Source organism: Pelodiscus sinensis, chromosome 1, assembly GCF_052426305.1.
Source record: "Pelodiscus sinensis isolate ZL-2025 chromosome 1, ASM5242630v1, whole genome shotgun sequence".
Lineage (NCBI taxonomy): Eukaryota > Metazoa > Chordata > Testudines > Trionychidae > Pelodiscus > Pelodiscus sinensis.
The window spans coordinates 312176417-312320595 of record NC_143052.1 but is presented as its reverse complement, the minus strand read 5'-3'; the positions used below and the strand labels follow the sequence as shown (position 1 = coordinate 312320595).

The 144179-nt window shown below is 42.4% G+C and overlaps 2 protein-coding genes and 1 long non-coding RNA gene across 3 annotated transcripts in view; 1 reads left to right on the top strand and 2 right to left on the bottom strand.

The window, feature by feature from the left end:
* LOC149525836 (uncharacterized) overlaps positions 1-2156 on the top strand; it is a 6439-nt gene extending 4283 nt beyond the window's left edge. Inside the window, exon 2 of the long non-coding RNA XR_016348544.1 lies at positions 1959-2156. This is a non-coding gene — a long non-coding RNA (uncharacterized LOC149525836). The remainder of the gene's footprint in view (positions 1-1958) is intronic.
* Positions 2157-9116: 6960 nt separating this feature from the next.
* Positions 9117-55983, bottom strand: MPHOSPH8 (M-phase phosphoprotein 8). The gene is made up of 14 exons (XM_089775567.1): positions 55680-55983; positions 50805-50960; positions 43669-44520; positions 41898-42003; positions 34321-34578; positions 33047-33172; positions 32878-32966; positions 26263-26403; positions 25572-25658; positions 22995-23149; positions 20559-20713; positions 19422-19549; positions 17888-17971; positions 9117-10220 (listed from the first exon to the last, which is right to left on the bottom strand). Exons 1-14 carry the CDS (start codon positions 55845-55847, stop codon positions 10179-10181), a joined length of 2547 nt encoding a protein of 848 aa, XP_089631693.1. The 5' UTR covers positions 55848-55983; the 3' UTR covers positions 9117-10178.
* Positions 55984-56809: 826 nt separating this feature from the next.
* LOC149525834 (protein mono-ADP-ribosyltransferase PARP4-like) lies at positions 56810-120968 on the bottom strand. Its single transcript, XM_089777842.1, has 31 exons — positions 120769-120968; positions 118067-118262; positions 116516-116654; positions 115289-115367; positions 114602-114715; positions 113740-113889; positions 110761-110898; positions 108487-108660; positions 106029-106189; positions 103735-103872; positions 100869-100967; positions 100463-100646; positions 96965-97124; positions 95570-95694; positions 93345-93476; positions 93038-93124; positions 92250-92414; positions 90973-91019; positions 88031-88112; positions 87057-87194; positions 84565-84763; positions 84223-84293; positions 82193-82380; positions 79489-79588; positions 76575-76745; positions 69600-69680; positions 67746-67826; positions 63096-63191; positions 59857-60054; positions 59590-59775; positions 56810-59100 (listed from the first exon to the last, which is right to left on the bottom strand). Exons 1-31 carry the CDS (start codon positions 120898-120900, stop codon positions 58912-58914), a joined length of 4200 nt encoding a protein of 1399 aa, XP_089633968.1. The 5' UTR covers positions 120901-120968; the 3' UTR covers positions 56810-58911.
* Between the last annotated feature and the right edge of the window lie 23211 nt (positions 120969-144179).

Genomic DNA, 144179 nt, shown 5'->3' with positions numbered 1-144179 from the left:
AAAGCACATGGATTTTTGGATTTTCCTGTTAAAGCAAATTTGAATTTCTGGTTACCTGAGATGTTACTGCAGGCAAGAATGGTCACTCTTTCTTTTCTTCTTTTATGGTCAGGAACTGAAGTTTCTGCACAGGAAGCCAGAGTTTTTGATGGAAGCATTTTATAATTCAGGCCCATTTTGTCACATTGTATATTTGTTCATGTGATAACCCTTCATTATTTACAAGAGACAGAAAATGTTCTCTAAATTAATAACTGATCTGAAACTGCTGATAATTTTTCTCTGTAGGTGTTGAGCTGCCTGTCTTACTTCAGAGGCTGGGCCAACCAGACTCTGCTCTCAGGTTCGGAGGGTAACCAAGAAGATACAAATTGCTTAATGTGAATAAATGCAAGGTTTATTAGATATTACAGGTGATATAAAAAGAAAAGGCAAGAGAAGGCTTACAACATCCCTTTGGCTTGCTGGGGACTCTGACTCAGCAAAGGATGGACTCCTGGGTCAGGTCCGAAAGGCACCTCTGTACAGTTCCAGGTCCTTCAGGAAGTCCAAAAGGCATTGGCAGCAGTAAACGATATATATAGCCTGTACACAAAATTCTAGAAGCGGCAACTAACTACATGCAGAAGAAAAAAAAAAAAACCCCAAAACCAAACACCTGCCGGTGTGAGAAGATTCCAACACACAGGCTTGTTTACCTCAGAGCTTCTCTCAACTGTGCAGTGAACTCAACCATGCTGGGCACAGCCTATCTCTCTAACAAGCTAGGTAGCTGGGAATTTTCCTTGCTAACAGCAGGCCAAAGCCTGTTTTCTAGTTTGCGGACATGAGAACTGGGAAGATTCACTAACTCCTCAAAATACAATGGTCTTCCGGTTTTCCAACCACAACACTGCCTTACTCCATAACGTTTTTTCCACCGAACTAGCCAGCCTGTACTAGCTGTGAAGTTGGCTTCTCCTTCATTAAATTCTTTGTGAAATGCCAGCGCTTTTTCTTGTAGAATAGGTTGTTATTGGCATGCTGTTTTGTCTTTGCTATGTGAACCACAAAAATAAAGCTTCACTCGCCTTTTCATACTCACATTTTTTTCATAGTCTTTTTTTCAGACCTTCATTTGAAGCCCTATCAGAGCACCATTTTTCAATTTCATTTCTTTTTCTCTTCATCGCCAATAGTAACATGTCCCACACCATATTCTGTCGCCACTTTTTGCATAGTTTCACCTTTATGTAGTCTTTGTAAGGCTTCAAGATTTTTTCCATTGAAACAACTACTTTCTTTCTCTTTTCACTTGCCATGCTGCTAAAGAAATTTCAATCTACAGTACTTTATAAGAATACAGTACTGGTGTCATCAAACAAAAGCATGACTGCACTCATATGTGCGGTGTGGGTGCGCTGCACTGATTGTGATTGGCTATTGTACGTGCTGCATTCTTATTCTTCATGGCAGATTGCATGTCAGATAAAACAGAATGTTGGATAAGCGAAGGTCGGAAAATCGAGATTCTTCTGTTGCTGTAATCTCTGAAATTAACCCTTGTGCTTTGCTATACTGTTTGGAGTTTTTTCCTCAGCATCTTTAAGGCCCTTGGTCTGAAAACTACTCAGGGACAATACTCAAATCTAAGGACATCCTAATTTAATTTTTCAAGGTGGAATGAAATATTTTGACATTTCCTTCCCCTGCCAAAGTATGAATTAAAGGAAGACTTTGTAGAGAAAATAGTTATTTTCAAAATAAAGTGATTGACATCTGCTTCTCAATTCTCGAAGCAAAAATGATCATGCTAAAGTCCTATTCTATTTTGCTTCTGAATAGCTGCTGCATATTAAAATAGAACTGCAGTAATGGTGAAGTGAGGAAATTATAAGTTGTTTTATAAAACCAGAGAGCAACCAAATAGTGGCCATTCTCCTTGAAAGGTTTATTCATAAAATGTGTTTGTTTTGCAGGTTGGAAAAAGACAGCAAAGTTGTCCATCTTCACCCTGAGAAATACTGTGCCGAGTATTGTGCAGCAAACATGCTGATGTTTCCCTGGTCTAAAGGAGACAGCTGAAGTGTGTCTGTCACTTTCAACTTCTTCCAAAAAATACTCTTCGGGGGCGGGAAAAAAGCCAGCTATTTTCAAATAAAATGGTGCCAAATCAACAGTGACATAATTTTTTATTTATGATATAGGAAGCTGTAAGCAAGGAAAGTTTTGTTAGAACCTGTGTTCATAGTATTGATAATAGGATTTTAAAGTTTGTAGATGCTAAAATTCAGGACAGGTTAAACAAAAACACCATACTCAGATTCAAAACTTCTATTATATGACTAAACTGCATTTTCAGTGTTTGTCCAAGTCAGAGGAGAGTATGTGCAACTAGGTTCTGCATTGGTAAGATCATTGCTGTGGAACTGATGTCACACTTAGGTGGCATGTAATGCGGTAGGAGGCCACTGACCCACAGAAAAATTACGAGAAGAACACACACACACACACACACTCTCTCTCTCTCTCTCTCTCTCTCTCATTGATCTGCCCCTCAAGTGAGGAGAAAAACAAAGCCCTCACCGATGTGGCCTCCAATTGAGAAGAAAAAAGACACTTCTGTCACTCCCTTCAAGCTCCAGCACCACAGCGGGAGGAGGAGAGAAGATGCCAAGGCTTGGGACTGATCTTCAGGACTGGATTAATTCTTCTGGGGTCCCTAAGATCTGGGGTGGGGCCAAAAATTAGGGCTTTTGTGTGGGAGGGGCTTACTGGGGTAATGGTGCAGGGCTTGGGTGGAAGGGAGAGTACAAGAGTGGGCTGGGGAGAGGAGACCTGAGCTGGTGGTGAGAGTGTGGGATCTGGGTGGAAGGGAGGGTACAGGAGTGGGCTGCGGGTCCCAGGGAGGATGAGTGCAGGAATGGGGTGGAGGTGTGTGGGGAAGATCTACTGCTATTTATACTTGCATGATCTTGATGAGCGCTTGTGTGAGTTGTGCAGCAACCAGAAAATCACAGCTCTCACTCTAGGCAGGACCAAAAGTTCTTGCTTATACATTTGTATGGTGACTATATACAGGAGGACACCTGACTTGCTTTTCACAGTCTTAGATGTTTTATCTATAACATTTAGATGTAATTAAATCAAGGCAGGGATCAGAACACATAATAGAAAGGAAAACCAGTTCAAAGACTGCAAGATCCCCACTCTTGCAAAAACAGCTGATCTTTAAGTGTAGATCTCACCCATAACAAAATGAATTGTGTGATGTGATCTTTTCCCATCAACCATGTTGAATGGCTTTAATTAGTTCTGTCTTCCTTACAATTTATTTCCATGTCTGTTTTCCATTATTTTGCCCAGCTTTGATGTTAGATTAACAGTTTGTAAGATCACACTTTTTTGCTTTTCTTCAAGGTAATAGTCTCTTTCCCAAAGGCAGAAATACTTTAATTCTTGCTGGACTCTGTGCTACGTTCAACTAGGCTATGTCTACACACAGCTTTTTGCGTGAGTAATATGCAAATGAGGATAAGCATGGAATATTGCTGAGCCTAATTTGCATACCTAATGAGCCACCATTTTTTTCAGAAGAGGCTCGTGCACAAGGAGTGTCTGCACTGCCCTTCTTGCGCAAGAAAACACTCTTGCACAATGCTGTTCTTCCTGAAAAGTAATAGGTGTAATGGCATTGCGCAAGAAGGGGCAGTGTAGACCACTCCTTCTTGCGCAAGAGCCTCTTCTGAAAAAAATTGTGGCTCATTAGGTATGCAAATGAGGCTCAGCAATATTCCATGCTTAGCCTCATTTGCATATTACTTATGCAAGAAGCCGAGTGCAGACATAGCCCTACTGTGACAGATTTTTAGCAAGTAGTGTCTGCTGGTTAAGGGCATAAAATAGGGCATGGATTAACCCCTCAGTTCCAACTCAGAGGATGCAGCAGTAACAGAATATGGTCCAGTATAAGCTCAATATTGTACATCTATATTGAAAATATTGTAAGTTTGTATTTTGTTTTCACAGCTAGCATAATTAGTTCTCCCTCCTTGCACAGGACTATACCAAGAGTCCCAGGATGTAAGAATTATCTTGTGTCCCGTTTCTTCTTGGTGACAAACATCAGTAAAGGCCTTTAGTCAGCATTGACACTAAGTGTAGTAGACACTTCTAAGGCCCAACAGAAAGTTGTGGATCTTGGAACTGTGGCCAGCCTGTTGTTGTTAGCCTGTTTCTGGTCTTTGAAGGGTTCAGAACTTTCTCAGGTCCATCAAAGTTCACCTACCAGCTATCAGTACTTTACAGCCTCCTATGGAGGGGCATTAAGTTTTCACTCCCTCTTTGACTGCTTGATTTGTCTTCGAGTGCTTGCTCATGTCCATTCCAGTTAGGTATGCGCATGCTGCATGCATGGATTCTGGAGCTTTATCCCTTAGCAGTATCTGTTGGGCCAGCCAAGGAGCCCCCTGCAGTGGCATTGGTATATTGGTGCATATATACTCTTGCCAGCCCTCCACCCCCTCGGTTCCTTCTTACCACCCATGATGGTAGCAGGAGCGCTTGATTATGCAGTTAATCTATCCCTTAGCTTGTAAATACAGTTTGGCTACATCTAGACTGGCATGAATTTCTGGAAATGCTTTTAACAGAAAAGTTTTCCATTAAAGCATTTGCGGAAAAGTGCGTCTAGATTGGCACGGACGCTTTTCCGCAAAAGCACTTTTTGTGGAAAAGCATCCGTGCCAATCTAGACACGCTTTTCCGCAAAAAAGCCCCGCTCACCATTTTTGCGGAAAACAAATCTGAGCTGTCTACACTGGCCCTTTTGCACAAAAGGACTTTTGCCTGAACTGGAGTAGCATAGTATTTCTGCAAGAAGCACTGATTTCTTACAGTGGGAAGTCAGTGCTTTTGCAGAAACTCAAGCGGCCAATGTAGACAGCTGGCAAGTTTTTCCAGCAAAGTGGCTGATTTTCTGGAAAAACTGGCCAGACTAGATTAAGTAGATTAGTTAAGTAGTGTAAGTAGTTCAAAAGTTGACTTATCCAAGGAGTTTTCCCTTATCACTCCCCTTCTGGGGAGGGGATGCCCAGACCACATGGTTTTAAGCTGTTTGTAAAGTGCTCTAAACCCATGCCCTGCGGGGCTCCCCATAACTCCCTGCCTGAAGGTCTTAGGAGAGGGCCATCACACACAACTGTCGGATCTGCAAGAGCTTCAAACCAAGAACAAAGTGGGATTAAGATTCCTGCCCAAAGCTCATCTTAATGGATTCTGCTCTTCAACCAGCAGCACCAAAGATGGCACTGGGCATGCGCAGCAAATTGACCTTTATGAGACGGCCTTCCTTAGCACTGAGGTATACAGCACCAGCAAAGCCTTCAACATCAAGGTACTGATCATAGTCTCCAGCACCAAGCAGGAAAAGACAACATAAGGGAGATCAACATACAAAGCATGGCTGTAAAGTGTGCCACGGAGATGGGCATGCGGCTACAACAGCACACCAAAAGGCTCCTGCACCACACCAGCTCCAATTGAGCTCAACGCACAGAGAGCGCCTGGCACCAGATGTAGTTATCGAAGAGGTCCAGAAGCTGTCCACTGCAGAGATGTTCAGTGCAGCACATGAGCTCATAGAGCTTACTTAAGTCACTGGGACTAGTCATGACAGCATATGAAGAACACCTGGCACCTCCTTCAGCACTGGAGCCAGCTCAGGTGCCTATTCCCGTACCAATACCAACTGAGTCTAGCACAGGCACAACAACAGCATTTGTACTGGTGCCGCTACCGACACCTACCCACGTGGGGTCCCAGATACCAACCTCTTCTTCAGCACCATCCCTTATGGTACCGTAGGCCCTGGTGATAACATCACCCTACCCCTTGGAGCTGCCAGTGCAGGGCCCATACCCATGCCAATGGTACCACCAGCGCCGACCCATAGTGGGAAGCCGGCAGCAACGGCGACACAGGACCCACGCCAATGGTGTCACCACGCCGACCCATAGCAGGAAGCCGGCAGCAACGGCGAGACAGGTTCTCATCGTTCCCGGCACCATCATCAGCACCACCAGCTTGCTGGAGTCAGATGTAGACTCCATTCATTCCCTGCAGGACCTCCCTCTCAAAGGTACTGATCTGTTCTCTGAATAGACTGATGTGTGGCTCCATAGCCTCAAGGATTGCAGGGCTACGTTAAAATCTCAGGGAATCCATAGCCTGGCCCCCCAATGAAGGCTCCTAAACCTGCCTAGAGCCATTTCCAACAATCTTTCAGGCCTGACTGAGCCAGGAGGAGGAGTTGCAATAGCAATAATAATGATGGCAGGAACAGAGAGGATCTAGGTCTGATTCCAACAGGGAATCTGTCCCATCCCTTCACCAGCAGCCCAACACCTCATTTTCCATCCACTAAAGGACTGCATCCCAAGCTCTAAGATAACCCTGCCCTTTGGGTGCCAGCTATCCCAGATCATTGGGTATTCAGCCTGGTGGACAGCAGATATGCTATCCCTTTTCTTTCCCATCCACCCTTCCCACCTCCAACCCCTGTTCTGCTTCAGGGACCCCTTTCTTGAGCAACTACTAGAGCAAGAGCTAACCTCACTTCTGCTCCTGGGAGTAGTCAAACCTGTCCCAAGGGAGTTCAAGGGGAAAGGTTCCCCCTCCCCCCCCCCCCCCACACACACACACACTATTTCCTTATCCCCAAATCCCATCCACCTCCCCTTCAGAAGACTCCAACAAGCAGGATGTGGGGGTTTGGACAGCCAGCACTGGGTATACAGGCAGTCCCTGACTTACGTCGGATCCGCACTTACGAACGGGGCTCTCTCACCCTGGAGGTCGAGGTGGCAGATTGCTACCTGCGAGCTCCGGGGCGAGAGAGCCCCGTTCGTAAGCTGCTCCGGTGCCCCTGGTCTGCTGGAGACTGTCTCCAGCAGACCAGGGACACCGGGACTGAAGCGGCAGCCACGGTGGGTCCCGCGCCTCTGAGACTTTGCCAGAGCAAAGCCTCAGAGACGCGGCACCCCACTGCCCCTGCAGCTCTGCTCCCCGTGTCCCTGGTCTAATGGGGGGGGGCATAGCTAGTGTGACCCCCCCCCCCCCAGCAGACCAGGCTTTTGTTTTGGACCCTGGGGCAGAGGAGCTGGGGCGCTGCCGATTGGTCCTGCAGCGCCGCTCTGGGCACTACTGGACCAACCCAGCAGCACCCCAGTTGCTCTGCCCCAGGCGTCCCCAAGTCACACGCTGCTGAAACTGACCAGCACTGACTACAGGAAGCCTGAGGCAGAGTTGCTCTGCCCTGGGCTTCCTGGAATCAGCTGCTGATCAGTTTCAGCAGCAGCTGATTTGGGGAAGCCTGGGGTTCTTAAGTTGATTCTGTATGTAAGTCAGAACTGGCGGTCAGTTTCAGCAGTGTCTGAATCTGGACCCCAGTTCCGACTTACATACAGATTCAACTTAAGAACAAACCTACAGTCCCTATCTTGTACGTAACCTGGGGACTGCCTGTATACGCACTGATACACCAGCACCACTCCAGGGGGCTCCCAGACTAGCCTGACAGGTACTGCTAAGGGAAAAAGCTCTGGAATCCATGCATGCAGTGTGCACACCCCTAACTGGAATGGAGACGAGCAAGCATTTGAACAACAGTTATGAGGTAACTAACCATTTTTTCTGGAAGGGCCGTGTATGTAAATATCTATCCATGTAGCCTGGTTGATCTCAGCCTAGTTCACATAGCATTGATGAATTTACCCTATGAACCTCTGGCCTCCTGCTCCCCTTTTCTTTCTGTGATTGAGGAGGAAAGCAACCCTACCACCAGAGCTGACAGACTATGGGGTCATGCTGGCAAATGGCCCTAGGCCCACATTGCACAAAGAGCAGTACCAGGCACTACAGGAAACAGACATCTGTCTGTTTGGCACTACAGCACTGGCTATGCTAACTTAAGATAATAAATATTTAACCAAAACAAAATATCATTAATTCACTCATTTCCATTTCTCTTCCTACCCCACCAAAAGAAGAAAAAGCAACACGGCCCTGACAAATCTGTGACAACAGTAACTTGGAGAGTAGCCATTGATATTACTAGTAATATTTTAGGTTAGTTTTATGTACCTTGCACTGAAGAAAGTAATTTCTAAGTGGTGGCTATGTTATAAAAAAACAACTGCTTAAGGTAATAGTCTGTTTAAAGATCTTTTATCACAGACATAGCACTTTAATTCCTCAAACCCCCATCATAGGTTTCAATACAAAAAAGATATCACTTTATAATGCACATCTGGCACATCCATCACATTTTGTTGAAAGCACCATGCACGCCTATGGAACTGCACAAGTACTGAAAAATGACTACTGTAGCCAACTATACATAAGGGAAAAAGCCCTCTGAAATAAGGAAAATTGGGAGATTGAGGAACAGAACCCGTTCCTATTAACATAAAAGTTTTTGGCTTCTGACTGCCACTGGGGCAAGCTCTTAAACTCAGTTATTTCACAATGGCCCAGTTAAAGATGAATAGACTTCTACAAGGCAACTCGCAAAATGTGAAAACTGCATTTACATAAAAGATTCAGAATGGTATGGGTTTGTTTGTACTTGTTCTTGAACTAGTGTGTTCACTTTCACACCTATTATGTTGAAGTAATAAATGAGGGATTTAACATTACTAGATTGTAGACTAGCTACATCATCTCAGAACAGATTAGTTAATTTCCATACACAGTGTTTAAATAAAGGATAAGTAGTTACTTTGATACAAAGTAGAAATATATATTTGCAAAGGTTGTGTGACTGTTCTAGTTTTATTTAGTTTAAAGTGATATTCCACAAGACTGAAATCATGTGCTTTAATTAAAACTAATGTAATTGGAGAATTAAAAACTTTGTTTTTTTAAAAGTAAACCGTTTAGATTTTCTTTCAGAATCAGAAACTAATCTGTTTGAAATTACATAAAATTAGGTTTTTTTAAAAACACAGACACACCATTTTAATGGTGAGCACTCTAATACAATAAGTATTTCTTCCACAATAGTTTTGGTAACAATATAGGCACATACTGGCATGTAAGTTACATATAGCAACCAGAACAGCAAGGCACAATCTGGATTTTTTTACCTTTCAAAGAGACGTTTAATTTACAAACAAAATATTGTTCTATACTTCATACAGAAGTTTTACATTTGTATTTAACAGCACAAAATCATTACAGAAATGCTGTCATTTAATAAAACAGGCCATTTAAATAAGAGATAGCAGCTCTTTGCTTTGAGGAATTAACGTCTGGATTAGAGGGCAATATATGAAATCTCACTTAAAAGGTTTTAAATAATCAGAACCCTGTGAGCATCCTTTTCTCTATAAAAGTATTGTCTTGCAACTGAAAGTAATTACAATTGGTCTAGTTTATTGGTAGGTGTGTATTTTCCTCTGTGTGTACATGAGAAGACTTGAAAAGTTATATGTAAAACTATCAATTGTTTCTCCAATATAAAAGTAGCTTTTGAAACTTTAATATAAACTATGCTTTCAAAACAAACTTAGGCATGACCTGAAGGAACCGTAAGTCTAACTGCTAGCTTATTCTTGACATGAAGTCCCACTGATGACTGACTGATCTCCTTTATCCACCAACAAGAATGCAGCCGTTAGCATGTAATGCAGAAACTTTAAGTTAATTCTGCCCACTGCTCTAAGAATACACCAGCTGTGCATTTTACATGGAAACATTACCATTAGGACAAGTAGAAAAATTTTGTTTACAAATGAAGATCTTTATAATTACTAAAAAAAAAAAGACATTTCTTCTAATTTTCTTAACTAGCTCTTATATGCACCATTCCACATTGTGGAAAAGCTGAAATATGCAGTTTGGACTCACTCCACAAATCAAAGAAAAACAATGGAATTACAGGTATGGCACAAATACATCTACACCTGTACAAAATAAAACTGACAACCCCTTCCCACCCATTAGAGTAGAACATTTATCTGCTATCCAACAGGTATTTTCAAATAGATTGCCTGATTACATGTGTTAAGATGGGAACACAATCTGAGAATAGTGCATGTGCCAAAGTTCCAAACTGCTTTAGGAGTCTCTAAAATAGAGGAATCAGAAGTATGTCCAAAGCGTTGAGTGAATAATCATTATCCTTTAGCTCCATGAGGTCACTGCAACTGCACTCTATATGCGCCTATGAGCAACTTTACCTGCAAGAAGGGAAAAAAATACTTCAAAAGAATGTCCATATAATCTGGTAAAAAGGAAGGTGGAAGAAACTTAATAGTAACTGAAGTAAAAATGGAATTTATGTAATCTGTACTTAGTGGATCAGGGTCTTTTTGACCCATAGTCTAAAATGAACATTTTGAAAATCAAAAATTCTAAGGAAAGTACTCAGTGTACTGAAATACCTTTAAGCATCTTCTCGTTAATTAAGCAAACAATTTGTAAATTAGTGTACTCGATCAGGATCTTCAACTAGAACTACAGGCAGTCCCCAGGTTACGTACAAGATAGGGACTGTAGGTTTGTTCTTAAGTTGAATTTGTATGCAAGTCGGAACTGGTACATATTGTAGGGGAAACTCTAGCCAAACATTTCTCCAGAGCTCAGTTTTATTCTCCCACACCTCACTTCCCTCAGTCCTTTATTCTCAAGCTGAGGTGTCTGCTGAGAAAAGCCGCTCCGCATCTCCCTGGTCTGCTGGGGAGGGGGTGCGCTAGCTTTGCGTCTCCCTGGTCTGCTGGGGGGAAGCAGCTAGTGCGGGGTTGCCTCACCCAGTTTGTAAGTAGGGATTCGATGTAAGTCGGATCCATGTAACCCGGGGACTGCCTGTACTTCCCTTTATCATAATAGGCAGCAATCAATTTTTGGACCATGTGCAAAAGATAGCAACTTGCTAGGTAAGGCTGAGAGGTGCTTAATGGGACTTTAATACTAAATCCCTTTAAATACCCATCAAGCCTTAATCAGGAGGTGGCTAAGCTACTCAGGAAGGACATGGTTTTAAAAAGACTACCCCTTAGCAACTAAAGGAGCTAGTGAACAGGAGCAGCTAAAGGGAGTTCTCCAGATGAAGATGGAGTGATTATGTAACCCTTGGGGTAAGTTGCTGTCTGTCAAGTGAGAGTTTATGTGCACGCTTGCTGCTTGCCTGAAAGATACGGTGTGCAGAGCATGTTTGTTTGGAGGACCATGTATTGAAGACCTAGTAGCCTGGTAGGTAAGGCAGAGAGCTTCTTAATGACGGATGTGGAAAAAGTGAATTATTTACACCTTCCCAGAACACAAAAACTAGCAGTCACCAAATGAAGTTCAAAATAGTAAGTTTAAAAACAAACAAAAGGAAGTACTTCTCTATACAATGCACAGCCAACCTGTGGAACTCCTTGCCAGAGGATATTGTGAAGTCGAAGACTAACATGGTTCAAAAAGAGAGCTGGATAAATTCATGGAGGATAGCTCCCCATCAATGTTTACTAGTCAGGATGGGGAGGAATGATGTCTCTAGCCTCTGTTTGTCAGAAGCTGGGAAATGGGTGACAGGGATTGATCACTTGATTATGTGTTCAGGTCACTCCCTATGGGGCACCTGCCATTGGTCATTGTCAAAAGACAGAATATTGGGCTAGACAGACCTTCAGTCTCATTCAGTATGGCTGATCCTAGGTTAAAAGCTTTTGGGAGGAAATGCTGATGTTTTTGAGAGACAGCATAATTAAACAGAGAACTACATTGTTCTGAGATGCTAGAGACATAAGAACTAAGAGGTGGTTACTCACCTTGTGTAGTAACTTCTTTGAGATGGTTGTCCCTGTGCGTACATCAGTGTAGGTGTTTTGGTACCCTGTGTTTATAAACAGATACAGGCGACCCCCAACTTATGACCCCCCACATTTACGACCGCCCTGCCACGGCCGCCACCTCCACCCAGCACAGCTCCCATTTGGCTCTGAGAGCAGCTCACACCGCCTCCACTTTGTACAGCCCCTGGCTGGCTCTGGGCCTGGCGAGTTGGGGACTACAACTCGCAAGAGGCAAAGTGGGCCAGGAATGGAATCCCCATTTTTATCATTGCTCCTATAGGAAAAAAGGGTTTGACTTACGAGGGCTCGACTTAATTGGTTTGTGGAGAACCGTTGTAAGTGCAGGGGTCACCTGTATTTACAGCAGTAGTACCCCTCGTGGCAGTGTGTGTGTGTGCATGTGTTGCCATTTTGCGAGGCTGCGAGCAGTAACTGACACACACAGTCAACCAGCCCTCCATTCCTCCTCTATTGTGGAGAACTATATCAGACTCCAAAACAGAGGGGAGGAGGGAGGATTGTGGAACACCCACAGGGGCAACCATCTCAGAGAACATAGGTTATTGCACGAGGTAAATAACCACCTCTTCAAGGAGTGACCCAGTGGATGCTCCGCTGGAGGAGTCTATGGTACAGTAATTTACTGGACTGGGAGGGGTTTCGAAGGCTATGTACATTAGATTGTACAGCTGTATCAAATTGTGTGTCCTAACTGGTGTATTTGTCTATGGCATAATGTTTTGCAAATTTGTGTATGGAGGCCCATGTGGTTGCTTTGCATATTCTGGAATTGGGACATTAAGGAATGCTATAAAAAGGTAGCCATTGCCCTCTTAGAATGTTCATATTTTGCCCAGTGCACCAATACTCTTTCTAGAGTAACAGAGGTGGATGCATGAAGAAATCCATTTCAATAGTATTTGATTAAATATGATTTGGCCCATGGAACATTCTACTATCAATATAAAAAGTCTGAGCAATTTTCTAAAAGGTTTTGTCCCTGTGCAAAGACCGTATGGTCATCTATGTTATGGTCTCAGGAGATTGCAGCCAAGTGTACTTTACTTGAGATGTTAGCCAGGCAGTGTTTCTTTAAGGAGAGTATGCAGTCCAGAATCTTATGAAGTGGTGTGGAATGCAGAGAGATGGATTGCGATCCCACCCAGGGAAGGAAACAATGCCAATTTTGGGAGTAAGTGCATCCTGTGCTAGTCTTATTTATGGCGAATTATGTATTTCACCTATTCTGAGGCAGATGGATCAGAACTAGCTAGCTCGTCAGCATTATCCCATATGATTTTTCAAAGATCCTGCTGAATAGTAGTATCAGGAGGAAATTGTACAGGAGGAGACAGTCCCATTTGATGAGAAGAGCACCTCCATTGGAAGTCATCCCAAGTCCAGCCCTGAAGCAATTCTTGGGGAATTTTAAATTGTGATAAGTCCTGAAAGCCCCAGGCCTGGAATATGTATTTAAGAACCTGATGGTGAACTCCCACTTGTGTTTGCTGTGAAAGTGCCTATATAGGTTTCCTGTCAGGTTTTGGCATCCCGGCAGGTTGGTGGCCGAAAATTCTTTTTGATTTATATCTTAAGTTGATGGCTTCTGCACATAGGTGGTATGAGCATGCTCCTTCATTGACAGTTTATGTAGAACATACATGCTGCATTGTCTGTATTTTTATTGATCTGCTGTGAATAAGGGGAAGGAAATATTTGCATGCATATTTGACAGCATGGAGATCGAGCACACTGACATGGGTTGTTGTCTCACGGGCAGCGAGCTATCTTTGATGGTGTGGTTGAGATGTGCCCCCCAGCCCTTCAGAGATGTATCTATAGTGAGCAATAGGGTGGGTGTGATATGTTGGAAGGATACTCTGGTGCACAGGTTTTGTGGCTGTACCCGCCAGCCTAGGAAGCATTTTACTTTGGGTGTGTCTAGACTACAGAGTTTTGTCGACAAAAGTGGACTTGTCGACAAAACTATACCTGCGTCTACACTACCGCTGAGTTCTGTCGACATAATGTCGACAGAACTCAGCAGTTTTGTCGACGCTGGTAAACCTCATTTTACGAGGCATAACGCCTTTTGTCGACAGAGTTCTGTCAACAGAAGGTGTTATTGCATGTAGGGTTGTGTCTAGACTACAGGGTTTTGTCGACAAAGCAGCTTGCTTTGTCGACAGAACTGAATTAGTCTAGACGCTCTATGTGGACAGAAGTTTTGTCGACAGTATCTGTCGACAAAACTTCTATCGACAAAACCCTGTAGTCTAGACGCACCTTTTGTTTAGAACACTAAAGCGATGTCTACACTGTGCATTGTTGCGCAAGAAGATATGAAATGAGGTGCAGCAATGAATATCGCTGCACCTCATTTGCATACCTAATGAGCCACCATTTTTGTGGAAGGGGCTTTTGCACAAGAAGGAGCGGTCCAACCTGTGGGCCTCCATCCTGTGGTCTTTTTTGAAGTCAAAGTATCTTGAATAAAACTCCACTCTCTTCTATTGGCTGGGAACCTGTTCTATGGCTCTTAGTTGCAGGAGATGCTATATCTCCTGCTCAACAGAATATCATGGGAGGGGTCCCTGAAGAGACACAGAGAAGGGCCTTGTGTAGCTGGGATGGATACGAAGGGAATGGAGTAGCTCTGTGATACTATTTCCAGTACCCATCTCTCTGATGTAATTTGCTCCCAAGTTGTGTAGTGTGTGAGGAGACAGAAGGTGAATTCTTGCTTGTGGTGTTGGCAATCCGGTTGTGGAAGTGTTATTGAACACAACAAAAATTTCAAAATGACTGATGTGAAGTAAATGGTTGAGATGTTGGAGCCTGTTTCTGCCTGTGTGTCTGATCATATGCACGCTGTTGCTGGTTGTAAGGTGACTCATGGAATTGTTGTGTATAATAGCACCCCTTTCTTGGGTTGAAGGACATACATAACCAGCTCGAGTCACCCTGAAGTTTAAGGTATGCAGGGAGGCATCAGTAGTCTCCGCAAATAATTTCTGGCCTTCAAATGGTAAATCTTCTATTGTTTGTATCTTAGGGAATCCAGAAAGGAGAAGCCAGGGCGGGTATCTGTTGTAGGACTACTGCCATTGCCAGAGTTCTAACAGCAGTGTTGGCAAAGTCCAGTGAAGCCTGCAAAGAGGTCTTTGCTAGGAGTCATTCCTCTACTATATTGGATTTGTACACATCTTTGTTGTCCTCTATCAATAAAAAGCCTCATTTTCTTGAGCAAATTGTAGGTGTATTTCACAGAATGGAGTAATTAGCTATACGTAACTGTAGGGAGGCCGATCAGTATGCTTTCCTACCAAAAATGTCCAGTTTTTTTCCAGTCTTTATCATAGGGGTTTGTTTTGAAATGTCCTGTGTTGCACCGTCTGTATGATTAGTGAATATGGGGTGAGGTGGGAAAAAAGAAATTTGGCTCTCTGACCTAAGACATAATATTTCCAGTCTGCTTGCTTTGAAAGTGGCAGGATGGATGTGGGGTTTTGTCATATTACCTTGGCAGGGACCATTAAAACGTCGTTTATCGACAAAGATAGCTTTGCTGAAGGGGAGGGCTATAGAATATCTGTGAGTTTGTGTTTCTAGCAACTCTGCAAGAGAGGTCTAATGATTCTGCCACTCTTCTGAACAAATCTTGGAAGGATTTGAAGTCATTTCCAATGGTAGCCATGATAGTCATAGGGGCAGGAGTCTCATCTGGGGACAATGATGATGACAGGAGTGCAGAAGGCATGCAATGGTCTTCCTGTATGTACTCCAAGTTCTCTGTGTCCTTTTGAGGTGTTTCGAGATGAGGCTGAGATGGGAGTTCTTGCCTTTGGGGACCAGGAAGAGCAGGTTGTTGCACTCTATAGAGGGTCCATGGGTCCCAGCTTGGCCAAGTGGTAGGAAGGGGAATGGGAGTCATCCATGGGAATGTAATTCTGATACCTTAGGCGGAGGCGGTGTCGTAGATTTGGGGGATGAATGATGAGGTAAGAAAAGTCTTTTCTTCAGCATCATCCCTTGAAAAGGATGGAGCAGAGCTAGTTGGTATTATTAGTCTGCTAGGCCCTTGGTGCATCGGAGTACCATGGGTACCAAAAAGCAGAGTGCACACAACTGAGGATAAAGTCAAGTCTGCATGTGGTCTCAGTACAAAGAAGGACAGTACCAAAGATATGGCTGAGTCCACAAAGGAGGTAGGCGGTCTCAGTACAGAGAAGCTCAGTGCTATTTTTTACACCAGGTCCGTGCCTGCCTATATCGATGTGCCATCAGCACAAGAGCTTGAGAGGTAGGTTCTTTTGGTGCCATCAACTCCTTTGATGCTGGTACGACCATCTTCTTCTTGGCCTTTGAGCCTGTTGGAGGCCATGGCTGTTTGGAAGCCTGAGCCCCTCAGGACTTCTTTATACCAGATGTGCTCAGCATCTGGTGGTCCGAGGACAGTACCATCAAAACCAAGGTGGACTTGGGCACCAGCAGGCACTTTGAGGGAAAATCCTTCCCAGAAAAGGATAGTCTCTTGTTTAGAGCAGGGGTGGGGAACCTAAGGCTCCGAGGCTGGATCTGGCCCCCCAAGGCTCTGGGCTGTCTCCCAGCATTGCAAAGCCCTTGCTGGTGGTGTGCGAGAGGAATGTGGGGAGTTTTTCTCCTTCTTAATTGGAGGCCACATCAGTGAAGATTTGGGGTTTTTTTGCTTCTTTCTTGTGTGCAGCCCCTGACTGCGTTTTCTGTGGGTTAGCTGCCCTGATTCAAAAAAATGATCCCCACCATTGATTTAGAGGTTTTCTTAGTTGGAGGGTCCTGCGGATGGGGATCCTAATCTGAAGTAGCTGTGGGTGATTTTTGAAGTGATGGAGTCTGGGACTTTGGCTCAGAAGCCGGTCTCAATTATTTTTCCAAGAGGAGCAGTTTTAATTGGCAATCCCTGCCCTAAGAGATCTCACTGACAGCTTTTTACAGTTAGGGCATTTCTATGGAACTTGTGCATCTCCAACGCACCCAGATGCACAGAGCATATCATGTGATGTAAGTAGGGAAAGCCTGCAAGTGAGGCATCTTTTAAATCCACGATGGAAACCATTGAAGGGAAAAGGAGTAACTAAAGGTTTTTTTTTTTTTTGGAAGAGGGAAAGTTGAACTTGGGTAGTAAGAAAGAAAAGAAGGAACCTGTGAATAGGTTTGGGGAATAAAGGAATTTTACCAGAAATATGAAGCAAAGAGCTGCTGTGTTCTGACCTAAGCCAAATGTAGTAGAGAAGGAACTGACGGACGGTTGATGATGTGCTTCAGTTACCATTTGCTGCACTGCACATCGAGATGGCACTGCATGCATGTTCCCACCAGGGATACTGCTGGTATAAATCTCAGATTATAAACTCAGGGTGCCAAAACACTTACAGTGGAACACCCACAGAACACTCCTTGGAGAACTCCCCCTTCCAGAGGGGACAGGATCAACCTATCATTTTTCTTGTAGTAACAGTTGGGTTCCTGTAGTGGTCACATCTGGCAGCATCCAACAGACTTTCTGCACACCCTCCCCTCAATGAAAGCTCCTGGTAACGGCTTTTGAACTTTGCATTGCACTGAAACCAATTATACTCTGTTTTAACAAAAGAAGGCTGGTAGTTGCTCTGTGCACAGCATGTCATTCAGTGCACATCCAATGACTGCTACCTTTGCCTACTCCCTATTATTGATCTAGTGATCACCATTTGCAATATTTAGTCCTAGTGCAATTTAAGCACTTCATTCTTGGGTATGAATTGCTCTATTGTTTATATAGGATTGAAATATTTCTAGCTTCAGAAAGTGAATCTTATAAGTGGTGTCCTTCAGTGACTTCTGGCAGAAAGTGAGACAGCAAATGAAACGGACTGGCAACTGAATTAAGGAAATGAGGTACACTTTAAATAATTTTACATTTATAGGCCAAGCCTATAATTTTGAGTTCTAAGACTCCTAGAAGAGAAAGATAATGAAGTTTGTCAAAATAAAATCACTCTACCCTAAGCTCTCATCACATTCATTTTATACATAAAAGCATCTCTCACCTTGGCAGTAGGTGCTTCTGTTAACCGTATAAAAAGCTTGTTAAGGCCTGTAACAGGACTGAAGGAATAAATAAAGTGACTATCCTAAAAGAAAAAAAATTACAATAAGTTAATGTTGGTGTGTGGCAAAACCGTGTCACCTTAAAGTGCCCAGAGAAGCACAGAGATTGTTCTTAGCTCCAAACTTCTCATCCGTAACTACAACAACTGTATTTTTTTGGAAAAAGATAGTTCCAAGACAACATTAAATAAGCTTTTTTGTGTACGGGCACCATTGTCTGTTAAACAGAATTAGGGAATGTGATTGTACTGAAGCACCAATGAGAGGGAAATTAAGGAATACAAGTTTAATTACTGAAAATATCAGGTCAGTATACTTAATGTAAAACAATTTAACTCAAACTTAATTATTTCATGGGTAGGAGACAGGGATTATTGAGTTTTTAAAATGTTCATGTCACTGACAGATGCTGACCAGAAAAGACTCTTAAGACTGAATTTGTCTCCAACTCAACACCTTACTGATATGCTTCACCTGATTCCAAGGCTAGTGAATTCAGGGTGACAGGAAAATGGAAACATTTAAATAGCGGTTTCTACTGTTTTTCTAGAGATCTTCCAGAACTGATTGTTTAAAAAAAAGCCCTCTGCAATTTACTGTATATTTGAGAGAGTTTGTCAGTCTGTTCAAGAATTCCTTCTACAGTAAGAGCTAGGACTACTACATTTGGTATACAACTTCCTCTTACCATAACTTAAAGCAAGGTAAGGGTTTGTTGTGCCAGGATAATGGGATGTGGCTGGAATGGGACTTTCATGCAGAATCAAGCAGATGAAGGAGGCTAGCTAGGGGTGAGTGCCCATACCCATCCCCTTCCCCAAGCCTCTCATACCACCTCCCTGTGGTGCCCTGTAGGGAGGAACACAGAAGCTCTCCCCTCCTGATTCAACACAGGGACATTGCTGGCTGTGCTGTTTGCTGCCTTCCTCACTTTGACGGAGAGCACAAGGGCAGATGAATGTAGACTTGCCCCTGCTGGGGGACATGCACCCCTCCCCTGGCTGTGCCTGTTGGAGCTGCAGCAGCCATGGAGAGGCAGTTCTCACCTGGTCCCAAACTGCTACACCAAGGGCTGGTAAAAACAACAAATGGTCTGGTAGCACTTTATAGACTAACAAAACATGTAGATAGTATCATGAGCTTTCGTAGGCACAGCCCACTTCTTCAGATGACTGGTAGTCATCTCTCCCCCGGGCAGCCTGCATACCGAATCCCTTATCTCCAGCCTTACCCCAGAGCAATGATTTAAATTAAGCATGTCATTTTTATGTTCGTTTCCAAAAAAACAAAAACTGAGTTAAGGACCCAAGCAATACTGGGTAAATCTTCTAGTTTATTATATTAACAGATGTCATAAGTAACATGCTGGGACTGAAATACGATTCAAATCCCTTGACATTAAAAAGATTACATGTTTGCTTTTTGTAGAGGTTCTAGGAAAGCAGAGTAACTAGTTAAATGAACAATACTTACCAAAAATACAGGAAGCTGGAATTTATCATTTAAAACCACAGCTTGCACACTGCATGGTCCACAGAGCCGAGCAATTACTTCTTTACCAAAGAAGTTTGAATGGAAAACAAATAGAAGAATTCCAGATCCTAAAGGGAGGACAATTAATTCACATTTATTTTACGAAATGCATTCATCTGAAATTAGGTTTATGATTCAAATCAGTAACATCTCACTGTTTAAAAACCAGCTTCCCACACAGACTGGATCCTGCCTGCCGCCTCGAACTGCTGACTCTGTATCGGATACAGAGGCAGCAGAGTGGGGTGGCAGCTGCCGCCCCTGTCCATGAGAGACCCATGCTCCCCACACAGACAGACGCTGATCGAGCTTAGACCCCTTGCAGAAAGGGGCTGCAGCTGCAGAGCAAGCTCTATTTGTGGCAAAACCGGGCCTCTTAGTCAGCAGTGAGGGGTTTTTTTTGGGGGGGGGAGGCAGGAGGCAGCAAAGGGAGGGGCGCAGGTCTGCGGCATGCACAGAAACCTTGCTTAAAAGTCGACGTGCTTATCAGTTTCTCCCTGCCCTCCACCCTGCTGCCTCCGTCACACAGCAGCGCAGGGAGGGAAGGGGAGGCACATCCTGTGCTCACAGGGAGCCAGGTGGTTCCTGCCCCCCCTCCCTTGCTGCCTACACTGTTCTTTATTCATAAGATCATCAGCTTTTTTATTTTGGCAAATACTGACAAATACTAAACTTTATTCCTTTAAAGATGCATGACCAGTGCATAGGTGTTCCTATTCAGAACCACAAAAATTCTAGACTAAAACCAGTGGGAAACAAGCTCATTGCAGGACAACTGCTTTTGTCACTGCCGCAAGGTGTAGAATAAATATGAATTAAGTAATTGGATTTATCCATTATAAAATGTAAGGTATGTGTGTGGTACAGAAAGGTCTTGACTAACAAGCAGACAGGAAGGCCTTGAAAAGTAACAAGTTACAAGGCCAAAAGGAATGAAATAGCGACATGGTTTTGTTTAAAAAATAACAAAATGAAATAAAGGGAAGTTTCTGAAATGACGACATTTATGGTTAAATTAGTATTATGTAATATCATACCTCATTTTAACCGCAGATTACAAACAGATTCTAATCTTACCTTCTGGCACATTCTGTGGGGGTTTATAGTTGAAATCCATAGAAAAATCTGGTCCTTCACATAGACGATGACATGCAATCGGAAAGACAGGTTCCAGCAAGGCAAGACGAGCTTCAAAGTAATCTCTAATTGCATCTTCTGCTACTCTTGAGAGTCTAAATAAGCAAACAAATTATGCTTACAGGTGATTTAGATGAACTGCATTTCCTTTTAGAGAAGGATCATATTATTGTGCAGAGATTACTAGCTGTAATGGATGTACCAATTATTGAGGCACAGAAGGATTCTAGATGGCAAGGTTTAGGATTCCTAATTCCCAAAGCTTATATAACTTGCATTGCATTTAAGAGGAGACATATCCCAAGTCCTGGAAATGAAGAGCCGCTAACATATTTAATCTGGGATCTAGTCTGGTTTTGAGATTTGCCTGCTTAGGTCAGGTTTGAAGATGTTAAATACCATAATAAGCTTGAGACAGGCACACTTCAAAAAATTCAAACTGGTGATGATGGGTTTGGAAAGTTCCCCAACACAGAAATAAAATTCCTGCAAGAGGAAAATACTCAACCTCTTCAGAATAACTCCATGGCCAGGCAGAGACAGAGTGCTACTGTGTTGATCAATACTATGCTACCAGCCAGGATGATTTATAGCTTCACTTAAGGATGCTTGTATGAGAACAGAGAACTCCCAATCAATGCTGAACAAAAATTCGAAAGAAGTTTCCTACTGAAGAGTAGGGATGTAAAAACCTATTTAATCGGTTAGTCAGTTAAATGTAATGTTTAACTGGTTAACTGAATAAAGGGGTGGCCAGGCTGGAGCATCTTCTGCACCAACCACCAAAAGGGGCTCCTCCCACTGGATTGGAGCACCCTTCGCCCATGGTGGGTCCCACAGAGCTGGAGTAGCCCCCTGCCCACGGCAGACTGGGAGCTGCTCCATCCCCCACTGGTTAACCAGAATTGGTAAGCCTCACCCATTAAAGGTGAGGCTTACTGGTCAACCAGTTAACCATTCATATCTCTATTGAAGAGCTGATATGGGTTATGGCTGTATTGAGTGAGTCAAGACACATCTGTCAATAATACTTCGCATTTTAGACCTTTACAGGTAGTTACTTAACACCCATATGAAACAGGGACTCTTGAAATAAACAGGTTTAAATGACGTACCCATGGTTGGAGTGGAATTAGAACTCAGGGGTTCCTGGTTCTTAACTTTATAGATGCTCAATTTCATGTAAATGTTTAAATTAATCCTATTCAGTGACCACCCTCTCTGGTAGTTGAGATTATCTCCAGAATTCAAACTAAAACTTTTGGTTTTATCATGAGACCCCTTGATGTATAATAGTGAGTTCTGAATCTGAAGGACTTTGAGGATTTGGAAAGGCCTAGTTTGCTTGATATTGAGATTTTGTTAATTTCAAAACTGTTTCTTCCCCTCTACCTAGCAGTGCTACAGATATTTGTCAACTAAGTCTTTAGTAAAAGGCAAAGGATTTATACAAACTGAAGAGAAACAAGAGTAAGCAGACAAATGGACAAGTGAAAACTGACACTTCTATAAAGATGTATATATTTTAACTACGCATTTTTATACCACCTCCCCCTCTCTTCATAAAGATGATGGTTTTATACTGAAAACTCTTCTACTCTGAGATTATCTTCATGTGTTTGAACCTAGCAAACTGTGGGTACTATTGAATAATAGTGACTCCAGACCACTATACAGGTACATCTTTTTTAAAATTAAATAAGGGGTATGCATACTACTTGTGAGTACATAAGACATCTGTGGGGGATAGGCAGGAGAAACTGTGTGGTGGTGGATTTATTAATTGTGTTTTCCAAATTGGTTACTTGGAGAAAACGTTAACATTTTATATAATTTGTTATATAAAATATGGTAGTTAATGTACTTCAAGATGTATCAAGAACACAGTCGTACATAGCCTTCACCTTCAATCACGATACAGCACTGGTTCAGTTGTATAACAACCGTATGGTCTTACTGAGTTCAGACCTGGGGAGGGGGAGGAGGAGGGGAGGGAGGGATGTTAAATTGAATCTATTGTATTGTAACTTTATCTGTACATAAATTTGGGTATATGGCAAAGTATCAGTGGTTAGAAGGATAGGAGTATGTGGGAAGCTGGAAGAGAGATACACAATAAGAAAAGCTTGGGTACCTCTCTATTAGCCCAGCTGACAGCAGTATGTCACCTCATTCTGCACTTTTATTCAGTATTTCAAAAACGGTTGGGTTGCCCACCCCTATGTGATTTTGGTACTGCTCATTTTTTCTGACCATGGGAAGCTTGCATTTTTTCCTAGCATGTCTCATTTTCCTCTGAGGAACTTATTTAAGCCAAATCCATGAAGCACATGTGAAGTTTTAGACAATAAAGAGCCATGCAGACAGACTACTTACGTCTCCAAGTGACACTTAAGCAGGTCATAAACTAGTACGTTATTACACTGTTTAGCAAAATGAAGTGCACTGTTTTGATGCTTTGACAAAATGTTGCAATCTGCTCCACTTTCAATCATAAGTCGAACAATGTCGGAATTTCCTCTCTTACAAGCCTACGCATAAAAAAAGGGGGTAGGGGAGAGAGACACAACTTGTGAAGTAGCAAAATACTTTGTAGTGAGTACTGAATTACAGCAGAACCCGTATTTTAAAAAAAATAACTGGGGATTGAGTAGCTCATGAAAATGAACTCAGAATCACAACAGATTTACCAGTTACATTCCAATACTTTCAATTCTTTCTAAATTTTAATTTCATATTAATTATAAGACTCTTACTTATTAACCTATCATAAAGGAGAAGACCGAGGGGGGACATGCTACGAGTTTTCAAGTACCTAAAATGGTGTCACAAGGAGGAGGGAGAAAAATTGTTCCCCTTGGCCTCTCAGAATAGGTCAAGAAGCAATAGGCTTAAATTGCAATAAGGGAGGTTTAGGTTGAACATTAGGAAAACTTCCTATGTGTCAGGGTCGTTAAACATTGGAATAAATTGCCTAGGGAAGTTGTAGAATCTCCATCTCTGGAGATATTTAAGAGCAGGTTAGATAGACATCTCCCAGGAATGATCTAAAATGGTACTTGGTCCTGACATGAGGGCAGGGGACTGGACTTGATGACCTCTTGAGGTCCCTTCCAGTTCTAGTGTTCTATGATTCTATAGGTCATCCATATTCTTCAGGATTCCTTTTAAGTAAATTATGCTGTTCCAATAAATTATCCATTTCATTTAACAGAGACAATCTAATCCTCGTATGAAAATGTCAACGCATGGATTTCCTTGCGAGAGCAGATGTAATGTGTCACTGAATAGAACTTTACATATAGTACACCTAGCTGATTGTTCTTCCAAGGCTGTACGCAGTATAGCTGTAGCCATGTCATTCCCTGGATATAGGTGAGAAAGCAGGTGAGGTAGTCTTTTGTTGGATCATCTTCTGTTGGTGAGAGAAAGAAGCTTCCAAGCCCCACACAAAGAATTCTTCTTCAGGCCTGGGAAAGGTACTCTCAGCACCACAACAAAATGCAAAGTGGAACGATATCTGACCTATCAGTGCACATACTCAAAGGAAATCTGAAAACCACTTTCAAAAGACGAGCCTTGGGGTTAAAATTAATTCATCTGCTAGACCAGTGTTTCTCAAACAGTGCTCCACGGGGCCCTCATCTCCAGGGGCTCTGCAAGGTTGACAAACTGGAAACATTGATCAGTACAATACATACAATGAGTGGACCGCTGGGGCTCTGCATAAATTTCTTTGCATGTAAAGAACTCCAGAGCCCAAAAAGTTTGAGAACAGCTGTGCTAAGCACAAAATTATGTATGGGGTTTGTTTGTTTTTGGATGCAGGGATATTAATGGGTCACTCTACCTTGAAGGGTCTCTTACAATACATGCTTGCTATTTATGCTAAAAACAAAACAAAAAACAAACAAACAAAAAACTGTTCTACTTTGCATTTTGCTCTGATGCTGGGAGTACCTTTCCCAAAACTGAAAGAATTGTATGTGGCTTGAAAGCTTCTCTCTCTCTCTCTCTCTCTCTCTCTCTCAGTAACAGAAGTTGGCCCCCCAAAAGACATTAACTTACTAACCTTCCCAGAGACATTCAGGGTCTCAGTATTTCCCCATTACAACACTGACTGATCTTCTCTTCCAAAAAACCTTACTCTGTGTTATGACCCGAGGACAAAAATAATTGGGTGTGAAGGCATCTCAAGCAACCACTCTTTGGAGTTTTCGCTTTTCTGCTGAGAATTACATTGTGAGTTAACAATTGCAGGCCACTCTCTTGATCAGGGAAGTGGAGAGGGAAACCAACCCTGCAGTTAAACCCATGAGCACATAACATGTGTTTTCGGATTATATACACAACATGCAACTTTAGCACTGCTTTATCATAAGCTTTTCCATTTAGTAGGACTAAATTAATGAATACATGACTGAAAGATTACTGCACTAGTGACTGCGGTCTGAGGGCTCTGACACATGTAATAGATCTTTGTCCTATAAATTAAATTAAAGCCTAAAGTATGGTTTAAGAAAAAAAGATGACGAAAACAGACCTGGGCCACTGATGTATCTATACATACCACATTCCTCCTCCTATACACTTAAATCTCTTTAATCCGGTAACCCTGGAAAACAGGGTATGCCACACTAAAGACTTTGCCAGGACAAGTAGGGTGCTGTGGAGTCTGGGCATGAGGGGAACAGGGGCAGGGTGCTTACCTGCTGCCTCGCTCCCAAGGGCATATGTTGCTCTGCAGACACCCCCAGCACTCCCACCACTATGGGTGCTGTGAGGAAAAAGTTGCAGGGGAAGCGTATTGCTGAGCTGAGTAACCCCAGCTGGGGGTAGTGAGAGCAGCAGCATGCAAAGCCACTTCCTCCTCTGTACCACAGGTGCTCCCAGAGCATGGAGGTTCAAGTGTATATTTGCTAAAATGTTGATGTCAGGAAAAAATGCATTTACCTTCATTAAAGCAGTTTCACCATTACTCTGCTGGACATTGAGATAGGCCCCAGCTTCCAAAAGAATAGCCACTGTAGTTAGAAAGTTCTTAGAAAGGAACATAACAGTTAAACTTTAAAATATACAAATATTTCAAAACAGAAAGCTAAATACAGAATCAATATTATAAAAGACCCTAAAATAAGGCATCAATGTGATACTGCATAGCTTCTGGAGGTCAAATTCATCTACAAACTTTTAACAGTCTCACCCCATCTCCCAAGTCATGAACTGAAGAATTTTCATTCTGAAGACAATTTCATGAACTGATAATTTCCAAATGAAATGGACAAAACTTTGTTACATAAAACTTAGTATTTTATCATTTGAAATTTCAAATAAATTGACACTCTTATTTACATTAACACAGTAAGAAAATTAAATAAAACAAATTTTGTCATTAGATCAGTGTTGACTGCTTTGTCAGTAAATCTTGACAAGCAGCAGATTGGTTAGTTTACTGCTGACTTTTAACTGATAGTTCTGAATATAGTTAAAGAAGATGATGTGCTACAATTTAAATACCAATCCGAGTATCTGGCAGACACAAATCTGAAACAAATACTTCAGTTAACTAGATAAAGCAAGCTCAATAGTTTTGAACTTGAAGAAAAAAGATCCAGATGTAGGACTACTGTTAACGGAAACTCACTTTTTCAGCTGCATGTATCAATGCAGTTGTTCCATTTTTCTGTCTACAGTTTACTTTCGCTCCTTTCCTGATAAGGAGCCGGAGGAGGTCATCATGTCCTCCTGCGGCAGCAAGCATCACTAGAGTCATTCCACTTGAATCCTGCAACAATTGTTTACTTTTTAAATACAGATCTTCAAACAGGAGCCTGTTTACACTAACTATACCTGAAAAGGTACCCAGTTACACCACAGTTCCATGTAAGTACTGGTTGAACCATGATGATGTCTCTGAAATGTGCTAGAATCTTTGATAACCCAATGTTTCAGCACAGCTCAGGGACACCATCATGGATCATCTACAGTTTAAAAAAAAAAAAGGAAGTCAAGACATATGTAGAGGGGGGAAGGTGGCAGGAGGGAAGACAAGTACACTATAACCAAGCCACATTTAAATTGCTCCCATTAGCTCTGCTATAGACATTATGTATCTTCCTGGTTAACAAGACTTAGCAAAATTTGTCATAAATTACTATGATATAATGGATACCAGACCAATTATCAACCTTTCTTTACGAAAATAACTAGGGCTGTCAACTGACCCGTGTTAATGCCTGCGATTAACGCAGGACAGGATTAACACGTTAATTTTTTAATGCGTTAATTGCAGGTGTTAATGCTGCACTGCCTCTTTGAAGTACCACTCTGGTACTTCAAAGGGGCAGCGCAAGTGGGACCGGGGATCAGCTCGAGTGCCCAGCTGATCTGTGACTCCTAGTGCACTGCCCCTTTAAAGCACCAAAACAGCACTTCAAAGGGGGCAGCACAAGCAGAGCTGGGGATCAGCTGGGGACTCCAGCTGACACCAGGCTCCATACCTTGCGCTGCCCCTTGGAAATGGTTCTTCGAAGTGTGTCCCCATGGGTGCTCCACATTTGGTGTCGGGCTAGTCCCAGCGCAGCGAATCAGAGCTTGCCAGAGCTGATCGGCTGTTTGTCGGCTCAGCGCAGCAGCCATGTAAATTTAAATGAAGCGGCGATTATTTAAATCGCCGCTTCATTTTCCTATGTCTGGTAGCCTAATCTACATGCCTCTGGCAACAGAGGCATGTAGTCTAGACATACCCGTAGAGGGTCTCCTCTCACAAAGGGTGTTGATGTAGCCATTGCCCGTGTAAAGTGGGCCCTAGGCTGTGATGGAAGCGGCCTCTTACAGATGTCATAGCAGGTAGTAATGCAAGAGACCACGAGCTTTGAAATGCGTTGGGTTGATAGGGGTTGGCCCCTAGAATGCCCTGAAGTGGAAACAATAAGACAGTCCGTCTTCCTAACATCACGGGTTCTATCTATATAGAATGCTAATACCCGACGGACATCTAGAGTGTGCAGGAGAGCGTCATGCCGAGACGTGTGAGGTTTTGGGTAAAAGCATGGTAGAACGATTCGCTCGTTGATATGAAAATCAGTGCAGACCTTCGGTAGAAAGACTGCATGAGATCTCAATGTTACAGCATCCTTGGTAAAAACTGTATTAGGGGGTGATGACATCAGTGCTGCGAGCTCACTCACCCTGCGTGCAGACGTTATAGCGAGGAGAAAAAGTACTTTCATTGTAAGGACCGGCATTGGTACAGTTACTAGGGGTTCAAACGGTGGTCGTGTTAGGACATCTAAGACCAGGTCAAGACTCCACGTAGGTGGCGGGGGTCTGTATGGAGGATTGAGGTTAACGTGACCTTTAAAGAATGTCATCATGGGATGGGAAGACACCGACCTTTCTTCGATGGGATGGTGGAAAGCCACAATTGCTGCTACATGGACTCTAAGTGATGATATGGATAGACCAGCAGCCTGCAACTGGAGAATATATTCCAGTACGACATTCAGTGGTGAGATAAGAGGATCCAGGCCCTTAGGAGTGCACCAGCCATTCATGGTCTTGATAAAAGTGTCTGCTCAACGCATCTGCAATGGTGTTGTTTGCACCGGGTAAATATGAAGCCACGAGAAAGATGTTGTTTCGAATGCACCACTTCCACAAGCGGACCGCCTCTACAAAAAAGGACCTGAAGCGGGTACCTTCTTGCCTGTTCAGATAGTACATTGTAACGATGTTGTCTGCGAGGATTCTTGTCGTTGTGCCTCTTATGTGTCTCCTGAACTGCCTGCACGCATGCAACACCGCCCACAGCTCAAGGAGGTTGATGTGCAACATCATTCCTGCCAAGGACCAACGGCCCTGGGCCATTTCGGTGCCCATGTGTGCACCCCAGCCCACGAGACGCGTGCCTGTGGTTCTCTCTCTTGATGATTGCACAGCCTGAAATGGGACTCCTGATAGCATGTTGTTGGGGTCAGTCCACCAGTGCAAGGACTCCTTGACCCGTGTGGGTAGTGCCACGGCTTTGCGAGTACTGTGTCTGATGGTATTGTATACCGTGGTCAGCCAATGCTGCAGGCACCGGAGATGTAGCCTTGCATGCCACATGATGATCGTAGTAGCCGCCATATGACCCAAGAGCTGTAGGTATATGCAGACTGGTAGTATTGGGGACTGCAGGACTGTTCTTACTAAGTCTTTTATGGCTTAGAAACGCTCGACCAGCAGATGCACTCGCTCCTCAAGGGAGTTCAACCGAGCTCCTATAAAGGTAAGGATTTGTGTTGGTTATAATCGGGATTCTTCCATGTTTACAACAAGGCCGAGGGATTTGAATAGAGCCTGAGTGGCCATCACCACGTGGAAGGTCTCTGCATGACTGTGACCCTTGATCAGGAAATGGCCAGATAAGGGAAAATTGCCACTCCTGTTCTGCCTAGGTGAGCTGCTACGACCGCCAGTGTTTTGGAGAACACTCTTGGTGCCGAGACAAGGCTAAACGGAAGTACTTTGTACTGGAAATGGTTGTCCCCCACTACAAAGCGTAGAAATCGCCTGTGTGCTACACGTAATGAGATATGAAAGTATGTGTCCTGTAAATCTAGGACTGCGAACCAGTCTCCTTTGTTTAGTGCTGGTATGATCTTGGCCATCATAGTCATTTTGAAGCACTGCTTGCGGATGAAACGATTTAGACCTCTCAGGTCAAGAATCGGTCTCCAGCCCCCGGACTTTTTGGGAACCAGGAAGTACCTGGAGTAAAAGCCTTTTCCCCAAAATTCCCTTGGAACCCGTTCTATGTGGAGGTAGGGCTTCAGCCAATGATTGAATATGCTAGAAACAGGCTTTTGTGTGATGACCACTGGAGATGTGTTCGAGTCCTTGGCACAGGAGTCAAACCTACTGCTTAGAAGCAGGTTGGGCTGGTGGGCGATTCTGTTGTTGGCATTTGCATTGCGGACGCTGTCTAAATTTGGGCTGGTCAGGTCTGCGTTGCTGTTGTTTATAGGACGAATAATTGTACCTCCTTTGGAACGGGTAGCATCTCCTTCGCCTGAAGGGCGGCGTGTACATACCCAAAGTCCTGAGGGTAGTACGTGAGTCCTTCCCCGAGTGAAGAATCTCATCAGTCGTGGAGGCAAACAGCTTTTGCCGGTCGAAGGGTAAATCCTCAACTTTGGCCTGCAGTTCCTTAGGGGCTCCTGCCAACAACAACCAGGAGGCCCTGCGCAATGAGATACCCGTTGCCATGGCTCGCGCTGCGGTGTCCGCTACATCAGCGGCGATTTGAAGGGATGTCCTGCATGCCATGAATCCTTCTTGAACTACAGCTTTTAGAAGGGGTCTCTTGCTATCCAGAAGGTGTTGCACGAGTTCCGGGATCTTGGAATAGTTGTCAAAATTATGATTTGATAGGAGGGCAGCGTAGTTGGCAATTCGGAGGAGTAAGGTTGAGGAAGAATAGATCTTGTGCCCGAATGAATCTACCTTCTTAGAGTCCCTATCAGGCAGGGAGTTCTTGAAGTGAGGAGTCTTTGCCTCATAGTGGACCGCGACGACGAGCAGCGAGTTAGGCTGAGGGTGATTAAAAGGAAGTCTAGTCCTTTGGACGGTACAAAGTACTTCTTATCCACTCTTTTGTTAGTAGGTGGTATTGATGTTGGCGTTTGCCAAATCTCTTCGGCCACCTCCATAATAGCTTTATCTATTGGTAGGGCAATCTTCCGCTGCTGCTTCGGGTGTAAATTTTTTTAACAGTTTATGTTGCTTCACCTAGGTCTCAGTAAGTTGTACCTCTTGGGATTGTGCTACGCGTCTAAAAAGGTCTTGGAATTCCTTGAGATCTTGAGGAGGTGACGTCTCGGCCGGAGTTACAGCTTCATCTGGCGAGGGCACGGAGGAGCAAGCATTAGGGGACATGTCTGGTTCCGTCTGATAGTTGCCCTTCCTCCGGGTCCGATTGCTGCGATTGAAGGGTCAGAGATTGCGGAGGCAGCGCAGGTCCGAGCAAGGACTGCTCTTGCGGTCTGGAGTGTACGGAACGCGGGCTGATCAACCAGCAGGAGCATGGTGACCTGCGACGAGATCGCGACTGGCTATACTGAGAAAGTTTGCCGTAGTAGGGACTAATGCAAATAATGTCGGTCAGAGGCTGCAACTGACGAGCGTCTAGAAGACCTAGCACTGCTGTGCCTGACATAGTACGTACGCCATGGTGAGTGCATTGGCGAGTGCCTGGAAGGAGATTGAGATCTGGAGCACCTGTGATGCGAACAGCTACGCTCCCTATGGTAATGACGACGAGAAGATGTACTGCGTCTATAATCCTTCCTCCAACCCGTTGTGTGGTCAGCATGAGTAGATGGGTGAGGGGATGGCTCTGGAGAGGGTGAGAGAGATCACCTGGATATCTGATCTGGATGCTGCTTTAGGAGGCTGTGGTGCTAGCTGCTCATGGCATGCAGGCTGCGAGGTTGTAAGCTCAACTGAGTGTAATGAAGCAGGCATCTGCTCCGTAGTATGCGTTCCCAGTGCCGACAGTGCTGAGGACAGCTCCTTGTGAGGAGGAGTGACTGCAGAGGTTAGTGGGGTCGGCACTGGGAGCACAGGTGCCGATGGAGCTGGCTCTTTAAGAGGCTCCTCAGCTGCTTGCGGTGCTGGTGGCAGCCGAGTCTTGTACATGCTGGCCGGCTTTTTTGCTGCCGGTGTGCGGGCTGCCCTGGAGCCAGAGGTACCCGACTTATCTCCTGCACTCCCCCCCGCAACTGCAGGGCTATTGGCAGGGACTTAGCAGGAGAGGCTCTCTTCCTCTTTGGGGAAGGCACAATCGGGGAAGGAGCCCTCCGCTTTTCCAGAGTGGGGTCCGAAGCAGAGGAGCCTGCTGAATTTGAAGGCATCAGTGCCTTATCAAACAGGATCTCCTTAAGTCATCGTTCCCGCTCTTTGCAGGCTCTAGTTGTAAGCTTCACACAATGGGCACATTTTTGGGGGATATATGCCTCCCCAAGGCAGCGGACGCAGGCAGAGTGGCCATCAGAGAGCGGCATAGACTCTCTGCACATGGAGCATTTTTTGAAGCCGGGGGAACCCGGCATTTTAACAGATTGAGAGGGGTTTATTTTGTGCCTCTCTATGCTGCCTTGTTGTCGTCCGCCCCCCCCCCCTCCTTTTTTTTTTTGGAAGAACGGGACTTAAATGTAACAGGAACAGGAACTACAACAGAAAACTGACTAGAAAACTTGTGGAAACGGATCCTCTCTTGAGAGGATGAGCCCTGAGGGACTAAGGGCTGCCACGGCAACAGTATCGGAGAGCCACGCTTCCAACTATAACTCTTAAAAATGAAATATATATCAGAGTTGTTTTGTTTTCTCTTTCTTTTGAAGAACAAAGCAGTAAACTGCAGAAGGTGAGAAGTTATTCTGTAAGTCTTTCTTTAACTTATTGTGAGGTAAATGAGGAGAGATCCATCCGCGATGAAGGGCAGATGAGAAGGAACTAGCGGGGGCCGGGTCGCGCGCGGTTGATCAAAGGCGCAAAAGCTGCTCACGCACACGCGATCCAGCCGATGACAGCTCTGGCAAGCTCCGATTCGGGATGCCGGGACCAGCCCGACAACAAACGTGGAGCACCCACGGGGACTACCCAAAGAAGAGCTCCAGCTGATCCCAGGCTCCATGCAGTGCTGCCCTGTTGAATCACGTGATTACATTTTTTTAATCGCGCAATTAATTGAGATTAAAATTTTTAATCACTTGACAGCCCTAAAAATAACTAAAGAAGTATGGAGGTAAAACAAGATTAAACCCCATGATTTAATCAATGTTTCTTGCTCACGGATTTTAATCATGATTAAAATTGTTAATCAATTCATCTCTCATGCTTATGTTTTGGGAGTACACACTTTAGAAATACTTGTCAAGTTTTACAGCATATAGTAATTTACAACAGAACCAAACCCCCAAAGAGCTAACCTGTTTTACTTAAAGGAAATGGTGATGAGTTCAATAACCGTTTAAAGTTCCCAATACGCAACTATGTTGTAAGCTACAACCAAATATCTGAAAGTTAGCTCTGGTTTACCTGTCAATTTAGAGTCTAGAGTTCTATTTAAGTGTATTTGCACTAGTTAACTATGCACATATTTGCTTACCAATTTCAAATATGAACAGTTTAACCTAAGACCTGTAGGTAAAGTCTCCTCTACACTGGATTTGTACAAAAAAATATACCTTTAATACTTCCTCTAAGATATTACCTCCTGATCCAGGTTATATTCTTCATTTGAGTTAAGTGCCAACTTTACTGTAACGTAGTCTCCATTTTTAACAGCATCCCTCAGTAGAGCTGAAAAAAATTCATTCAGTTGGAATATTCACTTTAGAACAAAATAAGAAATGTTTCCCCTCTTCCCAAAAATTACTTACTACTTGATAACGGTTCTGTTGAAGAATGAGTCTCATCTTCTCCATCCAAATGCTTCTGAAAGTCTTCCAGCGTCAGCCATTCCAACTGCATGTCCATACCCAAACTCAAGACTTGTTGCCTTCCATCTATCATACAAACCCAAAACAAATTACTTGTTTTGTATAACCAACAAAATGTAATCAATGCATGCTGGCTATATTTACTGGCAGTATAACTTGCATAGAATCTTGCTTCTCTCCCCGCCCAAACCAAACTATACACAATGATTCACAATCGGACCTAAATAACCAATTGGCAGAAGTACTCAGTAACCTAATTGGACAAAAGAAGAGCTAACCAGTGAAACGATATACAATTTTAGTGGCAGGAACTTTTTGCTTAGCCCAAGAATTTAATCAGACAAAAAACCACACATGGTTACTTTTCTTCACATTTAAAAAACAAAAGTATGTTATTTTAGGAGATGGTGTCAATTAGGGATGTTAAAATGCATTTACTCAAGTAAACATGCAATCGCTGAAAATTTCAACAGTTACACACAAGGAGCAGGTAGCCTTTGCCTGCTCCCTTCTCCCCCCCCTCTCCCCCACTGCTGCCTCTGATGCAGGGGGCAGGTAGCTCCCTGGGAGCCAGAGTGCACTAGGAGGTGGCTTTTAAGCTGGTTCCTCACAAGCACCAGCTCCCACCTGCCCCAACACGCTGCTGCCTATGATACAGAGGCAGCAGCATGGGGGAGGCAGCTTCCCAGGGAGCCAGTGTGTGCCAGGAGATGGCTTTTAAGCTCCCCACACAAACAGACCCTGGGTGTAACTCTGAAGATTAGCCAATAAGCCTAGGCTCATCAGTTTATTGTGTACATGGTTACACTTTCATATCCCTAGTATCAATGAAGTTAATATTTGTTTAGTCCTGATTTTTACATCATGTAAATGAACACTCCATTTCAACAGGTGTAATAGGTCAAGCTAATTTGCTCAGAAGCTGATTGTTAACCTCCTCTTCAAAATTTCCTAGGGCTTAAAGTAAATGAATAATGACATCTACAGTCAGGATGTTAGACTCTCTGTGCAGACTAGTGCTGAACCCTAGACATTTAGAACACATGCCAAGACTCCAGTGCAAGGGGTGTCAGTTGAACAATTCCTCATTTGGGACCAATATGTATGGTTGTAATTGCCCATTCATCTTTGTAGAACTCAGCAGGATTCAAGTTTTGCACAGCAAGTCTCAGTGAACATGCCCAACTTTCCCTTGACTTGTTTTTACTACTTGCCAGAATTCTCCTCCATTTGACACACATTGTCCAGCACTTCCCGATCACCTTCTGCAGCAATGTAAGTCCAGGTATCTGTCTCATCTCTTACGCTCCTCCTTTCCTTGTATAATTGTTTATTTTCTTTTGATTTGAATTCTTCTATGAATTTATAATCCACTGAAGAGTCTTCTCTTTTTCGGTTATTGTCAGAGTATTCATTTTTTTCTTCTGAAGATATATTAAACAAGTCAAATGCACTTTTGTTCTCCTTCAAACCTAGGATATAGATGAAATATATTTAAATGAGAATGTCTACATATACAAGTCGTACATGTTTTAGATATGTCCTGAGTGGTCATTGTCTGAAATGGTCACATTTTAAGGAATTTTTTATCTTGCTTCTAGAAATTATCAATATTCATGTGTGGAGCCAAGTTAATAGATTACACATGCATATGAAAGAGCCAAATTCAGTGAACATTATTTACCTCATATTACCCTATGCAACTCTGAATCCTGACTAGATTCAGCACTAATTTAACTAAAATTTTAATATATAAATACACTGCTTCTTTGGAAATTATATGCCAATACTTCTAATGAGTATTTTAATTATATATACTCCATAATATTCTGATTTCATAGCTTCAATTATTTCTTCTCCCTGGTAGAAAATTCTGACCAAGGTGAGAGAGACATCAATATTTATTTTCCAGTTTATACATCTTGACATTTACTTCAATGCTGTTTACCAAGGCAGACATGACCTTAACAATGATTTGTTATTGTTTACTGTATATATAAATTAATCTTGATTGTTTTCCCATAACTGGGGATACATTCTTTTAACACCCTGTAGGAAACAAAACAAACAGACCTTTCATGGCATAAAATGGAATGGCCATCCATACAAGGCTAGAATGCCAATATTACGGCAAGGTGTAAACTGACTGAGGAGACTACTAACCCTTGCTCTTTCAGGTGCAGTAAGTAATCAAGAACAAGCTGCAGTGACAACCTTGTGGGCGAGACATTGGGAAGGCCAGAGGGAGAACCACTTCCATTTGAAAAGGAGAGTTATTCTGCTCCAGGCCACCAGGTAGAGAGAACTAAGGCTTAGGTAGAACAGTTAAGTGTAGTCCTGTGAAATCACATCCCCGAGTAGAAGCAGCAGAAATGGGGCCAAACCAGGACAATTAGAATGATTTGCACCCGGTCTTGTTTGATCTTCAGGATAACTTTGTGCACAAGCACAGTAGAAGGGAAGCCCTGATCCATGTAGCTGGAGGACCTATAACCTGTAAGATACTAACTTTAGCAAGTTAGCATAAGGCCTTTGAACATTCAACTGATAAAATGACCTAATCAGAGAATACCAAGCAGTGGAGCTGAAAACAATTGTTTAAAGGTTGTTTCTGTGGTCAGAAGTTTCCAACCACAAGAGTCCAATCAGAAAAGTATTTCAACAAAGTGATGTACATACAGGTAACATGAGTTACATTCGCATGTACCTAACCTTAAGAGGACCATGGTAACCAACTGACATATGATAAGAAGTTGAAATCATTGATATATTAACCTATGGGAGAAGGACACTCCAATATTAGTAAAGTGAGGATATATAAACAAAGGAAAAGGAGAACTGTCCCTACAGAATATGCATCAAACATAGCGGAATCAGAGTATCATATTATAAAAGTTGCATTCCAGCCTAAGGGTAGTTGAAGGGGATGTAGTCTCTGGGAGGTGCCAGAATGACAGCCACTAGTAACGAGGGGGAAGGTAATGACGACGATGAGGAAGATAATGGCTAACATTTCAGGTTGTTCTACAAGGGACAGTGTGAGTATTATGGATGTGCAAACATACATTCTATAATATTTTAAATCTACCTTACTTAGCTGGGATATTTGTGAGGGTGCTAAATATATTTAATAAACTATTTGTAGATATAAAAAAGTTCCTATAGTTAGAGCCCTGCAAATCTGCATCTGCAGACATGGACAAGGATATCCATAACTCATTTGCCACAAATTTTAAATACAATTGTATTTATATTTAAATAATAATTTTGCATCCAGAACCCTGCAAATTTGCAATATCTGCTTTATATCCATGGTCAGGGTTCGACAAATCCGTGTATCTATTCGCCTGTGGAAAGTAGATTTCAGCCGGTCGCCCCGTTCACCGGCAGCACATGCATTACGGGTCTGGTGCATGTGCGGTGTGGGACTGGTGATTGGATTTTGCCGTGGTTTGTTGAACCCTGTCTATGGGTATCCACATCCATGGATATGGATACAAATTGTGTCCACACAGGGTTCTACCTACTGTGTGTGTGTGTGTGTGTTGCAACTGTGCACATCAGGGTTCCCAACTCGAATAAAAATTTAGAAAACTCTGGGCTTGATCTTGTGACACTAACCTGTCAACTCTCAAAGAACTAACTGAGGATTCTTAGGTAACACGCACACAAGACGACTTACCCAGCATTGCCCGCTCCTTCAGAGCAGGGGACTGGTGGGGGGGAGGGGTGGTGTGGGTGTGTGTGTGGGGAAGGGAAGATGCAGGACCATGGGTATAGGGGGAGGAGGCAGGGAAGAAGGTTGCAGGTGTGGAGAGGTCAGTGAGGGTTGGGGAGGTGAGATCAAGCTCAGAGCAAGGGGTCCGTTTTGGCAGGGCCTTCTGCCTCTCCCCAGCCTTCCTCATCCCCCAGGGCCTTCTATCTCACTCCAGTCCTGCCCAGGGCCACTTCTTGGAGTTGTTTGTCTTAGAAGTCATCCCCTGCAAATCCTGCTAATCCCTTCCATTGAAAGGCCACCACAGATCCCAGTGGGGAGTGACGAGGAGGAGAATGAGAATAGAAACTCATGGCCCTGAGTAAGGACAAGGTACTTCCTCTTGGTCCTCTTAACCACTGGAGGTAGGGAAATGGATTTGCCACAAAGCTTTCACTGGGTCCATCATGGTTTCATGGAGAGACAGGGGTACTACTCTTGATGGGCCAACCATAAGCAGGATGTCAGTTTATGTGAGGACACTTACTACTTCAACCTCTAAGCCGAAATTCTGGGCAACCTTTTTCAGATTACTGGTGTGTCTTGTCATCATGGGAGGGTGACATGCCTGCTCCCAACATGGCTTCATTAGCAGAGGATGTGGCCACCAATACCAAATGAGGGCATTCCTCCTCATCTTCCGCTCTGCCTGGATCACATGGCACTAGAGCTCCTTACACTTAGCACTGAGCTTGGTTCTGGAATCCAGATAAGGCACTGCATTAAGAAATGGTGGTGCCCCTTTAGGAGGCCACTAATTAGTAACATCTTGATTGGGGCCCCTGCCCAGGAGGAAAAACGCCCCCAGGTTCCAAAGAGGCCATTACATGGGCATGGGCCAGTGCCCAGAAGGCCAAAAAAAAAAAAAAAAAAAAAAATCTAATGTCATTCTTGAGCCCAGTTACAGCTAAGTAGGGATGGCTGGTGGCATGTTGGGCTCAATTCCTCAAAACGGAGTACAACCCCAATTGAAAGGATAAGTAATCTCTCTGCCTGGTGACCACAAGTAGTTCCCACCAGTGCTAGAGATTGGCTCTGAGGTGGGAAAGATTGTGGTGAGACCAACTGGACAGTGTACTGGCATCCCAAATGGTGACTGGTGGCGGCATGCTCCCTTCTGCCTACTCACACCATCACCACCAACTCCTGAACTGCCAGTGATGCCAGCACCAACAATGAGAGTAGGTTTCCGGAAACAACAAATGTTTTTGGTATAGATGGCATGGAAACAGTATCAGTGCAGTGCCAACCTTTCAGTGAAAGTGGGTATTCCAAAGCAAGACTTAATGGTACACACAAGGATCAGGGTCAGCGGGTAGGCTGCCAGGGTAAGAGTGGCTTGGCATAGGTGGCACTTCAGTCTGTTCTCTCTGCCTCTCCTCCCTGGAACAGGGAACAACCCCTGTCAGGCAGCCGTTTCTTCTGGTTCTCTCTCAACACCAGAGATAGCGAACAGTGCTGAGACACCAACAGCAGCAGTCCTTACCCATGCTGAAGTGCTCAGTGGCAAGTCCGATTGACACACCTCCACGTCAAGTCTCAACACTACCTCCAACAGCAGGGATTTCAACCTGGCCTCCTGAGCCTTCTTGGCATAGGGCTTAAAATCCCTGGAAATCTGGCAGTGGGCTCTTAGTGTGAGCTTCACTTAAGCACATCACATCTGAAGCGAAAGTGCCAACTTTCTGGTTTTCCTGGGTATGTTTGACCCCTGCGCTGCTCCAGGCCCTGCTCCCAATTCTACCCCATACCTTCCTGCCAGTGCCCTCCAGCACCTCTTGCATGCTGCTGAACAGCTGATCTCCAGCAGGTGGGAGGCACTAGGACTGGAGAGAGGAGCAGATCAGTGGGGCTGCCATTGAGTCCTCCACCCAATGAGTCAGCACCTATGACTGAAGCGCCAGACATTCAGGGGCATAGTCTTGTTGCAGAGGGGACAAAGATTGAAGCCCTAAGCTCCACTAGCAACAGAGAAACACTAACTAAACTAACAGAGAAAAACTAACATAAGAAAACTACAGGCAGTCCCCGGGTTACGTACAAGATAGGGACTGTAGGTTTGTTCTTAAGTTGAATTTGTATGCAAGTCGGAACTGGTACATATTGTAGGGGAAACTCTAGCCAAACATTTCTCCAGAGCTCAGTTTTATTCTCCCACACCTCACTTCCCTCAGTCCTTTATTCTCAAGCTGAGGTGTCTGCTGAGAAAAGCCGCTCTGCGTCTCCCTGGTCTGCTGGGGAGGGGCGCTAGCTTTGCGTCTCCCTGGTCTGCTGGGTGGAAGCAGGTAGTGCGGGGTTCCCTCACCCTGTTTGTAAGTAGGGATCCGATGTAAGTCGGATCCATGTAACCCGGGGACTGCCTGTATATGCAATTAACACAAAAAACAAAGTCCCCTGACAAAATAGAATAGTGCTAACGGGCAGTAAGAAAGAACTGAAGGGACACGAGGTCAACTGGGCTCTTTATATTGGATGCTACGAGCACATGGCACCAGATGGTGCCAGAGCTGATGCAAGTATCACTGAAGGAAAAAATCTTCCAGCAACTATACCTATGACATGAAAGTATTTACATAGGAATGGTCGTATACAAGCACTTTGTTCTCTGAAAACATCCACTCAATGTGAAGCAGCAGTCAAAAAAGCTAACAAGGTGGGAATGATTAAGAATAGCCAATAACATAGAAAATATATTGTGTCTATATACATTTATGGTATACCCACATCTTGAATCATGCATGCAGATCTGAACATCCAATCTCAAGAAAGATATATTGGAAAAAGGTACAGAAAAAGGGCAACAAAAATAACTGGGGATATGGAACAGCTTCCCTATGAGGGAAGATTAAAAGGACTGGGACTTTTCAGCTTGGAAAAGAGAACTTGGAGGGGATATGATATGAAGTCTATCAAATCATGACTGGTGTGGACAAAGTAAGTGTTAAATTTATTCATAACACAAGATATAGGGGGGACTAAATGAAATTAATAGGTAGCAAGTTTAAAAAAAAAGTATTTCTTCACAATGCACTGCCTATACAATTCTACATCAAAGGATATTATGAAGTCCAAGACTATAACTGGGTTCCAAAGAGAACTAGATAAGTACATGGAGGATAGGCACATTAATGACTATTAGCCAACAGACAGTAGGTGATGGACCACTTGATGATTATCTATTTGTTCTGTTCACTGCCTCTGAAGCACCTGGTATTGATCACTGTCAGAAGACAGGATAATGGGCTAGATGGATCTTTGTTCTGACCCAGTATAGCTCTTTTTATATTCTCAAATTACAGAAGGGACATTTAGACTGGGTATTAGGAAAACTTCCTGTCATGGTAGTTAAGCAAGGGAATAAACTGCCTGGGAAGGCTGTGAAACATACTTCATTGTATTACCCACTTCTAAAAAATCTCCAAACACTTGGCAGGATGGTCTAGATAATACTTAGTTTGGCCTGCAGGGGGCTGGACAAGACGACTTCTCAGGGTCTCTTGCAATCCTACACTTTTGCAACTATGTAGGGTAAAAAAAATAATAAACCTAAATTAAAGATATGAGCTTTAATGTTTTTAAAGAAAGGAGACACTGGTGTTTCTCAAACTAATCAGTACTAAGAGTTATGTCAAAAGTCACAGCTGGGCTTAGCAGCTCCAAAATATCAACTATTAATTTCAAAATACATTTTCATATAGTGAAGGATGCTAGGGATGAAAAGGGTTAACCAATTACCCAGTAAGCATCCAGCCAGGCTGCTCCAGCCCACCTGGGCCTGCCATGCCATGGGACCTCCCCAGCCCAACTGGGCCTGCCGCACCACCTGTTGGATCTCGATCAACCAGTAAACTTAATGTTTAACTAGTTGATTTATAAAACAGGATTTTTACATCCCTCAAGTATGCCTGACAAAAGTCACTGGTCTCTTATATTGGTTTAAATTAAAATTCGGGTTGTCAAGCAATTAAAACATTTAATTGTACAATTAATCGCACTGTTACACAATAATAAGACTCCAGCTGACCCCAGGCTACGAGTTGTGCTGCCCCGGTGTTTCAAAAGGGCAGCACAATGCGGAGCCTGGAGTCAGCTGGAGTCCCCAGCTGATCCCAGGCTCTGCTCGTGCTGCCCCTTTGAAATGCACTGGCGTTCTCGGGTTCCCGCTACGCTGCCCCTTTGAAATGCCCTGGTGGTATTTCAAAGGGGCAGCACCATGGAAACACCTGTGATTAACACGTTTAGAAAATTAACATGTTAATTGTGCTCTGTGTTAATCACAGGCGTAACTGACAGCCTTAATTAAAATCTGTTACCATGCTGAGCAATAACTTTGTAAGGTTTCAGAGCCACTAACTTATCTTTGTGAGCTGCAGCATAAGCCATTATCTTACACATATTCCTAAATGAAGAAAAAGCCATCAAGAAAGGTCATTAGAGAAAGGTCAGTAAACATTATGCTAGCGTTCAAAAGGTGCATCCACAGGATAGAACAACTCCTAGAACATCCAGTCTTAAAATATGACATGAGCGCACAGTTTATTACTAAGAATGTGATAGGTAAATACGGTTAATACTGCTAGAGAAGAAAAAAAATCTGCAATTCAAGGTGGAGAAAATTCATTTGATTTTAATATTCAGCTGGGCTACATCTAGACTGCCCCCTCTTGCACAAGAAAATATGCAAATGAGGCAAAGCAGTGAATATCACCATTCCTCATTTGCATACTTAATGAGCCACCATTTTGTGCAAATGCCCCTTGCGCAAGAGGGGACAGTCTAGACGTAGCCCTGCATTTTAAGATTAAGAATATAGGATAAAAAAATAAATCTATAAAGTGAAATAAAGAAATTACAAAACCACCAAATGTTGAGTCAAGGAGTTCTTAACTTCTTGAAAAGCCACCAGAACCAAAGTACTAAAAGGTAGAACGAAACTAAGATTTAGTACAGGGTTAAGTGTAAATTCTAATGTGACTTCATAGTGAGACTATATCCTATCCCCCTATCTAGGCAAAACCTTAGATTATAACAACTTACTTTTTAATCCCTTCTGTTCTTTTCTGCCTTTTTCTTCCTTTTCAGACTCGTACCGTTTCTGGGACTTTTCTTTTGTTTCATTTTTCTTTACTTCCTTTTCCTGATACTGAAGACAAAAGATAAATTAATGTGATATCAATCAGTATTTCTCAACCTTTTTTTAAAATAAAGTACCCCTTTTTTAAAAAATAAAATTATATGTACCCCCAGTACCTACAGTTCTCAAACACACAGTTTTGTTTTTTTTCCTACCACTGCACCTCATTTGTTTAAACAACTTAATCGTAGCCAGGCAGGCGATGAAATTTTTGGGTATAAAAATACAAAAATAATAAAGTGCTATAAAACTTAACACAAAAATTCAGTTTTCTACAAAGTTGTGTTGACGTATCCCCCAGACTTCTCTCGAGTATCCCTATGGGTACTTGTACCACTGGTTGAGAAACACTGCAATAAAAGATATTACCATATCCACTTTGTCTCTCTAATTTTGGCTGAATGCATTCTAAACAAACTATCTGTAGAAAGAGTTTTACATAGGATTTAAACACTTAAGCTAGATAGCACGAAGAACGGTGTTTCCCAATTTTATTTAGCCAGGGAACCCTTTTTGGCTTGAAAGAATTTCAAGGAACCCCTAGGTTCCGAGTCAAAAACAAACAAAAAAAAGCCTTACCATGATTTGTTGAGCAAAAAAAACCCGCTGCGATTTGTCTCTGTCTCTTTAAGAGAGTGCAGGGGAGTGCCCGATTCTCGTAGAACCCTTACTTTTGCTGTGTGGAACCCAGGGGTTCCACGGAGCATCAATTGAGTAACACTGACAGAGCATGACAGTCTTTAACAATGTTTAGGTTCCAGCAACAGGTCTAGGAAGAGCAAGAGGCTCATTTAAAAAAAACACAACAATGTTTTAAATTAGGGACGTAAAATCCCATGTAATTGGTTAAGAAGTTAAACATGATGCTTGACCAGTTAACTGATTAAGGAGGGAGGGAGTAGGCTGGAGTGCCCCCAGCACCACAGGGAGGGACTGCTCCAGACAGCCAGAGCAGCCCCTGACAGCAACACGCCCAGATCCACCACAGATATGGCTGCTCCAGTCAGTTACAGTAATGGCATGGTTTAAAAAAAAAAAAAAAAAAAAAAAAAGAAAAGAAAACACAGATGGCATGTCAGCCATAATACATAAGAAAACTTCGTAGCAGGATAACTGGACACTCACTAGATAGCTGAAAGTCTTACTATATAAATAAGGGGAAGGACACCAAACAGAAGATGATCGCATGTACAAGGTAAGTGAAAAATGGCTAGAACAACGTAAGCGTTGTTTAGAATGAAAGTTAACCAGCTTTCAAACAATGAAAAACAGGGAGATTTATATTATACTGACCAGTAAAAAAAAAAACAAAAAACACAAAAAACAAAAAACGACAAGGTAACTGACTATAGAATACTTACTTTTGAATGAAATTTGAGATTACCTTTGATAAAGCGATTCTTGCTTTTAATATGTCCTCCACATTCAGACCACTCTTCTCCCCTAATATAGTCCCTTCTTTATTATGTTCAGCATAGGGAAAATTTTTCAAGCAGTCTCCCCTACAGAGTGTACAGTGGGCTTCTCTGCCATTTTACCCTTATTAACTCTCCCAATTATACTTTTGTCTTTGCCATCCAGAAACAGTAAGTTTTTTAGGTGTTTGAAGTATGTCCCTGGAATAATGTATGTCTGATTTAAACTTTATTTTTTCAATTTTGTAACACTGCTTACCTCTCCAAATGAATCAGTCGACTTCCGCCCTCTCTCATCAGTACACGATTTCAAACTTTTTTGCACTAAAGCAGGTGTAGAAGAAACTTTGTCTAACTCTACAGAAGTTTTTGCCTTTTCTTGAGCTTTTTGTTTTTTGTGCATGTTTTTCTTCTCCAAATAGCTGTCCTTTGTTTCCACTTTTTTATTTTCTTCTTTATAATCCTCAACCTTTTTAAGTTTCTTCTTTTTCCTTTTAACCTTAAGTTCAATGCTATCTTCTTCAGTACTTGCTGATCCATCTGGCTGCCTGTCACCAATGGAATCCTTCAGAACAATTTCCTGTTCAGATTTCTCTTTTCCACTTTTTATTGTTTGTTTCTCCTCTCTACCCTCAGTACACAAGTCTGAATTTTCATTATCAGCTGCTTGAGAAAATGAATCATCTATGGCACTTGACTCAGAGTCAAACTGAAGGTCGCCATGTTTTTCCTTTCGCAGTTTTTTATTTTCTTTAGAATCCTCTTTACATTTTGTCTTTAAGTCTTTAATTTCTCCCTTCTTTTTCTTGGTTTCTTTAGATTCTTCTTTCTTTTGCTTCTTAGGATCTTTTGAATCTTCCTTGGTTTCTGAAATTCTTTTCTTTGGTTTTGAATCTAAAATCAAACTATCTGATGAATTTTCACGTTCAAGTCTGGGTTTCTCTTTGACTTTAGCAGACTTTGATTTTTTCTTTTTCATATCATCTGAGCTTCTATCCTCCCCATCTTTTGATTTTTTCTTTTTCTTCTTTGGCGATGTGTCGTCTTTTGCTTCACTTTGCCAGTCACTGTCAGATTCTGCCTCAAATAAGTCATCATTTAAAGACAGCTTCTATAAAATGAAGAAAAACAAAAATGTTCCTTTACTCCTTTCCCAATTAAACTTTTATTTAGATACTGCAGTACGCACCACTGTTATACATGTTTAACCCCAGAGTGACCAAACCCAGATAATGAAAGATATCAAAATTTTAAACACATATGCAGCTTCCAGTGGTTATTTCTATTTTAGCTCATCATCACTAAATCCTCTTTGAAATGGGACTAATCAAAATGTATTAACAAACAATGCATGTCAGCAGGATCAGCGTGGACAGATAGTCCATGGCAGAATAGTGCAGGGAAGTTACTACCTCTGTAAGTGGCACATGGAAGAAAAAAACAAACACACAGGATGCATTTATGCTGAGCAGCAAAACAGAGCACAAACTTGATTCTAGACTTATCCATGTAGCAAGAGTCAGTCCTGTTCGACACTTGAAACTTTGGACTGACCTAATTCCCAGTGCAGAGATAACAGGCTGACAGAAGTATTCTTCCATCAGATTAGCTACTACTACTTAGGAAGGAGGATTACCTCCCCTGCAGAAAACACCCTTCTGTCAACGTAGAAAGTGCCTATATTACAGTGTGACCGTGGCATAGCTCCAGCTGTGCTGCTGTAGCATCCATACATGTAGACATACTCTAATTAACTTGACATTGCAATGGTGACCTACTGATTCTCCTGAAGTAAGGCACTAGATTCCAAAGAAACCTGTTATAGGTTATTTTAAAGCCCACTAGTATGTCCACCGGGATATAAACAGTCAGGGCTGGCCTGCATCAGCTGACTTGGGCTTGCAGGGCGCTCAGGCTACCAGGCTATAAAATTGGACTAAAGCCCAGCAAGGGGAGGGCGGGGAAGGACCCTCAGCCTCAACACTGCAATTTTATAGCCTAACAACCTGAGCTCCATGAGCCCAAGTTAGCTGAAATAGGCGACCTGCAGGGCACTATTGTAATGTATATATACACCCTATAATAAGTAGGGATGTGAAAGTGTAACCATATACACGGTTAACCAATGAGCATGGGCTCCCATTATGCACTGGCTCCTGCATGCACAGGCTCCTGGGGTGTCACCTGCCTCTCTCCCTCTCACAATGCTGCCTTGTATCACAGGCAGCAGCCCTCCCCTCCTGCCCCATGGAACCACTGAAATTTTCAGTGGTTACATGTTTACTTGATTAAATGTATTTTAACATACCGGATAAGAACATCTTAAAAACCCATGTTCCCATCATCCATTGCAATTACTATAAATTAAACAGAAACAAAGAAAAATTCCAGGGATTAGTAGGCAATGTATATAATCTCCTTCCAAACAAACCAGAGATGGAAAGTACTGCTTCAAAGAATGAGCGAGCTAAGGGTTTTGGCTTAAAGAGGACAGGGTTTGGGTGTGGCGATAACAAAAATATTTGCATTTAACTGCTTGCTGAGAGTTGATTAGATTTGCCTATTACCATGTAAATAACCTCAGTTACACTTTGAGATTAATCTGGATAAGAAATTTATTCTCTAGTTTAGGGGTCGGCAACTTTTCAAGAAGTGGCATGCGAAGATTTAACTTATTCACTTCAATTTACAGATCTGTGTGCAGATGGGGTGAGGTGGAGCAGGGGCAGGGCCAGGCTGGGTACGGTGACCTTATTGTCTGAACCAGCTGCAGCTAGGGTAAATGATTTAATTTAAATTATTAAACAGATTAAGCATTTTTTTTGTATGTTAGTTTATCAAACTTCATTTTATATAAAGTAAAATATTAATTTATATCCAACACAAAAGGTTTCAATTTTTTCTTTATTTATGGCAGGGGTGGGGAACCTTTTTTGGGTTGGGGACCAATGACCCACAGAAAAATCAGTTGAGGACCACACAAGTGAGAAGCAAAAAAACTCTTCAAAAACCCCCAACCCTCACCGATGTGGCACCCAACTGAGATACCTCACTCTTTTGGTGCTCCAGTCCCACAGGTCAAGGGGAAGGGACAAGGAGGTTCAGGGAACAGAGGTTCAGGGCTTCCCATAGGCCAGATTTATTTTTCTAAGGTTTCAGGGTTAGTGGATTTTGGGGACCCCCTTAGGCTCTGGGATGGGGACAAAAATGAAGGGTTCAGGTGTGCAGGACAGGGCTGCCAGTGAGTGGGATAGGGTTGAGTGTGCAGGATCTGGGTGGGATGCAAGAGGGAATGAGGAGGGCAGGGTCTTAAATAGAGTTTGGTGGCAACAGAGGGTGTGGGGTGGAAGTACAAGAGGGAGTTTGGAGGCAGGAGGCAGTTGGGGAAGTAACATGTGAGAATGCAGCCAAATAACTGCACTACAAAACCCATGTGGCTGGTTGATTATTGTGCTCCCAACTCTGGAAGTGGAATGAACACTGGTGCCTTTCTGGATTATGATGGAGATTTGTGGTTCTTATGGCAACTATATAGCTCTGAAACTAAGTAAAAGAAGAACTCTGATTCCCTTTTATATGTAGATGTTGAAGCAGCTGTGTAGCTTAAAAATCCTAAGCCAGCGAGTATTCAATATCATAAAGGGGTGAGGTCTCCCTCAGCTCAGCTTGTTTTCTGGCAATCCCAATGAGGTGGTGTCAGTAACTGAAGGGGCAGAACAGGATCTGGAGGAGCCTGATCCATGGAAAAACAAAGAGCCCCAGAAACACACAGCTCAGCATTCTGGGGGAAAAAAAACAAATGAGGGTCTGAGCTGCCAGCAGAAATATGCACTGGCATTAAAAGCAGCTACTCTGCTGGAGACCGGGATGGAAGCAAAATGTCCCAGGTCTCATACCAACGCTCACTACATGTTATTGAACAATGTACAGACCTGCCAGCTTTCCAGCAATGCCTGCAAATGGGCTGAAATTTTCATTTGCACAGAATGAAAAGGTGTAAAGAAAATCGTGCTGTGACAGAGGAAGGGAGGCAAAAGAGTGGGGAGTAAAGGAAAGTGCAGCTTCTGCAAAGGTAACTCATATCCCTCCCTCACATCTTCCCTCTGCTCCAGCCTTGCTCCCCTCAGCCCCATTATACCCCCCAGCCTGATCCCCCCCATCACCCCATTCCCCCACAGTGCAACACCTGCCCCTTCCAATCTTTTCCCCACATCCTGCTTCACTTCCCTCTCCCTCCCCCCCACCTCTGTTGCCCCACTGCAGCAGCACTGGGACTAACAGTCCCTGGGAGAAATTCTGGGGTGGCAGGGGGAAGGAGGAGAGCCTGGCCCAGCCCTTTGCCCGGGGCTCACCCCTCACCTACAGGCTGCGGCTCTAGAGGTGGGGCACACAGAGCCTGGGGCTGGTTCCAGCCCAGTGGGGTGCTGGGGAAGGGGCTCTCTGCCCCTGAACATACCTCACAGGGAGCAGCATGTCGCAACCCAGGCCCCGGCACCGCATGTGAGACTGGCCACCCAGCCCCAAACTGCGGAGCAGCCCCAGTCCTGCCCCCTCCAGGACAGGTTGGAGTCAGTGTTAACCCCTTAGCTCTCAGGAGCTGCATGCCTAGGCTGGGCAGGGACAGCCTGACCCAGGGATGAGGAACTCAGTGCAGGGTATTGCCTGGTCACCCTGACCCCTACACCATGCCATATGTTCCTCTCCCCACCCCCTTAGCAGGAAACTGAAGCTGGTGCTCCAGCCTGCAGCTGGACAGCAATCCTGAGACCTGAGCCACTGCACAGGGGTGAGAGGCAGGGCTGAGCTCCCATCTCTTGTGCCACAGAAAGCTTGCTCACATGCCACTTATGGCACACGTACTGCAGGTTGCCAACCCCTGCTCTAGCTGATGCTGAAAGTTGTCTAAGAAACAATGGCAAGGTGGAGGTTTAAAAAAAAAAAGTGCAAAACAAAAGACTGCTTTAAATCAGTGGTTCCCAACTCTTTTTATACCACAGAGCAGCAAACCCATTCACAAACTTTTGACGGACGGGTAACATTTGTTTGCATGTTCCTTATGCAAATAATGAATATGCAAATAATATGTTACTGGCCCACCACAACATGTACTCTGGCATCCAGAGCTGCCGCGAACAGCTGGCTTCAGCTATGGCAGCTGCCCGTCACATGACAGCTGCCAGAGCTGAAGCCAGCTGCTATGTGGCAGCTCAGGGGGTCGGGGTATACCCCACTCTCCTGAGCTGCCACACAGCAGTCAGCTTCCGACCCAGAGCTGCCATGGACAACCAGCTTCAGCTCCAGCAGCCTCTGGCCATTCGCCTGGGATATATTCCAAGCCCATGGATCTGGTCTAGCAGCGTGTCATGGTCCGACAGCCAGTGGTCTGCAGACCAGTGGTGGGGAACCACTGCTTTAATCTAAAAGGGCTATTCATAATGGTCTCCATTCCTGACGCCCTACCTGAAAAAGCCTACTCCACAACAAAAAAAGACTGTGGACTGGCTGCCTGTGGCCTTGTGCTACTGCTTCTGAGAAAGAGGCAGCAGCAGTCCCTGATTGGGGTGAGCGGATGGGGGGGGGAGGGGGGAAGACTGAGCTCCCGGACTCAGCACAAGCCAAAACTGAGCTGGGCTGCCTGACTGCTCGGCTCTAATTACACTTGAAATGTGGATCTGAAACGGGGGTAAGTCCCGGACCCAGTGAGAGCCAGGACTGAGTTGGGCTGCCTCCCCACTTGACTCCCAACACACTTTAAATGCAGAGCTGCAGCAGAAGTAGGTCCCAGACCTGTACTTAGCCAGGCTGCTGGCCAGCCTGCTAAAAGTGTACTGGCAGGGAGAGGGAAATGCATGTAGTCTATAGCATTAACCTACTGGCTTTTGCTCATCAGTTAATCGACTACACTATTGCATCCCCAGTACAATTATTCCACTGCTACACACACACAATCTATTAAAGAAAAATAATCCCTAGCTATAATTCTAGCTTTCAGAAGATAAAGCCATTATCAATCTATGTCAATAGTGTATTCAAAAATCTAGTTTACTTCTGTAGCCATATTGTGAAACAAAGTTAAGCATTCCGATATACAAAATAAACTTGTAGTCTTTCAGCATAAGGAAATCAAAACCAGAAGGAGAGTGTGCAAACATATAGCAGGCATTATAGGAAGATTACATGTTCAGATGCAAAATATATTCATCAAAACTTAAGTGTTAAAAAATATTTTCAAGTTACAGGAGAGCCAATTTTATGCTGAAATGTATAAAAATGTCAGGCTAGATCTACACTGCAGGCTTTTTGTGCAAGAACATCTATTCTTGCGCAAAAACTTGCAGAGCATCTATACTGCACACATGTTCTTGCACAAGTAAATTTCCAGTAAAGCATCAGAAAAGAAGGCTTCTTGAGCAAGAATTATTCCTCTCCCTACGAGGAATAAGCTCTCTTGTGCAAAACAGTTCTTGCACAAGAAGCCTACAGTGTAGACGTAGCCTCAATGTTTAGAAATAGAAACAAAGATCACTATACTTTTCAGAGGTCACACTTCGTTATTTACATAGCCTGAGTTTACTGCACATAGAGAGGTCTCTTCAATCCACCTCATAAGCTTTGTGTGTTGCTCTCCCATTCATTTTCTTTTTCAGAGATTTTCTGCAATTCTCCACAATCTCCCCACTGCCATGGCTTTTGCATGTCTAGTCCTAGCGTCACTCCCCACCACCCCGAAGCAAGGACTGTATGGTCTCCCCTTACCAGATTCCTCACTCTCCATCATCTATGACAGGAGCTCTGTATGCACTTATTCCCCTCCCCCCCCCACACCAGAGACCCCAGTAAATCAGTGTGATTAAGAAGCCAAGTGGGGACATTTTTATGCCACAAGATATTAACGGATGCCATAAACTAGCTGCTTGATATACAGACAATTGCAGAAGAGCCTAAAAACAACGATTGTGGTAATCTGATGATAGGGTTTTCGTTTCTTGCCTTTTAGTTTTTTAATTTCCTCCAAAATCAACAGGGTTCTGTCCACTGATGCCTTGAATATTCCCAATTACTTTGGAATTGATTAGATGCAGTCTTCCCACGTTAATCATATTATATACAGAGAAATACCATCAAATTAAAACGTAAGGCTCTCAAACTTGGCCAAAAAGGAAATGAATGGCATTTCTAAATATAAGAGATTTCTGTCATTTTACCCCAAGTTTTAACTAACAGTCACACCTAAGCAAGCACACAATGGTCATTTCAATAATAAAGGCCTCTACAGCAAAGAAATTTTGATTATATTTTAGGGTATACACACCACTCAGATCACCTGATACCAAAAAATGAGGCCTAAAAAGAAAATGACTTATTTAATGGAAGGTGGGGAGAAAAGAGACATACCAGTATGTCCTTTTTAACAGGCTTAGGCTTATTATCCACAATTTTTTTTCTGAATTCAAGTAGCACTTCTTTACAGTCTTCCAGATGAACCTCTGGTTCCCAGGTATCATCATCCGAGGTATATCCCTTCCATCTCACTTTGTACAGAATTTTACCCTGTAAAGAGCAAAAAATACATACTAAAAAGTTTATAGGAGAGTTTTTAAACAGTAATGACTTGCTCTTGTGAATCTTAATGCACAATGGTTAAGTCTATAAAATATTAGAGTAAAAAATGTTAATTCTGAAAAAGAGATGAGCTCTGTATTGCTGTTTGCATGAATGATAACATGTCCTCATCATGTGAAGTACTGTGCAAAAGATGTTTTAAATAGAAGTATAAGACTTATTTCTTAACAGCAGTTTACTAAACTTCTGTTAACCATTTAGTTTTGTCCAAAGTTCTTTGCTGCTTCTCCAAACAAATGTAGCAATTTCATATTACAATGCTGAACAATTCAGTTTCCTAGATCAGGATACACCTTGATGGAACACACAAATCAACTGTGCAAGAATAAAGTCTGTTACAAGTATTCACTTTTGTACTTCCCTGGCTTCACATAGCAGCACACATGCCCAAAAGCACGTGAATTCAAGTGCAGGGTGCATAAAAAAGGATTTAAAAATTCATGATTTAAATGTTAATTCTTTATTTTCTTCCCATTTTATTCTTATCTTGCTAAAATAAGAAGCTTTTGCTCTTCAGTTTTAATCTGCAGAACTATTTCGTTTTCCCTCTACATTTTGACTTTCTCCACAATCAGGGGGTCTATAAAAATTGTATATATAATGCAGAATTAGACACATAAAAAACACAGACTACTACTCAATACTTCAGAATCTCCTTCATCCTTCAGAATCTCCTAACTGCACTGCTCAAGGAATGCAAAAAATCCACCCCCTTGAGTGAAGCAAATAAACTGGCCTAACCACCCATGTATGGACAAAGGTAGGAGGAGAGGAGAACCACTCCTATCAGTGTAAGTAGCACCTTCACTGAAGCAAACCCTAAGAATAGGTCAACATTTCAAAGAAAGTAACTTAAGTTGGGAACATTCCTGCTGTTTCTAATACTGTATTACAGTGAAACCTTTGTTATCAGGCACACTGTTAACCGGCATTGCCCTCAGCCACAATACTATCACATCTTCAGGCGCACAGGCCTGGCTTGATTTACCATGATTGGCTTAACAATATTTGATTTAAGTGCTAATCATCTAACTCAAAACAAATGTGAGACCAACTGCTTCACACTACAAAACTACCAATATTAAAAACTGAGTTTTACTATTATTGTCCATTGGTTTTTCCTACGTTGATGGGACCCTCAGATAACCAGAATTTTTAGATAACCGGAATGCCCACACCCAGAGTGTGCCGAATAATACAGGTTTTATTGTATTTACATGTATGTATTCAGGGCTTGACAGACTCTGTGTCCCAAATGGATCCATGAAAAATAACTAGAAACCACTACAGGAAAAGTAATTTTATACAAAAGCGATGAGAACTTAGAATACTTGTAATGAATTCATGATTTAAGCTATATTCAGAAACAACTGGATGTTCAAGAGGTATTAAACAATGTGTTCAAGGAGCTAATACATTTACTAAAGAACCATGTTTGTCACAATCTTATCCCAGTGACCCACTGATCGAGGAAAAGGATATTTCTGCAATGTTTTTGACCACTGCAACTACTGGGGAAAAAATTGTTAACATGATTTTATTAAAAACTAGCAGATGAGGCTCATCCATTGACTAGGCAAAGTCATTTTGCATAGATTATACTTGCAGGAATGTTCAAGAAATTAAAGATACATAATAGAATTTTTTATTAATGTGCTTGCAAAAAGGAAGTAAACAATTTTAAATTTGTAGGATTTCAACGTTATACATCATTCATTTTATTGAATAATTACTATACATAGTAAATTTGAATCAGAAACTCATAAAGCTTCCATTACTACTCTTTCCATAACTAATTTGAATGATTTTGCGATTTGTAACAGTAAATAGTTTCTTTGCACTAAAATGACAGTTGAATAGGCAATTCAATTTTAATTTTGCTAGCAAATATTTTTATGAACTCTAATAATAAGTCATGACTTTTTTACGATTAAAACAAAAATAATTATTTAAACCTTTCACCGAGCTTATTCCAGTGTAAAAAGTAGTGCACTCAGCTAATTTAAGTGGCGGGATTGTATATGCAAAATTTGGTATCTGTAGGTAATTGCGAAGTATGATGTTATTTTGCACAAACAAATCCATAAACTCTTCAAAACATATAGGTAATTCTTCCATCCAAAGCTACAAACTGCCATATTTTATATTAGGATTATATAATAAAAGTATTACAATACAGCACTATTTATATGGGCTTATAGCCTAAATTAAAAAACAAACCTGACCTGCAAGAATCCATATATCCTCAAATATTAGCAATTATGTCACTGATGGTTCTACAATTGGGACTTAAAAATCAAAGTATTTTAAGAACAATTTTCTGTTAGTGTTACTTTAACAATGATTCTCCTTTGTGCCTTTATTCCATTCAACACACAAGAGTTTCACTATTTTCTGTAGTCAGATACGAAGGGTTTGACTCTTCCTACTTGAGATGTGATGCTCACTGATCTACTAGGTAGCCACAAATCTACAGTACAGTTTGGTCAATTTCATGTATGGGAGGGGGGAGTTGCAGTACTGCTACTTTTCTTTCAAACCTGCTACTAGAAGCAATGCTGCCTTCAGAGCTGGGCAGCTGCTGAGCAGGAGCCAAGAATTGAAGGCAGAGCCACTGCCAGCAGAAACACAGGAGTAAAGATGGTATGGTATTTAACTGCCACTCTTACTTCTTTGCTGCTGCCTGAAGAGCTGGGCCCTCAGTCAGCAGCCACCACTCTCCTGCTGCCCAGCTCTCAGGGCAACAGCACACAAGAAAGGGAGGCATGACATTGCTACCCTTATTTCTGAGCTGTTGCTGGTGGGATGCTTCTTTCAGAGCTAGGCACCTGGCCAACAGCTGCCTCTCAGCTGGATGGCAGCACAGAAGTAAGGGTCACAATACAACCCTCTAAAATAACCTTGTGACCCTCCTACAACTCTTTTGGGTCAGGACTCTCAATTTGAGAAACTCTCTCTCACATGAAATTAGTTTAGTACAGGTACTCTCTGAGTTACAAACATCCAAACATACAAACAAAAGTTCAACTGTAGTTTCAGGGGAACTGGTAGTGACGAGCAGCACAACTACTGGCTGGAAGACTCCAGAGGAGCAGAGAGTGGTCACACAAGGAGCAGCTGGAGAAAAGCTGTCCTGTGAAGGGGAAACTACTGCTTCTCTACATCTTCTGGCTGCATGGCCACTCCCTTCTCCTATAGAGTGCTCTGGCCTGTAATCACTGCTTCGTGGTGAACAGGATCTGGGTGAAGCCACAGGAAGGAGGGAGGGTGTCTGGTGCAGAGCCTGTGGGGTGGGGGAGGTGGCAGCCAGGGGATGCTCAGAAGTCCCCTTCAGAATCTCCACCTGCTAGGGATGTAAAATCTGATTTAATTAGTTAACCGGTTAAACTTTTATGTTTAACCAGTTAAACAGGGGTGGACCCCTCCACAGACGGGGCTACTCTGGAGTGCACCCCATCTGTGGGGCTGCTCCAGCCCTCATCAATTAACTGTGACTGGTAAGCCTCATCCATTTAGGCATGAGACTTACCTGGGTAATCATTCACATCCCTACCACATACCTCCTGTTTCTCCTCTAATTAAACCCGCCTTTCACTTAAAGTAAAATAAATTATTTCTAGTTATTTTCACTGCAAATATATAGTGTTTAAGCTACATGACAGGTTAAATAGGCTTGTGTGTGCTAACATGGGACTGTAACTACCATTTATAACACTGTTTCTATGGGAAACTGCATTCCGAGTTCCAAACTTTTACAAACTTTTAGAACACAACTTGTTCATAAATTGGGGGCTTCCTATATTGGGTAAAAGCAAGCAGAAGACCAGATTTCAAGGGGAGAGACTAAGTTTCACGGACTGTGATGCTTTTTTTCCATGGCTGTAAATTTGGTGGGTCCTAGTTATGCTAAGTACTTAGCAAATCTAAGCAGGCTTTTTTTTTAAACTTAAGAATTTGTTTTTACTTAAAGCAAAGTACTTTACGTTAACTCAAACTGCCTTAAGCTATAATGGCCTACAAAGGTGGAAACAAAGAGAACAGAAACTCAAATTCAAGCCCATGCAAGATGCTGTCCTGTTACCTATGGTCATAGCATTTGAAAATGAAGGTGCTTATGACACAGTGAGGGGAACAAATGGGGAACCATCCGGCCTGAAGGCATCAGATGCTTGGTTGCTCCACTCACCATTAGTCTACAACTCAAGAGATGTAGAACACCTGGCCAAGGGAGAGGAAGGGTAAGAGATAAAGATGCAGGGAGAAGGTGCTGTGGGAAAAGGGAGTAAGTCAAGGGTGCTTCTGTAGGAAAGGAAAAGAGAAGGGAATGAATGGAAGTAGTAACGGGCAGCGCAGGCCCCACAACAGCAGCGAGGTCCTGCTGCAGCAGGAGAGCTGAGCACTCTTGGCCCCCATTATCCAGTCGCTACTCCATCCTCACCAGCCCACTTCTCTCACACACTAGCACCCCATCTCCTCCCGGCCGGTGCTGTCCTCTTCCGCCCCGAAGAGCCAGGTCTCCTCTCATTCATTGGCACAACCCTTCACCCCCCCCCCACCCCTCAGCCCGGCTGGGGCGCCCCTCATCCGCGCCCCTCCCCCAGCTGCTCCCGCATGTCCCCGCCCGGCCGGGGCCCCTCTTTTACCCACCCCCTCCGTTTTCACATCCAGGATCCTCTCCACTTCGAACACGTCCTCTTCCTCCTCGCTCTCGCCGCCCGCATCGTCCCCGGCCTTGCCAGAGCCCGCAGCTGCCACCTCCTCCTTCTCCGCCTCGGCCGGGGCCGCCCCGTCCTCCCCGCTCCCGGCCGCCGCCATATTGGGGTGAATTTCTAGCGGCTACAGCGAAAAACGGCTGCGACATCCACAACCAGGCGGGTAGCTCCGTGACGTAGCCGCTGCAGCCAATCAGCGAGCCGAATCGCCACGCTGTGCTCAACGGTGATAATCCCAGAGGACCGCCAGGCGTTTGGAGTGACAGCTGGAAGTAGCCAATAGGTAGTGCGGCAGAGAAGCGCCAATAAAAAGAACAGGAGCAAGGTGGGGGTGGGGTAGAAGTTCCCGCAGTGTGTGGGCAGGGCGGCAGCACTTGGAGGTGGTTTCTCCGAGCGCGGCAGGACGCTGTTGGGGGCGGAGTCTGTGGAAGGCAGGCGTGGCTGCGGGCAGCCCCAGACCTGATCCCAACGCTGTGAGGGAGGACGGGCGGGCGCTGGCAGCCTTTGTGTCTTCTTTTGTAGCGGGCCCCGCCCTGCCTGCTACTTGCCAGTGAGGGCAGAGCGCCCGCTCCCTCTTGCATCCCGCTCAGCCCCGCGCATGAATCCCTTGTCCAGGAGAATAGTGATAAAAATGTAGCTGTGTTCGTCTGGTGTAGCTGAAACAAAAAACAGGACTGTGTAGCACTTTAAATACTAACAAGATGGTTTATTAGGTGATAAGGTAGATCAATGCCCACAAAACAGATATTAGGATCACAAAGAAAAAACAGCGAGGAGTCCTGTGACACCTTATAGACTAACTGAAGTGTAGGAGCATAAGCTTGCCTATCTGCATCAGACGAAGTGGGTCTTTGCCCACGAAAGCTTATGCTCCTACACTTCAGTTAGTCTATAAGGTGCCACAGGACTCCTCGCTGTTTTTGCAGATTCAGCCTAACATGGCTACCCCTCTGATAAAGAAAAAACAGTTTCTTGCCATTTCAACCAGAAAGGACATTGTCTCAATGACTTGATTACCTGCATCCTGCTTCAAAGGCCTTTTAAGACTACACTTGAAAGAGAATCCTCAACTGTCATTCATGCTTAAATTCGACACTTTACAACTGAGTTTGAATAAAGACTCTAATTATCTTACCCATTACAAAGATAGCTTCCCCAATTTTCACCTCTAATATCATTAGCTCACAGACATTTACCTCCCCCCCCCCCATCACCCTTCTGTTCTGAAATTTGATTTGTCCTTTTCATATGTGTTCATTTTTTTAATTGTATCCTTTGGTATATATGGTTGTGACAATTTTCTTCCACTATTTGATCTGAGGAAGGGGGTCTGGGCCACAAAAGCTCATCACCTAATAAACCATCTTGTTAGGCTTTAAAGTGCTACATAGTCCTGTTTTTTGTCCAGGAGGGACGTGTGGTCTGACCGCCTGTGTAATGCAGGCCATGCCCACAGGGCGCCCCTGATGGCTAGAAATATGGTGCACATTTTTAATAGTGAGGTATTAGACTAATTTCACAATTTCCATGCAATCCATGAAATCATGAATTCTACAGGATCTTATTCATAGTGGGATTTTGGCTGAGGGTGTGCAGAGCAGGGTAGAAAGGAAGGTATTGCAAGAGTTGGGTGAAACCAGGCTGAGTTAAAATATCTTTGAAATTGGGTGCGAATAGACCCTACAATTAACATGACTGTCAGGATTAGGTAGTCCCCCCCAACCTATGACAAAAATCCATCCAGGAGATTTGGACCCAGGGGTTAATGGGAGAATTGTTCTGGTATGTATGATCCCTGAATGGATTCACAATTGCTTTTGTCTTATGTGGAGATGGAAGAGAGGATCATGCTTAATATATTTTTACAATCAAGTTAATTATATCAGAGGGGTAGCCGTGTTAGTCTGAATGCATCTGACGAAGTGGATCTTTGCCCACGAAAGCTTATGCTCCTACACTTCAGTTAGTCTACAAGGTGCCACAGGACTCCTCGAAGTTAATTATAGGTTGTGTTCACACCGAAAGAGGCAAAAAGCAAGAGAGCCAAGAAGTAGCCTATGAAGACCCTGCAAAAAGTGAGAGAGAGAGACCTTTAGTCAGTAACAGTCTCCAAAAAGTTTGGGATTATAAACAAACTATTTTTTGTTTTCTGGTTCCTCCTGCTTTGACACACACACAACCTTATACATTCCTTGTTAATAAGCAAGACTGCACCAAAGAACATACCAATCCCTTTCATTAGTTTCTACCCCCTCCAGTGGGAATATCCCCAGAACCTCAAACTTTGACTAGCTGTTTGTGGGGTGAGGCACAATGGATGTACAAGAGCAGGACTCTGCCAGCAAACTAAGGAGGTTTACTTGCTGAGGTACATATAATATGCCACAATTAAATTGGCTTAAGCAGCCTTTGTATGGATGCAAGGACAAGCCTCAACCTGATTCAAGGTGACTACTCTGGACAGTTACTGGTACTTCAGTCAGCGCAATACAACTGACAGAAGTACCACTATATGAATACTCAAATGAAATCAAGTCCTTGGACTAGACAGACAGGGAAGAATTTATCCAGAGAGTTAAAGAGTGACTAGCATCCTCTTCTCTCTCACAGATCACTGCTGTAATGGGGCCTGGTGCCACAACACCTTTCATGTACCTTGCCTTGCTTTGGGAGAGTCTGCTGATTTATTGCATTTCACACAAACATTTGTGCAATTAATTGTATCCAGAATTATAAGAAATGCAGCAGACTTTATAAACAACTATCAACTGTTACCTTCTATACAAGGGGTTGCCAAACTTATTGGACCTCTGAGTCACATGCAACAATCTTCAGGACTATGAGAGCCAGCGCACACCTGCTGGGAGCTTTGGGGTTTCAGCCCTGTTCCTGTTGAAGCCCTGCGCCCTGGTAGGCATGCCCTGCAGAGCTGAAGCCCGAAGACCACCCACCCACACTCTTGGGAGAATCCCCACTGTATTACCTTGCAGTAAGGTAGTGGTCTTAATCCTCTCCACTGTCTGGTAGGTGAAGAATGGTGTGGCGTTGGGGTGCTCTACAAAGCACACTTCAATGGTTAAAGAGCCACATGTGGCTCATGAGTCAAAGTGTGGCCACACCAGTTATATGCCATCTACTACCACAACCGGGGAAAATGCAAAAAACGTTCAAAATAAAAACATGCTAAGCACATTTATCGAGTCACATTTACCAAATCCCGTGGCTCTGTTAGAAGACATGTATTCAAGTCCAGGTGTCTTAGGCTCGCAGTCCATGTGAGATAAAAAGTCTAAGTGTTCTGGCGCCATAGGTTCCATAATGTTTGGAACACCAAGATGCTGAACGTCATTAACATTCTACATTGAAATGCAACAGAATTCCAAACTAGAGACTGGTCTTTAATTTTACTGTGATCTTTAAAAGTGATGCTTGCTATGCCAGAAATTCCTCCTCTGCGGGGATACCACAGAAACTCAAAACAAGGTACGTCACCATCAGTTGCTATGTGATTAATATAGCTGGAGTTGTGTATCTTGATTTGACCTTCCCCTGTAGTGTAGGCCTGGCCTCAGTTGGGGGTCAAGGGCTGAGTCTGCTAGCAGAAGAGGAGTGAGAAGTCCTCCTACTTACATTCCCTCAGTTTCCAGCTCTATACTGCCACCTGTGTTTTGTTAGAAAAAGAATCCAATGAAGGGGCACCAGCTAGTTGAGACGGGGGAGAGAAAATTAAATCAGATTGGTCATCCAGAGCTAAGGATCAGTGAAAATTAATTTGCCTTTTTTTTTTAATTCACAGCAGCACCCATCGTAGATGTTTGAATTTCAGATGTTTGAATCTCACATACCTGCTCATGCTCCAAACAGTGAATCCTGGTCTCAGCTCGCCAGTCAAAGAGATTAAGCACTGCAGTGTCTCTCTTGGGACTGTGGGAGGCTGCTGATGAAAAGAGCGCGACTCTTAATTCCTGTGCATTGTCAGTGCTATCCCCTCCTTCCCCCAGCTGGCCAGACAGGAAAGTCGCAGTGGTGGTCTAGGGAAATACAACATATAGTTACTATTAGAAGCATAACTGGTTGGAAAACACAAACATTTATATAATTAATTGCATCCAGAATAAAAAAAAAAACAGGAACACATAAAGCTCATTTACTGATTCACATCTGCTGAATCCCACTGCTCTGGTTAGAGACTGGAGTCCATGCTCAGATGTCTTAGGCTCCCAGTCCATGTAGGGTAAAAAGTCTGTATCTTCCTTAGCTATAAGTTCGGGAATGTTTGGAACACCAGAGTGCTGAACTTCAGTAATATCCTACATTGAAATGTAACAGAATTACAGATTAGAGAGCGGTTTTTAATTGTATTATGATCTTTAAAAGTGATGCTTGTTATGCCAGAGATTCCTTCTCTGTCAAACAATGTAAGGCTGAGAGTTAAATGAGGGGTAAAATTGGTGAGGACTATACAAAGGAGGTGCATTCAGTATATGTAAGGTTGCCAGATACTTTAAAAAAAAATACCAAACATGGCGGGAAAAAAATAGTTGTAAGCAAAAAAAAAAAAAAAGGTCACTGCACCTTTAAATCGCCACACTCCCTGCTCCTTCTATCCTGCCAGACGTGGCAGGAGAAGAATATCCCCACTGGCCTTCTGTCTGAGAAAAACAGAAAATACCAGACATTTTACATGTCCGGTATTTTCTGTTTTTTTTTACCGGACAGAGGCAGCGAAAACTGGACACCTGGCAACCCTAAGTGTATGAAAATTGCTAGGTATATACAAACACAGTAAAAGTAACATTATAATGCCCTGACTGTATTAAGGGTTGTTGTATCATAACACATGATGGTAGTAAATGGACTTCCACACTACATTGGCAATGCACTTTGATGTATTCGGAGAAACATCTTCTGTAACTTAGTTCAGAAATTAGCCTCTATTTTGCTTTCAAGTAAGCAGATCGATCAGACACTTTCAAATTTTTGATGTCAGCTGTTACTCATTTGTCACTTCCCCATCACAACTCCTTTATACAAGCTAATGGTTAAGATCAACCAAGAAAATCAATATGTTGTAGATTACGAAAATAAAACATAAAAAATAAAAAAATAATAAAATAATACAATACAACAATAAAATATTTTTTCGATGAGAGTGTAATGTAGAAGTCTGGATTGTGGTAGATGAATGTACAGAATCCTAACATACGAAGATGATGTTTACATTTCTTTTTTTCTGATTTATGTACAAGATACATGATGTGCTTTATTACGTATTTGGTAAAGATTTTTTCCAACTTTTTGGAACCAGTATGTAGTTAACATGTTATTTGATTTTTATACTACCTATCTTATACTGTTTAAGTTTAACTATCATTTATGATATTTCACAATAATCAGCGCCTTAGTGGAACGGCACTTTGTTTTTAAAAACTGTATTATATAAAGATCATTACTAGACAGTATCAACAGAGATGATTATATTTTCTGAAAGTCAGTGACTAGAACTGCCAGAAGAGTGAAAGCTCTGACTAGTCTCCTGCTAGGGAAGTAGCGGCCAAGTGCAGAGGAGGTAGTACATAGAGTGCTGCTGTGGCGGGGTCACCAGCTCCGCCCCCTTCAACCCTAAGGCCTGGTCCTTTAACTGCTGGCCCCGCGGCCTAGTCCTTTGAATACAGGCCCCGCGGCCTAGTCCTTTGAATACAGGCCCCGCGGCCTAGCCCTTTATGGTATCCCCTTGTCGTCCGGGATCTGGGAGGAAGGGATAGGGGGGCTCAGGCCCTCCCTTCCACCAGGCCCCAACCGAGGGCCCTATCAGTGGTGGGTGGTTCCCACCACTGGCTCAGTGGGGAGTTCTCCCCGAAACTTGCCGAGCCCGCTGGGGCCTTTCCTGGTCCCCGCCGTGGGTTGCTTCCTACCCCTTCACCCAGGCCAACAGCGGTCCCACCTGTGGATGCAGGTCTGGCTACAGCAGCACAGTTGGCAGGCATGGCTTGGGAGACAGCAGTGGCTGGGGCAGCGACAGCTTCTAGGGAGGCTGCACAGTGCAGCTGGCATTGCGGTCTAGCTCATCGGGGAGACAACAGCGGCGGGGGTAACTGGTCTGGCGCCTCTTGTTCCAGTTGCAATGGCTGTGGCTCCTATGTCTGGAGAGGATCTCCTTCTTCTCCAGCGGCCCACCCCAACTGAGCAGCCCTGCTGCCTTTTATACCTGGGCTGCATTGTGAGTATGCTCAGCAGGGCTGCAGGGGAGGGGCGTTTTCTACCCAATAGGTGAGCTCTCCACCCCCTTGTTCAGTGCGGGGCTGGCCAGCCCTGTCACAGCTGCACAGAGCTTAACAGTAAAACTTTGCCTGCTTAAGGAGTGACATTTCTAAGAAAGGGACAACAATTCCACCAGTAACTACTGTATAGCATTGCAGAGATATTATACATGCTATGACATCTACCTAATGTAACATTCTTAAAGAGCACAAACAAAACAGTATTTATTTCTATGAACAAAATCTGCACCAGCCTATTTTTTGTTGTAAATGAAGTAGAAGTGCAATTGTGCAAAACATGGACATATCTTCAATTCCTTAAATTATCCCAGTTTATTCAGTGCTTTCTCCATGACATTCAGATAATTATTCTATAATAGGCAATTGATTATTTTCTTTAGTATTCATATATAATAAATAATAATTATAACAACTATCAGTATTACTTATATTATAAAAATGCCTAATATGTTAGTTGCTGTACAGACTTATGGGAAAACACAGCCCTTGCTCCTCAGGGCCCAAACAGTTTCTTTCAATTACAATTGCAGTACTACTTGGTAAAACCATTCTGCTAGATCAAAAAGCTCATTCTGGACACAAGATGGTGACTTTATAGGAGTTGTGCCTACAGATACAGTCTAAAAGTGAGAATACTTGCATAGTTCTGAATTCTGCCACATGTGTACACAGATACAAAAAGAAATCTGCAGCTTCTAAATCATTAAAAAAGCAAATATCTCCAAAATAAACATAGATTATGTGTTGGTTCAAGGGAGGGTAGTGGGTGGGACAGACACGGATTTTGTTTGGTTGCCTAGGTATTCCAATGACATATGCTATAAAAGAAGCTTCATAAGGAAAGTCAAAAAGCTTCATTCAAAAAGCGCCAAACAACATAAGCTTTTGCAAAAATAATAATTTTAGTTCTTCTGAAAAAGAACCAGAATTGTTCACTGTGATAATATTAAGCAATGTATGCTTTAACAGTTCTTACAAGAATTACAGTATTTGTTTTTCTTTTCAGTTATTTTCTAAAGACATTTTAGAGAGACACAGACTGAATGGGATAATTCAATAGAAACACATACCCTTTTCTCTACTGCCACAAAACTTGTAAACTGGGTTATGATGGAGTTCTCCATGCTGAGATTAATAATCAGGACTTTCAAAGTATGTTTCTTCATCTAGAGCAGGGGTCTCCAAACTTTTCAGCCCGAGGGCCGCATTAACTATCAAACAGCAGTTCGGGGGCCGACTACACACTTGAGGTCCAAATAAAAAACATGGATGTTGTTTTTAATTATTTATTTAATATTATTTTATTCAGTTATTATTTAATAACACATTGATACACTACACATGAACACCTGTATTAGTGTGAATGGTGAAATTGTTTCCTGGATGCCAAAATAGAGCCCAGCCCACTAGTGACCTCATGAGAGAGCTAGCCAATAGGATAAGAACGCACTGGCCAATAGGGAGCAATTGTCCACGCCAAGTCCCAACCCCTCTTGCTGTGAGGGATGCGCAGAGCCCGGGCTCGGCCGTTGGTCCGCAGGGCGAGTCTCGCTGCCCAGGGCAAGGGCTGCGAGGGTCCAGAGTCCCTCCTCCGTCCCGCTGGCTCCTCCGGCTACCCTCTCCTGGCTGCCTGCCCAAAAGAAAGTGAGTGCCGGCCGCCCCTGTCCTTCCGGCCCCTCCCCCTTTTGAGCCGGCACGCACGGGGCGTGCCGCTCACCCTGGCGTCCCTGCCCCTTCTCCTCCTGGGTCCTGCCGCCTTCCTCGCCTGCCGCGCCTGCGGCTGTGCGCCCTCGCTCCCCTCCCCGTGGGCTTTCCCCTGGGCTCCGCTGCGCTGCGCCGCTCGGCGCTTCTCCGGGGGAGGGGCTGTCAGTGTGGGGAGTTTCTTCCCCGCCCCAGCTCCGCGGCGCTGCGCCGCTCGGCGCTTCTCCAGGGGAGGGGCTGTTAGTGCGGGGAGTTTCTTCTCTGTCACAGTCTCCACGGGCCGGATGAGAGGGCCTCGCGGGCCGCATCTGGCCCGCGGGCCGTAGTTTGGAGACCCCTGATCTAGAGTGTTATATATTAACAAGATATGTTTAAAAAGAAAGCATTCATGTGAAAACAATGATATTAACTAAAATAAATACTAGTGTCAAAACTGAATATACTCAATATGTTCTGATGTCCTCTGGATACAGGCATATAATTAAGCTCAGCTCACAGCTATTTCTACAGAAGGCTTATATGTTTCTGTTTGTATGCCTTATTCCCTGCTTCCTATTTAGAAGTTCTGAAGGGAGAGGGGCTCATTCCATGAGGAGTAACAGTAGTTCCAATTAGGATTTTTAATTCGAACTACCTACTCTGTGGGCTGTGGGCACGGAGTTCGGACTAAGGGGGATTTAAAAATGGTGATGCCCGGAAACATGCAAATGAAGCCCAGGATATTTAAATCCCGGGCTTCATTTGTAACTCCGCTTGCCCTCATTACCCTACCTAGCTCGAACTAACGATCTAGTGTGGACATACCCTGAGCTACTTGCAATTTATTCACTTGTACTGTGGAAGAGGAAACTGGAAATGGTAATTCTTAAAGAAAAATGGCACTGGAATGGCCTAAGTCAGAAGTCAGTCAGGGCTGTATAAACTAGCTACTATGGTCTTGGGCTTCCATCTCCTTCCAGTGCAGGCATATGACTATCAGATCCTAGATCAGTGACAGGCATTACTGAAACCTAAAGGGCAGCAGATCAGCAGCACAACTTTCCCTCTTCCCAATAAAGCAAGATGTCTTGAATCTATGGGGCACCATTTGTATCAAGTCAGGAATGGAAATGCTCACGGGCTCAGAAACATCCCGTATCACAGGCAGATTGCAACACGCTGGGACCTCTCTGAAAAAAACAGCCTTGTTTGCCAGAATATCAACTTTCATTTAATTAAAATAAAGTAAGCCTCTAGCCCCAAACTGCCTCACCTGGCCCTGCCTGTGCTTCATCAGAGCTCCCCCTATCTCCTCCGTCAGCCTGCTGTTGCAGTGCAGAGGCTGGGGTAGGCAGGCTGGGGGCTAAACTGCCTGTCCTCCCAGTGCTGGGGCCACTCTAGTTGCTGGGTATCAGGATTGGTGTCTCAGTGGAGGGATTGGCTTCCTGCTTAGGGGTCTCACTGGCAGACTCACGGCACTCCTCTCTAGTACTCTGGGGCCAAGGGAGGCTGAGGCAGTACTGCCCACCAGAGATCTGGGGTCAGGCTCTCCGGAGCACTGGGGCAGGCTGGAGCCGTGCTGCTTGACAGCTTTCTGGAGCTCCAGGGCTGGGGGAGGTGAGGCTGCACCACCAGCCAGCTCTTTGAAGCTCCAGGGCCAGGGAAGGCTGGGGTGTGCTAACTTGGTTTGGGGGTGCGATCCTGGGGCAGAGGGTAAAGGCCAGCAGCCACATTAGTAGGCAGAGCTGGGCAGGGGCCAGCAGTGGCCACACTGGGGAGGGGCAGGGCTCTGGTGGGCACAGAAGAGGTAGGGCTGGGCAGAGCTTGCCTCCTCAAACCATGGACCTCTCCTGTTATGACTATGAAGAAAACCTCAAAAATGTGACCTGGGTGTAATTGGTATGGAGATTTCTGTTGCTATACAGAGCATGGACCTAGCTCTGAAAGGTGAGATTGGCCTGTAAGTTTTCAGAGCTACTGGCCTCTTACCCACTCACTTGAGTGAGGTGTTACCTCAAATGCCCAATGATGATAATTTAAATGCCAATATAGTTAACTATTTGTAAGGAAGTAGTATGGGAGAGTCACAAATGTGCAAAATTTACAATCTGTGAAATAACTGTCTCACTTTGATGCCTCAAGATGATGATATTTGGAAGATACCATCACTTATTTATTCCTCCCAGTCAACTCCAATTTGCCTAGAAGAGCATACGGGCATATTCAAGTCCTAGTGATGGGGAACAGGGGAGACAATCTCAGGAGACCAGTGGAGCTCTAAACAATTTTAAACACCTGCCTGATTTAGTGTGATGCAACATTACACAGACTCACATAGGCATTATTTTGTGGGCAGCATGTTGAAAAGTACCACTACAAGTTGTACCTCCCTGGTCCAGCACCCTTGGGACGAGAGCTGTCCCGGACCAGGGAGTTTGCCAGACCAGAGGTGGTCAGTGCTCCCCTGCTGGCTGCCCTGCTCCTGTGCTCCTCTCCCTGTGGCTCACTGCCCTGCCACTGGCCCCACTAAAGCTAGCCCAGCATGGCTCCCCTCCTTGCTGCTCACTTGCTTCCCCAGAGTTTCTTGGGGTTACCAGTGAGGACCACTTGGATGCTGCCAGTCCCATTGCCACACCAACCCTGCTGCCCTCGGGGTTCCCCAGCCAGGGTCGTCCAGCCACCTTGCCCCACTGCTGGGGCTGCCCCACTGCCGCTGGGGATTCCAGCCTGCTCGCCTCCACCAGATCCACTTCAACCAGGGCTTCCTGGTGGAGGCTGCCTGGTCTTCCCAGCCCTGCTGCCACTGGGGGTTTCCCAGGTTCCTGGATGAAGCCACCTGGGCACGTGGCACTGCTAATGCTGGGGGTTCCCCAGCTCGAGCAGGAGCTCACAGCCGCCACCTGGCCCCCTGACTCTGGGAATTCCCTGGTTGGGATTAGGGTTCCCCAGCCACCACCTGGATTCATTAATGCCAGGGGTTCCGAGCCAGGGTGGGGGTTTCCCAGATGCTGCCTGGCACAGCGGGGCTCCTCAACCCCGGTGTTGCTTCATGGCTATTTGGTCCAGTAACACCCCTGGTCCTGCCAGACCACAGAGGTTGCTGGACCACAGAGTCCTGGATCTGGGAGGTTCAACATGTACTATGTTTTTCCACCACTATGACTCCAGAGCTTGGTACTGACTCTTGCAAACTTTTCTCACATAGGGTATGTCTACATTACCACCCTAGTTCGAACTAGGGTGGTAATGTAGGCAACCGGAGTTGCAAATGAAGCCCGGGATTTGAATTTCCCGGGCTTCATTTGCATATTGCTGGGCGCCGCCATTTTTAAATGTCCGCTAGTGCGGACTCCGTGCCGCGCAGCTACACGCGGCACGGACTAGGTAGTTCGAACTAGGCTTCCTATTCCGAACTACCGTTACTCCTCGTGGAAGCCTAGGAAGCCTAGTCCGAACTACCTAGTGGGACTACTCAGTGGGACTACTCAGATGAATACAGTTTGCAGGATCAGGCCTTCACCCATACAAGTAAAGATTTACAGTATCATGTCTTATGTCTATAACCGGATGTTTAACTGAATGTTGAAAAATTGGAAGGTGTTCAGAAAACAGCTCCAAGAATGATCTGAGGTGTAGAAAACATACCTTCCAGTGAGAGACTTAAGAAATTCAATCTGTTTGGCTTATCCAAGAGAAGGTTAAGAAGTGACTTGATCACTGTCTACAAGTACCTACACAGGTAAAAGATTTCTGACAGTGGACAACTCTTTAACAGACACTAAGTAGAATTCATCTAGGGATGTGATGGGTTATCTATCACTTGAGCATCATATTAAATGCTCATAATAGTCCATTCTTGCCTTAAAACCCATGATATTCATATTGTAACCTTCTAATTTCCATTCCCAAATCAAAGATTCTCTCCACTTCTCCTCTTCCCATCTCTTCTCACTGAATCCCTTTAACTGTTCTCATTTTAAACATAAACTGAAATAAAACAGAGATTCCTAGTTCATATTCCTATCTTCAGAATGACAAACCTCATGTTCTGTTTCATTTTCATGAAGTATCCCGTTTTCATAGTCCCTAATGAGGGCTCTTGCTGTGAGTTTGTGGAGCAGCTACATTAAGGAAAAAAAGACAAGTTCAAATGATCACCAATCTAAAAACTTGCATTTAAAAATTTCCATTTGACGTATTAGAACTTCCTCTGAATGAAGAGGGGTGGTGGGGAGGAGGGACTGAAAGACAGGACTCTCAGCTCTGTACAGCTCCCCATGAGGAACCCAGCTATCCCTCCTAGGCTCTCAGCTCTTTTCCTCCTCACCCGGCTTCTCACATCCCTAAGCAGAGACCCTCATGGGCACAGCCCAGTGGGGGAACCAGGCTTTAGCTATCCAGCTTTTCTGTCAATTTCACAGTTCTAGCACAGCCTCCTCCCTCCTCCCCCCCCGGCCTGAAACTGAAAAGACAGCCAACAGCTGATGCTAGTAACACAATGTCTACAGACACTGGAGGTGCGTCACCAGCTTCCCCATTGCTGGAGCTACACTGACGTAAGCCTTATGTCTCTTGTGGAGCGGAACTATGTCATTGTAGTAGGGCACTTATATTGGTGGAACAAGGCTATAGTGCAGGGTAAAAGGGCCTTCTTGGGCCAAATCTGGCCCACCAAGCAGGTTGATCTGGCCTGAGGAGGTCCTGCCACTCCCCTGTGCCCAGGCCAATCAGGGCCTCGGGACTAGGGAGGACATGATGCTTAGAGTCAACCCTAGAGGTTGACTCTAAGTGCCACGTGCTGGAGGGCAGGGAGCGAGAGACTTTGTGCCCCCCCACCCTCAGGCCAATCAGGGCGTGGGAGCAGGGGGAAGAACACAACGTCTCCTCTCACCCTGCCCATGCCCTGCAAGGAGTGCACAGTGCTTAAAAGTACCACATGCTCCTTGCAGGATGGGGGCAGAGTGGGAGGAGATTTTGCGTGCTCCTCTCGCCCGCAAGCTGTGATTGGCCATGGAGGCGGGGGAGCGTGCGAAGTCTCCTCCCACCCAGCAAGGGGCTCAGCACTTAGAATCAACTGCCAGTTGCTGCTCAGTTGGCAGGTGACTCTTAGCAAGGCTTTCTCTTGCAGGGCGGGGGCAGACTTCGCATGTTCCCCCTGCCCCCAAGCCATGATTGACCAGGGGGCATGAGAAGAAGCACACAAAGTCTCCTCCCACTGCCAGGGGGGCAGGTGCCCAGAGGGAACCACCAGCTGTTCAGAACAGCTGGTGGGTCTCTCTGGGAGGGGCAGGGGCAGGGTCAAAGATTTCATGCACTTCCCCACCCCTAGACCAATCAGAGTCTGTAGACATGGAAGCATGGAAGTGTTCTGGCCCTGCCCCTTCTACCTGAGGCCCCTCCCCTTCTGGGGCGGGCCTGGAGCCACTTAAAAAATTTCTGAAGTGATCTCTGGTCAAAAAATTTTGCCCATCCCTTCTATCAAACATAATCAGGTTGACTCAAGACAGCTTATATCCACCGAATTGTGTAGTGTAGCCCAAGCCTCGGCTCTTAGAATTTTTCCAAAATGCAAAGCAAATGCTGCTGCATCATCCCCAGTAAACATCACACCAACATCTGAAACTACCGAGGCAGCCCCAACAAATTCCTAAAATGAGAAGAACCACCTCTCGCACAGGTAAGTTTATACTTTCTAAGTCAGTCTGGGTCAGCAAGCATGGAGGAAATTGGCTCATTTATCCCACATGGGTCAGTTGCCTTTTTAAAAGCTTCTTTCATATGAGGCTAAGGTTCTTTATTAAAACAGCAGAAGCAAAAATGTTGAAGACAGGGGTATGTGCGGTTTTAAAGCAACATGTAAAACGATCTGTATAAATAACGTTGGCCTGACTCACTGTTCCTGTTGTCTTCTGTAATTCAGTGGTTGATATTATTGCTTGCAATTCTTGGTCATTTATTAGTGCATTTAAAGTGGCCTGAAAGAAATAAGAAAAATATTCCTCTGATTTTTCCCTACTATTCTTTGCTATCAGCATTTCTGCAGTGATGCTCAAGTTTCCAGAAATGCGAATAAAATTTGAGATGTGAGTGATCAGATGCATATCTTTATAAATATATTCCATGATACACACAAGAATCTAGAGAGAAGAGTCACAAAAATTGAATCCTGAACGTATTTAATCATAATTACATGGATATCACATATGCCATCTTTGCTGAGAAGATTATGTGCCATTACACCCCCTACTCTTCATGAAAATATTATTATATGAATATGGCATAAATAATATGTTTTATGCAAGATGGGTCATGTGAGATCTCATTGGAAAGATTATTTTACTCAATGTGATTATCCTATTTGTATGCATATATCACTTCTGTAACTGGAATTAGGTATATGGACCCTGTGTCAATTACAAGTGCTTGCACCTTTGGAACATCCACCAGACAGTAGGCATTCAGCCTCGATGGGCCAATAGCAAGGACAATAGGACTGTGATTATACTAATCGCTCTCCTTCCTGAGAATTTTCTTGGGATGCTGCTTTGACATTGCAAGGTCATGTGATCATGTCACCTGATGCAGATATTCTTTCCCTGGAAGGTGGGGGAATCAAACTAGCAAACAAAAGATTTCCATGATATGTACATTCTATTTAAGGCTGGGGAGTGAGTTAATCTTGGTTCTTCTCCATTGCCATCCTGCCCAAGGAGGAAGACTGCTAAAAACACCTAAAGAAACAAAAGAACTAAGCTAGGGGGCAGGGAGAACAGGGCGGAACCCAGCCACGAAAGATCAACCTGCAAAGCAGTTACCTGGAGATTTAAGCTGCAAGCCATGCAGTTTACCTTCAAGAAACTCTGCAATCTACATGAAATGACATTTAGGATGAGAAATTAATATTTGTAGCTAATTTCTTTAATGTATACAGCCTCATTTGCATGTTTTGTTTTATTTGCTCAGTAATCTGTTTGGTTGAGTTTACTAGCCCTTTTAACAGGAGTGTGCAATAATTTCTGAGGGGGCACCATTCCAAGAATTTGTAAGTGGTCATGGGCCACACTTTTCTGCAATATTATTGGAGAAGGTTGTGGGGCCTGGGAGGGAGTTTGGATGCAGAAGGGGGTTGTAACCTGGGGCAGGGCAAGAGGGAGTGCAGGGTCTGGGAGAATGTTTAGGTGCAAGGAGGAGGCAGTGTCCTAGGGCCAGCTGCTGGGAAAACATGTCTCTGCATACCCCTTGGCTGGGGGCAAATGGGACAGCGTGTCTTTGCATGCTGCCTGTGTCCACAAGCACTGCCTCTGCAGCTCCCATTGTCCAGAACTGCCTCTCCCCAGCCAAGCAATACACAGAGACATGCCTTCCCTAGCACACAGCCACTTTGAGCAGCTTGTGGGACCGCAGTAGGCAGGCAGCTTGTTTGAGTGCTCCACTGGGTTGCAGGACATTAGCAGCCTGGAGGCTCATAGTGGGACGAATCCAAATATTTGGTGGGCTGGATCTCACCCACAGGTTGCATTTTGTCCACTTCTGCCTTATAATCACTTAAAATTCACCTTTTGTAGTGAATAAATGTGCTTTTGGGCTATTCTAAACCCAGTTTGTGCAATTCATAATTGGGGGAAAGGGAAGTTGTGCATATCTTCCTTCACATCGAAGATAGGGGCAAATTTCATGAGGGGGGTATGTTGCATAGATCTCTATACAATGTAGGACAATATAATTTTGAGTTTACATTCCAGAGAGTGTACGCACCTGAGTGCTGGGCAATTCCTTGATCTGAGTCCTCCTTGATCCGAGTCCTCCTAAGCTTATTGCATGATTCGACAGGTGGGAGTGTCCCTACCTGTGTGTGTGCTAGAAGGGGGCTTGAGAGTGTGACACTTCCCATCCCCATGCTTTAGGAAACTGGCTTGTGAATGTAAATATGCAGAATTTGAAGATGCTTTGGACAAAATACCTCATGTAATCTATACATTTTAATGTTATAATCTGCTGGATCTGTATAGCTTATTTTGGTGCATGTATCATTCTTGTATGTACAATTAGAACTATGAAGTATGAGATTGTTTATCATTTTAAATGTGCTAATGGTGATTGGGAAGCCTTAACGATTGAGTGGTCAACTTGATGGCTGTGTCTAGACTGGCCAGTTTTTCTGGAAAATCAGCCACTTTTCCGGAAAAACTTGCCAGCTGTCTACACTGGCTGCTTGAATTTCCGCAAAAGCACTGACTTCTTACTGTAAGAAATCAGTGCTTCTTGCAGAAATACTATGCTGCTCCCGTTCAGGCAAAAGTCCTTTTGTGCAAAACTTTTGTGCAAAAGGGCCAGCATAGACAGCTCAGATTTGTTTTCCGCAAAAAAGCCCTGATTGCGAAAATGGCAATTGGGGCTTTTTTGCAGAAAAGCGCGTCGAGATTGCGTGTCGAGTGCTTTTGCGGAAAAGCGTCCATGCCAATCTAGACGCTCTGTTCTGAAAATGCTTTTAATGGAAAACTTTTCCGTTAAAAGCATTTCCGGAAAATCATGCCAGTCTAGACGTAGCCAATGATTTGTGAACAAATTGTCCTATAAGTCCAAGGGTGATTGGACAGGTAAGACTTGTGATCATACCACCTGGTACTAGAATTCCATTTTAACCAGACAATTTTCCATGGAAGGGGGACTGGAGAACAAAGGATAAGTGTCCAGGGGAAAGTCAATTTAAACAATGAGAAGCTATCATTCCCTTTGTCTTCGGCTGGCTTGGGAACAAAGACAACTGGAGACCCAAGACAGAGTAAAAGATCATCTTTGACTTGAAGGCTTACCTGAAATAAGAACAGCTTTTAGGGTGAGAAACTGTTTGCAGTAAGTTTCAGTATATGAGAATTAGCTATGTGATTTATTTTCATTAAAATTCTGTAATTTACTTTGATCTGTCTGTTTTCACTTGCAACCACTTAAAAGTTCTTGGACTGCATTGGAGACAATTTTTTATTTCAGAATGTTGAGAAAGCTACTGGGAGGAAGCTGTTCTTGATTGATTTTAACAAATAGGGAGGAACTGGTTGAAAATGTGAAAGTGGAAGGCAGCTTGGGTGAAAGTGAAAATGAAATCACAGAGCTCATGATTCTAAGGCATGGTAGAATGGAGAACAGCAAAATAGAGACAATGGATTTTAGGAAGGCAGATTATAGTAAACTCGGAGGCTGATAGGTAAGGTCCCATGAGAAGCAAGACTAAGAAGAAAAACAACTGAAGAGATCTGGCAGTTTTTTAAAGGGACATTATTAAGGGCCCAAAAGCAAGCTATTCCACTGCATAGGAAAGATAGAAAGTATGGCAGGAGACCGCCTTGGATCAACCAGGAGAACTTACATGATCTAAAAATAAAAAGGAGTAATAAAAAGTGGAAACCAGGTTAAATTATAAAGGATGAATATAAGCAAACAACACTGGTATGCAGGGGCAAGATTAGAAAGGCAAAGGCACAAAATGAGCTAAATCTAGCTAGAGACATAAAGGGTAACAAGAAGACATTCTACAAATATATTAGAAGCAATAGGAAGACCAATGACTGGGTAAGCCCATTCCTCAGTGAAGAGGGAGAAACAATAACAGGAAACTTGGAAATGGCAGAGGTTCTTAATGACGTCTTTGTTTCAGTTTGCTAGTGGAAATGGGGTAGGTTTAGAAGTTAAAATAAAAAAGAAGTTTTACATTACTTTAAAAAGTTAGATGCCTTCAAGTCACCAGGGCCTGATGAAATACCTCCTCTATCAACTCTAGGATGCATCTGAGCCTTGAGCTTACATCTTTGAAAAATCAAGGAAGTTGGGAGAGATTCCAGAGGACTGAAAAAGGGCAAATATGGTACCCATCTATAAAAAGGGAAATCAGAACAACCCAGGATACTACAGTCACATTAACTTCCATGCCAGTCAGTTTAACTTCTGTGCCAGGGAAGATAATGGAGCAAATAATTAAGGAATTGATCTGCAAATATCTGAAACATAATAAGATGATAGGAAACAGCCAGCATGGATTTGTAAAGAACAAATCATGTCAAACCAATCTGATATCCTATCAAACAAAGCTATCTTTATTTTCTTTGTAACCATTTTTTAAGATCTATATTTGCTAGCAGTTAAGAAATAGAGCAATAGCCATTGTAACCATATGATTTATAAGCTTCTTTAATAAACCTGTAACTGTTTAAACTTTAACCTGACTCCTTCAGTTGCTGCAACAGAACCAAGCACAATTTAAAAGAACTCCAGCCGGTCATAGGGAGCAGACGCAGGCAGAGCTGGGCATTTGGATCGTGTCGTCTCCAGGGGACAGATCCGTAGGGGCATCCGTCAGTCTTCCCTAGGCTGCCCACTGTGACAGGACCTCGGTCCTAGCAGCTAAAGACATGGGTGTAATAAGCTCTCCCTGCAAACTCTGGGGCGTCTGTCAGCCTGTTGGCTGCCCGCCGCGAAGGGACCCCAGTCTTAGCGGTCAAAGACACAGATGTTAAACTTTCCGGGGTGGCCGTCAGCCTTCCCTAGGCTGCCCGCTGCAACGGGACCTTGCATCCCAGCAGTTGAAGACTCGGGTGTCACACACACACACACACACACACACACACACACACACACACACACACACACACACACACACACACACACACACACACACACACACACACACACACACACACACACACTGCCCTGACCACTGGCTGACAGTGTGACATTGTTGCAAACAAAGCAAACATGATTCTGGGATGCATTAACAGAAGTGTTGTGAGCAAGACATGAAAAGTCATTCTTCCACTCTACTCTGCACTGATTAGGCCTCAGTTGGTGTATTGTATCCAGTTCTGGGCACCACATTTCAAGAAAGATGTGGAGAAATTGGAGAAAGTCCAGAGAAGAGCAACAAGAATGATTAAAGGTCTAGAAAACATGAGCTATAAGAGAAGACTGAAAAAACTGGGCTTGTTTATTTTAGAAAAGAGAAGACTGAGAGGAGACGTGATAGCAGTTTTCAAGTATCTAAAAGGGTGTTAAAAGGAGGAGGGAGAAAATTTGTTCTCCTTGGCCTCTTATGAGAGGACAAGAAGCAATGGGCTTAAATTGCAGCAAGGGAGGTTTAGGTTGGACATTAGGAAAAAGTTCCTGTCAAGGTGGTTAAATACTGCAATAAATTGCTTAGGAGGGCTGTGGAATCTCTATCACCAGACATATTTAAGAGCAGGTTAAACAGACACCTGTCAGGGATGATCTAGATGGTGCTTGGGACTTGATGATCTCTCGAGATCCCTTCCAGTTCTAGTGTTTTATGATTCTATGAAATCCTACTGTTTGTACTTAATAAAGACACTTTTGTTTACTATCAAGCCCAGTGTAAATAATGTTACCTGAGGGGAACAACCAGCGTACTCATCCTTCTTTCTTTGATAAAGGGGGCTCACCTGAATGAACTTTCACTGTGTAAAACTTTTACACAGAGAAAGACAGATTTATTTGGAATTTTGCTCCCTTTTGGGGGTTGGCTTCCTGGATGCTCTGCCCTAGAATGGTGATTTTCAAAGTACGAGTCCAGATCCAGTACTGGGTTGTGGAAAGACAGGCATTGGGTCACCTTTCTGTAAAGTAACAGGGTGACAAGCGGGGGTACTAAGGCCAGCTTCCTGCCTGTCCTGGACCACACTGTGCCATGGAAGGAGTCAGCAGCGGGTCCAGCTCCTAGGTGGAGGTGAGTAGTCAACTCTCACAAGATAAAAAAGCAAAACAAGCCAAGAAACGAAGCCAATCCCCTTTCAAAACAAGCCTAAAATGAGCTCTGTCCATTTTTGCTCAGCAATGCCAGGAGGCATACTAGGAATCGGCCAATGGGAGTGTGGAGCCAGAGCCTGGGATGGGGGCAGCCTGTGGAGCTGGTCCTGCTGCTGGCCACTTCCAGGGTGCAGTGCAGTCCGCTGTAGAAGAACAGGCAAGAAGCCTTGCCTTACCATCCCACTGCATCATTGACCGGGAGTTTAAACCCCAACAATCACTGTCCCCAACCTGAGCCCCCCCAAACCCAGAAACCCTTCCTGAATCCAAAACACCTCATCTCCAGCACCATCCCATAGCCTTCACCCCCAGACAGAGCCCACACCCCTTGCACCCCACCCTTATGCCCCATCCCAGAGTCCCTACCCACATGCAGTACTGAACCCCTCTGCCCTACCCCCTATCCGGCACCCCAATCCCCTCATCTCTGGCCCCACCCCTAGGCAAAGCCTTCATCCCGCTGCACCCTCTGTCAACCCAAAACCATCATCCCTGCAGTCCTGCCATGAAGCTGGAACTCTAGTTAAAAGATATAATTATGCTGGGTAAAAGGCATCAATAATTTTCTTCAACTAGGTCATGAGAAAAAAAGTTTGAAACCCACTGAGTTATGGTACTAGCTTAAAAATTAAGAGACCTGGGTTCAAATCCCTCCTCCAGAAAAGACTTTCTAGGTCATTTACGTCATAAAATGGTCATAATTTTACTTCTCTGCATTATAGGGGTGTTGTGAAGATAACTATGTTAAAGACTGTGTTGCACTCAGATACTCTGGTAACGGAGGCCATGTAAGTATTTAGGAAGATCATTGTCCGGAATTGGTTATTCTCCTAGTACAGACTGTAGGTAAGATTGTATGTTCCTGGAGGCAGGGACCACCTATTTCCTCCATATTTCTTACAAGGCCAGGCACAGTGATGGCTTTTAAATAATATTTTTAAGCCAGAAAGTCACACAAAATTTATCTCAGCAATCAAGATTAGGAAGCATTATAATCTATTATGTATTAATTTTTTACTCACCCCCAAAAGACCATGCTTCTTTGTATCATTCCTTACCTGAGTACAATATGGGATAAATCCATAGACAAGAAGTCTTTCATTGTTAAACAAAGACTGTATTTGAGTAGGAGCTTGCAATGGCTCTGGTGCATTTGAGTCAAACTGTTGCCATTTAATAGAGACAGAACTGCATCCTGGAGAATATATTCTGGATGTTTGGCTTTCTATCTGTGTACAGAGATGTTAATGAGTTAAATATGTTACTCTAATACAGGGGTGGCAAACAACACAGTGACGGTTCACCAGGGTTAGCCCCTGGTAGGTCTCTACCACTGTATTTATCTCCATGGCCAAAGATAAGGGTGATCGGTGATCCATGGCCAATAGGAGCTGCGCTCCTGGTCAATGGGGGTGGAGGGAAGCAGCGCAGACTGGGACACTGTTCCCCCTCTCCCATTGGCTGGGAATGTTGACCTACAGCCAACGGCAGCTGTGATTGCCTGTAACTGTGGCTCTGAAGGTAAATATAGTGGTGGTGGCTCACTAGTGGCTAACCCTTGTGTACTAGATCCAGCCCACGAACTGTATTTGCCCACCCATGTTCTAATAGGGAAAATATCACAAGAAGTGGTGTTCTTGTTTCTGCACTTTCCTGAGTCATAGTAGCTAGGCTGACAGACATTCTTCTGTTGGCCTAGCTGTGTCTACACCAGGGATTTAGGATGGCATAGCTGCAGTGCTCAGGGGCATGGATTCTTCATATGCCTGCATGCTGAAGCTATGTCAACCTAATTTTTAAATGTAGACCAAATACTAATCAAGAAGAATACAACAGAATCGGACATTAAAAGCAGAGAAATAAAATAAAATTAATCATTTTTTTCTCTTTATCTTATTCTGTCAATGTTGTAAACAAGGAACAAAACTGAAACTTGGCTCTCATTCCCACCAAATACCATCTCTTCTTCCCTTAAAATGTAAATTATGACAAAAACAAGAAGACTCAGTGGTGAAAACTGACAAGTTTCTGCCTGAAAGAGAACACCGCTGCAGCTTTCCACCAGAGGTCACCCAAGGAGTAGCAGCCAACATTGCCTCATCATCATAAACAGGGCTCGACAAACAATGTCATCTACTCACCTGTGGTGAGTAGAGTACACCCCGGAAGAGCCAGCGCAGAGTGATCCGCGCATGCACAGAGCGCAGAACTGCGCAGCTGGCGAGCGGGGCTCGCCGCCGCTTGGCAAGCCCTGATTATAAACTACTGAGATAGTTTCAGCAAGTTCCTAAAGGGAGAATGTCATCTGGTGTACCTACTCTGCCCCAGGCCCAAAAAACTTAACTGTGCTTTGCTGGCTGAGGAAGTCCCACCCCCTCAAATCTCTGCAAGGCATGCTCAGCCTGGAGGCAGAGTATAAAAGGAAGTAACCCGCCAACTCAGGCCAGGCAGGTTGCTGAAGCAGGAGGACACAGACTGCAGGCTGTGTTCAGGGAGTTCCTACAGGCCCCGACTACAGAGCCACAGCATGCAAAGCTACAGACTCCACGCTGCCTGATGCGTCCTGAGTAGAGACCGCACTGGCAGGAGCTATGCCCTTTGAGAAACCCATGGGAACTGTGGAGCACTGCTGAGGGAGAAAGAATAGGGAGCAGCCCAGTGGATTTAGACGTTTCTCCAATGAGTAAACCAGGGAACCATTCAGTGTGTTTTGGGAGGATCCCTGCTGACTCAGTGGTGAGCACTTCCCCCACCACCAGGGACTCAGGGAGGCCCCCAGTCAGCCTCTCCTGGGCACCACAGACCCCTAGATAGTACTTCATTTCCCCCAACAAATCAATAGGCCACACGGTACCCCAGAAGTGGGTGCTTTTATTCACTCTGATTATTAGGCAATCCTGCCCTGAACGAAAGGGCTGTTTTATTGACTCCAGACACTAGATCATACTGCCATGTTTTATAGTCAAGGTCATAAACACAAGATCCAACTGGCTGCTATACCGTAATTCCTCATTTAACACATGCCAAATTAACACGTTTTCACGAGAGCATGATTTTTTTTTTTTAGGGAATGTTTTTTGAATTACACGACCATCCCCGGAACAACACGATTTCCCCAGCCGGCCCATTGCCGGCGGCTGTGCAGGCTTCCCCCGCCTCCTTGCAAAGTGACGGAGGGTTCGCCACTCGCCACGCCATTCCCCGGCAACCTCCCCTCACCGGATGCAGTGCGGGTCCCAGCAGACCCGTCACAGGGGCATACTCCCAACCCAATCTCCCTCCCCTCTCCTCCTCTTCCCTTCTCCAGAGCCAAACACCTCCCCTCCTTGCTGTAACCCAGTCCCGTTTCTCCTCCAACCTTATGTCCTGATCCCAACAGACACCACCACTTGAAACGCAACCCCCACCTTCTCCATTATTTTCAATGGGAAAATTGACCCCGCATAACACGTTTTCACTTAACACGATCATTTTCTGAAACATATCTATAATGTTAAATGTACTGTACTGTCTTTTTCCCATTCTTCTCACCATATGTGACCCAGCACATAGGACCGAGTGTACATAACCTACAATAGAGAAGTACCACTTTTTATCCAGGTGAACTTGTATTTTTCAAATGAGAAGAGGAAGAAAGATGAGAAGATGTTTCAAAAACCTGTGTGTGAGGCCCTTGATCTGAAATCAGTGTGTTATCTAAAAGTTAAAGGGAATTGCTTTTCAGGTGGAGCCCAACATTTCTCAGAAGGCGGAACTGATCTTTGAGACACAAAGACCTCATTCCCCACTAAAAAGCAGCTCTCCTTTAGTTAAAACACCAAGGATCCTTCTGTTTGAAATAGCAAGGTCCCACAAGCCCAAGAAGATGCTACTCCCAAATTAAAACATTGAGGGTCTCAAAGCATTCCACCCAAATCAGATGCCAATAGTGTACAATTCAAGAAAAATATATCTAGGATTGATAACACTTACCTTTTTTAGCCAGTTATACTTCGATTTTGGATCAAAATATTCATATGCTCCAGCACCATATTGAGACAAAGTTCTCAGCATGTGATGATTTGCTGTGGAACTAACCACATTTTTAAAAGATTTTTTGGTTTTTAAGTAAAAACTGATAATCTGAAATTGATTCCAAATATTTTAATTTTTTAAATAGTGCAGCATGTTTTCCAATATCTCTAAATTCCCCTCCTTCATTTACACCTACATTAAACAAAGCTCAAAACTGACAAGATGCAACAGAGCCTCCATCTTGCCAAAGGCTGTATATATTTACAACTGTTCTAATGATATCAAGAGTAAATGCCAACAAGAGCAGCAAGATTTCCCATGCTCGTCCCCAGTGCACAGGTTTAAAGCCCATGTCTTAGCTCTGAAAATTAAGCATTCTTTTAGCACAGATCACACATATGCACACAAAAACCAACTCATTGATTTCCCACAGGAAATAGTGAAGTGAGGGGTGAAGTACATGTTCACAGAGTTTTAAGGAAAATGCATTCTTGAGTTTCTGCATAAGAGACATGAGATCTTCGATGCAAGGATTTTCAAAGGGGCTTACGTGAGATAGATGCCTTACTTCCATTGAAAGCTACTGGTATTTCATTTCAGATTGTCGAGCAATTCTATCCGGAAATGGGTGACCTTAAATAAACACTGTGGAACCAAAATTGTTTAACATACCCGAGTTTTTATCTAACACAAAATTGTGTGTGATATATTTACAAAGGATGGAATCAATTGTAATTACATCATGTGAAAGGGAAGGACAATGAATGTGTAAAATAAAGAGACTGCCTAACAAAATGGATGACATAAAAGACCAGTCTCAAATAATCTGTAACTTTAAATGGGGTGGCAATTGAGGAAAAAGGCAATAAGGTTTGAGGAACCCATTTCTCAAGGTAAAGGATTTACTGCTAAAAATGTTACACCATTGAAAGGGTGAAAATTAACTGGAAAAAAAATAAAAAAGAAGGAATAAAAAAATAAAAAAGAAGGAATAAAACTGTTTACCTAAAACCAGGACAAAATTAGGCATTAGGGAAAGCATATAATGCATAATTTTAAAATCTCTTTACAACCATTGTTGTATTTTACAATAGTCTATAAATTCTAACCTTTCATTTTTTTAAAAAGTCTATTTTGTTTAGTTGCCAATATAGAACTGTAAAAAGGTGCACTGCTTCTCTGTAAATTCTGCTATGCAGAAATCATTCTCTATCTAATCAACAACACTGGGAAAGGTGTGAGTATCTCTTATTTTATTAACCATTATTACTTTAATTCAACTAGTTTAATATGTTAACAGTATACTTTGAGAGCTGGAGAGCTCTGCAAATCTGCGGACATCTGCTTTATATCCATGGGTATCTGCGACAGGGGATGTCAGTGCACATATCTGCAACTCATTTTTGCAGATACAGATGTAGATAAAAAATGTGTATCTGCACTGGTCTTTAGAGATCTTAAAAGCTACATCAGTGTAAACATGATGTGTGAAATTTTTTTTACTGAAATAGTTATACCACAAAAGCCCTGGCATAGAATCAGTTATAAACATAATGGGTGCGTCTAGACTGGCAAGATTTCGCGCAAAAGCACGTGCTTTTGCGCCAAAACTTGCCACCTGTCTACATTGGCCGTGAGAATTTGCGCAAGAACACTGACGTTCTAATGTAAGAAATCAGTGCTTCTTGCACAAATACTTTGACGTTCCTGCTCAGGGATAAGCCCTCTTGTGCAAGAATACTTGCACAAGAGGGCCAGTGTAGACAGGCACCTTAATTTCTTGTGCAAGAAAGCCCGATGGCTAAAATGGCCATCGGAGCTTTCTTGCGCAAAAGCGCGTCTATACTGGGCATGGATACTTTTGCGCAAAAGCAAATATTTTGCGCAAAGGCACTTGCATAGGCGCTCTCTTGTGCAAATACTTTTACCGGAAAAACGTTTCCGTTAAAAGTATTTGCGCTAAATCATGCCAGTCTAGACGCAGCCAATGTGTAATATGGAAACAGCTAAACTAGTGTAGAATACTTTAATATCATTATATCTGCATCTAGACTATGGCGGTTGTACCAACAGAGCTAAAGTGGTATAACTTTCCAGCATAGACAATCCCTGAAAAATCTACACTAGAGTTTTGCAACATATTAGTAAGAACATATTAGTTAATATCTTTTAACACATTATTACATCCTAATCTAGTCAAAGCCTAATTAGAACCAATTAAGTGCTTATTTTAGTAAGCACGATAACTTCTTTTAAAATCTTTATTAAAAAAAATCAATACAGAAAATTACATTACTGAACTATTAAAATTATGGAGTCAGGAAATTTTTAAAGTTAAGGTTTCAGCAATATTAATTGTTTCCCCATTCTAAGGCATGTTTTTATATTTAACAGGAATATATTTAAAGTACACATTTCAGAAAAATGTGCAAAGTAAATTACACTGAAGGAATTTCAAGTTTGAATTTCCTGGATTTTTTTGTATTTTAACTGTAGAATGTGGCATTCACTTTTTTGCATTCTATCTAGCTGTACATGATAGACTACACATTCGGCAAACCAGATGATCCTCAATGCATTGATATCTCACTTCAAGTAAAATGATCAGCGACTTAAGTCTGAAGCATAACACAGTGCAATTGTTAATTCATTTTGTACTTACCCAACACCACATGTAAATAACCGGCTGTGTATGACATTTTTTTTCACAATTTGAAAGGTCATGCTCTCATTCTGAATGTGCCCATCGGACATAAGAAGAATAGTATGCTCTCCTTGAGAAGGATACAACAAACTTAAATAATGTAAGGTTTTCCATAAATCAGTATTTCCCATTGTAGGTGTAGCAGACTGAAAAGGAAAAAAAAATTCTGAAAATCTGAGTTTTATTTCTAACTTTCCCCAAAATAAACTACAGCAAAGAGTTAAGATTCTCTTCTTATGGTAAATTTCTCCTGGTTTCCAAGTGTAGTCCCATTACTAAAGGTGCCTTTGCTTATTTTCTGGAAAGACCCTGTGTGCTGCAATCCAGCCTCACAGACTACAATTCCCATGAGCCCTTGGGAAAAACAGGAAGGAAGTGACTCTTGTGTGGGAGATCTGGATCTCTCCATGTGCATGAGAAGAGAGGCCTAGCAGTCTGGGACTCTGCCCATGGATTTTGGAAGAGAAGAGGTGCCAGGCTGCTGTGGAGGAGTTTGATCCAGTCCAGGGGCTGTTAGAGTGCAGCTACAGACTGGGACTAGAGGCTTTTGGAACTGGAATCTAGCAGGCTGCTTCTGATAGGCACAGCACGAGGCTGTAAGTAATTGGGCCTTTTTGGGAAAAGTGCTGCCTGGGACAGAGCTGCTGCCTAGCTTAGATCCTCATACACACTTTCTACAGAGAATCTCCACTACAGCTGCAGTTCTTCAAGCGTGCCCACGCAAGCAAGAGTCTGGGACTCTGAGTCCAGGAGTGTGCTCACTGGGGTGGGATAAATATTGACAGCTAGATAAGTTCCTTTTACTTCTGTGTACTTTGTTAATTGATGTTATTCACTGTTAATTTGTTAAATCCTGTTTCTTTAAGTTAAGTAAAGGTAGTTCATTCTAATGTAATCTATTAGATGTATATGATTTGTAGTTGTTGTTCTGGAATTAGATCCAGATTATAGCTGGAATGAGTATATTCCTGGAGGCTCTCAAGGCACACCAGTAAGTGTGTACAAGGCCAGCCAGGTTGAGGCACCACCATTGTATGTTCATTTTGAGCAAGGGACTGTAGCAAGGGGTGGATGGGACTTTCCCCAACAAAACACCATCACCACTGGAGTGCTCAGGATCTTCTTTTGGGTTAAAACCATCAGGCACCCAGGCACACCTGTGAGTGTGACCTGCTCCTAAGTAACCCAGGGAGGAAAAAGGGGGTTACACAAGTATATTTCTTAATTCTGAGTTTGCTTTCTGCCCTTCTATAATTATTATTATTTGTACTGTGACAGTGCCTAGGAGTCCCAGTCATGGACTAAAACCTCACTGTGCTAGCAACTGTACACACACCGAGCAGAAAGACAATCCCTGCACTCCAGTGTTTACAATCTCATCTTCCTCCTTCCAAGACAGTGTCAATTGAATTTTGTCTTTCATTGGAATGACCAAGTGCACTGGTATCTTCAAGTACTGTCTTCGGTGCTGGAAAGATGGTGCTGTTAGAGCAGGGAGGTTCTCATGGATGTCTGTACCATTCCCTGTCCTGCTATAAAGTCATCAGAGGGCAAAGATTCCTGGTAGTCAGATTTATTACATGGCAGAGAAGTTTTCCAAGGGAAAAAGTGGAAGCTCCATCACTTAAGTCATTTAAAATCCAACTGGACAAGATAATAGTGAATAGAGAATAATTCTGCATTAAAGGAGATCAGCTGGATGACCCGGTATTACTCTCCCATCTCCAAATTTCAAAGTCCTATGACTAACACCTACCATGGGCCACCTTAAACTTTCACTGAACTAGAACAGGACATACAACAGAAATTATGCACCTGTTACCAGGGTAAATGAGCTCTTGGATATTACGGAGACTAACCCATGGAAGAAATGTAGAAGGTGGCCTTAATTAAAGTCGCAGAACAGCAACATATGATGGCAAACATTACATGGAATCCCTGAGGGCAAAGAAACTCTCAGTAGCACACAGAAAAACAATTTTACTTACTATAATAAACTCCTTTACTGATGCAAGATCACTTGTGATATTCTTTGAAAATGAAGAAAATTCTGTGAAATCTGTGGAATGAAAACTGATGATAAAAATCTTCCTTTAAACACTGAGTTATATTTCATTAACTAGGAATGGCAACATAGTGGCAGTGAATGGTTACAATTTTGCTATTAGAAATACTATAATAAAATTATTCCATGCTACTACCAATTATAGAGACCATAAGGTTTCTAGTTTAATGTATTACTGCTTGTTTAATAAAAAGATAAGCATAAAGATAAGAATGACAAGAAAGTAATAAAAAAGTATACATCCAACAACAACAACAAAACTTACTTGTGCCAAATCTGATAACATTCACTCTCTGTGTAAAACAAGACATTTGTAGAGCATGGACAGCAATATGCTTTGCTTGTTGCAGCGTTGAACCTTCCATGGAGTTGGAGCAATCTAGACAGATGATTATAATTTCTTTGGACAACTGGGTTCCGTTAAAGTTTGTTTCAAACTTTGGCTGAAATACAAGCATGCATGCCTAAAGAAAGAAAAGCTTGATCATCAACATAGTGGACCACTATTATTTATATAGCACCTAAAGGGATCTAAACATTTTACGAAGATCACTATATGTATGTAGGTTTTCCTAAGGTCACCCATCATTTTGGCATCTGAATGTAATAAAGCCAGCTGTCTAGAGCAGTGGTTTTCAGTGTGAGACTAAGTCTAAAATTTCCAAAGGAATCTGCACCTCCATCTGAAATTTTTAGAGGTACACAAATGAAAAAAGGTTGTAAGCCACTGGTCTAGAGGTTAGCAAGTGTTTTTTGTTTTTTGTTAAATCTTGATGAGATTGGCTCTCCTTGTCCTGTATCCTTAGCTCATCCCTTGTCGGTAAGAAATTTATTGGGAAGTTTCTGTTCCCCTCTATTTTACTTTTCTGCAATCAGAATGGAATTGCTTTTCTGAAATAAGATACAGACTTATTTTTTTTAAATCATCAATACCATCATCACTTCATGAGAAGTCCTGGAATTTTAAAAATAAATGAATTTAGAAGTAAAATGCCTTGCACTTATGATTATTTAAAAAGCTCAAAAACCTGCACTGTCTACTCTTACAGAATAAGAAAAGAAACACGCGAGTTCATTGGTGGTATTAGTAAAATACTTTGTTTTTAAATGCTTTTTGATAAACCAGGATTTCAGATATCATTCTTATGGGTGAATTAATATTTTAATTTCCAAACTTTCTATTGGATAGGTCAACTCCCTTAAAATAGAACCTATGCAATGTGTTGCAGTTATCACCTGTACATTTAGTACACAATGACCCTTTGGTCACTGATTTCTGCTACAGCTTCTGTGCCATGATCCTGAATACTAGCTTTCCTCTGGATGTTGACATTTGTAAAAGGCATATAAGGTGTCATCTGACAGCTCTGGAGATGCATTTTGCCCCATATACCTACTATATCTGTCTAATGATGCAACTAAGAAAGATGCTTTGCTTTAACTGGTACCTATATTTTGTTATTTTTTCCTAAAAATATTTTTCTTTAAGGCTACCCACTCATTGAATCTACATATTTTCAAATTCACCCAACAACTATCACTTCATTTTAACTCCTGCAAAGAATACAGGAGTACTGCTGCAATAGGACTGTAGGAGTTTCAGTGCCAATAGTGTAATCACATTTCTCTGAAATATATATAACTACAACTAGTCAAATTGTCTTCAGACAGAAACAGGGATAATCAGAAATAGTACTAGTAAATTGTCTGTGGTATAATTTGTTCTTAGAAATTTTAGGATTTTTATTACACTAGGCCCCAGTCTAGCAAATACAATCCAAAGGGACCACTCCTTTGAGTACATTAAATCTTGTGTCTGCATGTTTGCACAATTGGGGGTAAGAAAGATTTTGTGGCAAGTTCAACTAACATCAAAGGCAAAATTATGAAAATACCATGTCAATGGAATTACGTCCTGATAGGAGCTATTACTAATTTTTATGCATAAGTCACAAAGATGCAAATACAATATTTGCACATTTTAGTTCCTTCCTCGCTCCTCAAGACATCTGGGGTGAAATCCTGGCCCCACTGAAAGTCAACGGGAGTTTTGACATTGCTTTCAAAAGACTAGGATTTCACCCTTCATCTTGTAGTACTTTTGCACATTGAACTTGGTAAATATGGGTGCCTTTATGTTCTGTGCAATGTGAAATACATAACCTTCTTCAGTTTTAAATCTAAGTAGAAATCTTTTATTTATATATTTCTAAAGACCAACAAGAAAATGTTTCAAATTAACAGCTAAGGAGATAATGTATTGCTGTTAAATAAAGCATATTTAAGCATATTGGGCACGTACTTTAACACTGTACAAAAGAAAACTTAGCTAATGAATTTTTTTCCAATGCATCTGCTTTCTAATGTTTTAAAGTGTACTTTAAAGTTAAAGAGCAGGAACAGTGTAACACTTGCTAAATACAATGTGAAAGCAAACTTAAAGGAAAGGGTCACATAGCTCAATAAGACTGTACAAAATGAATTTCTTATAAAAAAGATATTACTTCAAGTATGGCACAGAGTGCATATTAATGATAGTAATGCAGAAATGATTTCCCACAAACTTTTTTCTCTCTTTAACATTGATGACTTATATTTCTTTAAATTCTTCCTAAGTACAAAATTAGCCATATCAAGCCAAATTCTGGTCTATCTTACTCTCCACTAAATTCAATAGGACTCATAGGAGTGGTAAAATCATGGCAGAAATTAGCCAAGCTATTAGTTGATAGTGTATAGTAGAAGTAGCAGTAGTACTTCACTCTCTTTGTCCGGATGCTTCTCTACCCACATTCTGGGTAGATATACTTGAGAAATCCAAATTTCTAGAGAGAAACCACTGATGTCCAAGGAACTGTTTTCCACCGTCTTGATAACAGCTTTGCAGTCTGTTTTCTAGAGGTAAAAAACAGACATTTACAAGTTTCTGCCAAAATACCTTTTAACAGTGTACAGCTGTATATTCTTAAGAAAAACTCAGGCTTGAAGATGTAATATGAAGTATGATAACATAAGAACAGCCGTACTGGGTCAGACCAAAAGTCCATCTAGCCTAGTAACCTGTCTGCCAACAGTGGCCACTACCAGGTGTCCCAGAAAGGGTGGACCGAAGACAACGATCAAGCAATTTGTCTCCTGCCATCCTTCTCCAGCCTCTGACAAACAGAGGCCAGAGACACCATTTCTATCCCCTGGCTAATAGCCTTTTATGGACCTAACCTCCATGAAATTATCTAGCTTCTCTTTAAACTCTGTTATAGTCCTAGCTTTCACAGCTTCCTCTGGCAAGGAGTTCCACAGGTTGATTACACGCTTGTGAAGAACTTTCTTTTATTAGTTTTAAACCTGGTACCCATTAATTTCATTTGGTGCCCTCTAGTTCTTCTATTATGGGAACTAATAAATAACTTTTCTTTATCGGCCTCTCCACACCACTCATGATTTTATATACCTCTATCATATCCCCCCTCAGTCTCCTCTCTTCTAAACTGAAAAGTCCCAGTCGCTTTAACCTCTCTTCATATGGGACCTGTTCCAAACCCCTAATAATTTTAGTTGCCCTTTTCTGAACCCTTTTCAAGGCCAAAATATCTTTTTTGAGGTGAGACCACCATATCTGTACACAGTATTCAAGATGTGGGCATACCATAGTTTTATACAGGGGCAGTAAGATATTCTGTGTCTTATTTTAAGCCCTAAAAAAGAAAAATGATTGCAGGAAAATGTCTTACCTTTATTTTAAGTTTGTGTGTCCAACTATGAATGCGTTCAATACTGTATGGCATTTCAATAGACATGACCACACAGAATCCACTAAAAAAAGAAAAAACAATTGACACTCAAAGCACTTCTGGAGCAGATGATATTTGGCATTTATGCCATGTTTCCTCCATCAGGAACATACCAGTCTGTTTCCTAACCTTTTTAGCCCTTAGGGTAAAGGTAATAAGCAGAGTATTACCTAGACTTGAAGGTCAGAAGGGACCATCATGATCATCGATCTAAACCTGTGACATAGCTAGAGCAGGAACAGTGGGCATGCCTAGCTTTCAGGTGGGCAGGCAATAATGGGGGGTTGAGGGTTGGAGGGTTGGGGAGCCTGGGAGAGGGGGACAGGAAGCAGTGGGGCTAAGGAAGGAATTGCCCTAGAAAGTGGGTAGAGGGTAGAAGGGATCTGGTGCCCTGAGGAGGAGGGATGGGACCCGTCTATCGACACCGCACCTTATCACTCAGCAGGCACCTGAGCACATATGCTGTAGGATAAGCTCATGGGGCAGAGGAGGACCCTGCCAGTGCTCAAGTTCTTCCTGCCCCTGCTGACCCCAGCTCAATATCTGTAAGCCTGGCTGTGGCCTCCTCCTGCTGGCACCGTGCACTGCTGTCACAGTTTCGAGTCCTAGTACTAGCCCTGCCCAGACCTCCCCAGTGAGGCACACACCCTGCAGACCTAATGTCACTGATGCCAAATGCACAGGTAACATTGCCATTCTACTCCTGTTTACTAATCCCCTCTTTATAAATCCACAGATTATACTAGCCAAATTGGAAAAATGGTCTGAAAGAAACAGAATGTAATTAAATAAAGAAAAATGCGAAGTACGACACTTGGGAAAGAATAATCAATTGTACAAATACAAAATGGGAAATAACTACCTAGGGGTATGTCTAGACTTGCACCCTCTTTCGAGAGAGGGATGCAAGTGTAGAGATTTGAAATTGCAAATAAAGACGGGATTTAAATATCCCACGCTTCATTTGCATAATTGCATTATGGCGCTATTTCAAAATAAAAAACGTTGTTTAGACGTGGTTATTTTGGGAGAAAACCCTTCTTCCAAAATAACTGGTAAACCTCATTTTATGTCTAAACAGTGTTTTTTATTTCGAAATAGCGCCATAACATGATTATGCAAATGAAGCATGGGATATTTAAATCTCGGCTTCATTTGAAATTTCAAATGTCTTCATTTGCATCCCTCTCTTGAAAGAGGGTGCAAGTGTAGACATACCCCAGGAAGAAGTACTGCAGAAAGAGATCTGGGAGTCACAGTGGGTCACAAACTCTTGAAAATAAGTGAATATCATTCTGGGATGTATTAGCAGGAGTGTGGTAAGCAAGGCACAGAAAGTAATTCTTTCAGTCTTCTCAAGCACTGATAAGGCCTCGCAACTGTAGTATTATGTCAACAAAAATTATTAAAGTTCTAGGAAACATAATCTTTGAGGAAAGATTGAAAAAAATGGGGTTGCTTAGTTTGGGAAGAGACAACTGAGGGGGAGGACTATAATAACTGTCTTATAGTATGTAACAGGTTCTTAAAAAAGAGTAAGGCGGTAAATTATTTCCTTTAACTACTGAGGGCAGAACAGGAAGTAATGGGCTTACATAGTGTAACTGCCAGTGGGCAGATGTGAACCTGGGATCTCTGGAGCTTAGTGTAGGCACCTCTATTGTTTGAGCTAAAAAGCCAGCTGGCTCTCAGCTTAGGCTATAGAACTCCCTTGTTCTTTTCTCTCACTGTAAGTGGTGTAAGTGAGTTACAATAGCAACAAAGGAAATTTAGGTCAGCCAAGTGTTTTTCAAATTTGGGTTGTGGGGCTCCCAGGGTAAGCCACTGGCGGGCCTGCGCCACTTTGTTTACTTCATGTGTCCATAGCCACGGAGCCTCACTCCTTCCCTTGACTGGAAACAGTGAACTGCAGTCAATGGGAGCTGCAACGCTCCATTGCGATGGACACATTAAGTACACAAAGTGGCATGGGCCTGCCAGCAGCTTACCCTGGCAGCCCTGTGATCCAAGTTTGAAAAATGCTGGAACAAGTTTGAAACCCTGGAACAAATTACAAGAGAGTTGTGGAATCTTTGTCACTGGAGGTTTAAAAAACAAAAACACAATAGGCAAACACCCAGTGCGGTGGTCTAGATAATACTTAGTCCTGCCTCAGTGCAGAAGACTGGAATAGATGACCTATCAAGGTACCTTCCAATCGTATGACTCTATGATTAGCTCTTTTTGCCAAAGCACTGTGCGCACATATTCACATGGGTAGGGCCTTATATAGTTTCCAGCACTGAACATTCAGCTTCTTGGGTAATACAAGCACCCACTAAAGATCTTACTGCTTCTACTGGTACAATAGCTCATGAATAGGGGAGAGTAGCTATAGGTAGAGGCATTACATGAAGAACTATATTTATGAATGTCTCAAGAAGAATTATGTTATCAGAAAAAAATTCACAATCTGAAATATAATTTTAATACATTATTAAAAATGTTAATGAAAATAAAAAAACCCTAAAAATAAGCTTAATTTTAAAAAGTACCCTTTTAGGTAGTGCAGACCCAAAGGATTAGGTTTTGTGATGCAAAGTTTTTATAAAACCTGGTATTAATACAAATGTTATCAGGAAACAAACAATCACAAATATTAAACGAAACGGGGTGGAGGTAGAGTTTACCTAAACATTATTTCCCTGTAGTGCCTGCAACCCAAATAGAGCAGCAATTTTGAATTGAAGGCAAAATGCCTTTTCAACATCCAACCTGGACAAAGTTGCATAAACCTCACATAAATGGTGAAAAATAATTTTTTAAAGCTGCTTCGCCTTTTGTTAGTTTTGGTAACAAAAATAAGGAAAAAACTGAATCATAGTCTCTTAAATGTTACTTACCCCTTTTTTGTTCCTATTCGTTTAACACCGACCTTCTTTACTGTATCCTATACAAAATAAAAAAGCTTTAAATGTATCATTGTTACGAAATACAGAGATGTGAGTGCCATTCTTGGTTTTATAAGAAAAGCAGCAACTAGAGCATAGCACACAGCAGGAGTTCTCAGAATCTTTCATTTTCAGTGATCAGCTTTTTCCTCTGAGGCTACATCTAGATTGCATCCCTTTTTCATAAAAGGGATGCAAATTAGACGTATCGCAATTGCTAATCAAGCAGGGATTTAAATCTCCCCCGCTTCATTAGCATAAAAATGGCTGCCGCTTTTTTTTGGCACGGAGCTTTGCTGGAAAAAAGTGCCAGTCTGGACGCGGATCTTTCGGAAAATAAAGCCTTTTCCAAAAGATCCCTCATCCCTCTTAAAATAAGGGATAAGGAATCTTTTGGAAAAGGCTTTATTTTCCGAAAGATCCACGTCTAGACTGGCGCTTTTTTCCGGCAAAGCTCCGTGCCGAAAAAAAGCGGCAGCCATTTTTATGCTAATGAAGCGGGGGAGATTTAAATCCCCGCTTCATTAGCAATTGCGATACATCTAATTTGCATTCCTTTTTACGAAAAAGTGATGCAATCTAGACGTAGCCTGAGAGTTTATGGGAATTATATATACATATGAGAAGAAGAAGAAGCTTGATGATCTTTAAAAGAGGGGAAATATACTAAGTCATTTGTCCCTTTTTGCAAACTGTTCTCTGGGGACAACATGGAACATCACTGAACTCAATAGAGTACAGAGGGCCACATATATAAAATAGCCAGCCTATAAGACTGAGACCTTAATTACTAACACTGCTGCATTTATTCATGTTCTGAACCAATGGTTCTCAACCTTTTCCATACTGGGACCCTTTCCCCATGCAAAGCCTTCATCCCATGTGGCCAGGTCCACTTTCCATCTAACAATATGGGTAGGCTTGTCATAATACCCAGGTTGCACATCCTGTCAACTTTGGTTATGAGCTTTGGTTATGAGCAGATTCAGGCAGGCATCACTACACTGATTTGGTATTGGTTTGGTTCAGATTTTTGTAGGATCCTGCTGTAACCATAAAGGTTGGACTCAATTCTTTTAAATGAGCAGCCAGGTAAGATTTACATAAGAAGGTAAGAAAGGGAGATTGCAGCTCCCCTCAAACCGCTTGTAGAATCACTCCCCTTTAGGAGCACTTCTGCTCCAAACTGAGAAAATGCTACTGTAAATTGATATTTTAAATACACAAACCTGTGTGTTTTCATTCAATGCTTTGTCTTGTTGCCAAGGTGCCACAGCAGTAGGCATTTGAAAGGTAATACAGCCATTCTGAAAGCTAAGTTCAGTGATGTAGGTGATTTTGATAAGAACCGTACTTTTAGGTGGTAAGTTTCCAACACTCACAGTAAAAACATCCTAGAAAAGAGATGCTCGCTTTAATCTGCATATTACAATTATATATTTTCCAAAGCAATAAATATTTCATTTGTTTGGTCATGTACAGAAAACCCCCCACTAGTTTTCTATGTTTCTTCAGAGAAGCAGTTGAAGAAAGCTAATTAGGACGATAAAGGCCAAGAAGTTATGCTGCTTTAACAAAAAATATTGTCAGGACAACACTCATCAATAGTAACTATTTATAAATTGATATTTTACAGAGACTTCAAACATCTTATTAAAAAGAGGATTTTACTGAGAGTTGGCAAAATCTAGTTTCTGTAGGAGGTACAGCAGATACTTTTATCTCATTTCCTGAAATGACCAAAAGTGCAGACTAAAAGTCATTTCCATCTATTGAATTCTGTTATTTAAAAGCAAACAATCAAAACACACACAAAAATCCCTTCCATTAAAGATGCAATTCTGCAAAGATTCCAATAGGACTACTTATGTGCCTAAGGGGAAGTACATATGTATTTGTGGAGTTGGGATCTGTGTCACAAACTTGCTTTGTTTGGGCTCTGACTTCGTTAACCAATTTACAATGTGATCAATTTGGGGTTTCTAAAATGCTTAATAAACTACAACATTCCACATACAGGGGCATCTTGGTCCATCAAATAAGCTCCATCACCTCGACTGACTGCTTCTCTGTATTCTTTATGTGCTTGTTCCTTTTCTTTAACCTGCAAAAGATTGCTCCAAAATCAGTCTATTCATAGTTGATTAACTTGTTTCAGTTAACCAATTTATAAATGGGACACAATCAATTTGAAATCTAGTTAAGTGACAATGGTATAAAATCAGAGTGAGAGTATTAATACTTATGAGTGTCTTTACTCATTAATATTTTGACATCTTCGGGTTGAAGGCACTATAGAAGAATGAAATATTAAATCATCTTACCTCTCCAACAATATGTTTCCCATTGATGAAAGCCTCAAATCCACATACAGCCGCTGTGTCATCCAAAGGGAAGACATATTTTGCCTCAATGGGATTATCATTCTGATTGATGTAAGTCTGAAACACTACTATCTGAAACAGGATTATAAAAGAGATGCATTTCTCTATTAGATAAAAAAAATCACGATAAAAAAGCCCTCATTGTTTGATAGGTAGGTAATGACCTAACCATCCAGTATCTTTGTTTAATCCAGAGGTATGAGAATTGAATATTAAACAAAGATAGTGGATGGTTAGGTCATTTCCTACCTATCAAACAATGAGAGTGACAATGGTTCCTTGTCTTTGAAGAATCTCAAGATACCATCTATATTTCATCAGTTTTTAAGTGTTTCTGACTCTTTATTGTTTGCTAATTAATGGTTCTTATCTGCCCCCTTTGACTATCTAGTCTTTAGGTGCTTATAGACTCGCTTTCCCTTGATATATATTTTACCCACTGCCTTTTCTTATCCCCCCCATCCCCAATTTTCCCTTCTTCCACCCCCTCCCGCCTCCCCTATTTATTTTGGTCCTAGACATCCAACACTCCAGTCATCTGAAGAAGTGGGCTGTGCCCACGAAAGCTCATGATACCACATGTTTTGTTAGTCTATAAAGTGCTACCGGACTATTTGTTGTTTTTTCAGTTTACCTGTACAGACTAACTCAGCTACCCCTGAAGCTATTTTCAATTTAACAGAATAAATGTTCTATTATGTTTCACACTAAAAAAGTGTTGCTAGGAGACAGCACAACTTGATTTATCTTTCTGAAGACCTATTTGTACACAAATACACACATATATAGTGATTGTAGCAAATTTTCTGGTGGGTAGAGGAATAAATGGTTCAAGAAACTGGTCATAGAATATAAAGTCTTTCATCTCTAACTCACCAATTCAATCTTCAAGTCAAGAGTAAACAAAAATCATTGCCATTTGATGGCTATTTGTAAATCCTAACTTCACAAATATCACCAATCTAGAATCTACAGTAAGGATGGGCAGTAAAATGGCGGCAGATTGCTGTTATATTTACCTACACCTCTGCAGGTATGGGTGATTGTAGCTCCGATAGGACGGGAATGGCTATCTGCAGCCAATGGGAGCTCTGCTTCCCCGTACCTGCGGAGGCCCAGGTAAATATGGTGGTGTGAGGGCTCACCAAGGGCTAACTATGGCAGACCGGATCCAGCTCGTGGGCTGATATTTGCCTACCCCAGTCTACAGGATAGGGGTCCGTACCACAAAAACCACCAATGAAAAACTATTGGCAACTTCAAATGTGACTAAATTACTGAGTAGGCAGGGAGACAGATGGTCCAACCCGGCTAAAGCTTTACTGACATTGATTCTTTACCTGTGCTGTCTCTTCAGGAACAGTATCTGTTCTGTAAATAGAGAATTTCAGACTTCAGTGCCAGCGATTCCAACTGACTTTCTGTCCACACCTGTTTCTCTTTGCACTCCCTGCCTATGTCTCCATAAGTCCTGAGACTTTCTCACCAACCACTTAGTGGCACATCCAATATCCTGAGGTAGCACCTGGATAGTGAAATCTCTGTGAATATGGGGCCTTTTTCCAGTGCTTTGTCTGTTTATACATCTGGGCAGAGTTCCTCTAGACAGCGTTCACTGACTCCTTAGATTCCTTGGAGCAGTGGATATGATCTATGAGTGGATATGGTCTATAGTTCTCTCTGGGTGTAGTCTCCTGGATCCATTGTTTTGATCATGGATGTCGTGAAATGAGGAGTAACGGTAGTTCGAACTAGGAAGCCTAGTTCGAACTACCTAGTTCGTGCCCCGTGTAGCCACGCTGCACGGGGTTCGAACCAGCGGGGTTTTAAAAATGGCGGCTCCCTGCTTATGCAAATGAAGCCCGGTAAATTCAAATCCCGGGCTTCATTTGCAAGTGCGGTATGCCTACATTACCCTCCTAGTTCGAACTAGGAGGGTAGTGTAGACATACCCTCAGAGACTAATCAAAATATATAGAATCATGAGTTTTCATGGGTAAAACCCACTTCATCAGATGAACTGGAGTGGAACTATCAGAAACCAAGACATATATATTGAGTTGTCTGTTTTTCTAAAAGCGACTCAAATGGTACATAAAAATTGGAATTACTTCTCCATAGTCAGTTGCTGAAAAGCTTAGCTTACAATAAGCAGTGCACTGTACCTGTGCTATGAAGTCCATTATTCTCCCCTTGATATGAATATCTTCAAGAGGGACTGGGTTTCCAGATGTGTCCTGAAGACCAGTTTTTATAGGATTCAAAAGATTTAAGCTTGGTAATGCATAGTCTAAATATAAAAAAAAATTAAGAAAGGTTAGTATAGTGATAGAGGTAAAAACATAATCCCACAAACCAATGTCCATTTGGCTCATGTTTACAACGAATTCAGAATATGTGGATTAAAAATAATACCCAGTGTCTGTTAAGAATATACACAATGTTATTGTTCTGTGTGATGGGGTGACGCAACCCCGCATTATGCCAGGCCCCCCCCGGGGGCCGGGAGAGATAAACCAGCTTTCCCCACCGCTGGGGAGTCTGCAGGGGCAGCTGAAGCCCGCTGCGGGGACGGTGGCTTAGCAGGGGAGACTGCGGCAGCAGCTGGAGCGTGCTGCGTAGTCAGCAGCTGGGCTGGCGCTCCAGCTGGTCCGCCGGGGGAGATACCAGCACAAGTGGATGCCGGCGCTGGAGAAGGCACCGGAGGCAGGGCCCGCAGAGGCGGGGGAGGAGCAGACTCAAAAGACACCAGCGCAGGCGTACTGGGGAAGGGCACGGCCGAGCCCCGGAGAGAAAGGGGCAGTGCCCTTGGCATTATAGGGAGGTCAGCGGAGGGCATGGATGAAAAGTGTCCGGCCCCAGGGGAAAAGACGAGTGGGACGCTCAGGTGAGAGGAGATGAGGAAGCAGCCCAGGGTGGGCGTAAGTAAGGTGCCAGCAGGCTGATGAGTTGTGGCACGTAGCCCCATCAGCCAGGTGGGAGGAAAGCGGATATTTTCCCTCACCTTAGGGCCCTGGTCTGGGGCCTAGAGAGAGGGTGGGCCTGGGCCCCCCTTACACCCTGCTCGGGGTAACCACTGAGCCAACGTGGTTCACAAACACACGCCCGATCAGGAGGGGCAGGTCAAGGGGACGGGAGGAGACAGAGGCAGAGAAGGGGGACTTAAGGGCATGACCGAGTCTCTCCATGACATTCTGCAATAAGGGCTCTTTGAAGGATCATGAGTTGATGATAGGTCTTTCATAAGATATTTGTTTAGCTTTTGGGGAATAAAATGTGAATTCTTTAAGAGCGTCTGATGTCTTATGCTAGGCCTTCTGAAAAACATTTTGTCAGAAGGAGAAAATCAGCATAAATATTTATTCCCAGAGAAAATTTGTTAAACAGATGTTTCCAAGATACCACACGTTCTTGACTAATATTGGTAAGAGCTGTAAATCAATTAAAAATATTTTTTAATTATATTAAAATATATTTGATCTATATTATTCAAGAATCACTGATTAATATCTAGAACATTCATGATTTAAATATGGTCACAAACAAGAAACATTGTTCACCTTTGAGTTGTAAATGACAATGCGAGGTCACCGGCCGATCTTTCTCTAATTCTGTCTCAATTCCAGGCTGAAACTGCTTTACTTGGTCTCCAACAAGGCAAAACTTAACAATGTATCTCATTTTAACCTGACAGGTTTTGTATACGACAAATTCATCATCCTATTACAAGCAAAGAGAATTATTTTACAAATATAATAAAAGCTACAGGTATTCCTACAAAGTCTGCAAACTGATTTAAGAACAGATCTTACGTGACATCTCAGCTATGATCCATAATATCACCATATGGTGTTAGTACTACTGCTTTACTGTTTTCAAAGCACTACATCTCTGTTCTTTTCTCTTTGCTCAAATTTCACTACTGACAGCTCCTTCTGACTATGTCTACACTGCACTGTTCTTCTGGAAAAATCTATGCAAATTGCGAACCACAATTTGCGTAGCTTTTTCCACTTTTTTTTTCAGAAGAGGCTTTTCTGACATTTGTCCCATTGACACTGGGATAAATGTAGGAAAAAAAAACCTCTGTCATAAAACAAGGTTTACAAGGATGCCAAAAAAGTGTGTCTGCTCTTCCGAAAAAAATTTTGGAAGAGCAGACGTGTTCCCTCGATGCGGCAGAGATTTTCCGGGATACCGGAGGTATCCCAGAAAAAATCTGCAATGTAGACATAGCCTTTGTCTTCTTGGCTCACTCACCAGTTTATGCTTTCTTTCATGGCATCCTCTACTTGGGGAAAAGCCACAGGTGTCCAATCTCTCTTAAAAATTATTTAAAACACAATTGTTCCTCAAAGGAATGCCAAGTAAAATTATCAGTTTTCTTTCTATGGCTGCATAGGCAACAATTATGCCTATTAGTTTGCACAGTATTGCACTTATTCCTAACTTTATAGTTTAAACAATATGAAGCAGGGGTTATATTTATTTTATACTTTAATAAGATAGTGGAACACTCTTTCATAGTTGTTTTCTATACTCCATATGTGACAGAATGACAATAGCCCAAACAAACCTTATAGAATTAAAATAAGTTTTACTGAATGAAAATTAAATTTTCATAGCAGACCTATTAAAAAGCAAATGCAATTGTGTATGTGATGTTGTGACATTAAATGTACCTTCTCTAACAATGGAGGATACTAATGAACTTTCTCCATTCTCAGCCTTTGAAGTCCCCCAGGGACATATGCATACATTGGTCCAAACTGGATTTTCATGAGACTCACCAAGAAAAAACTTTTAGACAAAAAACCTAAGTTTAAAATCATTCAGAGCCTTCTTTCTGATACACCAATCAAGCAGGATCCTGTACCGACCTAGAAGAATAGAGTGCACTGACCTAGAAGAATTTGGCCTGGTGAGACCTCAAAAGGCTGTATGCTTGTTCTGAGGTGAAATTAATGAATTTGTGACCTCCATAAACCTCTTGGGTGGGGTAAGATTCGGTAAACTCATTAGCATGCATGTACTTTTATTGCTTTAAATGTTTTCTCCAAAATATTTTTTCCTTGAGCATAAAGTAGGCATGGCTGGAAAGAACTGTGTGGTAAGTTATACTTATAACACTATTATTAATGATATGATGTAGTCATGGATTCCATGACTTTACCTGACTTCTGTGACTTCGGCTTCAGTTGTCTATGGCAGAGCTGGAGCTGTGCTCCCTAACCTATGGCTTCAGCTGATGCTGGGGCTGTGTGCCCCTCTCACAGCTGTGGCAGGAGCCAAGGCAGTGCACCTACCCTTCTCACAGCTTCAGCTGGGGCCGGAATTGGGAGTGTGTGTGTGTCCCCCAGTTCCCTGAGGCTTTAGGCGGGTCAGTGCTGGGCTGTGCACCGCACATGATTTCATTTGATGCCAAAGCTTGAGCTGTTGCTGTGCGCCCCTTTCCTGTGGTTTTGGTAAGAGATGAGGCCACAACTGCGTGCTCTCCCTCACTATCCTATGGCAACAGGAGGGACTGAAGCTGGAGCTGTGATCCCCATGGTGGTGGGGCTGTCACTCCCCATCCATTGGGGTTCAGCTGTTATTTTCCCTCCCTCCTCATGCTCTCTCTCTACCCAGTTATTAAAAGTCACAGACAGGTCACAGCTCTCATTAACTTTTGTTTATTGCCCACAAAAGTCTGTGACTTTTACTAAAAATAACCATGACAAACCTTTAACCATAACTATTATCCATCTACGAAGAGAAGATAAGCAGGTCTGTCTGGGCAGACTATCTGTGCTGTGAGTTACACAGAGGAGGAGGGGAACTGTCTGGCCTGGAAATACCAGAGGTAGAAGATAGTGAGACGTGTCTTCATACAAGAGTAGCAAAAGCTGTGAGCCTGAGGGTCCAGGGTGCTTGCTGAACCATGCGAGGAAATAGAGGTGCAGATGCCCTGAACTGTGACACCAGACACACAAAGTTTCAGTGAGTGAGCATAGCTTCTTGACAAAATAACTTCTGCTCTTAGTGCCAGGAGTCTCAGTGGCCACCAACAGATTGGGGAAGGAAAGCAGCAGGTTGTGGGACTAAGGAATAACAGCATCTTCCATGCCTGCTACAAATGTCATCTGGGGCTGAGACATGAGACCCTGAGTGCAGAGCAGGACATCTTGGCAGGACATCAGGCAGGGCAAATCAGGAATCTCCTGAGTGCAATGGCCAGCAGTAACAGAGCAGCAAAATAGCAGTTGCGGGTATCGGTGTTTGGGGCTAATCCTCCCGGTGCCCCCATGACTGTATAAATAGCCCAGATGGGCTGGAAGAACTGCATACTTGGCAACCATTCTCTACTCTCAGTGCAGAGCACCTGGGAGCCAGGACCCTCCTTGCCCTTTCCTTGCACTATGTGAAAGTGGTTATTATAGGATGCAGGGGAAATAATTTCCTTGGAATGTAGCATTTAGCATCTATTTGATACATAAGAAATATGCAAAGTGGAATGAAATTCACTATAAGTGAAGCAATGCCTTACTGAAGGGATTAGTCTAGTAATGCTGCAGCCTTGGTAGAATATGGTTTTCAGCTAGTATAGACAACGCCTAATTATGTTCAACATCCAAAACCTATTGTGCATGTGGTATATGAGACATGAAAGTGCTGAAAGGTAGTGAAGTAGTTCAAGATTTTCACCCCACTTCATTAGAAACAAGTTCAATATAAAAATCTCTCTCTGCTTATTTTTAGGAAAATTCCACTGTAATAGGAAATAACACTAATAGGTTTAATTTAAATAAAGCCCTTCATGCCATAGCTCAAATGGTTTTTTTACACATTTTTAACATCCTGTGATACAGGTATTATATGCACTTTATGCAGATGAGGAAATGGAGATAAAAGTGATTAAATGATTTGACCATTTCCCACATAACCATTCAGTGGTGGAATGGTAAATACTACCTAGGTGCTCAGTCTCCCTCTGTCCTCTTATGTAACATTGGCACAATAAATCCAAGAGTTTTAAAGAATGTCAATGCCCTTTTTTGGGCTGGATCTGATTTCAGTACCTCAAAATCTGAATAGATGTTTTCTGTTTTACGGACTCCATGAACACTGTCATATCCTGATGGCGCACTAGTTAATGTCACATCTTTTTTATACAAGTCCAAACAGGTTCCAAGTGCTACATTACAAACAGCCAATAGTCGCGTTCCATCCATTTCACTTGGTGAAGAATACTTAATACTTGTACTATAGTTAAAGAAAAATCATATATACAGGCACAGACAGTTTGGACAGTTTACATTAATATGCATTTCTTATTTTAAGTTTCAATAGAAATGTCAATAAAAATGGAAAGGAATAACTTTCAACATTAAAATTATCTTAAAATTAAATTAAAACATTACAAAAAGAAATGTAAATTTCTTTAAGAGTCAAAAAATCACAATATTATAATTAAGTATTTCAGACCTGATGGAGTCACTGAAATAAATGCCACTCCCTAAGTTCCCAATATCAGTTCTTTCCAAGCCATGATTTTCAACCACTATCTTTGGTAAAAGGAGACCTCTAGAAAAGAAATAGCATTACAATTAATGAAGGTAGAAGGATGTTGACATATAGTCCCATGATTAATACATCCTGAGTAACTCATAAACAAGACAAAATACAATTTACAGAAACCAAGAAAAGGGAGTTCTGGAAAATGTTCAGTAAAACAGAGACATTATTGGATTAGTTACAACAGGGGTAAACCATGGGTGAAGTTCATCAAGGGAATATTACAGTATGTATTCCTTACTTTTCTAATTCTAGCACATAAGAACAGCATGTTACAAAGTGAAAAAAAAGAACAATGATCACTGGCAAACATCCACATTAACATGAAACCAGCACATAAGATTTGTCTGGTTTATCTAAAATAGTGCTACTTTTCTATAAACTACTGTGTGTAACCTCATATACATATCACAAACACATACATTACCTAAGCACAACAAGGGTGGGCATAAAAGGTAGAGTATTCAGGAGTAAAAGGGAAATCTGATCCCTAACTTTAGTCTTCTTTTATGGAAAGTAGGTCTTGTCAAACAAACCAAATTTCAGTTTTTGATGAGATTACAAACTTGGTTGATATAGGTAACTGAATAGATGTAATATCATTAGACTTTTGTAAGACATTTGACTTAGTACTGCATGACATTCTTGTGAAAAAAATAGCACTATATAATATCAGCAAAACACGTCTTAAATAGATTAAGAACTGGCTAACTAACAGAACTCAGAGAGCAGTTGTCAATGGAGAATCATCATCAAATGGGAATGTTTCTACTTGAGTTCCTCATGGATTGGCTAGGCTAGGTAGGCCTGATGTTGTTCAATATTTTAATCAGTGATCTGGAAGTAAATATATAATTCCTAATGACATAAAGATTGGCAGAGTAATAAATAGGAATATACAGAGATATCCATACCATAGGAAGGACTAAATCTTGGAACAATAGATATGTGAATAGAACAGAGAATGTTTAGTCAGTCACTATTAGGTTATTTTCAGTTTTGTTGGACTTTTTTGTGATGAGCACATGCAATTCCCACTTTCACTTCACTCTCCAAACTGAATCCCATGGAAGTAATTATCTGTATTTTAATCTTTTTTCTCCAGTTGCTCTGTAACACCTAGCAACCAAATAATGTTTCAGAAAGTATGGTTTGTTTTGTTAATAAAAATTACTTTTTAAGACCATGATCTGATTCCTGTGTCCTAGGAGGCAAGAGGCTCTGTGTGCGCATGCCTAAGACTGCAAGGTCAGCTATTAAGAGAATTGCGGTTTTTGTTTGTTTGTTTTTTAAAGCACTCTCAAGAGCAAGGGTTAAAGAGCTTAAGAGTAACTCACAGAAAGAAATTCCCAAATGTGTCTTCCTGGGTTCTCAAAGGGATGTTTGCAATCCAAGGCCAGGGAATCTGCGACCATGGGGAGATTTTAAACAGAAACTTTTAGTGGCAGGGTATGTTAAAGTCTCTTGCAAGCCCCTGTCTTCTGCACTCAAAGAGCCAGAATGGGGAACAACCTTGACACAGTATCATAGATGTGCATGGCCCTCTACATGGAAATAGAGTTAACAGATTCTTGTTATCAAGAGCAGCAATCACAAAGGATAATTACATGAACACTCACTAATTAACTCAGTACTTACTACTGTGAGCAGACCCATAGAATTTGTTAGTACTGCTACTACTTTTGGCTGCAAATGTTTGATGGATCTAATCCTTAATTACATCCAACACACAGGATGAAAATAAACAATGTGCATGGTAAGTTATTGGTTACAGCAGCAGAAGTTTGTTTTGTGTGCTTAATAGTACATACACACATATTTTAAAAAATAACATCTAAAATGGAGGATGGAGGTCAGCAATATAATGCTCACTAGAAGGAGAGATATTTATTCACATTTATTACTCTTTCCACTATTTCTCTACATACTTTGTCAGGGTAATGATTGAACTGAAATAGAACACACTGAAAACAAATTAAGTTATTTTGCTACTCAGGAGTGATGGATATGAGTGGTGTTGTCCAGCACCCAGTGACGAAAGGGTTAAACTTAGGTTTTTCTCTTTGTTTTAATTTGCTCTTTTCTTAGTTGCTTTGTAACACCTAACAAACAAGTATGTTTTATCAAGTATATCTTTTTGTTTTTGTTAATAAAATCACTTTTTTTAAGGTGATGATTTGATTCTTGTGTCTTGGAAGGAAACAGGCGTGTGTCTGCCTAAGACTGAGAGATCATCTACCAGAGACTGCAGTTTGTTTTCTCTTTTTTCCAGCTCTCTTGTGCTAAAAGAGGTCGGGGATACCCCCCTGGAAGGAGTCCAACTGCTTCCTTCCTGGGTTCAAGAAGAAAGGGGTCATTTGGTGGTGGCAGCATGCCTCCTAAGGCCAGGGAATCTGTGGCTTTGGGGAGCTTTTAAGCAGAAGCCTATAGAGGCAAGGTATTTTTAAGGTCTCCTGTGGGCCCCCGCCTTCTGCACTCTGAGTGCGAGAGCGGGGAAGAGCTCTGACACCAGATATTTAAATTATGTTTACTACCACAATATCTGACCACTTATATCCATACTAGTCCTTTTCCAAAAAAAAGTACAGCTTTCTAATTTATCTCTTAAAAAAAGATTTTTTCAACTATGATATACCTGTATAAATGACATTGTTGAAAGATTAAACCAAGCATTTGCTTAGTGTCAGAAAAATGAGTCCTTTATAACCTCAAAATATTAAACAAAAAAGTAAAAAGATGATGGAAAACGTTAAGGAAAAAATACTGCAGTTCTTACCGTGAGAGAATTCCAACAAAGTTGCGCACAGATGATGCATGGAATAAGGACTGAATGTTCCCAAGATTGCTCAGAAACTCTGCTGTTTCACTTATTCTGCCAACTCTATATATTTTTAGAACTTTCACTGGACAGTCACTGCAAAAAATTGAAAATTTTAAAGTCATGTGAGTTAGAAAGTTGTTCAAAATTCAATTAATAGATAAAAGGTGAAGAACTAATTTGTACGTCAACAAATGACTAGTCTTCATTTGTTTTTCTTTCATAATTACAAGAACAAGACTCAATACAAAGGAGCATTTATTAAAAACATGCTGCAAATGTTTAAACAGTTAAGACAAACAGGAATACAAATCGTAATTCTATAAGAGCTATCCAACTGGTGATTGCCTATAATCTCATAATAGTTTTCCCTCTTTTCTATAAAATGTACTTATGTTTCATAGAGTTCAAACTGTAGTAGGAATGTGAAAAATGCAGAAGATTTGTTTTCCAAAATATTAACAAAAACAGATTTTGAAGTTTCCACTTATTAGGCCTACTCGTTTATTGTCCTTTTGGAGTCAACCATCCAGGTGACCTATGGGGAAGAGCTTTCTAGCTTGTGGTCTTCACAGACTGTAGCTGCATTACACTACAACTTCCAGCAGCTACTGACATTTATCTTTTGGGACTGTATATAGCACCAATGGCTGCTGAAAGTTGTGGCACACTGAGTAAGGCTTAAAAGGTATCTTTCTGGATCAGGGCCTGCAAGCTCAGTCCCAAGCAGTCCTGCTAGAAGCTCAGCTGCATATAAAATACACATTCACTTACAAAACAATTTTGATGGGATCCTTTCTTAAAGATATTTAAATAACAAATTCAGAGTAGTAGGAATAGGAGCTGAATTCCCTCAGTAACCCAAGCAGAGAGGAATTTAGCAACATTTTTTTAAAAAATTTGCTTCTTTGGGTATCATTTCAGGTCCTGGGAAATCCAGGCTTGGTACAGATGAATGGCTCCTGTTTCACATAATGCTCCAATACACTGTATTAAGTATCAGAGGGGTAGCCGTGTTAGTCTGAATCTGCAAAAGCGACGAGGAGTCCTGTGGCACCTTATAGACTAACTGAAGTGTAGGAGCATAAGCTTTCGTGGGCAAAGACCCACTTCGTCAGATGCATGCATCTGACGAAGTGGGTCTTTGCCCACGAAAGCTTATGCTCCTACACTTCAGTTAGTCTATAAGGTGCCACAGGACTCCTCGTCGCTAATACACTGTATTGTATCTTGGCTATAGCTCCCAGGCTATAGCTCCACAGGAGGCTACCTACGGAGTTAAGATAAGGGGAACTATGCAGCATAGCTACAATGCCACATGTACGCTACTGTAACTCTCTAGTGCAGCTGAAGTTTATAGTGAGAGAAGAGGTTTTTTCACGGTTGTAGGAACTCCATCTTCCTGAGTGACAGTAGCTCAGACAACAGAAACATTTGTCCATCAGCCCAGCTGCATCTACACCAGAGGTTAAGTCAGCATAGTTACAGTGCTCAAGGGGGATTTAAAGCCACAACTACAGACCAGACCTTTGCCCCATTTTCAAAAGTGACATGAAGTTCATTGTAAAAGCAACAGATATGAGGGTAGGTACTGGATTGACTACTGGCCTTCCAGCCTTCTGCAGGTCCTTCATTTTCAGGTGGCACTGCTACTGATCTCTGCCATAACCCTTTGCCTGCATCTCTTGTGCAAACTTTTGGCCGATTTCTTATGTTTCTACAATTGCTCCACAACTGCATCTGCACAGTCTCTTCTCCCCATGGGCCTAGAAGAGCCAATAACTACTGCATGCTCCAAGCATTGGCAAATCTAGTGAGTAGATCCTGAACCAGAATGGTCAGTTGCTTACAAGAAGGGAGGGATGGTAAGTGGTAGGAAAAGACATATTAAAATATGCCATGATTTTAAAGGAGGGGCCTCTGAGACTCGGGGGCAGTGGAGTTCAAAACTGTGTTCATAGCAGTCAGTGCAAGGTACTATGGGACAACTGCTAGAGAATTGTTAGTGTCAACATAAGTCATGCAGTGTCAACTAACATGCTGATATCCTGAGCTTTCAAGCCCTGAATTCAATGCTATACCTGCTTCTTAGCTTGTGTAAATGCCATCCCTGCCTATTCCATAAGCCTGCTGGCTCTAGAGGGTGTGGAATGTTCCAGACACCAAAGATCTCACTGCTGTGACAAAATCTGATGGTCCACCCTCATTCTTGTAATACTACTGAGATCATCTTATCACTATTAATCACCTACCTGTGATTATTTTTCAACACCTGTTGTTGAACATTGCAAAATTCTTCACTGTTTGGATTAATAGCTTGTAGCTGGCACCTCAAAGCCCGGTACTTAGCAAGAGAGGGTGGGCTAGGGCTTGACATACTTGTTTCACACACATTAAGCATGTCTCTGATTAGCTAAAACATAAAGATATAAATGATAACTGATATATGGATAATATATTGTAATGGTTTATGAAGAATATTCTAATTCTGTACATTTTGGTGAGGTTTTTCTGTAATATTATCCTTGTGACATTTAATAAAGAAAATAACCAAAATCTTGAATAAGGAAAGAGAGAAAATTATAGTAAACAGAAATCATGCACACAAATTACAGTGAAATAACATTGGAATGGAACAAAGGCAGAAAATATTTCAACTTATTGATTAGCATGTTTAGCAAGAGTGAGACCAGGTATGGCACCTTATGTAAACAAAATATGGCGGTTAAACTGTTTTAATAAAATTCCAACTCAAGGCATGGATTAGGTCATCTCACAACAGTTTAGCAAGCCAGTGCTTTCTGTTGGCTGGCTGTCATTTTGACTTTGCTCTGGGCTAGTCCCAACCCCCTGGCTGCCACTCAGCAGCTACAATAAACTTCCGATAATCTGGCACCTTTAGGACCCAGGGGGTGCCGGACTATCAGATATGCCGGACTATCAGAAGGGGGGGGACTATGAGCGGTCTGGGGTGGGGTGAGGGGGATCCTTCCGATAGTCCGGCTCTGCCCCAGGCGTCCCGATTCAGCCGCTGCTGGGTCAGTTTCAGCAGCGGTTGAATCGGGGACGCCTGTGGCAAAGCAGCTGGGGTGCTGATAGGTTGGTCCGGTAGCGCCGCCCCTCAGCGCTGCGAGACCAACCTGGCAGCACCCTAGCTGCTCTGTCCCAGGCGTCCCCGAGTCAGCCGCTGCTAAAACTGATCAGCGGCTGACTCTGGGAAGCCCAGGGCAGAGCTGCTCTGCCCCGGGCTTCCCGGAATCAGCTGCTGGTCAGTTTCAGCAGTGGCTGAATAGGGGTACCTGGGGCAGAGCAGCTGGGGTGCTGCCGGGTTGGTCCCTTAGCGCTGCACCTCAGCGCTGCAGGACCAACCCAGCAGCACTCCGGCTGCTCTGCTCCAGGCATCTCCAAGAGCAGCTGGAGTGCTGCCGGGTTGGTCCCGCAGCCCCGAGGGGCAGCGCTACGGGACCAACCTGGCAGCACCCCAGCTGCTCTGCTCCCGGCTTCCCCGATTCAGCTGCTGGTCAATTTCAGTAGCGGCGGAATCGGGGAAGCCGGGCGCAGAGCAGTTCCAATTGTCTGGCTGCCCCAAGCACTTCCGGGTTCCTGATGGTGCCAGACCATCAGGAGTGCCGAGCATTGCATGCCAGACTAATGGAGTTTTACTGTATATTGTGTTGTCAGAAGAACCACTGGTCAATCAGGAGGACAATGGCTCTAAAAGCAATGCACAAAGCTGGGTTTTGGAGCATAGGGAATGGGAAAAATCTTAGCAAGGAGAAGTGTTGCTCTGAGGATGGAGAGTCCAAGCAATGTAGCACCAGCTTGTGCCTGGAGATGTAGCATATACCCAAATTCTACTGATACCAGTTCATGGATTCCAAGATTAGATGAGGCACTGATCATATAGTACGACCTCCTGTATAACAAGAGATCATGATGGGGAATCTAACACACAAACTAATTATACAACATTAAATTATAAAATATTATATTGTTGCCACATCATCAGTCATGGGCAAGATTTATGGGATGTGAGATTTCTGGTACCACAAATTTTCTGAGGGTCAAAGATAAATATATCTATCTCAGGGTATGTCTATACTACCCCGCTAGTTCGAACTAGCGGGGTAATGTAGGCATACCGCACTTGCAAATGAAGCCCGGGATTTGAATTTCCCGGTCTTCATTTGCATAAGCGGGGAGCTGCCATTTTTAAATCCCCGCTGGTTCGAACCCCGTGTAGCGTGGCTACACGGGGCTCGAACTAGGTAGTTCGGACTAGGTTCCTATCCTCGTTCCACGAGGTGTACCGGTAGTTCGGAATAGGAACCTAGTCCGAACTATCTAGTTCGAGCCCCGTGTAGCCGCACTACACGGGGTTCGAACCAGCGGGGATTTAAAAATGGCGGCTCCTCGCTTATGCAAATGAAGCCCGGGAAATTCAAATCCCGGGCTTCATTTGCAAGTGCGGTATGCCTACATTACCCTCCTAGTTCGAACTAGGAGGGTAGTGTAGACATACCCATATTTTAAAGATAGTTGTTTTGAACCACTAATAAGCTCCCCATTGCTACTTGGATTCAAAATAGGACTTTATTTTAGTAGCCCTTGCTAGAGTTAAAAATATCCTACTCACTAGTAGTGTGACAGTGTTTATAAGTGACATTATACAGGGCATATCAGTGCTTACTAGCAGTCTGAAAATGTTACCTGACAGAGGTCCTGTTTGCTAGATAACAGTTTTTTTGTAATATTATAGTCAATTCCACTTTTGTGACGTATAATTCGATAAAACTCCATCATCATCGCCTTCAGTGCCTCTGCTGGTGTTCCCTCATTCATTGCATTCTTCATTTGGAGTAGAATGCCTTCTGCTTTGCTCACCTTCAAGAGAAGAGATTATTAAAAATTAAATTCTAACAAAATAGTTCAACAAGCTTGAAAAAGGTAAACACTAGAAATAGAGAGTAATTTCTTTCTACACTAAGATTATAATTTTTATTTGTTCTTTGTTATTGCAACATGAGATGAGTACAGTGACTTTTTGCAATGGAGTTTGGCAATCAAAACTAAGGACCTGATTTTACCCTCATGCTGAGCTATTCTGTGAGTAATCATACTGATTTCAACAGGACTAATCAGAAAGTAAGGGGAACAGAACCTGCCCAAGTAGATAACAAAAAAGAATATGGATTTGATTAGCTGGTAATGCCTTTTGGTTTATTGTAAATTCACAAGGTCAACCTAATTCTTTATTAAATAATGGAAAACTTATCACAGATGGTTTATGGTTGGAAACCACAGGAAGATTAACTATAAATATTAATGAAACTTCTAAATCATTAGTTTATCCAAAGTACACAAATCAAACTGCAAAATGTATTTGTAACAACAGCCTGAAGATTGCACTCTAGGGCCATTGTTCATTTGACATTGTGTCCAAATTAGAAATAAAATTGGAAATAGATTTGCTCGCTTAGCTGAAATTAGTTTCAATAGGGCTGTTACTTGTAATACATTTCCATTGGATCTTTTCTGCTGTAGATCACAGAATAGCAGGAAAAAGGCAAACCATAAGCAATATCCTGTAGTTTAATAGCTTTGAGATAGGCCAGGGACTTCATAACCAAGTTCTATTCCATGTCAGTATTGATCCAAGGTTGGTCCTTGCTTCACAATGGCCCTTTGGCAACATTAGAAAATGTATGCTAACCGAATCGCAGCTTTTAAATTCCTATATTTTAGAAACTTACGACTGTTTCTCAGGAAATTGCACATAATGGTGTTTCTGGCAGTGAAGTCAGTCAGAATATATTAGTATTATCAAATTAATTCTTACAGAGGGACACACTGGGATTCAAAACTTTTCACTTCTAGGACTGTGGTTCATATCTTATCTATAGTGGTAATGACTGAATATTTGTTAGAGAAGAAACAGGCGATCCAGAAGCAGATGGGGTAAACAGAACTGTTTTATTGCCCACGCATGTTTACCTTGGACAGTCAACACAATATCTGAGTGGCAACAATTTTGCACCAATTAATCCCTTTTATCTATTTTAGTATGTTAATTTGCACATCTATCACTACTTTTCCTAAAACTTTATTTAGTAATGTTAACTCCCATAAAATGAATATTAATAACTATACCTGCCCCTGTTTATTGTTAACTGGTTTTTAGTTGAATAAGCATTACATACTGTCTTAATCGGCAGCTTATAGGGAGGGAGAGAGTGCTTCAACCCTGAAAATGTTTTTATGGACAAGTGTGAAGACAAAATAAGACACTGTTCAGTGCAACCATCTTCCAAGGCTACCAGGACAAAGGGGAAAAACATGTTTAAATGGCAATGGCATTGCCTATTTTGGCTAGACCCCTTACCCACTGATGTATGGTCATCACAGACCCTATTAATTTTTACATATCCCAACAAATATCATCTCAGTGGACAGGTTCTGACATCTCCACATCAAATGATATGTCTAATTTATATATTAACTGATTTATAAAATGCACCTACTGCAGTCTGTCTCTCTCTCTTGCACACACACACACTATTAATAATGCACAGTACTGATCAGTGTCTGCATATTGGAAAATTTTCACCCCTAAAAGACTCCAAATCTCTTTCCCACCTTACATTGTTCTCCAAAGATCAGCAGCTCTGAGCATTATCTGACCAGCAAGATGCATTCCAGAGCTAAGGGATCCTAGCTGACAATGCCTTTTCTCCGCATTTAAAAAGTGTTAATGTGTGTTCCCTAGTAATCTCAACTCCTGTAGCAAAATATATAAAGCAAACTTGAAATTAAAACAATACTAGTTTTGAAATGGAGGTGTGTTTAAATACAACTATATCCAGTATAGTTCTGATCCTAGGGCACAAAGAGCAAAATACTCTCGCTTGAAGTAAAATACTTACATTAATACTTACATAACATTAATTCTCAAAGAGTAATCATCTCCCAGCAAAATTAACTTACATCATTGAGGCTGAGGTTGTTTACTGGCTCAAGTAGTAAATGGTCCAAATGACCAAGTGCTTCTGCCCAGATCAGTTCTACAAAAGCACTAATTTCTTGGGATAAAGTGCTTGAATTTATAGCTTCCTCTAGAAGTAGCTGTAGTAAACAAATATTAATGAATAAAAGCAAAATACAAAACTTGCATCTGCAGTTCTCACACTGGTAAAATTCTCATTGATTTCCCTGTTCTTATACGCAATATTCTATGATATGCATGTTAACTTTTACGATGACTTCTTTAGGCCCATTGATAAAAGGGGAGACTTGTTTACATAAAGTCTTCTGGATGAGGAGCATGGTAAAAGTGAGGCCATGTTCTTGCTTGAAAGTTGGGTGGGGTGTCTGATAATGAATGGATGTATTATTAAATATAACACAGCCAGTTTATTTTGCCACCTTTGCTGGAAGAAAGTCCACAAAAATCTCTACTACACTGCGATTCTTTCTCCTTTCCCTTTAAAAAGTCCCCAAACCACTTGAACCACAGCCACGATTCCTGTGACCAAATTTTCTAATCAATCCCCTAAACTCAAATGAAGACTCTGTCGTACACAAATACTTCAGCTAACTCAGTTGTTCTCTGCTCCCCTTTTCTTTCCTCCATTGTTTGTGGCAGACTACCCCAAAATTGCTTCCATGCCTTCCCCAGTCTTCATGACTGCAGGAGCAATTCAGTTGAGAGTTGATGGATAATGGACAGCAGGTCACTACTATTTTCTTTATTATGCAATTGATTCCTGTAAGTTCAGGATTCAAACTCATAGCATCATAGAATACTAGAACTGGAAGGGACCTTGAGAGATCATCAAGTCCAGCCCCCTGTCCTCACGGCAGGACCAGGCACCATCTAGATCATCTCTGATAAATGTCTATCCAACCTACTCTTAAATATCTCCAGAGATGGAGATTCCACAACCTCCCTAGGCATTTTTTTCCAGTGTTTAACCCCCCGAAAGGAAGTTTTTCCTAAGGTCCAACCTAAACCTCTCTTGCTGCAACTTCAGCCCATTGCTTTTGTCCTAACATCAGAGGCCAAGGAGAATACTCCAGTACTCCGAGGCTAAGTCTACACCACAAGGTTTTTGCGCATAAATGGCCATTTTTGTGCAAAAACCCATGGAGCGTCCACACCTCAAGCACGTTTTTGCAGAATAAAATCTACCGTCAATCGACAGAACTGAGGGCTTTTTGCAGTGAAGGTATAGCTCCTTCTACGAGGCATAACTCTTTTTTGCGCTACAACTCTTGCACAAAAAGGTGCGTGTGGATGCTATGCAGGGGTTTCTTGTGCAAAAAGAGCCTATCTGAAAAAGCACAGGTGCTCTGATGGCCATTCTGTGAATGGCCATCAGAGCTTTCTTGCACAAGAACGTCCATACAGTGTGGAAGCTCTCTTGCACAAAAGCACATCGCTTTTGCGATGCACTTTTGAGGTGTGGACATGCTTTTGAGCAAGAAGTTTTTGCACAAGAACTCTTCCACAAAAGACTTCTTGAGCAAAAACCCTGCAGTGTAGATGTAGCCCAACTGAGGCCTAATCATTGCAGGGTAGAATCATGTTTGCTTTTATTGCAACAGCCTCACACTGTTGCCTCACAATTAGCTTGTGGTCCACTATGACCCCTAGATCCCTGTCTGCAGTACTCCTTCCTAGACAATCACTTCCCATTCTGTATGTGTGAAACTGACTGTTCCTTCCTAAATAGAGCACTTTGTATTTGTCCTTATAAAACTTCATCCTATTTACCTCAGATAATTTCTCTAGGTGGTCCAGATCATTCTGAATTATGACCCTATCCTCCAAGCACTTGCAACCCCTCCCAGCTTGGTATCATCTGCAAATTTAATAAGCGTACTCTCTATGCCAATATCTAAATCGTTGATGAAGATATTGAATAGAACCGGTCCCAAAACAGACCTCCTGCCAAAACCAACTTGTTATGTCCTTCCAGCTTGATTGTGAACCATTAATAACTACTCTCTGGGAACAGTTTTTATGCATCCATCTTATAGTAGCCCCATCTAGGTTGTATTTCCCTAGTTTATCAATAGGAAGGTCATGTGAGACCATACCAAATGCTTTACTAAAGTCTAGGTATACCACATCCACCGCTTCTCCCTTATCCACAAGACTTGTTATCCTATCAAAGAAAGCTAAAAGATTGGATTGACATGATTTGTTCTTTACAAATCCATGCTGGCTGTTATCTCACCTTATTATCTACCAGCTATTTGCAGATCAATTCCTTAATTACTTGCACCAGAAGTTAAACGGACTGATCTGTAGTTTCCTGGATTGTTCTTATTTCCCTTTTTATAGATGGGCACTGTATTTGCCCTTTTCCAGTCTTCTCGAATCTCTTCCGACTTCCATGACTTTTCAAAGATGATAGCTAAAGGCTCAGATACCTCCTCTATCAGCTCCTTGAGTATTCTAGGATGCATTTCATCAGGCCCTGGTGACTTGAAGACATCTAACTTTTCTAGGTGATTTTTAACTTGTTCTTTTTTTAAATTTTGACTCTAAATCTATCCCATTTCCACTAGGAAAGTTATTGTTGTCTTTATTGAGAGTACATACTATTTCTATTGGTTTAAAAAGCTCTGGCAAAAATAGTACAAGCCTATCACCAAGACACTCCTCTAATAAGGTAAAACCTGGAGAAGTAAGGTAGGGCCATACAAACCAGTGCAATCCACACATCCAAAGGTGAGAAAGAAAGTATAGAGAGATTTTCTAATGTATACAGAGGGAGATTATTAAAATATTTGCTTTTTTTGCTCCAGTGATTACCATGAAGTCGGCATTTTCCATTAGTTACTGCATAGCAGTATCAGACAACACAGTGTTTTGCTTAGAATAAGAAAGAATTGTTGGAAGATACTGAAGATATATCATTAAGAACAGAAGAATTCAAACAAATAAACCATACTAACCTCCTGTAATTTCGTGGAGGCTAAATAATCTGCACCTAGGGGAAGGGTTTCTCTTAACAGGAAATCTTGGTTCTTCAGATCTTTAACATAAATCTCATAATTTTCTCTTACTTCTTCAGAAGTCTTAGTTCTTATGAACAGTTTTTTACTCTGTGAATAACATCAAAATACATAAGAAAAAGACTTACAGAAGTTTTGTGGTATGCCACACTATTGTTTGAACCTCTCTAGTCTGGCACCTGCAGGACCTGACAAGTGCCAAACCAGAGAATTATCTGAATCATGAGAGGTCAGTATTATCTAGCACCATTACCAACTTTTCCACTGCTTAGTAGGCTCTTAGAGACATTTAGGAGTAACTTAGAGCGAAATAACATCACAGACCATGGAGAGCCAGAACTGATGGCTGTAAACAAACTTTATGGGATCACAGGAAACTTGGCCACACCCATGATAAGTAGACATCCAGCTAAGTAAATCATGACAGACCATGGATATTGCTGGATCAGAGAGTGCCTGATTAGAGAGGCTCAACCTATACCAGCTGAGACAAACAGGCAAAAGGGTTATTAATTGTGAACAAATTGACCAAAAGATCGCCTTAAAAACTAACTGAAATTTAAACACCTAATTTAAATATGAGCAAAGAAGGAATGGCAAGAACTGTGGACAAACTAAACAAATGAGAAAAAAAACATTCCAAGAATGCCTAACAGTTGACAATGTTGATATAATCTAAGTACCTGAGAGGTGAAGTGTTTTTTTTCAGAATTCTAATAGGGCATCTAGCACTGTGGGATAGGTGTTCTCAGTATTGAAATAAACAACCAAACTTGCAACAATGGCAAAAACCCATGCATACCGTAAATCCATCTGACATGCTGAAGTGTACAGATATTCGAAAGGGAAACTCACACGATTCCTGTGAACACTGCAATTCAATAACTACAAATTCTTTGCCTTTCTCAATATTAATCTGAAAAAAAAAACCATTTTAATTTCAATACATTTCCAGTTCATATTTTCTTTAATGTTTTCTTCAGCTGTTTGTTGTCATACTTTCCAATATCCTCCACAAACTTTTCATTGTTATAGGGAACAATCACGGTTTACTGCTATGAAAGCATTAATGGAATGAATAGCAATTATTTATTATTTTCATTCCTGCAGCATCCAGAAGCTCTAGTCAGTATCAGAGATCTGAAAGTCTTCTGCATTTTTAAATGAAAGCTTACTCTATTTAAATTACATTTAATATATTTATAGCAAACCTTTGTTACCTGTATAAACTGCCCAAAGACTAGATATATTATTGTACTGTATTATTACCTTGTGGGTTTCTATAAAAATTAGTTTGTTTGAAGCAGAGTTAGGCACTGAAAGAGGCACTACTTTATATTGGTATGTCAATATTGTTCTTTGTTTCTGTGACCATGATGGCATAATAATTTGTAAAAGTAAAGAATTAAGTAATGCATACAAAACTGCAAACCATTTTTTGATCCTACTGCATTCTACTAACATAAGAGATGTCACTAAAGATGCTTACTTTTTCAAGGACATCATATTTTGCAACTTCAAAATCTTGTGGAAAATAAGGAGTATCTCGATCATTTTCTGTATAAAATCTGAAATCAGAATAATTGAAATTGTCAAACTTTTAAAAATAAATCATATAAATCCGTATTTTTATAAGGTTGCACCATCACATTAAGTGCCAGCCTCACACTTATACAATGTAAGTCTATTTTTTCAGAGCTCAGGAAAATAAAAAACTTATTCTGAACAAGTAAAAATCACTGTCATAAAAGTTGCACTAAAAGTTGATTTAACTGCCTGGCCCACTATTTTGCTAAATGGCTTCTATGATTTTGACCACCCAGTTGCATTTTAGCATTCCTCAATATTAGTGGTTCTCAAATTTTTTGGTCCGTGGACCACCTGGCTCCGTGTAAACTTTTACATGGGCAACCAGTTGCTAATGGAAACTCACCGTTAATTACATAATTACAGTAGACTTCCGATAATCTGGCACCTTTTGGACCTAGGTGGTGCCGGATTATCAGATTTGCCGGAGAATCAAGAGGTCTGGTACAGCTGCATGGCTTAACAGCTGGCCCGGACACAATCTCCCTCCCTCTCCCCTCCCCTTTCCTCTTTGCAGCTCCTCCCTGCCGTAATCTGATCCTCCTCCCCCTCCCTTCCCCTTTTCTCTTCAGGTCTCTCTCCTCCTTGCTGTAACGTGATCCTCCTCCTCCTCCCCTCCCCTTTCCCCTTCGCTGAAGCAAAATGCTCTTCTCCATACTGTAACACGATCCCACTCCCTTTCTCCCTCCCCCAATCTTATGCTTCCTCTGGTTACAGCCAGCCGTGTGCTGAGCAGCAGGCTTTTTAATCAGCTGGTCAGGAGCGCTTGGCATTTTGATGCCAGAGTATCAGGAGTGCCGAACAGTTGGATGCCGGACTATCGGAGTTTTACTGTACATCCAAACCATTTTGCTAGTGCTGCAGCTAGGAAGAACGGTTTAATTTAAATTATTAAACAGATCGATCGTTTTAACTTTCTCATGTTAGTTTATCAAAACTAATTTTAAATAAAGTAAAAATATTAATTTATGTTCAACACAAAAGATTTCAATGTTTTCTTTATGGCAGGGGTGGGGAACCTTTTTTGGGTTGGGGGCCACTAACCCACCAAAAAATCAGTTGGGGACCACACAAGTGAGAAGCAAAAGAACTCCCAAAACCTTCAACCCTCACTGATGTGGCCCCCAACTGAGACACCTCACTCCTCTGGTCAGGGCCGGCTTTAACAAGTGTGGGGCCCGATTCCAGGGGCAGGGTCTGTGCATTCTTCTCAGTGGGATCCTCTTTCTCCTTAATGTCATGCTCAGAAGACAGATGGTTCTTTTCATCTGTTATCAAAATACATTCCTTGGCATTACTCCATCTACCTGGCTTACTTAGGTTTAACATATTAATAGCTCAGAAATCAATAATGCTACTTAGCATCTGCAAAGTGCTTTCCATGTTCAAAGAACTGTATGGATACTAAATAATTAATCATCACATTACTCCTATCAGGTAGTTAAGACAAACGGTAGTAGGTTACAAATAGAGAAACTGAGGCAATGAGGTAAAATGATTTGGCCAAGATCCAACAGTGAGTTGGTGGCAGAGCCAAGATTAGAATTTAGTGGCTCCTGACTCTTAACCCTGTATTTGTTTTTCAAGACCACAGTGATCTGTAACTTTAATTTATCCATGAGATACTAAATTTTGCATTATAAGTTGTTCAGAAAAGTAAAATGACATTTTTACTACAAACTTAAAGAGGGGGTGAACAACACACAAAACTTAGAGATGACAATTAATTAGGAGATACTGCTATCACCAAAAACCAAAAAGAAATAAAAGTTACTTAGAAGGGTTAAAAAATGATTATGAAATAATGAACAAGTCTCAGTCGGAAAAAAATTATGACACTATATGAGGGGATTAATAACCTAAAACAGGTTATTTGGTTTATTTTCAAATTCTTGAGTAATCTCTCACACAGTCAGAACGGACATCTTGTATTTTTCTTTCTGAGTAGAACTGTAGTCTGTACCTTAATTATAGTATTTTAGTATGTTCAAAACCTTCTTCTATATTCATTACTATTAAGTCCATACTTCTATTATTACAGCATGCCCTGTAGATTTCATTATTTCTCAAAGTGTGTCGTCTTAGAAATGAACATAGTATTCTGATAACTCAATCTATGGTGCTGAACAAAAGTAAGGCTTCTAACTAACTACAAGTGATATTTTTTCAGTGGCATCAAAAAGACTGTCATGGTTGGATTTATTATTTTACCCATACAGATATTCCTATTTCAGGGCCTGATCCAAAGCCCATTAAAATCAGTGGAAAGACTCCAATATGTTGTCGTCCTTTATACCCAGCATCTTTTCTGCAGCTACTATTATACCAATTTTTGGCAAACAACCATTGTTGCTGATCCATTTAAAATTAGTTCTAAATGAAAACTGCCTGTGACAAGTTCCCGTAAGGGAGTCTGGGCCAGACACCAGGCGCGCTGGGTGACATAATGCTCCAGGGTCTCCGTCCGCTTCTCCTCCCCGGCCCTTGCGCTACTCTCCCTCGCTGCCCCCTCCCCCGTGTGATCGCTGGCTGTACACACCGGTGAAGTGGCCAGTCTCGTCTCCGTCGCTTGCTCCCCGCACAGGGATTTGGCACCGTCCCCAGTGCAGGGCGCCACTGCCCCATCACACTACCCTTCCAAAGTAACCAGCCCATAAAAAATGTCACTAAATATACTTACCACAATGGCTTGGCTTTTGGTCAGAACTACCTTCCAATGATTTACTAGTTTCATATTCATCAGCCTGTAAAAGTTTTCCTTCTTCAGCTGATTTCCATATGAAATCGGCACTTACAATGGGAAGCTGATGCTTCTGGATAGTTTTCAGATGATAAGAGCTGAGTGAAGCAACATTATCCACAATGACATGGGTACACTGAAAACAAGGTTAAAAATCACACTCATTATGCAGATACAAAAATAAGTAGCTACTGCAGATTTAGTTTGTTTACTCAATAGTCATTTCATATTTGTAAATAATATAAGAATAGTGAATTACCTAACTCTAAAAGACAACATATTAAGATAAAATTTCACAAGTTATTTTTTGGTTCTTAAGTAATTGATATGATTAGATGTTGCCATCTGTCCATACTATAGAGGTGTGGTAACGTGCTGTGGGAGATTCTGAGTTGACAATACAAGATGATCTGTCTCATCTGTTGAATACTTTTGCTGCAACTAGACTCAGTACTCTTCACTTTTTGTTCTAAACCCACATGCACTTTTAAACAGTTGCCATCAAACTGATGCATTGCAAGGGAAGGGATTATGTGTGTATGTTGTATTCCTAATATACTTCCCTTTAAACAATTCCTTGTCACCTCTTTCTATTATACATAATTTAAACAATAGGTTCCTGAAAGCTGGGACCTGTTATTTTTTAAATGTTTGTAAAGTGGCACTCATTCCTATGGAGTAGTATAAATAATAGTAAGGTTTAAACAATTTGTTCAACACTCCATACAGAGAAGTCATGTATGAGCTAAGGAAAGCATCCATATCTCTGAAACATCTTTCTTCCCTAATTAGAAACCACATTTGCAGTTTCAATCAGAAAAAAACAAGAAGTAAAACACATAAAGATCAAACCACCTTCTCTCCCAGGAGGTAGGTCAAAATTGAGGCACACCAATATGGACTCTTGGCATGGTTCACTACTTCTGTGCATAAAAAATATCTTCATCTTCCAGGTCTTAAATCCATAATGTTCTGTTTATCTTCATTTCCCACTGAATTCAGTGCTAAGCCCATCCTGGGATCAGGTACCTGGCATTATTTCCACTGTACATTTAATGTGCATTTAAATGTGCATTGCAAATAAAAAACTACAATATAATTGCCTTCTTTCTGGCATCCATCTGCTCTCACACCCAAACTTTGCTAAAGAGCCCTACAAAACATGGAAACTAGGTAAAATTACAAAGGATAAATAAAAACAAACTATACAAGTCTGTAGGAACAAAATTAGAAAGGCCAAGGCACAAATACAGATTAAATGGAGCTACTATATGGTGGGTGCATAAGTGGATGGAAAACTATTCCCAGAGAGTATTTATCAGTGGTTCACAGCCAGGCTGGCAGGGCAGAGAGAGTAGGGTCCTGCAAAGATTAGTTCTGGGTCAAGTATTGTTTAGTATTTTCATAAATGATTTAGATAATAGCATAGAAAGTATGCTCATAATGTTTGTGGACGATACCAAGCTGGGGTTCCAACAGCTATGGAGTACAGAATTAAAATTCAAATTGATTTGGACAAACTGGAGAAATGGTCTAAAGTAAATAAAATGAAATTAAGGACAAATGCAAAGCACACGTACAAAATGGGAAATGGCCATATAAAAATGAGTACTGTGGAAAGTATTTGGGGATTATAGTGGATCACAAGCTAAATATGAGTCACCATTTTGCAAGTTAAGTTCACATCATTCTGAGATATATTAACAGGAAGGTGGTAAGCAAGTAATTCTTCCACTCTACTCTGCACTAATGATGCCTCATCTGGAGTACTGTGGCCAGTTGTGGGTGCCACATTTCAAGAAAGATGTGACAAATTGAACAAAAAATTCAGAGGAGATCAACAAAAATGGTCAAAGATCTAGCAAACATGACCCACGAGGAAAGATTAAAAATTGAGTTTGTTTAGTCTGAAGAAGACTGGGGCGAGAAGGTGAGAGAAGCACTAGATAACAGTTTTCAAGTACTTAAAATGTTGTTATGAGGAGGATGAAAAATTGTTCTCCTTAACCTCTGAGGATAGGACAAGAAGCAATGGTCTTTAATTGCAGCAAGGGAGGTTTAGGTTGGACATTAGAAAAAATTTCCTGTCAGAGTGCCTAGGGAGGTTATGAAATCTTCCTCATTGTATGTTTTTAAGAACAGGTTAGATCAATACCTGTCATTAATGATCTAGTTATTACAGAATCCTGCCTTATGTGCAGGAGACTGACTTAGATGACCTCTCAAGATTCATTCCAGTCCTACGCTTCTATGATTTTTAATAACCCAAACAAAAATTCAGCTAATGCCTAATGCAAGACCTGTCACAATGTGCAATACCTTGGTGATAAGAAAAATAATGGCCTGGTAATTTTTTCCTGGAAAAAGACTGCCATAAAAAATGATATAGAACAAAGTAAAGACATTCTGGTCCATTTGTGAACAGGAAGGATATCGTTCTTAATTGTTATGTGACACCTAATGATTATATAATAGATGCATTACAACTGCACTGATAAATAGAATTATTTATATTAAAATGTTTACCTGGAGGCTCTCTCATTCACACACTTTCTACACCATTTAATCTTTTTCAGTGTTCATATTACCTGTTATTTTCCCATTAGAGCACACACACAAAAAAGAAAATAAAAGAAATATACCTCATGATTTAGCATAAAATAAATTAGTCCACCATTTTCTTTAATGCACGTTCTCAATCTGTTCTTTTCCTGAATGGGTAAATGTTTCACTTTAAGAAAGAACACACAGTTTGCAAAGATCGCCACAGTCATCCTATTAAAAAACAAAACAAAGTTTTAATTAAAAACAACTTCCAAAATTTGCTTGCATTCCATAGCCCACCCAAGTGACCTATTACTAAACATTACAGCCTTGTCTACACTAGAAACATTTAAAAAAGATTCCACTGAAAAAAGGCCAACTCTGAATAGACTTTAACTAGGACTGTTGATTAATAGCAGTTAACTCAGGATTAAATAAAAAAATTGTGATTAAAAATAATCACAATTAATTGAAGGCTAAGGAGGTTGGCGAGGTGACAAGTTTTGCCCATGAACAAGAACAAAGGACTGAGGTAGGGTTGCTAAATTTGGGCTGCTAGAAGGAGAAGACACTTCTGGACTGCAACTCAAGGGGGTCAGAGAGGAATCTGGCTTGGTCTGATCAAGATGGACTTTGTTCTGAATTCTATTCTTGGTGATAATTAAGAACGTCTAATAAACCCTTCTGTTTTTACTATGCTGGCTGAGAGTCACTCCAGAGTTAGGCAGGTCAGGGTGCACTGCTTCCTTGGGTGTTTAGGTCTTCCTGAGTATCCAGTTCAGGGGGACTTGCTGAGGGGAGCAGATAGCTGCTGAAGGTTCTGAGATTCAATCCCAGGAGGTGATGAAGGCAAGAGGCTTAGCTCAGTGAAAGAATCTGACCCTGAGGGGGTTGACACATGGAAGGGGTCATCCCAGGCGCTGTTCCAGAGCTGCTTGAGAAGGCTGTTCCTGTGGCTCTGTGACAAATGCATACAGTTGCTGGAAATGTATATAAGATTATTATAATGGAGATTGCCTATCTCCTAGAACTGAAAGGGACCTTGAAAGGTCATCAAGCCCAGTCCCCTGCCTTCAAAGTAGGACCAAGTACCATCCCTGATGAATTTTTGCCCCAAATGGCTTCTACAAGGATTGAACTCACAACCCTGCGTTTAGCAGGCCAATGCTCAAACCACTGAGCTATCCCTTCCCCATGAAATAAAGAATTTTTAGAGCTCTGCAAATCTGCAGATATCGGCTTTATATCCAAGGACCATGTTTGCAGATCACTGATTAGATGCAGATACAAATTTTGTATCCCCAGAGAGCTCTATGAATTTTCATGTAATGCTGTTGTGTCTGTAAGGGTCTGTCTACACTACAGTGTTATTTCAAACTAATTTCAAAATAATTATTTCAAAATATTTCTTATTATGAAATAACGTGTCTACACACAAAATGCAGTTTAAAATAGCATTTTGCTATTTCGAAATAGTGAGTTCACCTAGACTCAATGGTGAATTGCATTTAAGGTTGCTTGGAACCGGTTCTGGCAGGGCATCAGATTAGAAGTTACCTGGTGTGGCTGCTATTTATGAGAGACTCATGCTGGATCCATCAAAGCACTTCAGTAAGTCCCACTAAAGACACTTGCATGCCTAAAGTTAACCATGAGCTCAAGAAATTTTCTGTATCACGGCCTAACTAAATGCAGCCTGTGATGTCCCCAGTCACCATGCAGGGTTTCCCAAAGTCTTAGCCTGAACATGAAGAGCAGAATCTGTAGCATGGACAGGACACTGGCATGCTCCATTCCCACTCACAGCATGTTTATATGGTGCTGTGTAAATAATATAAAGAGTCCATATTTTCAACATCTACAAGTCAAACATTTCACTGTGGTATCTGGATATAAGATGATCCTTTTAAGACCTTGAAATACATTTGAGGAGGTGACCCAGGAGAAAGCTGGAACAAGATTTAATTTCTAAGATATATATGATTGTGATTGGAACAGATGTTGACAGGGCCACCAACAGGGAGGAGCAAAGGGGGAAGTTGCACCAGGGCCTGGCAATTTCAAAGGGCCCAGGGATTTGAGCTACTACTGCAGCAGCAACAGCAGCCATAGCCCTGGGCCCTTTAAATCACCACCAGAGCCCTATGTATTGAGATTCAGGTGGCACTGAGGCCTGGCCAAAAAAGGCTAGCCCCAAGTGCCACCCCTTTCACAAAGCCCCACCAGGGCCTGGAGTTGAGCCCCACCCGCATTGCCCAGATCTGGGCAAAGTCTGTGGCCAGTCCTGGATGCAGAAAAGAAAACACAGATGGAAAGATGAGAGGAATTTGTACAAAATGATTGATTTGAATGATGGGTCTTTATTTGGGAGAAGAATCTATGTATTTGATTTGTAGAGCTCAAAGAATATTTTTAAAATGTCTGTATCAAAGGTAATCAACTCCAGTTAGGGTCCATTATATATTTGCTGTGAGGAAGATGCTGTATTGGAGGGCTTGCACGAAAAGGAGAACATACTTGCAGAGGCGATGGTTTTGTCCGGGAAATATTTGTGTCCTGGGGATTCCCAACCTTCTTACTTAATGTTGCAGTAATGAAGCTGCATTTTAAACAGAACAAATTAATTTCTTAGCATCAGGAACTGATATTTCATGTTACAGGAAATATGCAACTTCTCCTATGTTTTTTTGGTACTCTCTAGTCCGGAACTCTTGGGACCTGACCAATTCTGAATGAGAGAATTTTTTGGACCACAGGATGTCAATATTGTCTAGCAGCATTACCAACACTTCTACAGCTTACTGTGCTGCTAGAGGGCACTTAGGGGTAAATTAGAACTAAATAATAACACAGAACACTAAGAGATAGGACAGGTGGATGTAAACAAACTTTATGGGACCACAGGAAACTTGGCCACACACATGAAATGATGGATGAGAGAGTTCTGGATTAGAGAGGTTCAACCTGTATAGTAAATTATGTGCTGCCCTTGTAATGGAAAAACTTTCACATCAAGTAGGTACAAAGAGAGGTGCCTAAAATAACAAGTATCTACTAATTTGCTCACCTGTTTTAGCATACTCAGAGGTGGGCTCCCCAGCCAGCAAGCCAGTCTTTAGTCAGGTTCTTTGCATATTAGCCTGATCCTCAATAAGTAATGTAGGATGTAGCGTTGTGACTTGTCTCAGTAAAATGTTTTTAAAAACCCACAGTGACTTGCATGGTGACAAATGTCAGAAGGGTAGCCATTTTTGTCTGTCTATACAAAAGCAATGAGAAGTCCTGCGGTACCTTAAAAACTAACAGATTTATTTGGGCATAAGCTTTTGTAGTTGAAAAGCTCCTCGTTGTTTAATAAAAAAAATAGTGCCCCATCAGTGGTAGAGTAGGAGCAGGTTTCTTGACAATTGACAGAACTTTAGAAGCCAGAGCTGGAGAGCGAGCAACCTGTTTATAACAGTCCTGGAAGACCAGACTGAGACAGCAGCCACAACATTTAGGAGAGGGGCTCAATTTTGTTTGAAAATGTTTGTTTCTTAAACTTCTGGAGGATCTTTTCTTCCACGAGAAATTATGAAAATTCTACTTGTCATTCCAAAAATGGATTATTTTTCAGAATTTTGGAATTTTTTATAGAATGGAAACTTCTAATCTCTAATCAACCCCCATATTCACCAGAACAGAGTTTTAGATTTTGCAGAGCACCATACACTGTACAAGTCCTGTCTTTGGCACCAAACAAGGCCCAAAAGAAAAATCTATAGGCAAGAAAACCCTTGACTGCAAAATTCCCAGGTCAGATAATATAAAGGAAGACACTCAAACTTTATTTAAAGACTTCAAATGTTGGAAAAGTTTCCACGCACACTGATGACGTGTTTTAGTCATTAATTAGCCTCATTTAAAAATGTTAACAGCAAACTAAAAATTATTAATGAGAGCACAGTTTTGTCCCCCTTATTTTTTAGATTTAAATTATGATAAAGGAAGACATGCCAACAGCTCTAGGCACCCTGACACAGCATTATAAATATATACTACACCATTATTAAAATGAGCATTTCAACAGGCACTCAGCCAGACACATTACCCTAAGCCCAATTAAACAGGTTTCTATTGAAGCTTGGCTGGAAGATCACCATGTTTGGACTGTCTTGGACCATGGAGGTAAGTTTGTCAACCCTCCAAGAATTAAAGATCAATCTTTAATAAAGATGATGTCATAAGAGCTCCAGGAACAAGTCCAACTGAAATTAGCAACCCAACAAGGAGGGGAGCAAGTTCTGAGTTGTCGAGCCCTTTTACACAGAAAAGAGCAGTTCTGGTCCCAGGCCTCTCGGGGCTTTTTTTTGTATTAACCCAGACTTAATACCCCATCTGGAGACCAAAGTGTAGTGAATGCAAAAGCTGGAGTGCTGGTGTCATATGCTCCCAGCAAGACACCCCGCTCAGTGAGTCACTGCATTGTGCACTGGCTTCAGCCTGACTCATGCTGAGAGATCGCCCTGGGATTGTTTCAGACAGTTAGGATGGAAGAACTGGGCCCCCAGTTAGTTTCAGAGAAACCAACAACCCCTGTATAGCATATGTCATGTTTCACAGGGCCACGTTAGAGGGCAACCTGAGGGTTTCAACTGCAGCATCAACTGCAGGGGCTTTTGTGAAAACATGCAGCACACTGATGCAGCTCTTAAAACAAACTCTTCTTTACGGGAGATGAATGTTACAGGTGCATTCATTACTGCCTTTCTTTTTAGGAAATCTTTCCCTAGCTACAATGTTTTATTCTGTAGAATGAAAAAGGAGGTTGCTAAGTAGATTGCGAAGTCTGGGGTAAAGGGAATTCCACTCCCATAGGTTAAAGCCTGGGGAGGATAGCTAAGCAGTATCTGATACTTGAACACAGATACAAATCAGGAAAAGGCCTTTAATACACCTCAGGCCAACATTGCTACTGGTTTGAAAAATCACTAGTTTACAGTTAAAATTAGAACTGGTCAAAAATGTTTTGTCAAAAAAGTGACATCTTTCCATTTTCTCAATTAAAAATGATAACTAAAAAATTGATTTTCAGTCTCTCAGTGTTCCCCTTCCCCTCCTTTCTATATGCATCTTTTCTCATTTGCCACTGAAAAATCATGGGGGAATTAAAAAAAGATTAAGAGTTATTTTTTCCCCTCAAAAATGAATCCGATTTTTTTTAAATCTATGCACATTTTAATTTTCTAAATAAAAAAGGCATTTTGTCAGAATGATTGTTTACCAGATTTCAATCAGACCTACTTTAAAAATAGCAGTCTACACTTGACAAGCATTCTGTAAACTACGATACCCACATGAGGAAATGAGGAGACAGATTAACAGGGCCAAGCGTGTACCCAGAAGCCTCCTGCTACAGGACAAGCCCAAGAAAGAAACCAACAGACCACCACTGGCCATCACCTACAGTCCTCAGCTAAAACCTCTTCAACATATCATTAGTGATCTACAACCCATCCTGGACAATGATCCCTCGCTTTCACAGGCCTTGGGAGTCAGGCCAGTCCTCGCCCACAGACAACCCGCCAACCTGAAGCATATTCTCACCAGCAACTATACACCGCACCATAATAACTCTAACTCAGGAACCAATCCATGCAACAAACCTCAGTGCCAACTCTGCCCACATATATACGCCAGCAACACCATCACAGGACCTAACCAGATCAGCCATACTGTCACTGGTTCATTCTCCTGCACATCTACTAACGTAATAAACGTCATCATGTGCCAACAATGCCCCTCTGCTATATACATTGGCCAAACTGGACAGTCCCTACGTAAAAGAATAAATGGACACAAATCAGATATTAGGAATGGCAATATACGAAACCCTGTAGGGTTTTTTCAATCTCCCTGAACACACAATTGCAGATCTAAAGGTAGCCATCCTGCAGCAAAAATAATTCAAGACCAGACTTCAAAGAGAAACTTCTGAGCTACAGTTCATCTTCAAGTTTGACACAATCATCTCAGGATTAAACAAAGACTGTGAATGGCTAGCTAACTACAAAAGCAGCTTCTCCTCTCTTGGTATTCACACCTCCAGATAAGCTACTAGAAGTGGGCCTCATACTCCCTGATTGGATCCACCTCGTCATGTCTAGCCTGATTCTGGCCTGCATATTTATACCTCCCTCTGGAAATTTCCACAACATGCATCTGACGAAGTGGGTCTTTGCCCATGAAAGCTTATGCTCCGACATTTCAGTTAGTCTATAAGGTGCCACAGGATTCCTCACCACTTTTGCAGATTCAGACTAACACGGCTACCCCTCTGATACTCATGCACTTTACTAGCAGACAATATTGGAAGGTGGCAAGATGATAGGGAACAGCCAGCGTGGATTTGTAAAGAACAACTCATGTCAAACCAATTTGAAAGCTTTCTTTGATAGGATGAGTCTTGTGGATAAGAGAGAAGTGGTAGATGTGGTATACCTAGACTTTAGTAAGGCATTTGATACGGTCTCGCATGATATTCTTATCAATAAATTAGGCAAATACAACTTAGATGGGGCTACTATAAGGTGGGTACATAACTGGCTGGATAACCGTACTCAGAGAGTAGTTATTAATGGTTCACAATCCTGCTGGAAAGGCATAACAAGTGGGGTTCCACAGGGATCTGTATTGGTGCCGGCTCTCTTCAATACCTTCATCAACGATTTAGATATTGGCATAGAAAGTACGCTTATTAAGTTTGCAGATGATTCCAAGCTGGGAGGGGTTGCGACTGCTCTAGAGGATAGGGTCATAATTCAAAATGATCTGGACAAATTGGAGAAATGGTCTGAGGTAAACAGGATGAAGTTTAATAAAGACAAATGCAAAGTGCTCCACTTAGGAAGGAACAATCAGTTTCACGCATACAGAATGGGAAGCGACTGTCTAGGAAGGAGTACGGCAGAAGGGTATCTAGGGGTTATAGTGGACCACAAGCTGAACATGAGCCAGCAGTGTGATGCTGCTGCAAAGAAAGGAAACATGATTCTGGGATGCATGAACAGATGTGTTGTGAGCAATACACGAGAAGTCATTCTTCCACTCTACTCTGCACTGTTTAGGCCTCAGTTGGAGTATTGTGTCCAGTTCTCGGCACCGCATTTCAAAAAGGATGTGGAGAAATTAGAGAGGGTCCAGAGAAGAGCAACAAGAATGATGAAAGGTCTAGAGAACATGACCTATGAGGGAAGGCTGAAAGAATTGGGTTTGTTTAGTTTGGAAAAGAGAAGATTGAGGGGGGACATGATAGCAGTTTTCAGGTATCTAAAAGGGTGTCCTAAGGAGGAGGAAGAAAACTTGTTCATCTTGGCCTCTGAGGATAAAACAAGAAGCAATGGGCTTAAACTGCAGCAAGGGAGGTTTAGATTGGACATTAGGAAAAAGTTCCTAACTGTCAGGGTAGTCAAACACTGGAATAAATTGCCCAGGGAGGTTGTGGAATCTCCATCTGTGGAGATATTTAAGAGTAGGTTAGATAAATGTGTATCAGGGATGGTCTAGATAGTATTTGGTCCTGCCATGAGGGCAGGGGACTGGACTCGATGACCTCTCGAGGTCCCTTCCAGTCCTAGTAATCTATGATTCTATATAAAGTATGCTGAATGGATGTAATATTATTACAGTTGCTCAAACCAGTGAGCAAACACATTGCTTCATTCTGAACAAACTGCATGTACCAAAGCTGTTCATCTGAAAGCCACGTGAAGATATTAGACTGTGCAGCCAGAAGTACGTGTCTATTTTGCAAGGTCATGAACCATAGATTAAATAAATGCTGCATTGGAAAATCATGCAAGTGAAAAGCAATGACATATAACTGGTGTTTTGGTTGCCATGGTTGAGAATGGTCAAAATTGACACCAAAAACTTCTAGCCTAACTACCCCTCATTGCTGTGAGACTAAAGTATGGATCTGAAGGACACTGATAGTTGTTCCTGACATATTTTTTCCACCAATCCTAATCAATTTTCAGTTGACCTCAAACACACCTGCTAGCTCAGCAGCAAGGCTGTGTTCCCCTGAATATTTGTTGTCCTTCTCAATTTGTTCTTACTAGAAAGCTTGAGCTAAAGGAAGGTGTAAATTTGACTCTGACCCATAGGAGAAAATGTGGTATTAATCAGTTCCTCCTGAGGAGGTCCTTTTACAGGCCTTCTCAGCCCCTTTTGGTCAAGTAGTTTCTTAGCCCTACTTATTATTTTTTCTAGTGTGCCTTTGTTCAAATGTTTCATATGTATAATTATTCTTCACAGTCCATCTCACAGCACTATATGGAACGTTTTACTGCAATCTACATACTGTGATACATTAGCAGCATTCCAGTTCACCACTCAGGGCAAGATTGTACCTACTCCAACACAGCTGCATAGGGGAAAGGTAAAGATTTCTGCACGCTCACTAAGTGTTAGAACAGGAATGGGCAACCAGGAATGAGGAATGAGTGGCCCTCCTTCACCTCAGTGGTCTGCAGCAGCCTATGGCCCACTGGGGCTCCACCTCTGGCCCTGTGGACCCCCTGTATTTGTCCATCGCCCCCCCATGCACCTCTCTCAAACACTGGGGTACCAGAGCCCTGCACTTACCTGCTCCTCACCATCCCTCCCAGCACTTTTGGCCTGTGTCTAGACTGGCATGATTTTGCACAAAATCTTGCCGCCTCTCTACACTGGCCACGAGTATTTGCGCAAGAACACTGACTTTGTAATGTACAAAATCAGTGGTTCTTGTGCAAATACTCTGATGCTCCCACTCAGGGATAAGCCCTCTTGTGGAAGTATTCTTGCACAGGAGGGCCAGTGTAGACAGGTAACATCCATTTCTTGCATAAGAAAGCCCGATGGCTAAAATGGCCATCTGAGCTTTCTTGTGCAAGAGAGCGTCTACACTGGCATAGATGCTTTTGCACAAAAGCAAATCTTTTGCGCAAAGGCACATGCCAGTATAGATGTTTTCTTGCACAAATACTTTTAATGGAAAAACTTTTCTGTTGAAAGTATTGTGCAAAATCATACCAGTCTAGACGCAGCCTTGGAGTATGCAAACTGCCTGATTCGTGCTTCATCCCCTCGCCTACTCCCCCCCATTTACCAGAACTAGAATGCTGTGAACAGCTGATTCGTGATATTCCATATCTGGGAGAGAGGGGTAGGAGCGGGGATGGAACATGAATCAGATGATTCACATGCTCCAAAAGTGCTGGGAAGGAAGTGCAGGGCTCTGGTGCCCTGGTGATCAGAGGTGTGTAGAGAAGGGCGGGGGGGGGGAAGGGGGAGGGGCAGCCAGGAGGTTTGTGGGCTGCATGTGGAGCCCAGTAGATCCACTGCGTTAGAGTTACTAGGGTCTTAGTCCCAACTGCTGAGGGAAGCTCAAGAATTGCACTCCAGATGTTTTCCAATAGATACTTCAGTTGGAAAATGGCAGGAACTGGGCAAAGTTTTAGCCCCAAATCTTCCCTTAAACTAGTCTCTGGAGTTGGCTAGCTATAGTGTGTGTGTGTTTGGGAGGGCAGTAAGTAACACCTTGAAAAGGGCTGTTAGCAAGCCCCTTTGTCCCCGTGCACCTTGGATGCCCCCATACTCTAGTTTTTGCATAAAATACACCAGCTAGTTTTCAATCAGTAACTACGCTGAAGAATGATTACTGTTCCAAGGATATTTTTATGTTACAAATAGAGACCTTGGCATAGGCCTATTCATGATAATGTCTTTATTAATTATATGATATTCCAAACTGATAGTCTCTTCTCCCAAAGCTATAGTGAGGAAAAAGAAAGATGGAAAAAGACTTTTCAAAGAGCGCTGGGTGAGGAGTCTGCAGGGATTAGAGGCAAAAGAGATGCAGCAACAGAAGTGAGTAGATAGTATTATACACACACATATGTAACAGTCCTAACACTCATGAACATTCGTGGGAGGAAGGCATGTAAGTAATAGACCCATTGTCATTCTCTATAAACAAATGGGTATTTTTTAAATAATACTGGATGATACCTTCAGCTGGTTTGAATTTACTTAGCTCTGTAGAGAGCTACTACAGTAGATGGGTTGCATGGGACTATTATATTGCCATACTAATTTCAACCCCCAATATTTGATATTAATTTTAACTAGCCTTTTTCATATTTACTTTTTAAATGTTCTGAAATCCTCCAATTTTCTGTTGAAAAAAACCTGCAAAATGCAAGAACTGAGTTCCCAGTTAAGAAAAATTCTTAATTTTCATCATTGTTTATGGGAAATGTTAATCCTCCTTGAACACACAGAGAAAAATAAACTATTCTTCTATCCATAAATGAATTGAAGACCTTCTACATATCACATATATAGTAGGGAAGCTCCAACGCCAAAATATCAATTAAGTTCAGCTTAATGTTAGAGTACACGTAATGCAAGCAAGTGACCGGTTCACATTGAGACTAGCCTGATACTGCTCTTAGCCAAAGTACTTGCTCCATCAGCTTAAGTGGTAACGGCCAACATTTTAGAGCAGAAGGTTTTGTGTTTAATAACCATTATAAAGGTCCAATGAATAAGCAACCCCTTGTCAATAGAAGAAACCTAGCCATAAAAGTAACTAAACATTTAAAATGTCTTATCTTCAGAATGTAATTTCCAAATATAAATTTGCTTATGTAAAAATTATGAAACCAAGAGTGCAGAGTTAAAAACATGATAAACATTATTTATACTAAGACAGATAACAATAACAATGAAAGCGCATCCAATAGGTTTTTACACTTTCAAAATCGGGACTCTCTGGTCCGGCAACATCCATGGTCCGGCAGAGCCGCAGATGTTGCTGGACCAGAGAGTCCCAGAGGCAAAGAGCTGAAGCCAGCCAGGAGAATGCAGGGCTGGGAAGCTCTGGCTGGGCCAGCAGTGGCTGGGCCAGGTGGTGCCTGGGGAGCCCTGGTCCGGCCAGAGAACCCCCGGCCTCAGCAGGACCATGTAGTGAACAGGGAGCCCCCGCCCCGGGCAGGGAACCCCTGGTGTCAGCCAGGCCAAGCAGCAAATAGGGAGTCCCTGCCCCGCCTGGGGAACCCCTTGCAGCAGCAGGGCCAGGCGGCAGCACAGGCAGCCCCAGGGAAGCCAGGTCGGAGCAGGACTGGCCCCCGCAGCGGAGCTGGTGGCAGCCAGGCAGCACCAGCCAGGGAATCCCGGGAAACACCCAGTGGCAGCTGGCTGGGCAGCTGGGTGGCCCCAGCCAGAGAACTCCCCGATGTTGTCAGGGGCAGGTGGCCAGGGAGCCCCAGCCAGGGAACCCCTGGAATTCCCAGTGCAGTGAGGTTGGGGTGGCCAGGTAGCCCCGGCCAGAGAACCCCCAGCAGCAGCGAGGCAGGCAGCAGTAGGTGAGCCTTGGTCAGGGAGCCCTGGGGAATCCCAAACGGTAGCGAGGCTGTGGCATCTGAACAGGCTGGTGGTATCTAGGTGGCCCCGGCAGCAGAACCTGGGGAACTCCGGGTAGCAGCAAGAAGGAGCCCCAGTTTTGGAAGCCTGGGAGTGGGACAGCCAACATGGGAACACTGACCTCCCCTGGTCTGGCAAGCCGCCTGGTTTGGGACTGCTCAGGTCCTGACAGTGCCGGACCAAGAAGGTCCAACCTGTAGTTGCATGTTACATTTTCAGGAGTTGTGCGTGTGTTCCAGTCAACATCAAACAAACAGACTGGCAGACCACTGTTTCCATTGGACCAGAACAAATTGTGGCAGTATCAAGAAAATGCATCTGGGAATTATGTCTACTGACTACTGTGAAATCCTTCTTCACAACTCAATAAGAAAATGAGCTAGTGGTATTGCCGCTGGGCTTTTTAGCCTGAAGATACCAGGAGAGGCATTCTAGGGGCAGAATTGGCAGAGCTCTACTTCATCACAGCAACCCTCAACTGACCATTAAGGCCCTCGTATCAGAGGAATAAATTAAAGCTTCATGAGACGTTGTCTAAGGGTATGGCTACATTAGCAACCCTAGTTCGAACTAGGGTGGCTAGTGCAGCCATACCCTAAGTTACATCAAGGCCCATGCCTGCCCTTAGTAATTGGCTCCCTGGTGCTTCCCATCACAAGAAGAAGGTGATCAGAGAGGCTGTGCAGTCCCTAATGGATGAAGGAGGTAACCTAGTGACAGAGGATGTGGGGAAAGCTGAAGTACTCAATTCTTTCTTTGCCTCTGTATTCACGGACAAGGTCGGCTCCTGGACTTCTGTGCTAAGTGACGCAAGATGGGAAGAAGATGGACAGCCCTTGGTGGGTAAAGAACAGGTTAGGAACTATTTAGAAAAGCTAAACGTACACAAATCCATGGGTCCAGACTTAATGCATCCGAGGGTACCGAAGGAGTTGGCAAATGTCATTGAGGAGCCTTTGGCCATTATCTTTGAAAAGTCGTGGAGATCGGGAGAAATCCCAGATGACTGGAAAAAGGCAAATGTAGTGCCCATCTTCAAAAAAGGGAAGAAGGACGATCCAGGGAACTATAGGCCGGTCAGTCTTACCTTGGTTCCCGGAAAAATCATGGAAGGGATCCTAAAGGAATCCATTTTGAGGACACTTGGATGAGAGGAAAGTGATCAGGAATAGTCAGCATGGATTCACAAAGGGCAAGTCGTGCCTGACCAATCTGATTAGCTTCTATGATGAGGTAACTGGCTCGGTGGACATGGGAAAGTCAGTGGATGTTATATACCTTGACTTTAGCAAGGCTTTTGATACCGTCTCCCACAATATTCTTGCCAGCAAGTTAAGAGAATGTGGATTGGATAAATGGACGGTAAGATGGATAGAAAGATGGCTAGAAGGCCGGGCCCAGCGGGTAGTGATCAACGGTTCGATGTCAGGATGGCGGTCGGTTTCTAGTGGAGTGCCCCAAGGTTCGGTTCTAGGACCAGTTTTGTTCAATATCTTTATTAATGACCTGGATGAGGGGATAGATTGCACCCTCAGCAAGTTTGCAGATGACACTAAGCTGGGGGGAGAGGTAGATACGCTTAAGGGCAGAGATAGGATCCAGAGTGACTTAGACAAATTGGAGGATTGGGCCACTAGAAATCTCATGAGATTCAACAAAGACAAATGTAGAGTCCTGCACTTGGGACGGAAGAATCCCAAGCATAGTTACAGGCTGGGGACCAGCCAGTTAAGTTGTAGTTCTGCAGAAAAGGACCTGGGGGTTACACTGGATGAGAAGCTAGATATGAGTCAACAGTGTGCCCTTGTAGCCAAGAAGGCTAATGGCATATTAGGATGCATTAAGAGGAGCATTGCCAGCAGATCCAGAGATGTCATTATTCCCCTTTATTCGGCTTTGGTGAGGCCACATCTGGAGTATTGTGTCCAGTTCTGGGCCCCCCACTACAAAAAGGATGCGGAAGCATTGGAGAGGGTCCAGCGGAGGGCAACCAAAATGATTAGGGGGCCGGAGCATATGACCTCCGAGGAGATGCTGAGGGACTTGGGTCTGTTTAGTCTGCAGAAGCGAAGAGTGAGGGGGGATTTGATAGCAGCCTTCAACTTCCTGAAGGGAGGTTCCAAAGAGGCTGGAGAGAGGCTGTTCTCAGTAGTGACAGATGGCAGAACAAGGAGCAATGGTCTCAAGTTGTGGTGGGAGAGGTCCAGATTGGATATTAGGAAAAACTATTTTACTAGAAGGGTAGTGAAGCATTGGAATGGGTTACCTAGGGAAGTAGTGGAGTCTCCATCCCTAGAGGTATTTAAGTCTCGGCTTGACAAAGCCCTGGCCGGGTTGATTTAGATGGGATTGGTCCTGCCTACAGCGGGGGGCTGGACTTGACGACCTTCTGGGGTCTCTTCCAGTTCTATGATTCTATAAGGGGATGGTTGGATGAAATAACATGATCTTGGTAACTAATTGACCATTCATTATCAGTTGGAAATAGGTCAATGGAGGGATGATAGGAGTTGCTCTAGGGAACTTTCTGGGTGTCTGGCTGGTGAGTCTTGCCCACATGCTCAGGGTTTAGCTGATCGCCATATTTGGGGTCGGGAAGGAATTTTCCTCCAGGGTAGATTGGCAGAGGCCCTGGAGGTTTTTCGCCTTCCTCTGTAGCATTGGGCACAGATTACAGCTGAAGGACTCTCTGCATGTTGGGTCCTTCAAAGTATTTGAATGCTTCAATATCTTTGATATAGGTGAGAGGATTATTCTAAGAGGGGTGGTTGAGATTCTGTGGCCTGCACTGTGCAGGGGGTCAGACTAGATGATCATAATGGTCCCTTCTGACCTTAAAGTCTATGAGTCTATGAGAATCCTCACCCCTTTCTTACTCATTGGCAGAGGAGACAATCACACCCTCTATATTTATATAGCCCTTAGTGCAATGGGAACCAAATCCTAAGTAGGAACTCTGGCACTATTATACAGACAAATGGAATACAGCTTGAACTTGACACTCTAAGCTTAGAGGCAGCAAAGGCCAAAGGAATCAGTAGCTGATGGATCATCATTTCATGACTACTGCTATAATTCTTCACTAAAGAAAGAGAAATACTGAATTCAGCTCTAGGGAGATTAAGTCTGCGTAATTTCTTATGCCTATGCTAATATGTAGCTCCAAAATTCTAATGGGCAATAAGAAAGAAAGAAAGACACAGAATATCTATCTGTTTTCAGCAAGCCAAACATTCTGCAAGCTCTCTGCACATGTAAATACAAAATATTGTGATAGAGCCCTTACAAGAAGTTAGTTTCTGCAATCAGCCTTTCCTCTTTTTATTTTAGGAAGCATTTTTTTCTTTCCTGGCCCTAAAAGCCCATACATTTGATAGGGATGAAAGATGTGGTTAGTGCTGTGACATCAGGTCCTTAGGTTGATTGCTAAAATGAAACTTGTATTAGATCATCAAATGCATCTGGTGAGAACTGAAAACTGGAGCACAAGGCCCAGAATACAGAATATCCCCTTTCTGTCATTTTCCCTTTCACTGGTCATTTTGCAAAGTCATTGTTATCACTCAATTCAGAAAACACAAGACTGTTAAAACACAGTCTCTAATCTGTAGTCAGAAAGAGAGGAGGGGAGAGGACAAACCATGGGCCAGAGCAGACAAACAACCGCATACAAAGGAATCCAATGCATCAGGGAAGGTCAGACAAATAAGCAGTGGCAAATTTTTAAAGTGCTTGTACACAAATGCTTGGAGTCTGATTACTAAGATGGGTGAACTAGAGTATCTCGTATTAAATGAGGAGACTGACATAATAGACATCACTGAAACCTGGTGGAATGAGGAAAATCTGTGGGACACAATCATACTGGGATATAAAATAGATAGAAAGGATAGAGCAGGCCGAGTGGGTGGCGGAGTGGTACTGTATGTGAAAGATAATGTAGAATCAAACGAAATAAAAATATTAAGTGAATCAACATGTTCAATAGAATCGCTATGGATAGTAATTCCATGCTCCAATAATAAGAAATTAGCAGTAGGGATATATTACCGACCACCTGACCAGGACAGCGATACTGACATTGAAATGCTAAGGGAGATTAGAGAGGCTACCAAAATAAAGAACTCTATAATAATGGGAGATTTTAATTACCCCCATATTGACTGGATACATGTCACCTCAGGAAGAGAGGTGGAGATAAAATTTCTCAATGGCTTAAATGACTGCTTCTTGGAGCAGCTGGTGCAGGAACACACAAGGGGAGAGGCAATTCTCAGTTTAGTCCTGAGTGGAGTGCAGGATCAGGTCCAGGATATAACCGTTACCGGACCGCTTGGGAATAGTGACCATAATATAATAACATTCAACATTCCTGTGGTGGAAAGAACACCTCAGCAGTCCAGCATCCTGGCATTTAATTTCAAAAAGGGGAATTACACAAAAATGAGGAGGTTAGTGAAACAGAAATTAAAAGGCACAGAGACTAGAGCCAAATCCCTGAAAGCTGCATGGAAACTTTTTAAAGACACCATAATAGAGGCCCAACTTAAATGTATACCCCAAATTAAAAAACATAGCAAGAGACCTAAAAAAGAGTCACTGCGGCTTAACCACCATGTAAAAGAAGCAGTGAGGGACAAAAAGGTATCTTTTAAGAAGTGGAAGTCCAGTCCTAGTGAGATAAATAGAAGAGAACATAAACACTGTCAAATCAAGTGTAAAAATGTAATAAGAAAAGCAAAAAAAGATTTTGAGGAACAGCTAGCCAAAAACTCAAAAAGAAATAACAAAATGTTTTTTAAGTACATTAGAAGCAGGAAGCCTGCTAAAAAACCTGAGGGTCCCCTACATGATCGAGCTAGAAAAGGATCAATCAAGGACGATAAAGTCATTGCGAAGAAACTAAATGATTTCTTTGCTTCAGTCTTTACAGCTGAGGACGTTGGGGAGATTCCTGAATCTGCACTGTCCTTTGTGGGTGATGAATCGGAGGAACTGTCCCGGATTGCAGTGTCTTTAGAGGAGGTTTTGGAACAAATAGAAAAACTTAATGTTAACAAATCTCCGGGACCGGATGCCATTCATCCAAGGGTTCAAAAAGAACTCAAATGGGAAATTGCTGAGCTATTATCTGTGGTTTGTAACCTATCCTTTAAATCGGCTTCCGTACCTAATGTCTGGAAGGTAGCCAACATGACACCAATATTTAAAAAGGGCTCTAGAGGCGATCCTGACAATTACAGACCGGTAAGTCTAACTTCAGTACCGGGCAAATTAGTAGAAACAATAGTAAAGAATAAAATTGAGAAGCATGTAGAAGAACATAATTTGTTGGACAAAAGTCAACATGGCTTCTGTAAAGGGAAATCCTGTCTTACTAATCTGTTAGGGTACGTCTACACTACAAGGTTAATTCAAACTAAGCTAATTCGAACTAACGGATCCAGACTAAAAAACTAGTTCGAATTAGCATTTTGCTAATTTGAACTAGCATGTCCACATCCTGAACCGGGCTTAAGGATGGCCGGAAGCAGTGCCGGCAGGGCATCAGAGGAGGAATTAGAGTGTGGAGATGCTTTCTCAGGCTAGCCGAGGGCTGTGCTTAAAGGGTCCCTACCCTCACCCCGGACAGACAGTTCTCAGGAGTGCCCCGCTTGCAGAGCAGTCCTGGCTTGGATTGCGTGGACTACCCACACTGGGCACATCACAGCACTCGGCCATCAGCCCGGCTGCACTTGCCGCAGGCTGCCATCTGGGGAGAGGGGGCAATTGGGGGGCTGCAGGAGAGCTTCTACCCCCAGAAGCCCGCAGAGCCAGCCCAGTCCTCCCCATCGGGGGCTCGTGCCCCATTCCTCCCTCACCTCCTTCCACTTACCCCTCCCTAGCCCCTCTTCTTGATGTACAAAATAAAGGACACGTGTCTTCCAAAATGGAATCTGTCTTTATTGAACAAAAGTGGGGGAGACCAGGAAAAGGAGGTGGGAGAGGGGAAGAGAGAGGGTGGGAGAGGGGAGGGCAACTACAATGATGAGGGGTTTGGAACAAGTCCCATATGAAAAGAAGCTAAAGAGACTGGGACTTTTCAGCTTAGAAAAGAGGAGAAGGAGGGGGGACAGGATAGAGGTCTCTAAAAGCAGGAGTGGGGTGGAGAGGGTGCATACAGAAAAGTTCTTCATTAGTTCCCATACTAGAAGGACTAGAGGACACCAAAGGAAAGGAATGGGTAGCAGGCTTCAAACTAGTAACACAAAGTTGTTCTTCACAAAGCAGAGTCAACCTGTGGAACTCCTTGCTCCAGGAGGCTGTGAAGGCTAGAACTAGAACAGAGTTTAAAGAGAAGTGAGATAAGTGTCTTTCTGCCTGTTCTCCAAGGCTACAAGTGAGCTCTTGTTTGTATGGATGGATGTTTTTAAGTCAGATGTTTATAACTCAGGGATTGCCTGAACACAGCCTGGTGACATCAGGTAACAGTCTGTCATGGATTACATCCATACACACAGTGATGAAAAATATATTCATTACAAATGTAAAGGAAAATTAATGTATAGGAAAACTTGAGTATTGAAATTTCTCTGGTATTTTGCCATTCATTGATCTTTCTAGTCAAACAGGGCTTGTTCCCTAATAGTTATGGAAGAATGCAAATAATGAAGTCACAGGGAAACAAAATGGGCCATGTTGCAAAGGCTGGGGAAAAGCTGGGGATGATCGGCGAATATCCTGCTTCCTGTATTAAACATTAATGCAGAGATCCAAACATAACTAAAGTGCAGTTGTTCCTGGTTTGTGGTCAGGGAAAAATAATGGTGAATCATCTTCAGAACCAACAGATGACATAAAGATGGCCCATGGTGAGTAGATTACAAGCCAGCACAGCCGCGCAGCGCGGTCTGCACATGCGCAGTGTGCCGAACCGCACAGCTGGCGAGCGGGACTCGCTGCCACTTGGTGAGTCCCTGATTATGGGCCTCACTGTAACATTCATTTTCCTCACAGACACAGTACAGGAGCAGAAGCTCAATAGAATGTGTCATATAGCAACATGCCTTACCTTACCTGGTGCCTTCTATGGGTACGTCTAAACTACATGCCTCCGTCGACGGAGGCATGTAGATTAGCCAGATCGGCAGAGGGAAATGAAGCCGCGATTAAAATAATCGCGGCTTCATTTTAATTTAAATGGCTGCCCCGCTCTGCCGATCAGCTGTTTGTCGGCAGATAGGGGCAGTCTAGACGCGCCGCGCCGACAAAGAAGCCTTTGTTAAGTCCGGTGCGGAGGGTGTCGAATTTTAGCATGAATGCCAGTTCAGAGGATTCCCTTTCAAGTGCAGATTTGAATGTCTTCTGAAGTAGGATGCAGGTTAGCAGGTCATTGAGACTGTGTCCTTTCTGGTTGAAATGACAAGAAACTGTTTTCTCTTTGTGATCTTGTCTGATATCTGTTTTGTGGGCATTAATCCTTTGGCGAAGTGTCTGAGATGTTTGTCCAATGTACATAGCAGACGGACACTTTCGGCACATGATAGCATAGATTATATTTCTGGATGCGCAGGAATATGTGTTCTTGATCTTATAACTCACTTGGTTAGGTCCAATAATGGTATCAGCAGAATGAATATGTGGACAAAGCTGGCAACGGGGTTTGTTGCAAGGGAAGGTACCAGGGTTGGTATTAGTGTGGTATGTCCTGTGGTGGTTGGTAAGAATCATCTTGAGGTTAGGTGGTTGTCTATAGGAGACTATGGGTCTGTCTCCCAGAGCCTCTTTGAGTATGGTATCCTGTTCCAATATAGGCTGTAGTTTATTGATAATGTGTTGGACAGGTTTAAGTTGGCATTCAAATCTGCACTTGAAAGGGAATCCTCTGAACTGGCATTCATGCTAAAATTCGCCACCCTCCGCACCGGACTTAACAAAGACCCCAACTATCTTACACATTACAAAGATAGCTTCCCCAATTATCACCTCTAATACTATTAACTCACAGACATTTCCCCTTCCCCACCTCTAATATCATTAACTCACTGGCATTCACCTTCCTTCCCCCCCCCCCCCACATCCCCCTTCTGTTCTGTAATGTGATTTGTCCTTTTCATGTGTGTTCATTTTCTTAAATTGTATCCTTTGGTATATATGGTTGTGACTGTTTTCTTCCATTATTTGATCTGAGGAAGTGGGTCTGGCCCACGAAAGCTCATCATCTAATAAACCATCTTGTTAGTCTTTAAAGTGCTACATTGTCCTATAAAGACTAAGAAAATGCTTGCAACTTTTAAAATATGCCAGTTACTTGCTGTTTGATGCACAAAGCTATTTTTAAAAAATTCCAGTATGTAATAGGTACTTTCCAGGCAGAAAAGAAAGAATCATCCCTGCTCCAAACAGCTAACAGTCTAAGCTTAGGTTGGTGGACAAATAGACATTGAATTATAGATTCTTTACCATTCCTGCCAATCCTTTTTTGTGTGGCTATTCTTTCTGCTTCCAAATCAAATTTAATACAACAAAAATTGCTTTCCAGAAAAAAAAAATCTTATATAACGCTGGTATGGGTCTGTCACCATGAAATAAAGAGATTAGATGTCCATGTAGATCAGGGTCTTGCCTTGATCTGGCCCCAAGGCTCAGGGTTCCCATCTTCCTTTTTTTTTTTTTGCTTCTCTCTTGTGTGTAGTTCCCAGCTGGCTTTTCTGTGGGTCTGGGAATGGAGATTATAACTGAAATATTCGTACTACTGAACAAAACAATATGGTTGTTCTTTCCAAAATGTACAACTGAGCACAGACCAGTGTAACTGAAAATTTACTAGACAGAAGAAAAATGCTGCTTTTAATCATCTTAATGCACATGAACAAGCACAGAAACAATTTCCTTGCCTTCTCATTTTCTTAAATTTTCCCCCTTTATTGTTTTAGTCCTAAACATTTTTCATGGCACTAGACTGTATTTTTTTGGGGGGGGGGGGGGGGGGGGGGTTTTTTGGGGGTTTTTTTTTGTCCCTTTTGCTGCCTGATTGGTCAGTTTCAGTTCCAAATGAGGTCTGGGGTTTGACTGGTAAGTTTGTAATTCTGGTGTTTGTAACTCTGAGGTTCTACTGTATTTCTAATTGTTAGATAGCTAGAAATGGGCATATCTGCTGAAAGAATGTGAGTTTGAGAAGACAGCTGTCTGAAAGCAGCAGTCCTTTCCCTCCCTGAGAATCCTTTGGTGTACAGTGAAAGTCAGTGTTAAGTTAATTTTTTTCCCCCAACATTACTATGAGGTGGTTTACACTAGAATATTAGATCAGTTTAACTTCTTCAGACAGAGGTGTGAAGAATCCACACTTCTGAGTGGAGTGAGGTGACAGAACTAGCTACTGCCTCATGGGAGGGCGGATCACCTACTTTGGCACGGTAATCCCTTTGGTTGGCATAAGTAGTATCTACACTTACCTGCTACAACGGGTCTCCTGCAGTGGTGCCACTATAGTTTAAATGTAGACAAACGATTTAAAAGTGCCTCCACACTCATCTGTTCTGTCAATCTGTCCAGTCAAAGCAATATTCACTTCCTTACTTCCCAAAATACATTTTTACCATCTTTAACACCAGTTACCACTGCAAAACCAATGCAGATATGGGAGAGTCTAATGTGGCTGCCCTGGCTCATCCACTTCTAATGGAGCAGTTAATTAAGTTTCCTGTGCATGTGCTTAGCTTTTCCTTCCCAGCTCCAATAAAGACAATGAGCTTCTGTGGGTGTAACTGAACACACATATTGAAAACAATGGTATTGAATAAGTGTAGCAGAGTTATCATCAGACCTGCAAAGTCTTTATTACTGGAGACAATGAGCAAACTAGAAAGAACATAACCTGAGTTCCTATTCCAGGATAGAATTTGTATGGATGGCAATTAGGAAATAATATATGTACTCATAATTGGCATAAAACCGACATGAAAAACTTTTATTATTAACAACAGCATCCCAGTAATGCCTAGAGACCCCAGATAAGATCAGAGACTCATTCAAATAGGAATTGTGCAAGTATGGAAACTACACCTCGCCTGAGGAACTTTCAATCTAAATAGATCAGCGGAAGTGAGGGAGAAAAGAAGCAATCTGATCCCTATTTTACAAATGAGGAACTGAGGCAGAGTCATTTAAGTAACTTAGTCTAGGTCACACAGGAACTTTGTAGCAAACCCAGGCATCAAACCCGGAAGGCCAGGAACAATGATTTAACCACATGCTCAGACTTCTTAGGTAGATTCACCATACTGAAAAAATGACCCCTCCCACGTCATTTATTTTAAACATAGATTTTGTTCAGTTCCATAAAATCTATGTGGGTTCTTGAAAGTCATGAGCTTCCAAAGGCTACTTCTACACTGTTCGTTTTTTGCAGAAAAGGAAATGCAAGTGAAGTGCTCATTAGTAAATCTTGCACTCTCATTTGCACATTCTCTTCCGATCCTTTTTGTGGAAGAGGTTTTTGAAAAAAAAACAAAAAACCCCACAGTGAATAGGAATACGGGTTCTTGCGCAAAAGGTTTTTTTTTTCCAAAAAATGGCCCCATTTACACTGCATTTTTTCCATAAAAACCTCTTCCGCATATGCAAATGAGAGCGTAAGATTTGCTAATGCACACTTCATTTGCATTTCTACTTCTGCAAAAAACAAATAGTGTAGACGTAGCCAAAAGGAAGCTTAAAAACCTGTTAAAAAGGGAAGAATCCTATGCACTGGGGTTATAATAGTGGAGATGTTTGCAACAAAGGGAGACAGTTTACATAGAAGCTGAAGTTAACCTATGGAATTCACTCTTGCAAGAAATAAGTCTGATCACAGACTTCTCCCCACTTGCAGCAAGAAATGCAAACTCATTTATTTGACTGAGCTGCTTGTGACAGATGCAATAATCACAAACAACAAAAAACCCATAAGCCAACTAAACATTTTCTCCTAAAAAAAAGAAAGAAACATTTTGCATACTGTGATAAGGATTAGAAAAACAAACAGAGTAATGAATAAGTGGCACCCAGTGTGAAGTTAATGCATGGGAAATCTTGTGGGGGTTGCCTCTGCTGAAATAAACTTGGTTAAGAATAGTTAGAGAGCACAAAAGCAAAAGTGAGTAAAAAAATTAACAGAATAAGTTCTTCATTTCAGCCTATGGAGGAAGTTCTGAAAAGGAGTCACTTTAAACAGGACTCTTGAGTTAAACAGTACTTCAGCCTCTGTTTCAAATATTGCCAGCGCCTGCCTTTAAATATGGGACATTTGAGCCTACCGTAGGTGTGAAAGTAAAGTTCCTGCACCAGGGTTTTTCTAACTAACCTGACAGGTGTAAAAGGCGTGGTCAGGTAGAAAGTACTACCACTCCTTTCCTAAACTATCACTACACAAATCCCAACTGCAGGAATCAAATTTTCCCCCTTTAACATGGAAACTCAGGTCATTCAAGTAGCAGACTGGCAACCGTCCTCCACAGCACCTCAGAGCTATTCAGAGCACACAGGCAGGCGTAAGGGCAGGCAGCCCAGAATGAAGCACTAATAGAGCCAATAGCAGCCTCTGTCCTCCTCAGGTCTGGGGTACAGGTTGGAGGAAGTGTCTTACAATCACCTGTATGTAACTGCCTCTCTGTCCATGCCTGCGTACTAACCAGACAAGTGGATCTCTCCTGGTGGTGCAGAGGTGAGCCCTTCCTCTTCAGTTTTCACAGCCAGAGAATGCACTCTCCTGGTCAACGAGAGGACCACATGTACTTTGTCCCCGGGGGCTGTGGAGCAAGTTCTTCAGCTGTCACCTAGGACTTTGTGTGGAAATGCTGGGGGAGAAGGACCCACTAGCAGTCCTTCTGGGATTTGGCTTCACATTGTGCCTTTCACAAGGAACCCATTCTGGAAACCATTCAGCATCTAGTTTAAGGCTAGTTTTTGCCCTCCTCTTATGTGGCCGTGCAAGAGACAGTAAGACCCTGTCTACTCTCAAATGGCCATGGAAAGGGCCACACAGAATGGCAGCCTCTATGCTGAGGGAAGTGCAAGGGCTAATGCAAAGATGATTTCC

What these genes read in the sequence shown, in the direction of transcription:
- LOC149525834 (XM_089777842.1), bottom strand. Translation starts at nt 120,900, where the DNA reads ATGACTGTGGCGATCTTTGCAAACTGTGTGTTCTTTCTTAAAGTGAAA. An exon ending in TTTGTTGGAATTCTCTCACG is followed by an intron (nt 100,968 to 103,734) that starts GTAAGAACTGCA and finishes TTTCTTTTCTAG; the next exon opens with AGGTCTCCTTTTACCAAAGA. An exon ending in TTGTGGCAGTAGAGAAAAGG is followed by an intron (nt 60,055 to 63,095) that starts GTATGTGTTTCT and finishes ATTTCAATGTAG; the next exon opens with GATATTACTGAAGTTCAGCA.
- MPHOSPH8 (XM_089775567.1), bottom strand. Translation starts at nt 55,847, where the DNA reads ATGGCGGCGGCCGGGAGCGGGGAGGACGGGGCGGCCCCGGCCGAGGCG. An exon ending in CTGTTAAAAAGGACATACTG is followed by an intron (nt 44,521 to 50,804) that starts GTATGTCTCTTT and finishes TTCATTTTATAG; the next exon opens with AAGCTGTCTTTAAATGATGA. An exon ending in TCCAGCTTCCTGTATTTTTG is followed by an intron (nt 17,972 to 19,421) that starts GTAAGTATTGTT and finishes TTTTTCTTTTAG; the next exon opens with GATAGTCACTTTATTTATTC.